The 136,884-nt window shown below is 54.2% G+C and overlaps 1 protein-coding gene across 10 annotated transcripts; it reads left to right on the forward strand.

The window, feature by feature from the left end:
* The first annotated feature begins 796 nt into the window (after window positions 1–796).
* Window positions 797–109,929, forward strand: MBNL1 (muscleblind like splicing regulator 1). 10 transcript variants are annotated; one of them, XM_082486904.1, is made up of 9 exons: window positions 797–897; window positions 28,071–29,030; window positions 78,522–78,692; window positions 83,850–84,050; window positions 92,121–92,378; window positions 94,189–94,342; window positions 101,533–101,627; window positions 104,939–105,013; window positions 106,510–109,929. In XM_082486904.1, the coding sequence occupies exons 2-8, from the start codon at window positions 28,857–28,859 to the stop codon at window positions 104,993–104,995; spliced, it is 1,110 nt and encodes a 369-aa protein (XP_082343030.1). In that variant the 5' UTR covers window positions 797–897; window positions 28,071–28,856; the 3' UTR covers window positions 104,996–105,013; window positions 106,510–109,929. The 10 variants fall into 10 exon arrangements, with proteins under 10 accessions (XP_082343030.1, XP_082343026.1, XP_082343028.1 ...); XM_082486902.1 differs by lacking the exon at window positions 797–897 and adding an exon at window positions 9,114–9,193; XM_082486899.1 differs by lacking the exon at window positions 797–897 and adding an exon at window positions 9,324–9,458.
* The last annotated feature ends 26,955 nt before the right edge of the window (window positions 109,930–136,884 follow it).

Here is a 136,884-nt window from a genome sequence, read left to right on the forward strand (position 1 = left end):
CACGCACCCACCGCGGCCCACCGGCTCCTGCCGAGGCGCTGCCGGGGCCGGGACCTGCTCTGCGGCTTTATGGAGGCCGGCAGTGACCGGTGACGCTGGGGGACACAGCGCTGCCCTCCCTGCGTGCAGCAAGGGACATTTCTAGCACGCTCTGCAGCGCGCGGCGAGCTCTCGCTCCGCACGGCGTCGGGGTGGAGGGGATATTGCTTGTGCAGGAAGACCAGAGATGGCGGTGGCTGCAGCAGAAATAACAAAAATGGGTCTGAACATCTCTGGTCGGCGATGCCGGCCATGGTGCGGGTGCTGCCAGCGGCGTGGCGGCGGCAGCGCCGGCCGGGCGGCCGTTATCTGCGGCTCGCAGCAGGAAGGGAGCCCCGCGGGCACCGCCCCAACCATCGCCCCCGTTCCAGGGACCGCGCGCCACGGCCCGGCCGGCCGTCCCCCCGCCAGATGCCGAGGGGCAGATTAACGGGGCGCAGCCGGGATGTCTTCAACCGGTGCATTTCAAACCGGCCGTTTGTGCCCGAGCCGTGAGCGCGCCACGCTGCGACTCGCGATGTGGCCGCAATGCAAAAGCACTTCCTCTCGTGTCTCTTTTTTTATTAGCTGAAAGTAATTTTTGCTTCTTTAAGAAAATATATATGCAAACCACAGCCCGTCGCCATGGTTACCGCTGTATGCTTCCGCGAACAGCTTATTTCACATGCTTAGACCTATAGGGTTTGGGAAGCGTAATGCTTCTGGCCTTTCGCCGTTTCCCCTCTCGCTAGGCCACCATCCTGCTGTTGCAAGGAAAGCATGTTGTAATTAGCGCCGCGCGCTGCCGGAGGAGGCGGTGGCTGCGCTGCCAGAGCGCTGCAGCACGCCGCCAGGCGCCCCGCGCACCAGGGCCCCCAGGTAAGAATCGCGCTTTTTACCCCCTTTCGCGGCCCTTGCCGGCCACGCAAACTCCCAGCGGAATAGTGCGCGGTTGTTCAGCGGGTGACGGTGAGTTGTTCGGAAAGCTTTTGTACGTCTCCTTTCATCGCGCCCACTTCGGCACGCAGGTCTTGCTGTCTTGAGATAAGTTAGGGAAGATTTAAATAATATGTTAAAGAAATGAGCACCAGGTGTAAGATTTAGTGATGCAAAGTTTAAGTAGCAGAACTCTGCAGTTTTGAAGAGTGCTAAAAGTAGCCGTCCCTTTGCGAAGCAGACCCTCCCCGGTGCTCGCCGAGCACAGCGGTGCCCCCGCGGTGCGGAGCCGCTCCGGGGCCCTGAGCGAGCACCGACCCGCGCCCGCGGAGAGGTGGGACAAACCCATCGTTCCCGTCTCCTAGTTTTATGCTCATTTTGTCAGTTGACCTCCTGTGGCGCCTGCTCCGCTGGAAAAGGGGAGATTTCTCATGTGCTTTCAAGAGCCCCCGAGTTGGTGTAACGGTTCATCCCGCGCCGTCGGTGGGGTGGGGGCAGGGCGCCGCGGCGGCACTCCCGCCATGGCTGGGCGTAAATTAGGGGGTGTTTCTCACCGGGGGCTGAGCGCTGCTCCCCCCGTGCCGGGGTCCCCCCCAGCCCCAGGCGAGGCGGGTGGGTGCCCGGCCCCACTCCGGCCCCCCGGCTGCCGTTGGTAAAGCCCACGAGAAATTAAAATGCCGTTAATCCCCTGAGAGTGAGTCCTCAGCTTTCTGCCGTGACATACGCTGCTGCCGGCAAATGTCCCACCGGTTTTCCATAATGAAATACCACGTTGGATCGCAGGCAGGGTCCACCCGGACCCCCCGCCCGCGCTGCTCCCAGCGCCAGCTGAAGAGAGGTAAAGAAATCCTCTTTACAGAGAGCGCAAAGCACATCGCATATAAATATGAATAATATAAATATTCGCTGTGAAATTAGCAGTGTGGATTTTGCTCATTTATACGCCTGTAGACGAGACTAGTAGAGGCTTAAAATACTTTAGTACTTTTCAGAAGGATGTTGTCACTTGGTAGTTGCAGGAGGCTTTAAAATAAAAGGACAACACAGTGGAATGGCAAACTCTGAAATTTGTACGTTACCTTCACTAAAACGCACACGCAGAGAATACCATTAAACCAGAAAGAACGACCTTTCAGCGCTGCGGCGTGGCAGCGGCGGCCCCCATGTTGCTGCCAAGCAGAAGCGGAAGTTCGTTACTGCAGAAGTTGCACTGTGTTCAGAGAGATGTAACGATCGCTTTCTTTAGCGGCAAAGCTGAAATTTAACGTCCGACATTTTTGGAGAACTTGAGTTTCAGGAGTGTCGAACAAATAACAGCCTAAGGAAGCGAATAGCTTCTCTGGGATCGTAATTGTGCTTAGTCTGTGTTTGCAGCAACTTCTGTATCGGCCTTTAATAAAGGCCGGGGAAAACAAAAAAAGAAAAAAAAAGGAAAATTTGAGTACAAGGTTTATTTTGTGACTATTGTATTCCAGCTGTTTGGTACGATAAAATGAAGCCGCAAGACATACTCCGAGCTGGATGGATTTGCACTGTGACGTTTATGTACCTGTTTGCCAGGCGGGGGTCCGGCAGCAGCCCGTGCCCCCCGCGGCGAGGAGCCGCCGGCGCTGCTGCAGCCGCTGCGCGGATCGGGGCCGGGTTGCTAAGGACACTGCGCACCTCCTGCGGTAGCTGTCCCTTGGGTGCTGTGTCACTGCAAAGGCCGAAGGGAGCGGCTCTGCTTTCGGGTGCGCGGCCGGACAAACGCCGGGGCGCGGGATCCTGCGCAGGGGTGCTGCGGGCGCAGGCGGGAGCGCGCTGGGAGGGCAGGCGGGTCAGCCAGGCTGATCCCACCCACTCCGGGGCCTTTTTCAGCCAGTTCTGAATTAAATTAGGTTCTGAACTGACTTTTTTTTTTTTTTTTAAATTGTGTAGCGAAAGAAAGATTCCTGTTTGATGTACAGTCTCACCCAAGCCGTAGCTGGGGTTCGAAGGCAAGCGCCGGTGCAAGCCGAGCGGGAGGCTTCCGTCCCTGCTGGCTGTGCGCGCGTCGGTCTGCGCGCCACCCCTCACGTACGCCGGCCCGCCTGTGGGCACCGGGGCTCTGTAGCGGCCCCGGGGAGCAACGACTGAAGAAAATGGTGTCTGGGTCGGCAGGTTACCTTCTGCCCGTACCGAATGTCGTAAGAAACCCATCTCTGAGGGAGGGCTAGAAACGATCTCCGAGGCTTCTATAATACCGTTTTCTTAATTCTGTGGACTTACGTCATTTTTCGGTGTTTATTATACCGGTAATGACAAAGAGAAAATTCAAATATATTTTCATACCTATGTTCTGCTTGAGGTGCGGCTGTGAAGAGGATGCCCGCAGCCATCCTCGCGCACGGCACCCAGGACACGATGGTGTCCCACTGCTGTTACTGTGGGGCTTCTGCCTGCCCGGGCTGGTCCTCGCTGGCCCCGCAGCCCTCCTCGCTGGGCGTCCGAGGGAAGGGCCGGCAACCGTTGCACAATTTTCGGAGGTCAGACACTTGCTTCCCTTGTACGAGGGCTGCGTTAGCCCAGCCAAGAGAGTTCCTCTTTTTTTGCTCCGGTTGTAATAACATTTAGTGACTCTAAAAGATAAAACCTCTCTCTAAATACTCTCTCTGTGCACAACGTCTTTCTCTTTGCCCCGTCTCCTAATTTATGACTTTGAATGACATATGAAGCTAAGCGTGCAATCACATATCTCTTTATCTTTCTCTGCTGGAAGATAATTAGTCCATTGTCTTGTTTGGCATCCCAGATGATAATTATCCTTATCAGATTATAATCTGGGAGACCCCTGGATCTACGATTTCCCCCAGTTTCCTCTCTACCGTGCCCTGCCCGCACATCTCCTACTGCACAGCCTGTGCTCGGCCCCTGTGCTCTCGGGTTTAACCCCCTCTCACCCATACAACCCTACGTGAAAGGGAATAGTTCCCTTTACGGGAAACAGTGAGAAATGACACCACAGATGAACAGGGGCTAAACCCAGGGGTAAGGCGGGAGGTGGGGAGCGGGGTTCCCGCAGGATGCTCGGCAGGGCTGCTGCCCGCGCAGGCAGCGGGTACCCAACCCAGCAGGCAGGTGGCTGCGCGCGGTCACGTGAGAACAGACTTGACGGGAAAAATGAAACTAAATAAACCTCAACTAGCAGCGCGCCGAGACCGCGGCTGTGGAGCCAGGCCCTTTCAGTGGGGGGTGAGGGGGGGCTGGGTTCCAGCCGGGAGCATCTCGGTGTGGGTACCCGCTCTGCTGCCGCTGCCGAGGCAGGGCAAGGAGGCACAGTTTAGACACCAGTTGTTTTTTTAAAGCCAGGTCTGTGTATAGAAAAGAGCATTTGTGCAGATGCTGGCTGCTGAAGTTATTTAAGAGAAATCTGGGCAGGGAGGGGTTTGTACAGAAAACTTTGTGAGCGGCACCAGCGCTATGAAAATGCCCAGCGAGCTGATGTAAGCGCACAGAAAGGAAACAGCCTCGCGTATTTCTTTGTGATAGAACAGAGACAGGAAGAGCAACAAACGATCCATTACGATATTCGTTCCCAGAGACCATCAAGGCACGTGCACCCAACGCTGAAGTTATCTGAGGGGTTCATCTGTACCGCCGCTGCTTTACATAATGACAGGCAAAGTCGTGTAAGTCAGGCAAATATAAAAATACGATTGTCGTGAATTTCTTACTGATGTGGATTCAACTTCCGTGAAACACAAGTGTAAATTCATGGCCTGTTTTCCTGAAAGAAAAGGGATTATTTCTTTACGTCCTTTCAGGCTCCAGTTTCTCTAAAAAAAGCCAAAAAAAAAGATAAACAGAAAATAGCAGCACGCTCTCCCAGTCGGTGAGGTGCCTTCGCTGCCCCGGGCACGCGGCACTCCAGGGCGCCCCCGAGGAGGGACGCTCAAGGCACCCCGTCTCCCGCTCCGGGTTCGGCAGTGCTGCGCGGTCTGTTGCAGGGTGTGATTAGAGCACACAAGATGAAAAGTTAATGATATTAATGCCAGGCTGTATAATAGAGCGAGCAACCTTAAGAAGGGAACAGCTGGAGTTCAGATCTCTTGAGCAAGTAGTATTGTTTGTCTCCCGAAGTAAAGTGAGGAATTATTCACTGAAGCTGAAAGCACGTTATCACCTCACTTCACAAAAGGTAACTCTTCTTAGTTCAGCCCCCAGTGCAGATCAGGAAAAAAGGCAAATTTAAAGGCAAATTTCTTCTAGTCTCCAAGCCTAACAAATGTCAAAGCAAACAGGAAAGTGGTCTGGCTTACTCTGTTACGGATTGAAGGATGCGGCCGATGTAATTCTGAGCGATCATTTGAAATTTTAGAAGCCAACAGAAGCTCAGTATATATAAATGAATAAAAGCAGCATTCACTTGCAGTGGAGATGCCACTTTAGTACCCTTTTTTTTCATTTGTAAGATAAAAATAAACATATTCTGGAACAACTGGGTATGGGTAACAAGTGATGCTCAGAATTACAAACACAAATTACAAGATTTGGGGGAAAAAGACAAGCACGAGAGGGAGAAGATGGAAAGACAAAGTTCTCACAGACCTATAACCCCCGGAGTGTTTGCTAGAAAAAAAGAGAAGTTGGAACCAGGTGTCTGTGTTGATAGAGATGTTTAACAGAAGCAAGTTACACTCCTGATACTTGAGACAAACCCTTTGCCTTTTTCCTTGTCTTCTCTGATGTCGAAGTGCCTTGCAGCTTCCTTGGACCCCGCCGTCCGTGTCGACGCGGGGGGGATGAACTCCAGCCTCACGGTTTGAAAGGCTACGTGGCATGAAAGTCCCCGTCCGCGGGAACAGGGAGAGGATGAAATCAAACCACCTCTGGAAATGGGAGCCTGCTGGGGGGGAGGGGGACCGCGTGTTTGTTCTCCAGCCGCAGGGCACCACTGCACGACCGCTGCTTGTCACAGCATCCAGCCCCAAGCGTGGCTGCGGCCACCGCGCGCTTCCAGTCCAGAGAAGCCAGTGCGGTAGTAACGAATAGAAGGGATCAGGATTCAGAATAACGTCACCGAGGAGCGTAAGGTGTAAAGGACAGAGGCGTTGGGAGTATCTGGTGTTTCCGCCCAAAAGGAGGTGAGCCGGAAGAGAGAGGCAGGGCACGGGACATCCAAGGCAGCACGTGCACCGGAGCATTAAATCAGCCCCTCGCTGGAGGGCCTGTGCTGAAGGGGGCACTGCCCTCAGCTGTCAGGGAGTAGAAGGCAGATCAGACCAAATTTGAAAACTTAACCATGGAAAGGCCTTCTATAGTTTTTCATTTTAATTTCTGAAGTGCGCAGTACGCAGCTCTTTGCAGTGGCCCTTGAACCCCTTCTCTCTCCGTGCACACCCCCGCGCTGCAGCCCTGCCCGGTGAAGGACCGATGCACAACAGCTACGGGCCTTCAGAAAAAACTGCCTCCTTATAGACGTTATGATGTCTTTTTGGGGCAGTGTAGATTATGTTGGCAGCCGAACTTGTCTACAGGATTCACCCCCTTTCTCTCTGTGAACCCTCATTTATTTGATGGCTCTTAATTTTCATAACCAAAGCGAGGAGAAAGCTCTATGGAGGTGGAGCCGTGAGCACTTGACGTGTCTGTTTTGTAATGCTCCCCAGACCTAAGAGCGGATAAAACCTCTGTGGAAGCTCCTGGTGGTATCTGCCATCCCTGCGGAGAGGCGGGAGCGCAGCGCTGGCAGCCAGTGGCCATGGGTGGCCTCACTGGTCGTCCGGCAACCTGCCACCGAGACACCTGCGGGCCAGGGCCGGGCATCAGCCGGGGCTTCGGTGCCCGCGGGAGCTGCTCAGGCAGAGCCTGCGCCGAGGGGAAGAAGGGGTTTCCTTGTCTTGACTAACTGACCTACCGCTACATTTGGTAACGGGGACCAGGGAGGAACAGAAACTGCTGGACCACTCGCCGTAAGGTAACAGGAGGAACTGACTGTTCCCTATGGAAGAAAACAGAAATTGAAATTAAATGTTTAAGGGAAAAGACAATAATTAAGTTTTGAGTATGTGTATATGCATCGAAATATACTCAGCCTCATCAATAAACAGTTGCTTCGTACGATATAATACTTGGAAAAAACTACTGAGTAAAATGTCTCCTGGAATCAGTGCAAATATTTGTAGTTTGGGTGTGAGTTTGGCTGAGACACGACTGTTGCCTCGATACCAAAAGACAAAGTCAGAGAATCCTGCCACTGATTTTACTAAAATGGTAAAGTATAGAGGACTGAAAAACATAGTTTTCAATGGCACAGGACTCTTTTATGGCAAATGGCCAAAAAAAAAAAAAGAAAAATAAAAAGAAAGAATTAACAATGTAAGAGGTATATTGAGATCCTCAGGGATGGAACAGACTGTGCATGGTAAGAGAGAAGTATAGATCAGAAAGAGTGAACTTTGGCAGGGTCAGAGAGAGAAAGAGTGAGAAGAGGGACCAGAAATGGTCACTTAATCCATTTCCTCGCCCCAGGCAGGGTCGGGTGTACCTAAATCACTCCTCGAGATGAGTGTCTAACCTTGATTTAGTACCCTGGCCAGTCCTTTTTTTTTCCCTCTAAGTCCAGCCTGAACCCCTCTCCCTGCCGTTTCAGCCCATCTTCTTGTCCTCACCACCATAAATACAGACACGAGATTGTTCTTCATAGTGTCCTTAAATCTTGGAAGATCACTGCTCTGCTTCCTCCAGCCTTGGTGTCAGCAGGCTGTTTCCAGTTCTTTCCATCGTTTCATCCCCGCCACCACCTCCAGAGCTCCTGTCCTGCTTCCCGCATCCTGGTGAGCAGACATCAGTGGGACCAGACCCCATGTGTCCCCTCAGTGCCCCCACAGCCCCCCAGCGGCAGCCTGCCTGCTTCTCTGTGTATTTAGGTACGTCCTTCTCTTTTTCTGTCCCTTAGGCGAGTGCCACATTGTTTTGTTGAGATTCCTTTGCGCGTGGCCCTAGACGTGAGTGTCCCAGCAAGGACACATTTACATGGTGTCTGACTAATCCACAGCTCGGGGGCCTCAGCGCGGGAGAGGCATGGAGCTGTTGGAGCGGGGCCAGAGGAGGCCCCGGAGATGCTGGGAGGGCTGGAGCCCCTCTGCTGGGAGGACAGGCTGGGAGAGGTGGGGGGGTCAGCCTGGAGAAGAGAAGGCTCCGGGGAGACCTCAGAGCCCCTTCCAGTGCCTAAAGGGGCTCCAGGAGAGCTGGGGAGGGACTCTGGGTCAGGGAGGGGAGCCGTGGGATGAGAGGGAACGGTTTGATACTGATAGAGGGGAGATTGAGTGAAGAAATTGTTGGCTGTGGGGGCGGTGAGCCCCTGGCGCAGGGTGCCCCGAGGAGCTGTGGCTGCCCCATCCCTGGGGGTGTTCAGGGCCGGGTTGGACGGGGCTGGGAGCAGCCTGGGCTGGGGGGAGGTGTCCCTGCCCGGGGCAGGGGGGGCACTGGGGGGGCTTTAGGGTCCCTTCCAACCCAAACCAGTCTGTGATTCTGTATTACTGCAGCTCCTTTGCACGGCTCCCATCGGTGTCACCAGCCCGTGAGACCCCCGGCCGAGCAGCACTGGCACCTGGGTGATGGTCACACTGGTCAGGAAGGGAGCGGGTCTCTTTGGAGTGCGGGGAGGCTCGCAGCAGTGCCCAGCCATCACGGCGGGTGCCAGCCCCGCGTGCGGGGTGCCCGGGGTGCCGGTTGGTGCCCCGTGCCGGACGGCACAGCCCCCCGGGGAGCCCAGGGGCAGCCGGGGGCGTTCGGCCTCGCCTCGCCGGGACCGCGGGGGAAAAATGTGCCCTCCCAAGAGGGAGGCCGGGTGGGGAACAGGGTGAAAGCACGGCCTTCCCGCCCGCTCTGGAGGGAAGATGGGCACTACTGCCTCACGAGGGGGAGAGGAGCGTTTTGGGGGGTCTGAACAGCAGCCGCACAACGGGCAGCGGGGCCGAGCGGCGGCGCGGGCAGGGCCGTGCTGCCGGAGGCATTTTCCACTCGTCTCCCTCCCTCCCTCCCTCCGCTTTTCTTTTTTTCGTTTTCTTACTTTTCCCTCTCCTCCGGGCCCGGAGGCGGCGGCGGGGCCGGGCACGTGCGCCGGGGCCCGGGCCCGGTGACTCACGAGGCGCCGGGCGGGCCGAGGGAGGCGAGTCCCCGCGGGAGGCCGACCCGACCCGACCCGACCCGACCCGCCGCGCCGCGCCGCCGCCCGCCGCCCTTCCCGCCCGGATCCCGCCGGCTGCGCCTGGCTTAGGTGAGCGCGGGGGGCCGCGGCCGGGCCCGGGCTCCCCCGCGGGGGCCCTGACGGGACCCGGGGCCGCGCTTCCGGGCGGGGCGGGGGCGGCGGCGGAAGCCGGGGCCGGGGCCGGCGCGGGGAGCCCGGGCCGCTGCCGCCGCCTCCCGCCCGCCCGCCCGCCGCGCCGGCGGCGCTGTCAGCATGAGCCCCTGACTGGGCCGGGCCGCCGCGGCCGCCACCGCCGAGCCCGGGCCGGGCCGCCCGCCCCGCGAGCATGCCCGAGGTGAGTGCCGGCCGGCGGGGGCGATGCCGGGCCGCCACCACCGCCCCCGGCCCGGAGGCCTCTCCCGGCGCGGCGGCCGCGGGCGGGGGAAGGGGAGGGGGGGGTTCTCCCGCCCCGCTCGGCCCGGCCGCGGGGAGCGCCGGCCACCGGCGGGGGGGGGGGGGTGGGGTGGTTGTGGGGAGCGAAGCGGCCCCGCGGCCTGTCCCGGGGAGGGAGAGCCCCGAGGGCGGCGGGGCCGGGCCGGGCCGGGGCGGGCGGCGGGTGCGCCGTGGCCATGGCGGGCCGCGGGGCGGGGGTGCGGGCGGCGCGGAGGAGCGCGGTTACCGGCGGTGCGGGGTGAGAGGCGGCGGTGAGTCCGGAGGGGACGGCGGGAGGGGCTGGCTCTGCTGGGTGGAAATCGGTGTTTTGTGTTTTTTTTTTTTTTTTTTTTCTTCTTCTTTTTGGAGAAAGTTCTTGAATTCGGGACTTTGTTTCACATCTGGCTGCTGTGAACAGATCTGTTTGTTGAGATGTTAGTATAGCCGGAGAGAAAAATGCAGGGATATCTGTATAAAATTGCTATTTTAGAGAAATACACGACTATTTCTTTCATAAGTAAATCATTCCTTCTTGTATTTTTTTTTGGGGGGGGGGGGGGAATATATGCTGCAAAACATGGCAGTAGCAGGAGGGCACAGGTGATGAAGTAGAGATAGCGAAGCTGCGTGAGAGCAGGTTCCACGGCGAGAGGTAACGGGCAGAGGAGAAGTATGTAAATAATGAATACTAACCCCGAATAAATAGCTGGAGTATGTCTTCTTTAGCGCTACGGGGGAAAAAGGTTCTAACGAAACGTCAGCACGCGCCAAAGTGACAACAAGGAACTAATTTGCATAATGAATAATTAACCCGTGGTACTTATTACTGCAGGGAAGCGCGAGGGCGAGCGCCTGCGGCCGGGCGCTGGGAAGCTGCCATGGGTCGCAGGCTCCCGCCGGGGCACCGGGGCTCTGCCCGCTTGCGTGCGGCACTGCCCCTTCCAGACCTGCTGTCAGACAACAACAACAACGACAGTATGACAATTTAAAGTAGATAAAAGAGAAAGACATTAAAGGTTTGGCATCCGCAGCTTCGCTGGAATGGGCGGCAGAACTGCGGGAGGTGGAAGGCTGGGGGGTAGCAGTGGGGAAACCCGAGGTGTCGGCAGTCCCCCCGCTTGCGGGGCGGCGCGGGCCGAGCGGGGAGCGCTGCCCGGGAGGTTTTCTGCGGCGCAGAGCACCCCGACAGCCTGTCCGGAGGGGACGGGGCGCTGGATGCACACCGAGCGGAGCTCTGCAGTTGGAGCGTGTGCTTTTGCAATTTAAATTTTGCGAGGCCTCCGTCGCTCTGCTTTGCTCAGCTTGTGTCGGATCGGGTGCGGGCTAGGACATTGTAAAATGGAATTGGACTTCCCTGGATTTAAAAGCTGGGCTTCTGGGCTACAAACCCTCTTTAGGCTTAGTTGAAACAAAAGATGTTTAAATAGAAAAGCACTGGCGATGACTGGACATTCAAAGTTTCGTAAGCAGTTAGTCTCCAGACTCGAGAAAATTTTGAAAACTTGTTACCCTGTACACTGTATGTATGAATTAATGGTAATTGCGGAACCTGCCTAGTTTATGTGACACCTAAAAGTACAGGACTGTGCAGTTATTTACTTGGGCTACAGAGAAAAGGAACACAGGCAACATATTTCTCAGCCCGGTGCATGAGAGAGAAAATTACAGGGCTTATTTATTGTCTCATTTCCTTAAAGCCATCGTTAGATTAAAGTTATTTTGAATGGCAGGCAAGGGTCTGAGTCCGAGGATGCTTTGTTGTACTATGAGGCACTTGTGTCAATGAGCAAAATCGGGGCATGATGTGAGCAATTTGTCATTCACTTGAGTCAGGAAACCGTGCCAAAGCTGTCCTGCGAAAACTCCCCTCGGCTGCAGCGGAGGGTATGGTTTCCATACATACCCCGCACAGCGCCGGCCTTCCCTGCGGTGGGAACAGCCTTGCTTTGTGATTTCTTTCCGTTTACCCACTAAATCCTCCTTTATGCTGTCTGTCTCAGAATGTTGTGAGGCACAGCTGTGCCACGTGCCAGATAGGCACGAGCTTTGTGTTTTTCTGGGCTGAAAGCTGTATTGCAAACACGGGAAGTGGCCGGTTCAGAGGTGTCCAACCACTGCGTACGGCTCAGACCCTCCCAGGCACATGTCCGACCCGCGTTCTTCCCCCTCGTGGCAGATGGTAGAGTTTTAGATCTGGGAGATTAACGAGGTAACGGATAGTATCTATCTTCAGGAGTATCAACACAACAGTTTGATTAGTGGAAGCAGAGAATTTTAATTTAAAATTTCTCTGGTCTATTATTATCTAATTGGGAAGTAATCATAATTCAGAATAGTCTCTACTCGGAGGTTTTTCCGCAGGCAGTCAGGGCCAAGAAGTTATTCTTCCAGTGCCTCGCTGCGGTCGGTGTACAGTGTAGTCGGGGCTTTCAGCCCCGTCCATCCTGGGGAGAACCTGGGAGATGGCGGAAGCGTAATCCTAAGGAAGGTCCGGGCATGGGGGTTGGTGGGGTGCCCCGCAGGTTCCACCAGCTCCTCGCCAGCGCGCACAGCAGCTGCACCACGGGCCCCTCGGAAGGACTGCGGGTCAGGCATGCAGCCCTCTGCCGCTGCCGGCCGCGGCTTGCCGGGGGGGACCTAAAAATTTCACGGGTTTTTGCTGATTTTACTTTAGACTGGAAATGCTGCTAGTTCCTTCTGCTTTGGGAAGTTCAACAATATACTCAATATACTCAGAAATAAATAAGTGTGAATCACACCTTAAATGTAGACATTCATTTTCAGTTTTGGAGAAAGGTTAATTTTGTTTTGCATTAATCCACCTCTTGAATTCTACTGTTTTATTGCTTCACTAAGTCTCAGGTGCTGTTCATAATTTTCTAGTATTACTAGGTAATAATTACTGAGGTTTATCTATAGTCTCCTTCCTATAGTGAAGCCAAGGATGGAATAAACTAATATTTTTAGACGCCTCTGTGACAAATACCACACGCTGAGAAGCATTTGAAAGTAGCAGGTGCTGCCGTTGCTTTCTTTTAAAACCTGTTTTGCATGGCGGTTTCTGGTGCTTGTCCAGTTTGCACGTCTCAGGAGCACTAAAAACACCACTTCCCAAAATTTCGTAAGCAGGGAAGATCCTACTGAAAAGAATCTGCGATGTCATTCACGGCAGTCTATACCGCAGGGGCTTTTCAGAGGACTGGTGAATGTGCTATTCTGTGGCCTTCGCACAATGTCCGAGCCGCACCGTGTTGCATCCATCCCTGCCTCGGGTGCAAGTACAACTTCCCTGAGCTTCCATGCATATCGGAAACCTGAAAATAAATGTGAAGTGCAGGAGAAGGTGATGCATCACACCAAACAGCTGAATCAAACATTAAACAGCCAAAAGGGTGTTGCTCCACAGGGCCATTATTTTGGTTGCCCAGAGGAGACAGACAGTTAAAGCTGCGTGGTTTTTACTGTCCTGCCCAGGATGGGTTATGTGGCCACAGTAAAGGTTCTTATATGTGTGCTGTAGATGAAGATCTCATGGCCGGTTCAGATTAAAAAGTATGCTTTCCCCTCTGTTTTTATTTCTTTTAAGTACTTGTTTTATTCTGCTGCTTCAGATTTAATGTGGAGGTGGTAACGACGCAGGAATGCCTGTAATTAGGAGGATGAGCCTTAGCACCTCTATGTCCAGAACAGAGGATGATTGCTACTTAGGAACCGCATGTATAAACTGCAAACGTCGTTCTTCTAACAGCACTAACACCGAGGAAGTCACACATGTTGGATTATAAAAGATGCCTTGCGTTAATTATTCATTACTTCCAAAGGCTTCATATGTGTTTTCCTTTGTCTTACGCACATTTTAAATGCAAATGCTCTGAAGAGGTGATTTTGCTATTAAGAAAGACCAACTCATTAAGATAAAACTCCTAAAAAAGTTCTGTTCCCTTTTGTTGTCATATTTTTATGATTTTTGTCCATGCCGAGGATGACTTCTGTAACGATGAACATTTATAAAAAAATTACTGCAACTACTCCTGTCCAGAAGGAATTTTACTGTGGTTGTATTTTGTATATTTTTATGGCGGTTTTCTAGTATGAACAAGGAAGGACACTAATGTCAGTGATGGGGCGTTGCCTGAAATGATCTGGTTTTGTATTGTCGTTCATCTGTAAGCAGTGGCAGAATAATCCTGTGCACAAAGGTGCCGGTGCTGCCAGAGGGCTCAGGGATCTGCCGGGGCGCCAGCAGAGCTGGATGTGTAGATGCAGACTTTTGGTTAGTGCGTATTATACACCTAACGGCTGCAAGGTGCGGAACCTGGCTGGGTTTGAGTGCTTCCCTGGGGACTCCTACGTCCAAATCTGTCCTGCTGGTTTCGGCCCCGCGCAGGGCAGAGGGGCGGCAGGGGGACCCGTGGCAGGCAGAGGCTCCGGGGCTTTCCTTTGCCTGCATATGGGGTGGTCTCCACTATTTGTGTTCCTTAGGCATTAGAGCAGTTGCCTATGGTTATTATTATTAATTTTTATTTTATTAACAATTATATATTGTAAACTTAGTTTCCCAAGTAATGCAGCAAAGTAAACAACATTTCCTTCCTACTACCCTAGAATTATTTACCGAAAGGATAAACATGTGAATAGTTTTTTATTGCTGTCCTCAGTGACATTTGGAGTCTGTTCTGCCGTGAATCTGTGCGATTGTAATTCCCATTAGTGTCAATGAGAGTTTGCTGCAATTATCAAGGAAAGAGAAGGGATCGTTAAAACTGTATCACAGTTGTGATGAAACTTGAATACATCCCAAGATAAAAAAATACACATTTACTACAAGAAGTTGAGAGGTGAAGGTTTTGCATATGGCACTGTATAACGGAGCGTGGTTCCTGGTGAGGTTGTTAAGCGAGCAGTCGGTGTCGCCCGTTCCCGTTCTACCCCCAGCAGGTTGTGCAGGCTGAACGTCTCAGTCATTGCTTCGTTTGGAGAATAAAGCCAGTGACAAATGTTGGTTTACATTGTTATGTGCATTCAGAACCAGCAGTAATTTTTCCTGCTGTGAGGCTGATCTGAAGTTTCTTCCGTAGCTCCGGTGGCAGCAGCAGGAGAGCCCAACAGCGGCGCTGCACTGGTGCAGGTTGCCGCACACGAGGCTGTCGGTGCCCGCCGGGCTGTTTGATGGCTGTGGGGGGGTTTGGTGTGTGCTGACCTCGGGATGAAATCCGGCTACGTGTCGGGAGAATTGCTTTTCCTCTGGGATCAATTAATTTTTTAAACTGCTTGCTGTCAGCTGCTACCCTGTGAAATAGTCCATGTTTCAAATTACGTGCATATGCTGCATTGTTATAAAAGAATATTTTTATCCAGGATATCTTTATTCAAGGTAGCTGGGAGAACTGTCTTTTAATGTGCTATAACAAAAAAAAAGGTCAAAGTTTGCAGTAGATATAATGTGTTAGCCCTCACTAAAGTCAAACTTAAGTTCTCACTAAACGCAGCTTGAATTTTTAATGGGATGATTGCTATTTGGTATTAATTAGAAATAGCAGCAGCCATTTATAAGGTAAAAGTATACTGTCACTAGGATGCTAAATCGTGTGCTCGGCCTTCGTCTTTGTTTGAATCTACAGATTGCCCAGGAAAACCGAGGAAACCAGAAAGCGTGCGACAGCCTCTGTTCCTCTTTGGACCTTACGCTTTCGGCAAATACGCCAAATATTTGTTTTCACAGAAAACTATTTGGGGACATAAATATGCAAGCTGTATATCGGTGGCTGAATCCGGATGAATTTCAGCGCAATAAAAGGCAGCAACGGGACAGGTTAAAATACGCCTAGTCATTTGACGTTTTGAGAAGCCAGCTGTCACGTAGCCCTCCCTCGCTAGCCCAGCTGTACTGGACTCATTTTATCAGTTCTTTGTTTGGATTTACAGGTGGCAGTTTAAACTTCTGCATATAGTCCAGGTTCTCCTATTGGAAGCATACCTTACGGTCTGCCCCTGAGGGAGGCTGCTGTTGTACGAGGAGTTTGTTCACTTACGTACTTGTCGGTTCTTACAAAAGTGCGTCAGTCTTGCTCGCAGTGGCACAGAAAAAAATTAACAGAGTGCGCGCTGAATTTTCCCCTTATCACTCTGCACCACATTTTATATATCTTGCAGTGAGATATTTTGTTTCTACGGTTTCAGACTTTGTGTTTCAGGAGATTAATAGACTTAGCAGCCCTGTTTGCTAAGCTTAGTGATGATAGCAATGTAATAAGTCATGAGACGGTCGCAGATCATCTGGCAAGGCAAAACAGGCCTTGGGCTTGAACTTGGAGTAGGTGTTATTTGGAGAGAAAAGTAAAACGTTGAAAGCATTATAAATAACCCCCCCGGACTTGGGTGGCTGTGAGTTCCAGTTTGCCTGAAGAGCCTGCATGGGAAGCTCAGCTGACGGCATCTGCATTCGCCCTTTGTAGGTAACCCCGAACAGAGAGCGCAGTATTTAGGAAGTACGTGTGTGGTATTTCACGCAGCAGCTCCGAAGCGCGGGATGGTTCCTCTGGCTGAGCTCGGTGCAGGCTGGCGGAGCGGAGGCGGTGCGGTGCCGGACCCAGGGCTCCCGCAGCCCTTGCTGCCCACGCCGCCTGGAGCGGCTCCGCATGTTCCTGCGGTGCTGCTGGCTCCCGCGCCGGTCCGGCTGCGAGCAGTGAGTAAGGACTTGGGAACCCCGAGCATGCTTGGGCTCCGGGCCCAATCCTGCTTCCAGAGAAGTTAATGGGAATTTTTCCTTCTAAAAAAGGGAGAGCAGTCAGAGCTGCGCAGCTCGGTTGTGCGAGGCCCTCGGCGCTCCTCTCTGGGAGTCCTTTAGCCCCCACCTCCTCCTTTGCCTGGGGAGGAGATGCTCCACGGGTGCGTGGCTGCAGCCCGCGGCGGGTCAGCCTGCGGTGGGGCGTGCGGGACGGGGGCGCGAGGGGTAGGAGTGTGCTCCTGAGGCCGCTTTAGCTCTGGCATTGCAGTGGCGTTATCTCTGCTGCAGTGACACCTACACAGTGTTCAAGGAGATAAACGTTTCTTTTAAATTTCAGTAAATTGGTCGAGGAGAAAATGAAGTTGGCTGCGGTAATTGGGTCTAGCTTTACCCGAGGTCTTGAGCCTTTAAACTCCGCGCTCCCCGGGGGCACCGTGGAGGAGCATGCGTGCTCCGGGAGCTCACCGAACCAGGCAGATGTGTCAGGTTTTCCGAGCAGGTTGCCAAGCTGGATGCAGCAGTAATTAGGCCTGGATTCACCATGGAAAATACGCCTCTCGGTGCGCGCAGGCGCCCAAGAGCCGGTGCCCCAGCATCTGCGGGGTGTTGCGGGTGGGATGGGGGGCGACTGTGCGGAACCGCCCGCCTTCCTCCTCCTCGCCGAGCCCCAGCGTCGACGCTCGCTGTCCCGCAGACGCTGGCTGTTTCGGTGGTGCTTGTGCCATCTGGTTTCCATGGAAGAAAGGTCCCGTCAACTGCGCATACCGATAAACACAGCATGATTTACTTGTGAGAAATAAACTCTACTGTTTGTTTTTTCTGCGACTCTCTGAGGCTGGAAAAAAAAGTCCAAACAAAAATTGTTTCTTCCAGTGTTTGGAAGGCTCTCTTAGCGCCCGGGCAGCATTCTTGACTTTGTGTGATCGCTTTTGGTTTTCAGTGAAATCCTTTCCACGTGTAATTTTTTTATACGGGAATCTTTCAGTGCTCGATACATAGGCAAAACTTAAACTGGCTTTGAGACTTCTTCCACAAGCAGTGAAAAATCAAAGGTAGCGAGCCTGTGATACTGATAATGTAATTTTGTGCTTTTCAGCTTTTTGATGTGCAACAGTTAAAAATGTTCTTCGGGCAGTGCAGGCACTTGCTGCTATGACTTAGCTCTGCAAACTGCCTGGAAGAAAGTCCCTGGGAAAATATCTTCCTTGCTGCTTATCAGCATTTTATTGAGCTCCTGTATTTATGTGCAAATATCTTCCATAAATAAATCTTTAATGATTTGATTTTTTGTGACAAGTAGATGCAGCTCTGTTCAATTTTTTTAATTAAATACAGCTCATGGTGGCATGAAAAAATGCAAGAATTTTAACTTCTTTCAGTCATTTTTCTGCCTGACTGACAAAACTATTGCTCTGGGTTTGTTTTGTTTTCTACAACTTCTGAGCATTCTGTCTTTAATCACCATTTTTATTGAAATTGCTTTTTCTTAAGTCTTTTTAGAAGCTATTTTCCAAATATTCCATGTTTTTTGTATAAGACTAGAATGTTAAACTTTCATATTCAGTATTTTTAAATGGCTTGTAGACGTAAGAGTGAGAACACAAGGCAAGTGGTAATCCTCTGAGCTTTTTCCAAAATTCCTTCCATGTATCGTTCAATTTGGGTAGCTTGCACAGGTACATTAATGAAAAAGGAGGCACATTGAGGAGAACTCGAGTAGAGGATAGAGAGGGATCTTCCATGTGAGAAATATTTTGGGAAGGCAGATGAGAATAGTGGAGGTGGACAGTGATGGTGGATGGTTTGGGTATTGTGCAAGCCCCTGCAAGGCAAGAGTTCACTGGAGCAGTGCCGGTGGCTCGTGGGGCCGGTGCGGGATCGCTGGGTGCTCTGGTCCCGGGATGCTGAAGGGTGGCTCGGCTGTTGTCCCCACGCATGTGGGCTTGCAGCCTCGCCGTCTGCTTGGCCGGGGGACCTCTGCCGCGGCTCTTCTCTAGAAAGAAAATAGACAAGGAGCTATGGAATTAGTGCTCAGCGCGAGTGGCACCATATAAAGGGGCTTGAGCGCTTTTTTGTATTGGGTTTTCATATGGCATCGTTCTCGAAGCCGTTATTTTGGCTAGTTTCAACATGATGAGTGTTAAAAGTGACTCTAATAACAGGGGTATACCCTGAGTGCTTTAGCTACTTTCAAAAAATTGCCTAAATTTTTTTTGGACACCTATGGTCATTTGACATGTTGAGAGTGGTATTTTCATTCTGTTGTAGCAGGCTTTTGGGGGAAAGTGATCCATTTTTATATTGCATGAATATATAGAGGCCGTTTCTTCTGCAAGAAGAATTAATGGGAGTTTGAAGGTTATGTGTTTTGTGATTTGGCAGCTGTTGAACATTACAAAGGTTGCCTGCAGAGCGAGCAGAGAGGACGCAGCTCACTCAGTGCTCGCGGAGGAGACTGCTGGAGCCCAGCGAGCTCTGCCCGCACGGTGGGCAACGCTGCTCCCTCCGCCTGGCCTCCGCAGCGCGGGCTGAGAGCGACTTGCGGGCACGTGTTCAGAGCGGTGACAAACAAATAAAAGCAATCCAGCAGCTACTCCAATGTGAGCCTACGAGGAATACAAGGATGCGAGAGGGTAACGAAGGCTCTGCATTTGTTCTGCCTCAGACACCTTCCTTGGTTGCTCCGTGCAAGATGGGAGCGCAGAAGTAGTTCAGATAGCTCAGCCGTGCAACAGCCATAAATAAAACCTCAGCAAGGTAGTGGTTACAACCCAATCTGTAACCCAGAAACAAAAATTACTAAAGATCTGACTGGCTGAGCTGGAAACCCCCTGTAGCTGCCATTTGCGGTGGTGCAGAAGGTGCTACCGCACTCACTGCACCTTCCACGCCAGGCTGTCGCTTGCTCGGTTTCTTTTTTTCTCATAAGTTTAGTGAGCTCAGATGACAGCAGCCTGTGGGTGACCTCGTGTGCCTTCGTGTGTTACACCAGCAGTGTCCCTAAAGCCCTTTTTGCTCAGTGGCCGCAGGAACACCCCAGGACCCCGTGGTGGCACCAGCTGGAGTTTCTGCTGCAGCACTGGCCGCAGGTGTGATGGTACCGCAGCTCCCTCCCCTACGAGCACAGACCCTCTGGAAGAGCTGAAGTAACCAGAAATCTCTTTTTCATCCTCCCCCAAGTTCATCTTTATTACCCACAGCAAAAGGCTAAAACCAAGAGAAAAGTTGTATGCACGCGCGTACTGAAGCGGCGTTACGCCAGCTGGGGCGTTCCAACACTGGGGAATCCTTGAGCAAAGTGAGTGTTCGCAAAACTCATCACCGAAGCCAGCTCTTGATGGAGGCAGGGAGGAAGGCAAGCCCTAAACCCCGTGCGCCCCAGGACCCGCCTCCCTGCCCTCCGCGCGCTGGGAACACCTTGCCCAGGAGTTACCACACTCTACTTCTGGCTGAGCTTTTGTGCAGGAGAAGCTGTTCTGAACACGGGCTGTTAGTGGGTTGTTTTTCATGATTGTTAGCTGCATAAATGTCATGATTCAAGATGAACAAGCTTAGCAGTAAATTATAGCAAATACCGATTAAAAAATGGCCTCAAAGATATTTTTCACTTCTTTCCTAAAATAAAGCATAGTCATTCCATTTTTGTTTCTTCTTTTTAATACTGGTGACTAATTTGGAGCTTTTCCTTGATATCTGAAGACGCGTATCTATTTAGCTTGGGTGAGGTTGTTCATGATGCAAAATTAATCACATCAATTAGTGTTTCTGTGCTGCTGAGTACTGTGTGTGTAGTGATCTCTGTAAAGTCAAGGAACTCGTCTCCTAAACTTGATTAGTTTTGCTGTATACTGAAGAATCATTTTGCTCTTATATTAGTGCATAACAATTATCTTGGGTACCTCAGATGGTGACAGAGCATAGAGTGTTAAAACCCCCATTCTCTAGGATTTAGGTTCTTACATAAATAATGAAAAGGAATTATTTTAGATTCATTGTATTTTCTGGTAAGTCATACAAGTTTTTACTATGCTGGAAGGATGTGACTGATAAATATAAATTAAACGTAAGGCCAGAATGTACTAAAACATAGAAAGTACTCTCTTTTAGATTTGAGATTCTTTGAGAAACAGAAAGCTTTGGACTGCAGCGCAGTCGGCTTTATCTCCTACCTTGCAAGAGATGCTGGAGTGGTTCTCCAGCGCTGTCCTTGCCCTGTGATTCATGTTAACGTTACCGGGCGCCAGGCAGCGGTATCCTCGCGCCAGGCTGGCGGTGCCTCCCTGCCCCGGCGCGGCAGTGCGGCCCTTGTGGGAGACTGGGGGGATTTCGGAGGCGTGGGTCCCCGGGCTGCCGCAGAGGTGCTGTGCCGGGGTGCTGCGGGCTGGCCCGGGGGTGCTGCTCTCCTGCAGTCCCCGTTTCACCCATTCCCGTGTCGTTTTCTCATCCTTGGAGAGAAGCATGTGATTGTCACAGCACTGCCACAGCTCGCCATTACTGAGCTGAAGTGACCAGGCCATCGAAACCCGAGTTCTAACTTGCTGCCGAAAGCGGAACTCTGTGTAACGTGTTCCTCATTAGCTGTGTTCATGTCCCTTTTCGCTTGCCCTCAAGTCAGATGCAGGATGAAGCAATGCCCGCAATGATAGCTTCTGGTTGGCCTGGCCAGCAGCGTGCCGCTGGGGCAGCAGGCCGTTGGCGGTGAGGTGCGCCGCGCTGGATTTCGCTGAAGACACCGCGGTGCTCCCCGGCAGCCCCGCTGCGGCAGCCGCCTCTCCGCAGGGCGAGCAGCAGTGTGCGGCCGTTCAGCGGGGTGGGATGCCAGGCTGTGACCGGGAGTGGGACGACGTGCCATCTCGGGGCGGGGGACGTGAATGGTCTGTTCCGTTTCTGGTCATTACGTTCAGATTTAATCTCACCGATTAATTGGATGTGGTGGCTGCATCCAGACTCCGAATTTGTAATTATTCACATAACAAAACGATCAGCATGCTGGCCTGCAGCGTGATGATCAAGAAGAACAAGGGCAAAACCTCTGAAATCTCGAGTTTGGTGACGGGGGCAAACACGGGCGGGGGCGCCCAGACTGGGGCAGGTTAGTGAAGCTGAGTGGAGGGGCTTGTTGGCTGGAGCAAATGCCATTAGTAATAAATTAATTGTAATGTCAGTACTGACCACGGTGCTCACCTCGTGGTCTCCCAAGATTCATTTCACCCACTGCTTTATCCAGCTGTTTCTGGGGAAGGAAAAAGCTTTTTTGGACTTTTTTGGACAAAAAAGCCCTTTTGCTACCAGGGCCCCGTGGCAGCTGCTTTAGGAAGGGACGTGAAAAACAATATATCTGATTGTAAACAGTGGGAACCTTAGCAGTAATAAGGTGCCAGCATATTTTCCCTTGCTCTGAAGTAGATATTAAGGCGTCTGACCGGCAGGAAGCAAGGCTGGGTGTCTGCTGCATCTCGCACGAGGGAGAGCTCCTCCGGGTCACTTTTCCTCCCTGAAACCGTTGGCATCAGCTGAGTTCGATGTTAGAGGGAAGCGGTTGCTTCCCTTGCTGAGTCATGGGCATTGCTTTTTTTCCTGTAGGAGTTGTTATCAACTGCAGAATCGCCAGGCACCCCAGCCTGCCCCCACCGAAACAAGCAGGAGAAGTAACACGTAATCTAAAGTCACACACGCTCATGATGCAGGAGAGAGCAGAGAATGTTTTACAGGTGAAATGTGCCTTTCTGGTGGCAGGGGACAGTGTGGGGTGGACGGTTCGGAGTGAGCGAGACGCTGGGTGGGAGATTGGTCCTGGTGTGATGCTGTGGACGCAGGTCATCTCGCTCCTCCCCTGCATCACTTGCTTACGTACATTTGCAGTAAATCAACCAAAATGTCTTTAATGTGCAAAAATCTGATTAATAAATAGCTCTGTACTTTTTGGAAGAGTGCATAGTTATTTTGTTACGGCCTTTCAAATGTCTCTGTATAGAAACACAATGGTTAAAGTTAATATTAATTAGAACAAGCACATAAGACTGATTTTAATACAAGAGCTTTTGGTTATTTAAATTCAGTTTGTTTTCTTTTTTAAAAAAAATTACTTCTCGGAGCTTTCAGTTAAATCACTAGATTACTGTTATTTTTAAAGATAAATTCTTTTTAGACTTGCATAGGAAATGTAACTTCTCTTATGGTTGAAATTCCCCTCTGTCAGGGTATTACAGAACTTCCTATTTCTAAACTATATTTTAAAATACATTGTGTAAATGTTGTTGTAACGGAATTATAGTATGGATATGTTTTTACTACCAGAAACAATATTTGCAGCTTCAGTAGTGTGGATGGATATGGGAATGCTTTGTAATACAAAAATCAAGGGCAAAACGGATGAAAGGCAGAGTAGTCCTTCCTGCCATTTTGTGTCTCTGGCTTACGAGTTGAAAGAGCAGAATAATCGCCCGTGTACACATTTCCTAGTCTGGAGACAGCCACTGCCCTTCCCCTGCTTCAGTTTATAAATACACATCCATTTAATGCGGTCAGATAATGTGAATTCTGCGTGTCTCTGAAGTCCCAAATTTTGTAAAGCAGATTGATGTATATCATAGGTTATTAAAAAAAAAAAAAGAAATATTTCAACAGGCATATTTCTTGACTTTAAGGTTTTTTTTCATTACAGTAATAGTGGTTATTTCATAACTGTCTACTCTTTAAAGGAAAGAGGAATTTTCAATGTAACTTCTTGACTTGAAAATAGCACTGCTGTAATTAATGTGAAGTAATAAAGGATTGGGCTGTGGGATTTCTACGTCACTGCCATTACACTGTTGTTAGGCATTGGTTCACAGTTTGATGAGAGACGTAAATCTTGGAGAACTGATTTCAAGGAAATACCTTCTTTCTGCACCCTGCAGGAACGCGTGCGCAGTTGGGGGCGCTTACTTTACGACATGTTGCCTCTTTTTTCATTATTTATCCAGTTTTCGTGAACTAAGTACACTTGGCTGTGTTAAATTCAGATGTAATGTCCCAGTTAGATGTTTCTGCTAAAACGGTTTCAGAAACTGTGAAATACACTCAAGATCCAAACAGGTCTGATGAGGATCTGCCTCAGAAGCCCACTGAAGGCAGTGGGAGGTTGCGCTGCCTTCCCAAGCAACTCCGTCAGAGCTAAACCAGCACAGAAATAACCTTTAAAGCACTACTACTAGTACTACTAAAACTATGTACATTATGCAAAATATCTGGGTCATAGCAGTAGTGTTGGCAGGTTTTTTACAAATCCGGCGCGGGACTTGCTCAGCAGTTGGGTGCCGATGGGTGCCTGTTGCTGGGCTGGGGGGCCGTGAAGTGCCCCTCGCCGGGGGCCCTTCCACCCCAGGGCTGGCTGTCCTGCGCCGCTGCCTTCGCGCTCGACTCCCGCCCGGTATGTGCGAAAGTACAACATTGAGAGAGGGGTCTCTTTGCTTTTACGGGATGTCGAATGGGTGCAGCGGGTGCAGTTCCTACAGAGCTAGAGGACAAGGCCACGTTGGTTTGTTCAGCGGTAGTTTACTAAAGAATATTTTTCTTTAACCAGTCATTCACTGTTACGTGGCCAAGATGTTAATTAGCTCATTGTTTCTGCTTAATTTTGTGACAGCGCTATAATTATATCCCTCAATTGTGCCATGAAGTAATCGCTGTATCTTTTCCAAATTTTATGTTGAGATATGTTATTGGTAAACTTTGAATTTGGCAGAGGTGTTTTGAAAATACTATAAGGCAGTCAGTAATTTTTATGTTTCGTTCTTTTAAAGACAGCCATTTGGCAATTTCAGGCTTGTACTGTCAATGTCAATAGAATATTGATTTTATTCCATTTCCTATCTCATTAGAGTCATTGTCATGAGGGTGGATTCCTGTTGTGTAATTATCTGTTCTTGCTGACAGTTCTCATGTCATTGGGACTGGCATTTACAGCTTCCACTTTGAGCATAAAAATAGCGTTCTTCACTGCCATGTTCTTCTTTAGCGTTGTGCTTTTTGCCTGTCCACCTTTCTACGTCTTTCTTTCTGAGATGTGTGTGAATTGAGATAGAGGAAACAGGAACGTCCAGCAAACCCAGTTACAGGAAGAGTGGAAACAACGGCTCTTGGGGAGCCATTCCCAGTGCCGTGAGACACTCCTGTTCAGATCACTCATTTTTGTGTCAAAGACTGTAACGACTAGAGGAGGAAAAACGTGCCGTTTAACCTGGCTGTACAACATTTCTTTATGGCGATAATGGGCAGTAATAAAAATTGAACATATTTAATCAGAATTTAGAAACCATAATCACATGGTCCTTTCTGTGTGAGTTTCACTTTCATGGGCATTTCCAGATAACCTTTCCATTGATTTGGGAAGCTGCTTCTTAATCGGTTTCATTGACCCAGCTCAGCAGACAACTTAGTCATCCCTCTTACCCTCTTAAGGAATGACTCCTCAGTGTTACTTCTCTCTTCTTGTCTTTTCTGAGAATCAGTTTTTACTTTGCTTGCAATATTTTAGCTTCATTTTCTTTGTGTTCCCAATACTCAGTGAAGGCAAAAGGTGAACTTCCAAAACCAGCTGTGGATTAAGAACAGCCTGTAGTACTGACTGGCCTACTAGGTGGAGTCTGGAAACTCTCAGCCCCCAAATAAATTTTAATTAAATTAAAAAAAAATATATTAAAAGTCAACTCAACCCCTTTCCTGTCCTTTCACTACAGTTCCTCCCTCTGGATTTGTTGCAGTCTTTCCTAGCTTATCAGAGACAGCTCAAAGAGAGACATCAATATATCCACTGGGGGTTTTTGCAGACAGTGGTTGAGGCTTATTGGGGACTCCTTATTGACTTGGAATATCACAGGAGAATTTCAAAGTGAGAGGAAAATAGCTTATGCAGATAAAAAAATATAATTCTATGCTAACGTCTTCCTTTATTTAGTGGAGATACTGAAGATACACCTCTGGTCTTTCTGCTAGAAGGCTATTTTTAAAGCTGACATGTCTAGCTATGTTTTCAGGTAGATAACAAATTCTGACAAAACAATTTTTCTTCAAGTAACGGCGCAGACAAAATATACATCTAGCATTTCTTCACATCCAGAAGATTTACCTCTGAGGCATCACAGCTCCTCGGAGTAATACTTTTCTTTTCGTAGCTGGCAGCCTGAAGAAGTGAAATTCAGCCTCGCTTAATGCAGTTACAGCTATGTCACTGACCTCAAGAGGAGCAGGATTTCGCTGTGAGTGAGCGGCTAGTCTGACTCCAAATAGAAAACTTATTACAAAGCTAGGAATAAAACATAGTTTCGTGAGTTTTACCAGGGAGATTACTCCTTTTGCTAGAGGTGAGCACAAAAGCTAGTTTTCACCTGTTTTAATTTTCTATGTTGCCTTCCTGCTACTATCTTTCTTTCCTCGTTAGGAATGACTGCTTTTGTAATGAGAGTGAAATTAACTATCGCGTTTTGAAAATGTGGCCTTTAACTTGCTTTGGCTTTAGCATGTAAAATATATCAATTGCTGCCCTAACTCTTCTTGGTGTTTGGAAAAATCAATGCTTGGTATGGATTGTATACCAAACTGATGAACAGGAGATTCTCAGGGCTGTTTCACAGCTTTGCTGTAGAGCTCTTGCCGCCTGCATCGGCATCACCCTCTCCTGAGGGTCTCACAGGGAATAACCGTTCATCGCAAAGTAACACTCAGAAGCCGTGGTTTTGTGCTGTGCAAGAGTGATGGCGGGAGGAAGCGGCTACGTCTGTAGTCTGTATCTGTGGAGGGCAGGGCGAGCTGCGGTACACCTTGGCTGGAGGCCGGGTGATGTGTTTTAGGCTTGCGAAAGCTCTCTGATGTGAAGGGCAGTCCCGCACCGGGCGGCTGGGCACGCCTGCAGCCCGTCCCACCCGGGTGCCCAGACGGGCCCGCTGGCAGGCGGCCGTGGGCAGGCGGCATCGTGAGGTCCCGGCATGCTGTCTGTGCTTCCAAATCCCTCGGTGCTAACCTGTCACGGCTGGGCAGCGGGGCACAGGTGGGAGAACCAAACCTGTTTGCCTGAGCACTTGTTATGGACCGAGTTTTCAAGACCTGAGTCTCTGCTGTCGCCTCAAGTGCTGATCAGCAGTCACTGCTGGCATGGGATGACTCTGACTTCTGAATTTTAGGTAGTTTAAGCAAATGAATATCTGTGTTTACCAAGAAGACACCTAGTTGTTAACTTGGGCTTGCAAGTAATTATGCAGAGTTGTTTCTCTCCTGCTAGCAGGGATTAAAAATGTGGGCATGATTAGAAGTGTCCTGGCAAGGAAACCACGGTGCCTGTTATAATCTTATTAGCTGTATTAGGTGTGCTTTACTTCTGCTGTAGTTTGTTGCTGTAATCACTTAGTCCCTAGAAAAAGACTCCTGGTAGATTTTCCCCGCCTGTCGGTTTGCATCCCCGCTGACCAGCGCCACTTCCCGAGATGCGTTTCTGATGACAGTGTCAGTGATGCTGCTTTGGGGGGTGGAGGGGGAGTATACGAATTATGGAGCAGAGTCTTCAGAAAGATGAGGACGTGAACAACCTTCCCCCTAAATGCGGGATGCCGCTGGGGGCTGCAGTGCTGGTGGGAGAATTCCCATCGTCGGTGTTGCCGGCGGGCACTGCCGCGAAGGTTCCTCCGCTCAGTGCTCCAGGCTGCTCTTTTGAGATCCCCAGGCTGGGACAAGAGTTACAATTTATTATAGACTTCATATAGAGTTATTAGTAGGGTTATATAACTCTATATGAATAGATGTATTTACACGTGGCACCAGACTTCTGTGGCAAAGCTGGGCATCCGAAACTCGCCTCAGAGGAACGCCCGTCCCGCCTTGGCGGCCGAGGGGCAAGGTTTACCCTCCCCTTTCTAGCTGCTTAATGCCTGGGTGGTGTTCCCAGCGGCCGCCGTCTATCGCGAAGCTCGCAGTTCACCTGCGGGACGCGCCCGGGAGGGAGCAGGGCGCCGAGTGGCCCTTCTCTGCTGGAAGGGGCAGTCGCACGCGTGCGGGCACACCGTCTGCTCAGCTCTGGGTGATCGCAGGGCCAGGCCGGCGCGCCGCGACCCCCGCGGGGCGGTGTCTCGGTGCCCGGTGCCGCGCAGAGGGCACGGCAGACGGGCGGGCGGGGCCCTGCCGGTCCCGGGAGGAAGCGCCGTTTCGGGTCTGTCCTGAGGCGAGCACTGGCGGAGGGGCCTGACCCCGGCCGGGAACACCCGCGGCGCTGTGACGGGCTCCGGGCGGGGCGGCGGGCCCGGCTCCCTGCGGCCGGTACCCGGGGGGGGAGGGAGGGGGCGCCGGTTCCCGGGAGGCGCCCGTACTCGGGGGCGGCGGCCGGCGAGGCCCGGAGCGGGGGGGGGGGGGGGTGTTGGTGGCGGCGGTGAGGCCCGGCGGGGCGGGGCGGCGGCGGCGCGCAGGCGGGTCAGCGGACGGTACCATTGCCGGCGCCGCCGCGGTCCGTCCCCCTCGCTGCATGCCGGGTAGCGGCCGGGCCCGCAGGCGCGTCCTCCGGCGGCCGGGCGAGCCCCGTCGGGCGCGCTCGGGGCAGCGCAAGGCAGCGTCTGACAGGCGCGACCTTTCATAAGACGGCCCCCGCCATTGGCTCCCTGCCCGGGGTATCGCTGCAAGGCGCGCTGCGATTGGCTGGCGCCCCGTCATGCCCGGCTCCCCCACGGGGACGCGGCCCCTCTCCTGGCAGCCCGGCTGGCGTGAGTGCCCGGCGCGGGGCGGCGGCGGCGGCGGGGCGCCCCGGAGAGCCGCCCGCGGACTTTAACGTGTCTCTTCTCTCTACAGGTTGGTACTAAGAAGTGCCTTTCCTGACGTCTCTGCTGCTTGGGACCGCTGCTAGAGCCGCCGCTGCTTTTTGCCTTGCTTGCTGCCGGCTAGACGGCGACGACAGCGCATCCGCCGGCAGACACCCCCGCTGCACCCCGGCCGGGAGAAGGGCGCTGGCGGGCCTTGCCGCAGGCTGCTTTACTGTAAAAATAAAAGTGTGCCGAGAAGGTCAGATCTCTTCCGCCCGAAAATCAAGGAGAGGAGGAAAAAAAAAAAAAACCAAACCAAACCAAACAAAAACAATCAACCGACCCCCGTCTCGATCGTTGCTCTAAACTGCTGCATCTCTCTATGCCAAACTAATCGATACCGATTGCACCGCAAAACCCCGTTGCAAATTCAGCTGCCTGGAGATTACCTGTCAGACAACTTTGCCGAAAGCAGCTTGGAAATCCCGTGTCGGAGGGTCTGCCGCCTTTTCATGCCGGCAGCGTGGGCCCCGCTGGGCGCTCGGCATGGGTTACTGAGCGCGCCAGGCCACGCTTCTTAACGTTCACCTCGCTGGCAAGCCTCGCGTTTCTCTGAGTACGAAACCTCTGTCGATTAACGGTGTCACGCTGTGAACTCCTGGTGGCACATCTTTGAGGTTGCGGCCACCCAGTTTTACACGTACTTTTAAGATAGGGAGCCGGGGGGGGGGGGGGAAGTATTCTGGAGGTGGCGCTTTCATCATTTCCAGTTTATCAGTTCAGCTACTCGTTTGTCCGTTTTATTGGAAATTTTAACTACCTGTAAAATCTAAAGATGGCTGTTAGCGTCACGCCGATTCGGGACACAAAATGGCTAACGCTGGAAGTGTGTAGGGAGTTCCAAAGGGGGACTTGCTCACGACCAGACACGGAATGTAAATTTGCACACCCATCGAAAAGCTGCCAAGTTGAAAATGGACGCGTAATCGCCTGCTTTGATTCATTGAAAGTGAGTAAATATTATATTATTTTCAAGGATATATGGTTAATGAAAGAAGCAGTTGTAGCCGGAGAAACCCTGGAGCCTGACAGGGAGCAGTTGCTGGCTGCCAGCAGTGGGATGTTTTGCTGCTGTTATGTTATTGATGCTTGTTGATTTGTTTTGCCGTTTTCCTCAGGGGAAGGGGAAGGATAGGGGGAATAAAGGGAAAATAAGCCTGGCAGGGCTCAAATCCTCTGGTACGGCTACAGTGGCTGGTACTTTGCCTCCAAATTATTCTCTGCCTGTAGCTGGAATAAAGGGCACTTCACGTAGAAACAGCAAAGTCACTGTAAGGATTCTTTGTTTTTAATAGCACGAACCACGTAAGCAATATGATGATTTGTTTCCATCTCGTAACTACCAGCGGGTTGTTGGTGTCTCTGGACAGCTGATGGTGAATCTTAGAAGAGTGTTTTCCTCCCTAGGTTATTTGGGTGCCTGTAAGCACCCTGCTTGTATTTCTGCGCTTGGGACTGCTGTGCTTATCCTGTCTTTTTCGCAAATGCGCTCGCTTAAGGGAAGGATGAGACTCAGCAGAAGGCAAGGTGCCTCGAGATGTGCAGGCAGGGCTGCAGCAGAGAGGGTGCAGCCTCACGGTGATTTTTAGGAGGCACATCCGAGTTTGACGCTGTGGATGTAGGACTGCTGTTCTACTGTAGCTCTGGTTTCAGTAATAGGTGTTAAATGCGTGAATCCCAGCCCCTTCCCTTCATTTTTCATGAATTAAAAAATCTTAACATTTAAAATACTCATCCCACAAACAGTACAGAATTAATTCAGTAGAGTCATAAAAAAACCCCAAAGTTGGGAAACAGAAATATGCCTGTCAGATTTTCTACAGTATAATTGTCTCTTCCTGGGACCAAACCCCGGGAAGCGGAGCGGAGCCCGGGTGCGCGGGGCTGGCTCGCGGCAGAGACGTGCCCTGGGGAGGGGGTTGTCGCTGGAACCAGCTACCGCAGGTTGCTCGTGCAGCCAGGCCCCGACCGCAGCAGCAGCTGGGCAGAAAGGGCGTTTATAGCGGTTTTATATAAATCCTGCAAAGCTCCCGAGTTTAAAAATGTGTCTTGTCTCAGATCAGATCCTCTCCTTTTCTCCATCTTCTCCCTGCCGTTCTGGGGGAAGGGGAGAGCTGCGCGAGGGGCTGCGTGGTCCTGGCTGCCGGCCGGGGTTAAACCATGACAGGGGTGAACCTTTAAAATGCTCTTGGGCCCGAAATACATGGCCCCACCACCCCAGCCACGCTTTAACTTACGGCTATTGAAATGTTTTTGTTGTTCAAATTTACTTTAAAATTACAGTAATTATAATGCATGGGGGGAGGAAGAAAAATTAATTGGAGAATGTGGAAATAAAACACTTCTATGCATTAAAAAAGTGCTGGTGTTAGGAGCAGTGCCAGGAGCCTCCAGCGTCCATGTGGAGTCCCGGCCCCGAGGCATCGCCCCCACCAGAGGAGCGGCCTCTGCCCCTGTGGCCACCGCGGCCACTGCCCCTGGGTGGCAGCGAGCCCGCCTGGCGCTTCTTCTGCACGTCACAGCGTGGTGTGGCGTGGGCCAGCTGCTGCTGCGAGGACGCAGCTCCGCGGGTGCCACCACGGCCGCCCCACTGACGTGTCATCGGCAGCGGTGGCTGTGCCGCAGCGCTGCACCCCCGGCGGCATACCTGCCGGGAGCGGGAGCCGGCCGTGAAGGCTTGAACCTGCCTCTGCATGAGAGGGTGCGGGAGCGAAGACGTATTTACTGGTAAAATCGTACCCGCATTATCCCCAGTTTGATCTCCCACCGAGCTGGTATTTGATGGCACGGTGCATGGCGGTCGTGGCGGCCGTACCCGGCTGGCCTTGCGCTTTCCGAGCGAGGGCCAAGGAAAAGGTTGAAAGAAGGTGCCGGAGTTAATTGGACGTGAGTCTCCTTTGCTATGGGAGGCACCAGCCGAGTTTGCTGTCTGTCGGCATCCTCCGCTCAGCTGCCTGGCCCCCATGGTGATCGGAAGCTCCTCATGGTCCCGGTGGCGCTGGGGCTGAGCGGCAGCCTGGGCTCGGGTCTGGATGCGGGATCAACTGGGGACAGCCGGGCTTCCCGGTCCCTGCCACTGCAGCTGGCTCTTCTGTTGCCGTCAGCAGAGCAGTTCCACCTCCTTTCTTAATGAAGGAGATAATTATCACCTTTGTGAAGAGCTGCAAGGTCCGTGGATAGCAGCCGTAGGTAACATCACAGCATTATTGCATTGCTTCAAGATGCCCTGTGGAAAAGCCTTCTGCTGCCCAGGTAGCGTCAGCGGCGCTGGAGGTTGGGAAGGACTGTGCTGTGCAAGGAGGCACTGCCTCTGCCAGATGCGGCGCCTGCTGCCGGTGCCGGGGGTTTGCCGGTGGCCGAGCGGCTGAGTGCCGGGGAGGCACCGGGGTGCCCGTGCTGTGGGGCCGGGTCCCGCCGCCCCGCTGGAGCTGGGAACGCTGCCCGCTCCCCACCACTGCCTTTTTCCTTTTTAGTTAAATAGCTCCTATAACGGGGGAAAAGCCCTCCGGTAAACAGAAAGTGGAATATCTCTTCATTGAATTCCCTGTCCCATCCGCACAGCAGAAAAGCAGTTGCTCAGTTTGGGTCCTGTTTCAGATCTTTGTCAGCTTTTGTGTGTGTTAAGCTAAACAAGCGCTAGTTACTTTGTTACCTTTTCTGCAATATCGCAAACTTTAGATGTTTTGCAAAAACAATGTTATACCGGATTTGTCTAGAGACTCTGTAAGGTCAGTTAATAGTTTATGAAAGAAAAAAAAAAGATTTTTGATTAGGACATTCAAAAGTAATTTCTAGTATTTCAGTAACTCAGTGCGGATGTCATGTCCTCCTGTTTACTAAGATAGCAGTATATCTAAAAATTAAAATGCTTGATTTCTTATAAATGTATGTAACGTTAGTATTAAACGAGCAGCTATTCTTGCATTGTTTCTTGGATAGGTACTTAGTCACTGAATTTTTCGTTACAGATTAGGAGTGCAGGAGTTCGCCGGTAGCTCTCCCAAGAATTAGTGTGTCGGAGAAAAAATGCTTTCTGTTACGTGACATGGGGAGGCGTGTGTCAGTGCTGCGGAGCTGCAGCCCCCGGTCGCGGCGCTCGGTCGCGGCGCTCGCTCCTGGGCTGGAGATGGCCGGTGTGCTCTGCTATATTTAGAACATAAACAGGCCGAGCAAATACTTTCTGAGGGGACCCCGTGAAATGGCAGTACCCTTCGGCTCTGGCCGCCGTCCCGGGTCTCCCGGCGGGTGCTGTGCGGGGACAGGCGCACGGAGCTCGCCGCCAGCAAGGGCGACTCAGCCGGCCTGCGCGGAGCGGGGAAGAATACGTTTCAGGAGTGGAACGGTCAGCTTGGGTAAAATACTGCTGTTTTTTCCCCCTCCCCCTCCCTGTGAAATGAAAGCAAAAACTGTGTGTGTAGGTCTAGAGCAAAAAGAGAGGGGATCTGTTCCTGAGAATCTCTCCCCCGCGGTGCGTTGCCACCGGCAGTGCCGTCGGCGGTGTTTGCAGGGGGCTCGTGGAGCAGCGGCACCGGCGCAGCGCTGGTCTCCGGACACGTGTCGGCTGTCGGGAAACACGTCCCATGTGCGCACCTGGTGGGTTCTTTCTTAACGCTGACTTGATAACAAGCAGCACTTGTGACATGTTAATTAGGAGTGTGGGGCAGAAGGAGGAGGACGCGCAGATGCCCGTGGCCGCGGCGAGGCAGTGCACGGGGGGGGGGGTCAGGGCCACGGCAATCACAGCAAGATTTCATCATCCCGCTGGTGAATACCCTGCCTCCTAATCAGTCCTAATGAAAGCGGCGAGGCTGTCCTTTAGGGTAGTGCATTAATCAAGATAAATGCGTGTGGGATAATCTAGCCCTTAGATATTCGGAGGATAATTTTAAAACAAGAATGATTATGTAGTATATTCAAATTGTGCGCTTGAGTGGCTGAGTCAGCTCCAGCTCTGGCTCTCCGTTGTTTAAATGCCGTAGGATTTTTTTCCTAAATTTGGATGCCTGAAAGCCTGTTAAACTGTCTACAGCAGAAATAAACTCTCGAGTTCCTAAATCAGGAAATCGGTTTGCAACAGAAATTAGATTTTTAGCATAATTTTAAAACATTTTTCTTCATTTTTTTGCTTGGAAAAATACGCCTAAGTAGAATTCGTTTTTGAAATTACGTTAGCTTCATCAGATGTTCCGATATGTGAGTCATCTGACGTTTCCTGAAAACTGAGATAAAGATGTCTTAACAATGGGGAAATGGATGTCAAATGCAAATCTTGTGGGAGGCTGCAGATGCGCTGAGGACAGCCCGTCAGCCTGCCCGCAGCCTGCCTGCGCGCCCCACATCCTTCGGCTGCCACACCATCTTCCCTGGCTCTGTGTGTCTGAAAGCAGGAAAGAATGAGGAAGAAAGTGGGGAGAGGGCGCTGAGGACTCGGACCGTCTCTTCTGTAGTGCCGCCTGGTTGCGCTCAGCGCTGCTGTTTGTCGGCGCTTCTCCACTGCAGTCGGAGGGCTTTCCGTGGGGTGTGCGGTGCTGTGATCCACAACATGCCAGTTTGAACGGATCTGAACTCCACGTGATTTCAGCAGACTCGGTAAATGCCGCAGGATTTGGGCTGAATCCCAGTTTGTCCCTTTGGAGCTAATGTTCACTACGGGTGCTGCGGCTTTCAAATAACTTCTTGCTCTCTCAAGTTATGCTGCTGCTAAGGCGGCTGCTTCGGGCTGGAGTTAGATGTCCCGATGAAGTGTAAAAGCTTTTTCCTGCTCTTCCTTCAACAACTGAAAAGTCTTTAGCTTTCACATTTCTCTGCTTTTTTGAAATTCTGAGAAAAGGCTGGAGACTAGAAGTTCAAGTCTTTTCACTGATGCTGTCTGTGTTTGAAGCAGGATGTTAGTAGTTTATCTTCTGGTGTAGAAGTACTTATTTTTTAAAATTGAAACTCCTGAACTCTGTAAAAGTGACATTCTACTTTTTACCGAGAAGCCTTAAAAATATATAAACGCATTATTATTATAGATGAACTCGGTGAGCACCTTATTTCTACCACCTGCGAGATGTAATTGTTAATTGTTCAAATCTCTCTACTTTGTCACTGCTTCTAAAAGTAATGACTTTTGGACTTGTCATTCCCCTTCGTGTTATGCTTACCTGAGGGTATAGAATAAGAACCTTATTTATTTATTTTAATACAAAGAAAAGAAAATAATGGTAAGCATAGAGAATGGCAGAGAATGGTAAGCGTGTGGGAATGGCACATCATTGGCTCTGTCTCTCCTTTAGTGAAGGCAGAAAAAAAATCCAGAAAGATAGTTACAGAACACTTTCGTAGGTGACTCTTTAGTAATTTTAACTTTGGGGTGTACGGCATCACTCGAGTGTGAGGCACTAAGGGCGTTCAGGGTGCAGAGCTGAGGTGGGGCTCAGGGGCTGGGAGCAGATGGACACCCGTCCGATTCCAGGGAAACTCGTAAAGCGGTAACCCTTGGAAAAAAAATGAAAATATAAACAGTGTTCAAATTCCAAAGATCTGATTTGCCATTTTTCTCCTCTTCAGCCCGTGCGTCTGCCAGTAGGCTGAGCTCCAGAAGAGGAAGCAAAGGGAAAGCGGCAAATACACTGGGAAAATGGTGCAATTGTTAGGCTGAGTGGCAAATAGTCCATTAAAAAACCAAACGAAACCATGCGTGTTCCTCTACGGGAATATAAATTGCATTTTGAAGTCTTATCAGATACTCAGACAAAAGAGTTATGGCTCACTATGGTGTTCAGAGTTCGTTTTAGTTTCAGCTCTACATCTGCAGGAAGAAATTAAAAAAAAATTAAAACATTGCATTGCAGCATTTGCACTGTCATTTTTTTTAGAGGCTGTACATAATGGAAACCAGCGTGGGTTTCTGTTACGTACGGTCAGGAACTCTGCTGGGTACAGTCAGAATCAGTAAAATTCTGAACTGATTTGCAGGGAAAATTTTGGGAGGCATAAAAGAAGAAAACCTCACGTCAAGAATATTCGGTCGTTTGTCCCAAGTTTTCAAATGGGCGGTCAGAAGCAGCCTGCGAGGCCCCTCTCCTTCCCCGGGTGACCCCAAGCCTCCTTGCTCTGTTTTTCTGAATACAGATGCCTCGTTGCCAAGGTTCGCTCTTAAATGTGTTGGAAGCAACGAACTGCATTCAAGACCGAATGATCACATCTGGTTTTTGACTTTGGAGAAGCATTATCGTTTCTTCGTTGGGGCTGCGTAGCCGTGTCAGCCCAACTGGGCGCCGCGTGGGACATGGCGCCGCGGGTGCTGCTGAGAAAGCTCTGCTTGGCGCCAGGAATAGCTCCCGGGTCGGAGCCGTGGCCCATCTTTGAGAGGAGAAGCCTCGGAGCCGAGGGAAGCCTGCCACCCTCCTGCCCCTTTGGTCAGGTTGTGAAAACCCTGTTAAGATTAAACAGCGGCATTGTTTTGGGGATGATTAGTAACAGGCACCTCTTGAATCCTCTCTCTGTTTTCTTACCATTCCTTCTGCGCCGCGCTGTTTTTCCCCATGGATTGGTGATGGGTGCGTGGGGCCGGGCGCGGTGGAGCGCCGAGTGCCCGCTCTCCCCGTTTCGCAGCAGCGGTTCTCGCCTGGGAACCGGGTCCCGGCCCCGTCCCACCGCTGGTCGGGGTCTGGACTTGGGGGGGGGCAGCAGCACCTGGCGCTCAAGCACAGGCTTGGGGTAGGGAAGGCTTTGGTGAGGAGCAATTAAAAGGTATTCCTGTGTATCCTGTGTCTTCCCCTGCTCTGCGTTGCTTTCAGAGGGAGCAAAAGAGGGAAAGCGGAGCCGGGTGCCGGCCGGAGCTCCTTCACCGGGGGAACGCTACCCTTTCCGGGACCGGCATCCCAGATGACTTGCAGTTTCAGGGACACTAATTGCTTGATTTTGTCCACTGATTGCCTCGCCGTGTGTTTGCTCCCACCAGGATTTTGTTACACTGCTTGGGGAGAATACGAGGGTGATCTTTCTAGCCTGTAAAGGATGCGAAGCCGCCTCACCGAGCCTCCGTCTTGCCGGCCGTGCTAATTGGCGTGCTGGCTGCCAGCCTTCATCGCGGGGGACTGGACTCGTGCAGGTGAACTGCCCGCAGGCGGCACGGGGGCGGCCGGGCGCTGCTCAAGGGGCTGTGCCAGCCCCGCACCACGGCCACCGGACCCAGGCTTCTCGGTTCTTCATCCGGGGCTGCACAGCAGCCCTTTCATTAGCCCCTGTATAGAAAAACAAAAGAGATCCAGAGCTCTGTCTTTTTCCTTCATTTGCACGGTGCCGCTATAAGGATTACTGCTGTTGAAATAGGATTTAAGTAAATGCTGAATTGTCAGGTTCTCAAACACAGGATTATGCAAATAAGAAAACCTTTTTGGGGTTCATGTTTGAATTTATTGAAGTACTTATGACTTATCCCCTTCATTAGAGAACGTCTCATTATTAAACTGATACAGAACACCCGTCGAGGTAGTTGGAAGCAATTCCAACGTTTTGATCAAATAGGGGAAAATATTAACATCTGATTAAGCGGATTTTTAAAGAAGAATAATAAATCCAGCTACTTCATGTGCAGGGTGTAGTGGTGCCGGAGTGCTTCACAGCAGCAATGGCAAGCTGTGGGACGCAGCCGCTTCGCGAGCTCCTGCTGTGTTAGTAGCAGTAACGTCCGACGCCTCGCAGGGTCCTTCGCCTGCTCCACAAGAAGGTGTGCTGGAAACTGGTCACAGATGCAGGAGGTGCTGGTTTGAGCTCCGGGTGCTCCGGTGCGTCCCCGCGGGCTGAGGGGCTGGCAGGGTCGCGGCAGAGCGGTCCGGCGTGTCCCTCGTGCCCAGCCGGCTCTGCCGTTGGTCCGCAGGCTGGCGGCGGGGTGTCCCGAGGGGCAGCAGTAGGGCAGAAGGCGTGAGTGCCGCCGGGGGCATTGCCCCCCCGCGGGTCCGAGGTCTGCGCCGTTACAGAGAAACGGAGCAGCTTTTCCTGGGCACTGCCTCGCGAGGTGGTGTCCCTGCCTCAGGGGCATTCTGGGATGTAGCAGGTATATTGATAATCAAACAGGATCTGTTTCCTCAGATGGCATTTTTTTTACGTCCCCGTCGCTGCATAAACTTCCTGGTTGACAGAAGTGCGAAACAGTGCAGCCTTTTGTACCCCAGGACACTTTGACTGCCAGCTCTCAACCCTGGAGATCCTGAAAAGTTCTCTCGCCTTCCAGAGACGGGATGCTGGGAGCACGAATGCTGCTCCGATGGGAAAATGCCGATGTTTTAGAAGTCTGCTGAAAGGCTGCTGAGGAGCGGGGCTGCTTTAGCGGGAGGGATGTTAGGGGCCGGCTGGGGTAGCGGGTTTGGATTGAGCTCGCACCTCGAGTGCACTTCAAGTCCTGTGAAGTTCCTGGAAAGACTCTCTCCGGCTCCAGATTCCTCTGGACCATTCCTAACTTGGCGAAATAGTACAGACAGTTAGTAAAAAAGGAAGAGAATACTGTTTGAAGAAAGGAGAAGGTTTTTTAGGAAACAAAGCCGTTTTCTTTTTGTCAGCATGATTTCACTGAAGTTGGATGGGATAGTTTCCAGGCTTAAATATAAACCTAAATAGTTGTGAGGTTGAGTTTAAATTTGAAAAAGAGAAACGGCAAAGTATGGAAACTGTCCCTTATGTCCGTGCATGCTGTCTGTCCTGCCGTGCTGCCTGCAGGCAGGGCACGGGTCCTTACGTGCCCAAGGGGCCAGGAAGGGTGGCGTAGAGAGGGGCTGCGGGGACGTGGTTTGGACCCCAACATAGAGAGGGGCTGCGGGGACGTGGTTTGGACCCCAACATAGAGAGGGGCTGTGGGGACACAGGAGGTGGGTGGCTCTGAGGCTGCCTCTGCTGGAGGAGGTGCCTGTGGGACCAGGAGGAGCAAACGCTCAGCTGAACCTGAGATGGAAGGTGGCAGTTTATGGCTGGGGCAGGTCATGGGCTCAGGTCCGAGGGGGTCTGCAGGGTACCCGGGGAACGGGGTCGTTTGTTTGTGGACATGCTGGAAACCCCCCCAGTCCGGGAGCAGCCCTGCCAGCCCAGGGTAGCTGCAGGTGTTGTAGGTAACCACCACTTTGCAGGAGTAAAGGTCATTGTTTTCTGCTCTTCTTAAGTCTGTCCTGTCTGCTGGTGATGGGTTGAGCTGCTGTCCAAGGGGAGTACCCACCTGCTGAACTCCAGGGCCATCAGAAGCCCTATGGCGTTTTAGCCCATAGCAATATTAGTGCTGCTTCGCTTCCCAGCTTTTCTGGCGTTGTTTTCCCTTTCCCTCTCCTTTCTCTAGGTGTGTGTCCTTTTAAAAACATCCTCGGTCTTGAAAGCATGAATCCGAGCTGATCATAAACATTGCCAGGTTAAGATTGCAAGAAGACACAAGAGTGAATTTTAACAAATTTGGCTAGTCCGTGCTTTGTACCTGCTGGAGAGAAATCTAAGGAATACCCGTGTGTAAAAGTGCAGGTGAGGAAGCACTTTTTTTTGAGAGAGCTCTTTCCAGCCCTGCCTGGCCTGTGGGAGGGTTTCGCTTCGCAGGAGCCTGGCAGATTTTTAGCTGTGTGTAGTAGCCGTCATAGCGGCGGCAGGAACTGAGCGCATTTTGAATGCGTTTGTTAATATAGGAACGAGAGTACGCACGTTTAGCTGAAGTCTTTTGAAAACAACAGACAGAGTGAAGCGTTTTCTGGGACCTTGGGGCTGGCTATAAACTGACGCTGGTGAAGCACGTACTTGGGGAAGGCAAGCCTCAGACGCGCGGCCCTGCTCTTCCAGCAGAATTCAGCCGTCGGCGGGCAGCAGCTCGGGGCGCGCCGGGCCGCGGAGGGGGCGAGCTGAAGCTGGCGGGCTGTGGGCTCTCTTCTCGCTTCCCATTTTCTATGGTGGAACTGGGGTTTAGGGACAGCTTTTGATGGTAAACTGCCTGTAATTCGGCTTTCTGGTGGCAGGGCACGGTCAAAAGATCGTTCGCGTTAACGCACCCTTGCTTGGCCGGTACCCGGGTAGAATCCTCCCTGCAGCGAGCGGAGGTAAGGGCCAGCTCGGATTGATGCAGGGAGCGCAACCGAGTAAGAACGCAGGCAGGTTAGGAACAAACCTTGCCGGGCGGACAGAGTGATTAAAGATTTCACACTCAAACTAGACGCTCCTCAGAGGAAACAGAAGAGTAGTTTCTTTGTATTTATTACGGTGGTGTTATTTATTCCTGTGGTTTATTGGACACTGAGGCTGCACATGGTGTTTTACGGAGCAGAGTAAGATGCTTCCCTCGAACGGGGCGTGCAGGTGATGGATGGACGGATACTCATGGATATATATGGCAGCTTTATTTCAAACTAAAGTACCTTAAAATGCAACGTTCTTTTTGGTAGCGGAGTGCAAGGAATTGTTTCGTAGAAAAAAAAAAAATAATTTCGTAGAATCCTAGAATGGTTTAGGTCGGAAGGGACCTTAAAGACCATGCCGTCCCACCCCCTGCCCTGGGCAGGGACACCTCCCACCAGCCCAGGTCGCCCAAAGCCCCATCCAGCCTGGCCAGTCGATGCTGGGGGGGCTTGTGGTGGGGTCTGTCGGTCAGGGAAGCTCTCACTGGGCCAAGTGTTTGTTGCACAGAAGTGAATGTGCGCGGAGCTGCAAACTGGGCAAATACGCCTGCAGCGGGAGGGTGAGCACACTGGAACTAAAACTCAGTGCTTTAGTCTCTTTCTGGGTCTGGACTGAACAGGAGGAAAAAAGAGGGTTTTAGAGCTGTAGTACCATACAGCTTCAGTTAAAACTGCCTTCTTTGGAAATTATTACGAACTTAAGAGCACTTGTTAAAAGGCTCTCCAGAGTGTAAAGTCAACTCAGCTTTTCATTGCGTTAAAAGTTAAACTCTCTGCACTTTCCTAACTGTACCAGCAAAGGTAGTATCAATATAGTTTGGGTGATAGTTTAAAATATTGCTGGAGAAAGTGTTTAGAAGTATTTTAACGTGTTTTTTTTCCCCCCAGTAACTTACTTGTAACAACTTATTTGCAAGTTGTATTTTGTGTTCAGAAAACATTTTCAGTGTTGATGTCATTGATGTGCAAGCAGAGGAGTGAACACACGGGTGTCGTTTCTGTGCTGTCCCCGGTGAAAGCGCACAATATACGGAGCAGTATTTGTGCTGAGGGGAGATAAATGTGCAAGGAAGTTTGTTGAACTCTTTAGGAAGAATAAGCCTAAAGGCATGTAAAAATGCGGTAACGTCGGTGAGAAATTCACTTTTCTCCACACAATTGTTAAATAAGCCTAATGGCAACAAATCAACTAAAATATGTGTTAAATATAAGGAAATTGATGCGCTAAGCAAGGACCATTTTCAAAATGTACAAGTTTTTCCTCAAGGACTGAGACGAAGCGGGAGGGGGTGAGCAGGATGGAAGCGCGGCCGGTGCGACACGGCAGTGGGATCCGTCCGCTGGCATGGAATGAGATAAACCCGCCGTATGGCGGCCTCTGCGCTGGGACCGGCCCCTGACGCGGCCGCCGGCTCGACCCGTGCTTCCAGCGGCGGCCAGGGATCACCTTGCTCTCGGGGGCGGTCGTGGCAGACCCCAGCCAGCCCAGGTAGACAGATTTAAATAATATTTAAATGGCAGCCCAGTAAGATGCTGCACACTAAACTGGCCGTTTGCTAACACGGTGGGAGGATCCCATCTGAAGCATCGTGAGTAAAACTGAAGCGAGACAAGTACAAACACACGTAATCATGATGGTTTTTTTTAAATGAGCAGTTGTCCTAGGGACTCGAGTGAGAGAAGAACGGGTGCTATCACACAAACTGGAAAATAAGACCAGCCTTATAAATAGCCTGCACAGTTTTTCGGAAGTATCTAGATACGTACATGAGGGAGAAGGGCACAGCGGTTATATAGAAACCAAAATTTAAATGCCTGCACAGCGTGATGCCGCTGACTTTTGTTCGTGGTACAGCTACTGGTATCATTAAAATAAACGAATTGGCAAAGGTAAGACTGCCATTGTGAGAAGGCAGAAATACCGGCTTTCTGGCAGCTGTATTCAGTTTATTAGATCATGGATTACTGTGTTTAAAGCTTTCCTGGAAGATTACTTTCCTAAAGCCTGGAAATTGACTGAAATAAGCTTAAATTGTACACAGAGTCAAAGTCTGGTGTATGTACTCTGCCTTCTTCAGAGGTCTTACAGGGATTCCTGTTACCTTGCAGCCGTTCTGCTGCCCTGCTCCGTTCGATTCCCGAGCAGCAGCACCTCGCAGCCCGCTGCCCCCGGGCGGGTGCCGCGCTCAGCCTGGGGGCGACGCTGGGGGCAGCGGTGGCGGCAGAGAGCCCGGCGGTGGCTCGTCGGAGCCCACAGCTGCCTTGTCCTGCAGTCGGTACCACTAAAAGGCAGTAATTAAAGTAGCTGTAAATGATTAAGTTTTTTTTTACGTGCCTGCTTCCTTTGAATAGAGGTGAGCGTTCCAAAGTGCAAGTTGTATGCAGTGTGGCTCATTTTACTGTTAAAAGTTTTGAATCATGCAGATAATTAATTCAAATGCTGATTTAAAAAATGCAGAAAAAAAAACCAACTTGGGAATTATTTCTCATTTGGTTTTAAAACCTCCTCGAAGTGCTCGTTGTTGGGTTTGGGTTTGTTCTTTTTTTAACTGCCCACTGCAGGTATAAACGGACATGGCTTCTTCGCGTCGGAGTAAACTGCTCTTCCTAAGGAGAGGTGCCAGTTTTACTGGTTAGGGTTCAGAATACCACAATTTCTGGCTAATTTTCTGTATCGCATCTCCTCTTTGAACTATGGATGGCTTGATTTGATACTTGGGGGAAAAAAAGGGGGGAGAAACAGAAACAAACTTTATTGAGTATAAACTCAAATATCTCATACCCAGATGATCTGAAACAGGCATATCGCGAAGCGCTGAATTGTAATGAGCGTTCATTTAACTATCGTCGTGTCACTGACCCCACCTGGGACCTGGTCGGAAGCGTGGGTGGCAGGGTGCTTCGCTTGCCCTCATCAGGCAGGTTCGCTGGGGTGACGCGCAGCGGGGTGGCACTGTGTGCGACGGCACAGCCCCATCGCCCTGCGGGCACTGGGCACGCGGGCAGGGACCCGCGGAGTGCCCGGGAGCCCCCGCGCCTCTCGGGGCAGCTCGCCGGTAAGTGTTGTGCCCGTACGTGAGCATCAGCAGGGTGGGAGCTGTGGGCATTTCGGTGAACAGAATGTGTCGCAAGTAGGTTCTTTAAAAACACGTACAACTGTGTCTAGAAGGAAGAGTATAATTTTGGTTGCTGTGTGCAAGGTTTTGAATGCAGCTGCTGCGCTTGCTCCCTCCTTTTTAAAGTGTTTCTTGAAATCAGAAGTTTCTTTAATCTCATTCTATTTGTTATATAAGAAACTCAGCCGGTTCTCTTAGGTCTATTTTTATTTGCTTTAGGACATTAAAGACATATTTTTGCAGGAAGTTCCATAGCGAGGGGGTTGGTTTCTTTGAATTCAAGGCCGGAAGAACAAAGACGTTCGGGAGCTAAAATTTTTATGTGAGTGGCCGTATCACAGCCGGCTGAGGAACTGGTACATTGTTAATGGCATTTTGCCTCATTTTTTACAGTGCATTTAACTGCAAGGGATAGCAGATAGCGTGTCCATGTGTTGGGGGCCGGGAGGAGGAGCGCCTGTGGGGCCGAAAGGATCAGGAGGTGGTCCCTCACCCCGTCCTTGCGCTTGTGTTTTCTCTTCACATCTCAGGGGTGAAACCCCACTCGGAGGGAGAGGTGCCTCTCAAGGGCGGCTGGCTCTTGCTGGTAGCGCGGGGTGGGTTCGATGTCCCCCCCGGGCAGGGTGCTGGTCACCGCCCCTCCAAAGGGTGGGATGGCTCCTCCTGCCCCGAAGGCGCCTTCGCCTCTGGGTCTGGGCTTGGTGGGGGCGAGAGCACAGGGCTCAGCGCTGGCGTACCCTGCACCGAGGGGAATCACAGAATTGCAGAATCGTTTTGGTCGGAGGAGACCTTTAAGATCATCGAATCCAACCGCTGACCCAACACTGCCAAACCCACCACTGACCCCCGTCCCTCAGCACCACGGCTGCCCGGCTTTAAACACCTCCAGGGATGGCGACCCCACCACTGCCCCGGGCAGCCTCTGCCGGTGCTTGACAGCCCTTTCCGTGGAGAAATTTCTCCTAATATCCATCCTAAACTTCTCCTGGTGCAACTTGAGGCCGTTCCCTCTTGTCCCATCGCCTGTTCCTTGGGAGCAGAGCCCGACCCCCCCTCGCTACCCCCTCCTGTCAGGGAGCTGTGGAGAGCGAGAAGGTCTCCCCTTATCCTCCTCTTCTCCAGGCTGAACACCCCCAGGGCCCTCAGCCGCTCCTCACAGGACCTGTGCTCCAGACCCGGCACGTTTCGCCTCCCAGCACTCTCCCGTCCGGCAGGTGCCGCACAGGGGGTGCCCGGGGAAGTGGCCCCCCCACCGCTGGGCTCCTCTTGGCCGCATCCCGGTGGCTGGGGCCCCGAGCAGAGACCGGAGCGTGGCGGTGGCCGCCCCTCCCCGCCTCGGGGTGAGATGGCGCAGGCCATGGGTGAGAGCAGGAATGGAGATCCGCAGAGGGAAGTGAAAGAGGAAAGGAGTCAGAGGGGCGGAGGAGGTGACGGCCACGGGCCTTCTTCAGCCTACAGAAATAAAATGTGTAAGGAGGTGATTAAACCTCTAACTAGACAAGAAGGTAAAGCAGGAAGAAGAAAGAAATTAAAAGGAGAGACAGAAGGCAGGAAAGGGGCACGAGGCTGCAGGAGGTCAGGTGCTGTCACACCACCCGATGGATGCCGAAGGAGAAGGGACTCGGTTTTAAAATCGGGAGCAGACAGAAGGGGAAGAGGAAGGACAAGTAAAACACGAGAGCCGTCGAGCACTGAACTGTTCGGGGCAATGCGTCGGTGGCTGTAGCGTACAGAAAGGCTTTAAATTCCTTGAGAAAACGTGTTTGTTCTCAGATCCTGCCAGCCCTTCGCAGGACAGTTTTCTGTACCTAGCTCTGGTTACTGCTGTGATTTTAATTATATCTGAAGAGAAAACTAATACTTGTTGATGGACTTTTTTGAGTGTGGAGGAAAGCGCACTGCATTTTGCCTTGTTGGAAACTTTTAACATTTGGCTTAATTAAGGCAGGCACTGAAAATATGAAGGGAAGCAGAGGCCGCCCGTTAATGTTTCAGGCCCTTAGCTGGAGGGCTCTGCAACGTCTGTAACAACATGAAAGACTTTTACACAGAGCTTTTCACATGTTTATTGTTGAGATGTGTCCGGTGATTTTAGATGTGTGAATACCTAAGTGGTTAGACTCTGAAAAAGTGGCTACAGTGGAAGTCTGAAGTTACTTGTTGTAGGGCTTTCACCTAAGTAGTTTGCTCTGTGCTGTACACATGTGTATGTACACCCTGTATACTGTCTGTATGTATATGCTGGGTATATATCATGTATAGTATATATAGGTCTGAATATTTGTGACCATCACAGATAATGACGGAAGGCAGCAGCAGGGGAGGTTCCCTGGGGCAGGCAAGGGACGGGAGCAGTGAGCTTTCAGAGCGGTGTTGCTTTTGGGCTGTGCCAGGGCTGGTCACCGCCCGGCGGTGGGAGCTGCGGGGACGCCCCACGCCGGCGGCAGCAGCTTCCAGGGGGTGCTCTGTTCTCCTTTCCCCGGGGCGGCCGCGCGTGCCCCAGTGCTGCCAGTGCCGCCTGCGATGGAGGCGGGCTGAGCTCGAGGTGCTGGCCGGCCCCGCTTCCACCGCACCGCTCTTACCGTTCGCGTGCGAGTCGGCTGTACGTGAAAGGGTCGTGAAATTGAAGGAGGTCTGTAATCAGAATTGCTCTGATGATCCAGTGATGGGTTTGGATCCTGATGAAAGCGTTTGGTGCCCGGGCAGGGAGAGGTGTTGTCGGTCATGAAGTAGCTGCCAGCAGACATGCTTGCGGTCCTGGGGAGCGGGCGCGTGTGTGCCTGTGTCAGCGGTGGCTGTTTGGGGTACCCCCGTCGTGCGTTTGCATAATGGAGATAGCGCAGAGGTATTCCAACTGTTAGATGATTTACCAATCATAGTGCATTGCTTTCTCTGGCTTTATATCTATCTATGTCATGTATAGTTTTTTCAGTCAGGCTGTTTCTCAAAATTCTTCTGTACTTGCTTTCTTTCTGGCGTCAGTTGACTCGGGTGCAGGAAACCAAAGGAGAGTTCCCGGCAGAACACGTGGGTGCAGGGCAGGGGAGGTGTTCTCGCTGTGTTTAACAGAAGCCGGGCTTTGGGGTAAGGATGGAGTTTTGTTCCCTCCCAAGACACGGGGGAAACACCAAGTGACCTGAGTAAGATTAGACACCCACTGACTATTTTTTTTTTTTCAGTGGTAAAGTTTAAAGACTTACTAAAGTACAGGAAATGCAACTGATAAACTATTTATTTAGTTTTTTAAAACACCTGCCTTAAACTCTAGATTGGCAAAATCTGTAAATAAAACTTCCACAGTGAAGTGCTTGAAACTTAAAAAAACATTTTGGGAAAAGGAAACATTCACAAAGGCTAAGGCTTAGTCAGTGTTTTCCTTTCACACCCCACTGCAAGACATCTTCTTCCCGCGAGCCGAGGCTGGGGAACAGGCAGTGTCTCGGATGGGCCGGGACTGGGCTTGGCGAGTGTGCTTTGCCGGCAGCTCCGCAGGCGGCATTGGAAGGCAAAGTTTTGGCAAGGTCGGCCGGTCCCCAGGGGCGTCTCATTCCTGTGTCTGCAGTGTTTGCGGGTGGAAAGCTGGAGGGGAGAAGAGCCGTCGCCCGCTCCGTCACACCGTTGGCGCAGACGCAGCGCACGGCTGCGCTCCCTCGCTCCCCTCCGGCGCTGCCGGCGCGGTCGCTGCGCGGGGTGAGCAGGACGGGCTCCGCTGGCTGCGCCTGCCCGGCGGGTCCGCCTGAGTCCTGCCCCGGCGGCGAGGGCGGCCCGCTGAGATTCAGAGCCAGTCTCTGCTCGGGGCGACGCCGGGTGTTCCGGTCAGCACCCAGTACAGCTCTCCCGGCGCGGGGCTCTTTTGGCGCTGGAGGTCTGCTGGACCGACAGACACAGAACCGGCAACTGCCTTGTGGGTGGAAAATGCAGGTGAATCGTGAATCGAGCCCGCCGCACTCCAGGTAAATGAGGGCAGTGTTCAGACCGGGTCTTTGATGTCCCTGCTGTAGGGCCAGTCTCACCTTGCACCCGTCTCGGGATCTGCTGTTGCTCAAACATCTTGGCTTCCCATCTTGGCTTCTGGTCCCGTCTCTCCTTCTCCCTCCTCTTCTCCATCCTCCTCCTTTTCTGTGACAGGAGCGGACAGGCTCCAGCCCTCATTCTCGGAGTGGGAAGATTAATTTTGCCAGCACTGCTGAGAAGCCTGACCTTAAGTGGTTTCATCCATACAGAGGAAGAGGAGGGAGGTGTGTGCCGGTGAAGCCATATCTTGGCCTTCGCCGTCGCCCTTGGAGGTGCCGCGGTGGAGCGGGATGTGAGCGCTGGGGCGGTGCAGGGGACCACTGGCTGTTGGGAGCAGAGCATCTCCAGGTGCCGGGAAATACCCTGCTGGGGCTTTCAGGGCTTGGCGGTAGCGGTGGGCAAAGCGCTCACCTTGGACTCGGTTTACTGTGGGGAGGTTATAGTGTAGAAAGTTCTCATTTCCTATTTCACTTACTTTTTGTTTTACTACTTTTGGAGCCAATCCGGTCTCGCTAATTTTTTTTTTTTTTTTAATAAAAGGTGGGGGGAAAGAGGGGAATTTAATGGTGTTTTTATTTCCTTTTAATACTCGGAAATAAGTTGGTTCCTCCCTCATAGATCTGTGTGAAATATGTTAAAGGAGAATTTAGGTTCTTGAAGAGCAAACACCTGTAACGCAGCTCTCCAGCCCAGCCCCGAGGCCGATGCCCTCATCGCAGTGACTGTGATCCTGCCTCGCACATGCTGAACTTAGGGAAAAAGTGCTTCTCAGATGAGATCACGATATGCTGCTCTTCCTTCTGAATGTTTCTTTTTGTTTCATCAGCTCAGTTGGCTCCCACACATGGAAAATTTTTAATTTCCCACCAGCTATGTGGCTGAACACTTCAAGTGAGAGTGTTCGGGCCTGCAGGTCGTAGGCATGTTTTTGAGCTCGTACGCACTACAGATAATATCTGCAGAGGTTGTATTTTCTTTTTCTTGGTGTATATGGGGAAGGTAGTGGAACTGTTGAAGTGTCTTACAACGAACTTCAACTGCCATTAGTAGAAATGCCACTTCCTACAGAAAGGTTGCTTTGGTAAAACAAATACCCCCCCCACACCCCACCCGTTTCACCGTTGCGTTGGGGTTTTGGTCCCTGGCCCGGGGCAGCCGCTGCTGCCGCCCGGCGCTGGAGCGCCCCGGGAGCCGAGCTTCCACCCGCGGGAAAGCGGCTGCGCCTCTCTGCGGCTTGTGCTTGTGACGGGTCATTGCAATTGTCAGTGCCCATGTTAAAATAAACAATTAAAGGGAATCCTGACCGCGAAGCAGTATTTTGGCATATTTCGTGATTATTTAACTTTAGAAAAATAAACTCTGCCATCTGTGTTTCCCACTAATTGCTGTCCACTGACCTCCTCCGTTGAACAGCGGGGGCAGGGCGGCAGGGCGGGTGGGCCTGCCCCTCTGTATCCCCGCCCGGCCCAGATGCTCGGTAAGACCTTACAGATGCTGGAAAAGTTTCTGCTGTTTATATGTGCTTTCTGCTTCTCCGATGTCGTTGTCACATATTTCATAAGCTTTTCTGAGCTATCATTGCCTTTTTTCCCCCCAATACGCGACTTTGACAGAGTTCAGCTCTTCAAGGCTTTGATACCGACTATTCGCCCTGCAGCCACGTTTCTGGGCCGCAGGGGATTTCTACCGGGGTCCTTTCTGCCGAGAACAACGCGTGTATCTCAAAATCGTACCGAGGCTGCCGGTCGGTGCCCGGGCCAGCGGGCAGCCTCCCCTCGGGAAGGGATGCGGGGAGGCGCCCGCAGCCGAGGGGGACGGGCAGGCACCGTCCCCGCTGCGCCGAGAGCTCCCGGCACGCTCCGCGACCGTGCTGCGGTGTGCGGCCGTGTGCTGCCGGCCTTGTCTGGGGCCGTGCGGGGTCCCAGCTCCTCAAGTGAGAGAACCATCGGGCTTGTCCTGACAGCGCGGATCTGTGCAATGGAGTAAAAATTCTATATTTATTTGCTCTAACAGAGAGTTGCATTTTTTAAAGTAAAGCCTCTACAGGGGCTTTAGCAGAGAGAAGATGGAGAGCTCCTGAGAGCAAGTGATATTTTCTCGTAGCCTTAATTATATTTGCACTGCACCGGTACGGATAACGTAGATACTATCTTTATTTGCACACTGTGACTTACAGTGGATCCTTTGTTCTGTCATTTTATTTTCATTTTGTTTGATGTAGAAAGTGAGGAAGGCCAAACCTCTGGTGTAAAAGCTAAAAGGGATACAGAGTGTGTGATTACAGCAGCGCTGCTTGTTAGATATGGTTTAATTAGTGCATACATCCGTCATGCAGCTTTGTCTTTGTAAAATATTGATTTACTGTATCAGTGTTATGAGTCCTGGAAAGCACTTAGTGCAGGAAATTATTCCCAAGCTGTATGAAAAAAAAAAATATCTGTGACCAATACAGGGCCTGTTGAGTGCAGCTTTGGTGGCGGGTCATGGGCGTCCTGCCGTTCCCCTCCGCTTCAGGCGGTGCGGTACAGAGCTCTGAGCAAGAACTTCGTCATCGGTACGCCTTCAGGCTTTCAGTTTTCATTAGCGTTTCCACGTCCCAGTGTTACTGATAGCGGCTGATGGCGTGGCATGTCGGTGGTGGAGCTGAGGCTGAGCTGGGGCGCGGAGGCTGGCTGCTGGGCTGTGCCCGTGCCTCGGGTGCTGTTTTGCTGTTGCCTGCTGAAGCCGAGCTGCAACGGGCCACCACAAATTAGAAATTAAACAAAACTTTGCTCGTGGCATCGGGTGATGCCCTCCGGAGCCGGGCAGTGGAGACCCGAAGGGGTCAACATCTGCGGCACTCCCCCGTCCTTTGGTCTGCGGGGGGCTCCGTGCCCGTCGTGCCGTGGGTGCGGACTGTGCCCGGTGTCCGCCGGGTGAGGTTTGCAGAGCTAGTGCCGGCTCCTGCTGCTCGGCCCTTTGCTCTGCGCCTGCACGCCTGTGGGTTGGCGCCGCAGCGCCCAGCAGTGCTGCTGCCCGGCCGGGCTGGTCCCGCGCCGCCTGCGGGCTGTGCTCCCCGCGCCTCTCTGCTGCGCACCCCTGCCGTGCCGTGCCGTGCCGTGCCGTGCCGTGCCGTGCCGTGCCGTGCCGTGCCGTGCCGCCCCGCTGCTGCATCCCCGCGTCCGCCTGCCGAACGAGCAGTGCAGGCTTCCCTCCCGCCGGCGAACACTGGTGTCCTCTTCTCATTCTGTTTGTTTTTCTGTTTCAGGATCAGGTTTGCTTTTGGGGTTTTTTTAAACAAACATGACAATACCCGAGGGCGCCCCAAGCTGTGTGGGGAAGCAGTGCTTTCCGTGAGGTCTCGCTTGTCGCCCCGCCGCTGGGATTGCCGCCGCGCACCCGCTTGCTTGGTTTGCCACGGCTGCGGTTAGCCTGCAGGGAGCGGAGGGTTGTTTATTTGGTTAGGAAGCTTTTATTGTGCCTTAGCACACATTCGCTAGGTAAAACAAACCCGATGTATCAGCCTTTATTTGCCCACGACGCTTTTCCTTTGCTACCCCCGCTTGCTTAAACTTGGTCTTTGTTAAAGACTTTTAACTCTCCCTTTTCCTCCCGTTATCAAACACCAACATTACTGGTTCTCTTTCTTTGCCACTGAACTCTGAATTGCCGATAGACAGATCTTCATTGTAGTAATTTTTAAACCATAAACTTGGTTAAGTTTTTTTATTTCTCTGCTGCTGAACCATTTACTCATTACATCCTTTTCTTCCCTCTTTTGCCTAAGCAGTAAAAAACTTTATTAAGCAAGCTTGTCTGCATTTTGGCATGGTTTGGTTGCTTTCTTTATCTATCCTTTAAATATTTCAAGTTTGTCTTTCTCTCTGCTGTGTGTGCCCCTCCAGACAACGTAGTAACGTTCTGGATTTGTGTTTTTCTAATATGGTCCCTTTACTGACATGCAGTGCCGTTATCCCTTCATGGGTGAGCAGTGCAGACTGTATGTGAAGGGTAATGAGTACTTTTCAACGTGGAAGATTGCTGTCGGAGCAATCGGATCTTTTCACCTTTTTCCCCACTTCTGAGGCTTCTGCAGAGTACGGTCTGAATACCGGGTTGCTCGAGAGCTGCCAGAAACTCGTTCTGTCTGTACACAAGCAAAATGTTCTCCAGGTTGTGTGAAGCCTGAGGGCTACGCTCTGGTGTGATGATCCGTGCGCTGCCCGCCTGGGTCCTGTCCTCCGCTGGGGTCCACACGCTCCCGTGCAGCCACTGGTTTCCCTGGTGGTCCCTACTGGGAGCCAGCGATCACTGCCTGAACGGCGGTGGGTCTCCTGAGCTGCGCTGGCTGCACTCGGCTCGCCTTCTGAGGCTGTTCTGGGGTTTGAACCATAATGGTAATCAAAATGAAACACATCCTTAAATTCTAACTGCTGTATGTCAGCCCTCCTCGGCCTCCCCTGGTATTTCCTCGTCTGCCCCAAGCTGAGCAGTCGTGGTGCTCTCTGTGCTTCGGTCGGTGGAGGAGAAGTGGGGATGTGGCTTCACCAGGGCACAGTTTAACTTCGCTCACTAGCCCTGGGGATGAGCGGAGCCTGTGCAGCACATCCTGCTGCATTCCGAAGGGTTTGCAGGACAGCCCTCCTCCTCCTCCTCCGGCCCCTGCCCGCGCCTGCCGCCCGCTCGGCTCCCCCCGCCCCGCTCTCATTCGCTTGGCTTTTTTTGTCCAGAAGTGACTAAGCTTCCTGTTATTCCACTCTGTCAGTTTTTCCCCGATACTGGTGTCGTGTTGAGCAATATTTACTTGCCAGCAGCTTCCTCTGCCGCTGTCCTGCTCCGGCTCCGCTGTGTTCCCATGTACCTGTCACAGCCGCGCTCTTCCCAGCCCCTACGGGTGTGCGCATTCGCTCGGTTGCACCGGTATCCACCAAAACCAGTATTTATAAAGAGAGGTCAACCCCAGAATAGCTTTAACTCTTGCAATAGGACGAGGGGGAACGGTTTGACACTGACAGAGGGGAGATTTAGGTGAGATCTGAGGGAGAACTTCTCGGCTGTGGGGGCGGTGAGCCCCTGGGGCAGGGTGCCCCGAGAAGCTGTGGCTGCCCCATCCCTGGGGGTGTTCAAGGCCGGGTTGGACGGGGCTGGGAGCGACCTGGGCTGGGGGGAGGTGGCCCTGCCCGGGGCAGGGGGTGGCACTGGGGGGGCTTTAGGGGCCCTTCCCACCCAAACCGTTCTATGATTCCACAGTAGTGCGAGCGGCGCTGCAGGAACGCCCTGTGAGCCAATGCTCAGTCTGTAGAAAGGAGAGTCGTACTTTGGATCTTCCTTGAAGCGCGGGTATGGGTGCAGCTGGAGTGGGCATCGTTAAGTTGTCCTCAGCTGTCCTGAGCTGATAAATGCTGCTCGTGTGTGTGAAGGAATCGTTTCTGCCTCATCAGAAACCGTGGGCGCATTGTGATTTCGAAGGGCTTTCCTCGGGCGATGGGCAATGCAGCGTCTCTCCGGCGGCAGCCGCAGCCCGGGCGCGGGCAGGGTTTCCTTCTGGAGCTCCGAGGGCAGCGGGGGAGGAGGACACGGCTCTCCCCGGGTGTCCAGTCCGGCTGGTGGGGCGGGCGGTGGCTGAAGGTGTTTCTCACCGCCCCCCCGGGTGCAAGGACCCCGTGGGCAGCCCTCTGCACCGAGGTGAGATGGATGGGGACGTCCCCAATCTGGCACCCTGCGGGGTTCACGCGCCCGCCCCCGCCGCCTGCCTTCGCTGGGACCAGCGGCAGTGAACCGCCACGGCTCCCCGGAGCCGCTGGGGTAAAAATAACACATCAGGAGGAATAAACAAGTTATTTTTGTGTATTAGGGGTGGCCAAGCGTAACTGAGTCAGGGCCTCGCCTTGCTCTGCCGCCCAGGGCTTACTCAGACATCCCGAGCATTTAGAAACAACTCGCAGTGCTTCCCCTGGTTTTCGGAAGGCAGGATGGGGGTCTGCGGGCCGTGGGGGGTGTCGGTGCCCCGGGGGGGCTGCGGGGCGATGCTGCTGCCTCTCGGGGCAGCGGGCGGCCCAGTGCCGGGTCCGGGGGTGCTGCAGCACCACGGGCTCCTCCTGCGCGAGCCCCTGCCGGGGCTGCTGCTCTCTCTGCCCGGGACAACGCTAATTACGTGGCGTTTCAGCAGGCTACCAGGCATTCCGGGCACTCCGCCTTTCTGACAATCAGCCGGTTTATAAAATATCTGAAATTTATACCTGAAGTCTGTGACTAGTAATACCTGGAATGCTGCCGGCACAGCGGAATGGAAGGAGAAGCGCCTGTTTTGCAGAGTGGGTGCAGCTGACTGCGACCTCCCCTGCCCGCTGCTCCGCTGCGCTGCAGGACGCTGCGGCCACACGCTCCCTTCCGACACGGTTAAGGTTTTGCATTCCTTCAGAGAAACATTTTCTAAAAGTTAATAGGGATCAATGGGTAGAAAATGAATAGCGCCCAGCAGAAATTGGGTATGAAAAATAACACAGAATGGAAAATAGTTTCCCTTACATAGAATTCAAGCGCCTGTCACCTACAGACTGCAGCAGCCCTGGCTGTGCGGGGGAGCGGGGGAGAGCATCTCCCTCTTTTTTATTTTTTCTTTTTGTGTGTGTGTGTGTGTGTGTGTGTGTGTTTTGATGGCACTGTACCACTGTAAAAGGTATTATTTTTAATTGGTTTAATTTGCACTTGCTGAATTCTGTCAATTGCTAAATTATATGGAGCGGTACCCGTTGCCAGTTGGGCTACATGGGGTTTATGGTGATGAGCACTGACCATATAACAAAGCACTCCTCATTTCTGCAGGCTTTCTCCCGGTCCGCTTCGAGAAGTCTTCTTCTGCAAGAGCAGGCAAGGCTTTAAGTGGGCTGTAAGTGCTTGTACCGGAGCCTGTATTTTAGATTTAATGTTATCCCTGTTTTACTTACACGGCTGCATCATTAGCACTGGACACTCTCTCTCGGTGGCCGGGAGGGGCACCGTTGGGTGCCGTGCTGGTGGCCGAGCCCTCTGTGGCACGGGCAGGTGCCGGTGGCTGCCCCAGCTGCTTTGGCCGAGGGCCGCCTGCGCAGCCCTTAGATGTGCGTAGAAGGAAACACCTCTTTTTTGCCTATAAAAGGTGTCTGTGCAAGTCCTTGTTGTTTATTAGCCACCGTATAAATAGCTGCCCGCGCGTACCTGGTGGTGCGAGTGCTTTGGCTAGCGTTTGGGGGGGCTGCCCCCGCTGCCGCCCCTGGGCTGCCCGCAGGAGCTGACTCGGCATCCTCTGCCGCCCCTGGCATTGCAGACTCTGGGACGTGAGTTATGGGTGTCTTCTGGATCCTTACCAGAGCGAGAGGAAGCCTTCTGCTCTCTGCTGAAGGTAAGGAACAGGGGTCGCGAGTGGGTATTAACAAGCGGAGGGGATTTAATGAGCGCTGGCCTGGGGGCGGTGAAGGAAGATGGGGCGACGTGGAGAATTCCGCTGGGCTGCGGCCACACGTGGTACCAGGATCGCTGTGAGCTGTTCGCGAGCCTTCTGCCCTGCAGTCACGTTCGGTGCCTGGGGAGGAGAGGTGAGCTGCCCACCCCGCCGCGGGGGCTGCTGTCGCCGTGGGGCAGAGCCCCGGCCTCTCCCTCTTGCAGAGCCTTTTCTTCTCCTCCTCCTCCTCCTCCACCCCGCTCCTCTCCTCTCCACTCCCTCGCCTTGTGGTGGTGTGCTCTCTGCAGTGCCTTTTCCTCACGCTCTTTTGTCCTACCTATCAAAATCAATTGTTTCTAGTTTGTTTTCTATTCCCTGTCCCTTTGTGTAATGGCACTGATTTTGACGGTTCTCCAGAGCTTTGCTTACCTGTCCCGAGAGCGTCTCTTTCTGTCACCAGCTATTCCTGGCACGTTTCCTAGAGCCGGCCTCCAGGTCTCTTAAAAACTCCACTTCCTGCGTCTCCCCTGTGGTTCAGCACCTGCTGTCTGACAAATTTCGGGTGTGATCTCTCTTCTCCACCAAATCCTCCGCTCTTCGAACACCTCCTTCCCTTCTGCACGCCACAGGCAGCACAGAGAGTGAGGAGGGGTCGAGAGGAGCAGCACAGTGTCCCCTGCCTTACCCTGTGGCAGACGGGTAATTTATTTAGGTTTTTAATCAGAGAAGGTTCCACGAGAGCTGTGTGCCACATAGCCAGCCCTTCCCGTTTCCCTTTGAAGTCTGTACTATTCCTTTACATAAAACCTGCCCTTAGGTGTGATTTCTAGTCATCACTCCAACTCTAGGAGAAGGATTTCACTATTTGGTGGAATATGGAGTCCAGCTGGGACCAAAGCTAAGAATTTTACTTATGTTATAATTGTGACGCAGTAGAGAGGAAAAAGAGGAGAGCAGTGTTTGTTCTGTCTTGTGCAATTAAGGAAAAATGCAAGTCTAGTTTTCTGTCAGCCTAGTCTTTATCTTTTAATGATTGCTCTTTGATTTTCACTTCAGAAAAGACAGAATTAAGCTTTAAAAGAAAAATTCCAAAGGTGCGGGGGTATTTGTTTGCCAGCCGGCAGAACTCGAGGGGAAGGGCGTGGGGGTGGCCGTGCCCCGTGGCGGGTGGCACAGCAGGCGTCCCGGGCGGTTGCTGATCTGTGGAGGCGTCGGGGGCCGAGGCGCGTGCCTGGTGCGTGCCTGGTGCGTGCTGCTGGGTCCCGTACTTGCCGGGGGACTGCGGATTCAGCCTTGCGGCATCTCATTCCATCAATAACTTGTTAAGTGTTTTCCAAGCTACAGGAGACTTTGTCGTTGTCTAATTGCAGCACAGGCAGCGTGGTGAGACGTGGCGAGGAGCCGTTTCGCGCTGACCCTTGGACAGCTGGCCTTGTCCTGCGCTGCTGCACGATTGCCCGTTAATTACCGCTTTGTTTAGCGTACTTCTGCTTACAGCCGCTTCTGACAGCTCCGGCTCCATCACTGCCATAAACAGTAATCAGACGCTGGCACTTCTTGGCTTGGTCGGGTGTGCAGACCAACTGTTCGCTCTGGATTCTTCTTGTGCCCATCCCAGGGATGCAGTTAAGTTAAATACCTGTTTTGTGACAGTATGTGTCCCTGCCCCCGCAGGTGCCTGTCTGCGGGCTCCGGCAGTCCATGCCTGCCGGGCTGCGGGGCACACGGGGGTGTCAGAACTGGGGTCACACGAGTGGCTGTGCCTCGGGACATCACACGGTGCTGGTGGCAATGCCCGGTGTCCTTCAGAGCCAGGGTGGCAGGACGCTGTGCCATGGGGACCGTGTCCCCCCCAGGCTTAGCCGACACGCGTGCATCGGCCCGGCTGTGAGCTGCTGCTCACAACCCTCATTCCTGCCGTCGGTCTTAGGAGGACCGAGTTGACTGTGGAGGGGTTGGTGGTTGTTTTTTAAAGGTGTGTTTTGTTGGAAATCACTGTCTCGTCAAAAGTTGGAGGCATTGGCTTCACTGAGTTCCCTGTTGTGGAAAACAGGTGGAATTTTTTCTTAAAAATGGTTAAAGATTTCCTGATTATTTTGTTGGGTTTTGGGTTTTTGGTGTTGTTTTTTTCCAGAAAAGAAATTCTTTTCCTTTTTTTAAATTATAAAGTTCTTGTTGGACAGGGAAAGTATTTTCTGTTTTACTCGAGAAAGATTGTGGGTTTGTCCTTTCGGTCTCGGCAGTGATGCTGGCTGGAAGAGGGACGTCTGCTGGCCTCATGTGTCTCGTTACTGGAAGCTCTCAGAGTTTTTCCTTCCTTTTCTATGCATGTGAAGTTTTTCTTTTCTCTTTTGTGACTCTCTTTGAACAACCCCATAAGTTAAGTTTCCATTGTGCTAATTCAGTACCCTGTGCTGGACTCTCTCATGCCTGGCACGGGAATTAGCTGGAGCATTGGCATCCGGACACAGGTGAAACCCTTCCTCCTGTGGCAGAGGATGCCCTGAGGAGCACCCGCCGGTGCCGATCCATCTGTCCCAGCATCCTCATGTGCCTCAGAGCTGAAGCCCCCATGGAAATTACATCTCCAGGCTTAATGCTTTGTGGTGTAGTGACATTAGACCAATCTGTGTTGATTCTAATCATAGAATGGTTTGGTTTGGAAAGGGCCTTAAAGCTAATCTCGTGCCACGCTCCTGTCCTGGGCAGGGCCACCTCCCCCAGCCCAGGCTGCTCCCAGCCCCGTCCAACCCGGCCTTGGACACCCCCAGAGATGGGGCAGCCACAGCTTCTCGGGGCACCCCGCCCCAGGGGCTCACCGCCCTCACAGGAGAGAATTTCTTCCCAATATCTCATCTCAATCTCCCCTCTGTCAGTGTCAAACCGTTCCCCCTGGTCCCACGGCTCCCCTCCCTGACCCAGAGTCCCTCCCCAGCTCTCCTGGAGCCCCTTTAGGCACTGGAAGGGGCTCTGAGGTCTCCCCGGAGCCTTCTCTTCCCCAGGCTGACCCCCCCACCTCTCCCAGCCTGTCCTCCCAGCAGAGGGGCTCCAGCCCTCCCAGCATCTCTGGGGCCTCCTCTGGCCCCGCTCCAACAGCTCCGTGTCCTTCTGCTGTGGGGACCCCCCGAGCCGGAGGCAGCACTGCGGGGGGGTCTCCCCAGAGCAGAGCGCAGCAGAGGGGCACAGCCCCCCCTCGCCCTGCTGGCCACGCTGGGGGGATGCAGCCCGGGGTGCCGGGGGCTCGCTGGGCTCCAGCGCACACTGCCGGCTCCTGGGGAGCTTCTCATCCACCGACACCCCCGAGTCCCTCTCCTCAGGGCGGCTCTCCAGCCCTTCCCCACCCAGCCTGGAGCTGTGCCGGGGATTGCCCGACTCACGTGCAGGACCTCGCGCTTGGCCATGTTGAACTGCATGAGGTTGGCATGGGCCCACCCCTCAGCCTGTCCAGGTCCCTGTGGATGCCATCCCTCCCCTCCAGCGTGTCGACCGCTCTGCACAGCTTGGTGTCATCGGCAAACTTGCTGAGAGTGCACTGTCAGTCTCTCCTTTGTTTTCATCACTGTGTAGACTGGAGTGCCTTAATTTGATTAGTGTATCAGCAAACCGTACAAAAAGGGCCAGAAATGTTAAGGTTTCAGTTGCCAAGGGCAGAACTCGGTGTCAGCTGCCAACGGCAGCCTGTCCTCTGCTGTCCCCCCTCTGCCCGAGCGGCGCCCACAGAGCTGTCCCCGCAGCCGTGAAAATACTGTTATTTGCTGAAATGCCCAAGAGAGTCTCTGTCACAGTCCCCTGACATCTCTCCCCCTTCCCCGCCGCAGCTACTGCTCTGGGTTTATTTTGGCAGTCCCGGTGTGTGCAGTAATTCAGTGGAAAGGTTTGGACGTTCTTGAAGCAATATGTTTCCATCTGAGAAAGTTTACTGTATCGTGGAACGGCTCAGGCGTGTGGGGGTTAGCGACTGGAGAGTTGTTTGCATTCCTCAAAATCAGGTCACTTCTCCGGCCCTCCTTCAGCGACTTCCAGCGCGCAGCCGTGCCCTGCGGTTATGGGGGTCCCTCGCCAGCGAGATGTGGTGGCTTTGGCTGACAACGCCAGCCAGGGCGGTGCGGAACCGCGCGGAGGAGCAGAGCCTGCCACGCAGCGGAGATTTCAGTGTGGCGTTACTGAAAGAGGTTCAAGATCAGTTCTCATGCTGGTAATTCCAAACAGTTATCCTTCGTAAACTTGGAAAAAAAGTTGTTAGCGGCGAGCCTGGTTGTGCGAGCGCGAGCAGGGACAGTGCCCGTCACGGGCTGCAGGATTGCTGCCGATCAGAGATGCAGTTCACTGCCTGCCTGAAATATTTGGGGATGGAAGTAGACTGTCTTGCACTGCGCAGGCGGTGTTTTGGTTCGTTTTTGTTTGTTTTTTTTTTTTTTGTCTGAAATTTTCAGGCATTTTGTGAGGATTTTAGCATATGGGTGACTTTGTGGCCAAAGCAGTCTGAGAGAAAGCAGCTATTCACTTTTCCAGGTAAAAATAGCAGTTGCTTCCCATAGTGCCACTCACCTGCTCTTCGTTACTTGTACAAAGCTTCGTCCGAGCCCCGCGCTCGCTGTTCACTTGGTGAAGATTCGCTGTCTGCTTTTCACATTGAGAGGAAAGCGGCATCGCAGAGCGAAGCTCATTTCACATCATTTCCCTGTTCCGTGAATCGATTCACAGAACGGTTCCCATTTGACTGCTGGACCTTGGTTTCGGGGAAACGTCTTACTTATCTGAAAATAATTTTTACATTTGTCACTAGTACCTCCAGACCCGATGAGTGTCACATCCTGTCTTGTCCCCTTCTCCAGAGCCCTGTCCTCTCCCCCTAAACCCATCGTGTCAGCAGGGGAAGGCGTCATTTAGCTCTTTGCTGTTGGCACGTGCTCGGGCATCTCCTTCCTTCTCCGCCTGAGTCCGCCGGCACGCGGGAGAGCCGCTGGTCCTCCCGGCTGAGACCGCTTCTGCCTTGTAGGGGTGGGGATGACCATTTAGATGAGAGAGATTTTAAAATTGGGGGTTTTCAGCATTTGATGGGAACATACGATAATTTTTCAGCCCAGCACTGACATTCCAAAATCAGCTGCAATTCGCCCGTACCCGGCGTGGCCCCTTCCGAAGGAGGGAGACCAGCAGCGTGCTGAGGCTCAGCCTTCCCAAATGCCGCCTGTCTCCTGCAGGGCAGCGAAAGCCCGCGCCTTCAGTAATTTCAGTGAACTTTTGGGGTGGGGAGCTGACCTTGTCTGGTGCTCCTTTGATTAATCCCAGGGCTCTCCTGGCAGAAAAGACATGTTAGAGCGGGGCTGGCTGTGTTTTGGGGTAGGAAGCACAGTTCTGGTATTTCCAGCCTCAAATTAACCCTTTGGTGGATCCATTGACCTCTGCCGTTGGAAGCTCGCGGGGGGGGGGGGGGGGGGTGCGCGGCGGCCTGGGCTGCGGTGGGGTAGTTCTGCTGCAGAAGTGGGCCTGAACAGGTACATCGTGTGTTTGGCTTTGCGTGGGGAAAGAATGCGGTTGAGAGAGCGCGACTTTGCCAGGAGGAGAAGTCAAAAGCACCTGAGGGCGGTATGGCCGGGGCAGGGTGCGTGGAGCGCGGCTGACGGTGGCCCCCAGTGCGCCCACACGCCCAGCGCGGGCAGGGGACCCACGGCAGAGCCCCTGCGGGCTGTACGGGGCTGTACGGGGCCCGTGGGGTGGGGTGGGGTGAGCAGCAGTGCCGCCGGGCGCTGGAAAGGCTGCTGGGGCGTCTCGCGGTCAGAAAGCAAATAGTGGGGTTCTCTGTTTGGCTGCAGTTCGGAATACAGCCTCGGAAAGCTTTGCCTCACTTGTGCTTAGTTGAGCTACAAAGTCAAATGCTATTTTGAAATTAATATTTTTCCGTACTTCAATCAGAATTTGTCATTTCGCTTTACTTGAATAAAATAGTAATTTACCAATTATTTTTCCCACAGATGTTGTTAGGTTATTCTTAGTAAAATTTAGCTATAGTTTCAATCAATCCAAAGTCATTATTTTTCAATCATTAAACTATTTACCTGACAAATTGATTCCGATTGTACTTAAAATAATGTGTGGAGATCCTGCATTTGCTAAGAACGAGGAAAAACACTACAAAAGCAATAGCGAGGCCTTAAAACTCCATCTGCAAGGCAAGAGAAGAGACACTTGTAATTGTTATGTAAACCACGTCAATAGAAACCCCAAACATGTCAGGGCGTTGGCATTTTCAGGTTGGGATTCCAGCAGTGATTTCCAGCGTCGGTGGTGCGGGGGCTGCAGTTTTCACCGATGCTTTTAAATCATCCTCCCTGCAATAAAAATCCAGACAAAAAATAATGGCGGCGGTTGACCTTCAGATGGCTAAAGGAGGGCCACTGGTGTACTGCTGGAAAGGGGAGAACAATTTATTGATATGACGTTAATTTTTTTGTTATTCAGCAATGACCTTAGCTATAAATGCGAGAAGAGGCTGCGCGGCGCTGGCAGCCCGCGCGGCCGCTGACGTCTCGCCCGCCACGGCGGAGCATTGCAGCCGGTGTCCTCGCTTCACCCGGGGCTTCGTCCCTCAGCCGCCAAGGGTTAATTAAGTAGGATGGAGGCAGATGAGGGACTTCCCGAGTTTCACCACCTGTGTAATACAACCCGAGGGAGGATTCGCTTAAAAGCTAACCCTGCAGGGACCCAGCAGGAGCCCATGGCGGGAGGGGTTGAACACCCCACTGCAGAACCGCGGGGCGAGGGGAGCGAGGGGAGCGTGCCCTGTAGCGGGTAATCCTGCACGGAAGTTGGTAGGGGTCACTTCTGCTAAGGGGGTGAACACGGAGCCTTCAGAGTAAGTCTGGTGGGTGTAGGATGTTACGGGAGAGGTTTATAGCGATGAAGATGACGGACATCCGAGCAGAACTGGTGAGGTTAGTTCGGTCGGGGAGAGCGAGGCTGGGGAGCGTCCCTCTGTCGCTGTCGGACTGCCTCAGCCCGGCCCCCCTGCAGCGTCCGCGGGTGTACCCTGAACACCCGCGTCCAGCCTTTTCTTTTCCGGATGTGTCTCGTCTGGGTGTTGTAGCAGCCTGTTGTCAGCGCTCGGTTTTATCTTTGTTTTTAAATGAGTCCCACAGGTCTGCAGCGCTCCGCTGGTTTCACGCCTTGAACGCCAGGGACCCGTTTCAGCGGTGGGGGGGGGTAGCGTGGGCAGCTCCCGATCCCGCTGTGTTGCTGAGCATCCGCTGCCTGCCGCTGCCTCCCGCAGCAGGTGAAGGGCTGCCTTCGGATTACTGTTACGAAGAAACGCGGGCGCTTTGCCGAAGCGGTGGCAGTGCAGGAGGCACAGCTGTGCGGGCAGCTACCGCGCTGCGGAAGGCTGCTGGCGCAACGTGCTGGAAATGAGATGCAGAGCTTAACGAGGGAAATTAATTGCATGTATAATTAAAGTGAAATTTTCTGAAAATATTTTACATCCTTTTTAAAGGGTGTTTTTGCTTCTGCAGTGGGTATGTTGTGAGTTGGCGATCAAATCCCTCCCGTTTATACAGAAGCAGCTGTAATCTGTTTGACGTTGCTCACGTCTCAGACACCGTAGTTGCAACGCGATGGTGTGTCACTGCCACACAGCCTCGTCGGAGCTTTAATGAGGGAAAAGTGCGCTTCCTCTTTATAAGTCAGTGATTTCATAGAGTCAGAGGGTCACGGAACGGTTTGGGTTGGAAGGGGCCTTACTGCTGGGTGAGCGGGGAGCCTTCCCAGGACCTTGCAGCCTCCCTTGCCCTTTACTCGACGGAGCTGGGGCGGTGGGAACACGCCTGCCGGCAGCCAGGGCAGGTTTTTAAACAATTTTAAAATACATCAACTATGTAAAAAGTATATGATCACATAGGTGGTGTCATCCTTCTCGTGGTATTCCCTTTTTAAATTGGCCATAAATAACACAGGCCCGTTTCGGCAGCTGTTCCCCCCGTTTGGATGCGGTGTTTGACAACTTGCCTGTTTGCTGTCATACCACACCAAAACAAATCGGAAGCGTGTAAAGATTATTATATATTAATTATGCTGCAGTACGTGCCTTAAACAGTTACAGTGGAAGCCGATGGATCTTGAGCTGACTGCTCATTTCAGTCATTTACTGGGAACTACTGAGGTCCTAAGAGCAGAGGCTGCACGGCAAAAAAAAAGATGATTTTCAGACGGAGTCATTTACGGGGAGATTATGCGCTGTGAACAGAAATGTTGATGAAAGCAGTCCTCGGCACCTGCAGGTGGCGGGGCTTTGTACGGCGCTGCTTTGTTCGCAGCCACTTGCTGGTTGGCACCACATGAAGCTGTAACGCTAAATAGATTAAATCGTGCCTGTGTTTTACTTGATCTTGACATAAAGGCATCCGTTTTACTCTTAAAATGTTAGTTACCACATGCTTGAGTAAGGATCACAGGGATTCGTAGCGATTGCTCTAACAGGGTTCTGTGGCGTCGGGAGGTCAGAGCGGGCAGTCCCTGCTAGAATGCTTTGTGCTGTGGGGCACGGCGTTGCCCACCTGCGGCTCCGGGGGACGCCGGGCTCGCGGGGGCGTTTGGGTTTCTGTGCGGGCCTGGGGAGGGGCAGCTCCCTCGTGTCCCGCGGTGCGGCACGGGCTGGGGGCAGCGGGGGGTTACCTGGGGGAGCCCCGGGGACACTCAGCCTCCGTCTGCACGGTTTGTGTGGCGGGGCCGTAAATATAAATATTGATAAATTGATCCATATAATGTGTATATAGAGACACACGTGGATATACAAATATTTCTGGTGGGGTCTCCCCGGAGCAGAGCGCAGCAGAGGGGCACAGCCCCCCCTCGCCCTGCTGGCCACGCTGGGGGGATGCAGCCCGGGGTGCCGGGGGCTCGCGGGGCTCCAGCGCACACCGCCGGCTCCTGGGGAGCTTCTCACCCACCGACAGCCCCGAGTCCCTCTCCTCAGGGCGGCTCTCCAGCCCTTCCCCACCCAGCCTGGAGCTGTGCCGGGGATTGCCCCGACCCGTGTGCGGGGCCAGTTTTGCCGCTGTACTGTTTTCTTTCCTTCTGGGTTCATGCTGGGAGTCTGCTTACACTTTTCTTTTTTCTTTCTTTTTTTTTAAGCCTGTTGAATTTCGCAGCAATAAGACTGCTCCTCTGCCATCCTTCCTTTACGAGTGCGATTAGCACGAGAAGCCAAAGTGATAAATTGCAGGGTTTGAGACTTTTATCTACAAGGTACACATACAAAGATGTCATTAAGTGGTCACTTCAGTGTGTTTTATGGCTACACTGGATATGAAAAGATGCACAAAGATAATTAAAAAATATAAAACTTGTAGCCAAATCAATTTAATTATTCTATCCAAGATCACATCATGCCAAAAAAGTTAGACAAAGCTTCTTAGCAAATTCAAATGAGTCAGATTTCTCCTTTTGTAAAGGCCCAGGAGGTGCCTGCAGGAGGCCGGGGTGGCCGGTGCCGTCGGGGCAGGGAAGCAGCGCGGCACGGGGAAGCAGCGCGGCACAGGGAAGCAGCGCGGCACAGGGAAGCAGCGCGGCACAGGGAAGCAGCGCGGCACAGGGAAGCAGCGCGGCACAGCCCGAGCGGGAACACGGGGGCTGCTGCTCTCAGGGCACCCGGGCACGTCCTGGCCCCATGGCAGCGCTGGCACTGCTGCAGTGGTGGCCGCCGGCTCCTGTCAGGTCCTGTCTCTGTGGGGCTGAGTTGGGAAATACTTGTTTTGTACCTGTTCTGGTAGTGCAGATTTTGGCAAAGAACTCCCAAAGTGAGCAGGAATAGCTGAAAAAGGCTTCGTTTTTTCCCCCTCCTTTCTGCAATAATAGCCATAAAACTTTAGAAAGAGATATACGATATAGAAATAAATCAGTGAAGCATATTTGGAAATCTGCTCAGCCCCTGATGACTTATGTAGCTGAATAAATCAGAGTAACGCACGGCAATAGCTGCAGCACAGCATGCGCGTTGCAGTTGGGCTGACCAGAGACGCAGCGATGCACCAGCGGCCGTGATGGAGTGTGAAGCTGGAAGGAGCACGCTTGCAGGCAGCCTGTTGGGCTTCGCCCGCCCCGGCACGCTCCCCGGCTCCCTCCTCCTCCTCCTCAGCCCCGAGGAAGGCACCTCATGCCAAGAGGGGCCGGAGGCTCCTGCAGCACCAGGCGCCTGCCCCGGGAGGACGGTGGGGATGTGGCAGGAGGCAGGACAGCCCCGGGTTAGGTTCTTAGAGAAAACGCAGCCTTAAACCAAGCTTGAAACAGCTCCGAACCAAACTTAAACTCTTTTCCAGAGCATGGCCGAGCTTTGACTGGTATTCCTGGAAACAGGACCTAACCACATGTACTCAATGGATCTGTTACACGTTTAGCATGCTTTAAAAGCAGAAATGATTCCCTTGCTTTCTACTACAGGACCTTTAATACGTTTAATAAAGAAGTTTATAGTCAGAAGTGAACTGGGGGTGTGTGCTTGCAGGGGGTTTGCGGAGGCAGTGTCCAGAGCCGGGCGGGCAGGGGCTGGGGTGGCCCCGGGTGCCGGGGACACTCTGCTCTGCGGGGACTTGCGCACCGAAGCCTGCCGTCAAGTGGAGGAAGGTAAAGACCAGTAAAAGCAAAGTTATGGTGAGTCTTGCTGACACTGTGAACTGGCTGGGCTGGGGCTTTGCAGAGGAGGTTGGTCAGAACATGAGCAAGGAAAGGTGTTGGTGCCGACGGGGTGGCGTGCGTGCCCTCGGCACCGTGTCCTGACCACTGGCACTGTCGGCTACCAGCTCCCTCTGCTCCCGTGACGTTGTCGTGCTCCCCACTACAAATCTGCTCCCCAAGACCCATATTTAAGGGCTGAATAAATGCGTATTTCAGCTACGTAGTAAAACCCAGGGCTTTTTTGTTGTTGTTGTTAAAAATGCTTCCTGCTGTCCTTGGCTAACACTTGGATGCTGCTGCAGTCCGGCAGAAAGCCTTAAGGGGAGACGTGCTCAGGCTGAACTGAAGGCTCCGGAAAGTTATCCTGATGAGTTTTATCTTTTTATTTTATTGTTGCTATTCGTTAGAAATGTGTTCTCCGTGAGAACTTCATTAATGTCAGTGCTGACAGAAGTCTGTGCTCAGCGACGTGGGGCAGTGTGGGGCTGTTGCTGCTGGGTGCTGCTCGCACTGTTTCATCTTCGGTGCTGCAAGATGTGTTGTCCCCCCCCCGGCCCCCCACACTGCCCGTGGGGCTGGTGGCAGCTTCCCAAAAATCAACAGGCAGTGAGTGGGTCAGGCACAGCTTTGTAAGAGTGTCATGAAATGGAGAGAGGAGGTACAGATATTTTATTGCTTCCTTTTCTGCCCCTGCCTGCCTGAATTCCAGCAGTGACACTGTCCTCCCTCCCACCAGTGCCCGCGACACCTCCTGGAGCGCTCGCGCGGGGCAGGGACACGAGGGGGAATGTGTGGGCTGTGCTGCCTCCCTGTCTTGAAGAGGTTGATTTATGTAAATGCTAAGGAAGTCGTTATCCTGTTGTTTATTGTTGTTATTATTATTAAATGGTGAAATGTAGTCTAACTGGATACATAACAGGTGTAAAAAGAAATCGGAGTTTGTAGGAATATTAGCGAATGAAAAATGCTGCAGGGTATTAGGAGGGGGAGCAGGCGTGTGAGTGGCACCTTCTGCAGGTTCCCTGTAGTTGTTTCTTTTTTCCACTTGTGATTGACTTAAGCAATATGAAATTCATAGTTTACTAATGTCAGTTATTTTGGCTGATAAGTTGCCGGGGTGAGGTGGGGGCAGTGGGACATCCTTTGCCCCTGGCTGGTAGCAGCAGTGCCGCGGGGCCGCACCGGGCCGGGGATGCCGGCTGCCTGCGACCTCAAGCTTGTCTCGGCGTGCGTGTTGTGGATGCGGCCCCTCTCCTGGTGTCGCTTGGTGCTGTGGCCGTGCGCTCAGTGCCGTGCTCCTCAGCTTCGGTGTTTTATAACGGGCACGTTCAGCTGTGACTGGTGCCTGCGTGTGAAACCCTTTGTTTGTTAGAAATTCAGCAGTTGTTGTCAATATTTATTCTTGTCCGCTGCTGTTTAATCAACCCCTTATCATGTTTTCCGCCGCTTTCCCTCTGCGAGCAGGGACTGTGCCGTGCCTGCCGGTGTCTGCGTGGCTGTACCGGCTCAGCACCGTGCCGTCCCCAGGCTGCCGTCGGACCTGAGCGCTCGCACCCCGCGGCTGTGGGAGGGCTTCACCTCGACCACTGCAGCTCCGTGCTTGGTTTGTGGGTTGGATTCTACCTCACTTACAAGCTTTTTAATTATTTTGAGGCCAGTATTATAAAGCTGGGGCTGGTGGCCGCGCGCTCACCTCCGGGGCCGCTGGAAGCAGGAGGTGGGACTGGCGGGGAGGGGGAATTAATTGGGCTGTTGCTCAGCGGGACGTTTAGGGATGATTTTCCAGAGCAGAGAAGCGTGGTTGGGCAGATCAAAGATAACTGGGGAAAGAGATGAGGTCTGAAGGGCAGCTTGAGCTGCTAACGAGGGGAGAGACTGCCGCATCCGTCACTGCCGGCCTCTGCGCCTGCGGTCCTCCGGCGCTCTGCACATCACCGCGCCGCTCGCTCTACTCCAGGGGAAAATGTGCGTTTCAAGGGGGGGCGTTTGTCTCTCCCGGTTCTCCATGTGTTTGTCGCACGGCTGCAGCGGCGTGCTTGCTCACAGCGTACCCCGACCACGATGGTGCCGGGAGTGTGGGTTTCGTACGTAGAAGCAGGAGCCTGCTGGGTTTTGCCGTGCTGTGGTGTATTTTCATTTTATGCACGGCAACCACATACAAACCCAGAAATGCACAAATGATTTTCGTCTTTTTCACTGGAGCACAGAGCATTGATTATCCCGTCTCAGCATTTGCCCTTCTGCTGGCGCTCTGCAGCGGTGTGGCGAGGCGCCGAGGTGCAGGCACTCCTCCTGCGGCGCGGGCTGGGCTGGCTCTGGAAACGGGACGGACATCAGCGTTGTGCCGAGCCTCAGCAGTGCCGGCGCCGCCTCCATCGCTGCCGGGCTTCGGAGCCCCGAGCGTAGCCGTTGGCTCACGGGGACCGCAGTTCGTGTGCTTCAAGGTGGTAAAATAAGTCCAGTAACTCTTTTCGTTCAATATGAAAAAAAATCCTGCGTATGCTTGGCAGGCCAGTCACTGCAACAAGGCGAGTGCAAACAGTTTATTTTTGAAAAGCAAACCATAGCTTACGTGTAGTTAAATGTTTTCCTGTAAAACACATGAGCATCGGTATAAATAGTTTTACCATTTACAGGCAATATTCGGATTTTACGTAACAGCCATCTTCCTGCTTGGGTTTTAACACGCCGAGCTCTCCGCTGTCGGAAGGAATTTATACTCCCTAAAAGAGGGAGGTGTTTCCATGTTTGTTTTGGATGAAAATTCTGTAATGTGTTGCAGCTGCGCTGCGCAGCGTGGCTGCCGGCTCCAGCGGGCGCGGGGGCGCCGAGGTCGGGTGCCGGCAGAGCCCCCGGCCGAGAGGAGCATCCTCAGCTGCGGCTGCTGCCATTCCGCGCTGTGGCACGTTCGGGATACCCCAACGGGATGGGTTTAATTATGTCAAGTCATTAATAATTGTTCAATAGTGTGGGGCGGGAAATGCTCACGCGGTGCAGGTGGGATGTGCGGCCCTCACAGGAGTGTCTGCGGGCCACAGAAGCTTTCTCTCTTGGTTTTAGGAGGCAGCCGGTCGGTTGTTGGAGGGTTGTTATGTCCGATCATGACAAGCAGGACTTGGTAACTCTGATGGCACAGAAATGCTGTGCTGAGTCCGTCGTAAGGTTGCGGGTGGTTAAAGGCCGTGGGAGCTGCCGAAGGCCGTCAGCAGAGGTTACAGCCTGCTTCTGGGCGATGCTTTTATGTTTAAAAGCCGGTTCCTTTGCATCCTGTGGCGTGGAGGTTGTCTCATTGATTTAACGGCAGTGACAATGACAGCAATGCTGCACGCAGGGTCACATATTTAACCATAATTTCACAAAACCACCTGAGGAAAAAATGTTTGCCCAAAACCCAGAGCAACTCCACCGGGCTGCTCTTTCTTTCACTTCAGTTTCATTCTGGAATAGGTAAGAGCAGAGTTTGGAGCAGAGTTTGGCCGCAGTTAGCGTTTTCCCTCCCAGCATCTCCGGGGCCTCCTCGGGCCATCTCCAACAGCTCCGGGTCCTTCTGCTGTGGGGACCCCCCGAGCCGGAGGCAGCACTGCGGGGGGGTCTCCCCAGAGCAGAGCGCAGCAGAGGGGCACAGCCCCCCCTCGCCCCACGGGCATCATCTGTTGCTGCCTCAGTCCTGTACTTCACGGATCACGGAATCATGGAGTTTTCAGAGATGGAAGGGACCTCTAGAGATCACCCAGCCCCACTCCCCTGCCAAAGCAGGATTGCCCAGAGCACATCACTCAGGACTGCATCCAGGCGGGTCTTGAAAACCTCCAGAGAAGGGGACTCCCCCCCTCCCTGGGCAGCCTGTGCCACTGCTCTGTCACCTGAACCGTAAAGAAGTGTTTCCGTGTATTTGAAGGGAACTTCCTGTGTTCTAACACTGTTTGTAGGTGACAGTCCCTGGTTTGGGTGTTGTTAGCTGAGGGGGGCGAGGGGAGGCGGCTGTGGTCCCGGCGGGGCGGCGCTGCGGGGATGCAGGTGAGTGTCTCGGCTCTGAAGCCGGCGGTCGGGGCGAGCATGCCGCCCCAGCTCCGGTGCCCGTTGGTGTCCGCGCCGTGCCGCGCGGGGCCCCGTGCTCCTCGTTGGGCTCTGCCTGCGGCAACGGGGCCGGGCTGGGACCTCGGGGGAGAGCTCGGGGCTTGTTCCAGGGAGCTCGGGGCAAGAGCCAGGGTTTATCCCAGTAACGTCTCTGCACGCAGCGAGTAGCACGGTGGTGCTCTCGGTTCTCCTCTGCCCCTGGACTTCTATGGTGGTATTTTAATGGTACGGTGTTGGTGGACAGATGGAAAACAAGAAGCTTTCCCGGTTGCTTCTGCGAGCAGTAGTTCTTGTATAAACACGCGCAGAGTAGTGTAGCGAGTGCTCAGTAACTCGGGTTGTGCTACCGCAGTGGTATAAAAATAGCACAAATAAACAGGCCCAGCAGGCTGGCGCAGCTTCGTTTTAAGACTTTCCCAGACCAACTGCATTTATGAAACTTGTCCATACTGATGTATTTCCTTCAGATGCGCGGAGGGCGGTCAGCGTTCCCCGAGCCCGGTGCGGAGTCAGGAGCTCGCCCTGGCTGAAGCGAGCAGTCAGTGCCGGCCCGGGGCCGGGCAGAGCCGGTGGCACACACGGGCTTGCTGGCTCTGCGGGGTCGTTCTGGTTTTATATTGTTGTAGAGGGACAACCTTAAGCAACAATGGCGGGATCGCTGGGCTCAGCGTGCTCTCTCTGGTGGTTACCAAACGACAGCAGTAACTGTGATCTCTAGTCTCTGTCCATTCCAAATTCTGTATTTCTGCTTTGGCTGTGCCCAATCTGATGTTTGCCCGCTGTCCCAAATCGGCCCTGGTGCAGAGGCTGACCCCTCTCCAAACGCGGGCATCCCGGCGCTATCGGTCTGTCTGATCACCGGGACCATTGCACATAGAAATGCAAACACCAAGTCACCTCTCCCTTGTTACATGGGTTTGGTTGCAACCGTGCGGTGCCGAGCGGTGTCCCCCGTGGCTGTGCGCGCCCCGTCGCAGTCCAGAACCCCTCCGGCTGCTAGAGCGAACGCTGACAACAGTTACACATTGCATTGCTGCAAATAGCGTCCCTGTGGAAATAACCGAACGCAGGGAGAGCCCTGCTTTGGGGGACCTCAGCCTGGAATTCCGGGGGTGCTGGAGGCGGCAGATGTGGTGGGCTTCCCAGGGCTCCTTCTGGGAGAGGAGGGTTCATGTTGGGTGTCGCACTGGGTGATGGCACCGCGGGTGCCAAGCCACCACGGGGTGGTCTGGGTCCTCCCTGCCTTCCTGCACCCCGCGAGGACGGGGTGTGGAAGATGCCCCGTTGCCTGCTCGCAGGGTTTCTGAGGCCGGGGTGTCTGGGCTTTGGCAGTGCCGCGGCGCGGGGCTCCTCCGGGACCCTGCAGGTCCCTGGCGCAGGCACCGTGGGGTCCTGATGGGTTGTGCCCGGGGGAGTAATGACCTTGTGAGAGCAGTTTGCTAATTAGGCCTTATTTATTGCATCAGCAGGCTGTGCTTTCCAAGAAAGGTTTAGGCTGGAGCCAGGTCCACCAGGGTGATGAGTTCGGTGTTCTTCCTTTGCGTGACACGTTAGAGGGTGTTTCTAAGGAGGGGTGTTGGAAAGTACTTATTTTGAATTTGAATTGGATTAAAGTTTGTGCGGGTACTGAAGCTGTAGATGTTTGGAAGTTCTTAAAACGGCTTTGAAGACCTAATAGCAACCACTCAAACTACTCAGGGACCTGCTTTTCAGATACTTGCAGAAAGTGTCCGTGCTTTGGCCTGAGTGTGCGTGAGATGAGGGGTTCTCACACACCTTACTGGAGCGGAGGCAGAAAGCAGCAGTGGCGTGCTGGAGACACCAGGGCCCCGGGGGCAGGAGCCGGACCTGACGCCACCCCGAGATCTCTGCAGATTGCGTGGGTGGACCAGAACACCTTGGGTACCAGGTGGACAAGAACACCTTGGATGCCGTTGACTCGTAAACCCACCGGGCATCAGCAGTGAGGTTGCTGCCATGGTCTTTGCTACTCCAGTGGGTGCGGGAAGGCTCCCGTTGGCCTTTGAAAGAGCGTTTGCAGGGCAGGGAGGGGTTTGGCCGAAGCTGTGGGCTGCGCCGTGGCCGTGGGTGAGCGTCAGGGCGGTCGCAACACTGCGCCTGGGGCTGCCGGTGGTCACGCTCCTCTGCTGGGCGGCGGGACTCTTGCACAGAGGGCTCCGCAGCACAATAAGCTCAAATTGTCTACTTGTTAATTAGTTATTGACTTCTGCTGATATTTCCATTAAATATCCCCTCAAGGAAAAAGTGCAAATTGTTCGTGCCCGTATTACCTAAGCCATAACCGCAGTGGGTAGGGGAGCTTGCAATCGCAGGAGTGAAGCCCAAGAATGCTTTTTCATTATTAAACATGCGATCAGGGTATCTTCTGGAAGGAAATTATTTTTGGACAGCGAGAATTGCCGTTGTGTTTCTAACATGTAGCGTGGGATCTGAAAAACAGGACGTGCTGCGCTTCACAGAAAAATGGTGGTGTAGAGAAGAACACGGGAGTGACCTCACAGAAGTGGCCTCGTTTCCTGCTCGCAATATCGGGGTGTAACATCCAAATCCAACGCGTTTGTCAGATGATCCCAATCTTGTAGAAATACTTACGCTGTATTTTGAGAATGCAGAATTTTGGGGGTTATTTTTCCAAGACGGGTTTGACTATGGTTCCTTTTTTGTCAGGGTCTTGCGTGTTTTCTCTTCCCTGGTTTTACACATGTCCACATGGCTCCCACTTTTTGGGGAGTAAAACCTAATTGCGTGGCTGGGAGATGCTGCTGGTGGCCTGTGGGGTCCCTGTGCTGGCTCCCCTGAAGGCACTGGGAAGAAAAACTCCCGACCTGACCCCGATGACCAGACCAGACCTTGATGAACCCCACGCTGCTCCTTGCTGAGGCGTTGCAGGAGACGGGACACCGCTGGCGTCAGGCACACGCATCCGGGCTGCGGCCGGACCATCCCCATCCCATCGCCAGAGCAGGATGTTCCGCTTAAGAGCGTTTTTGAGCAGTGAAAGTGAAATGTACAGAATAGGAAATGAATTTGTATATTAAAAACTGGGGCAAAAATTGGGACCCAGCGTGAGTTTAAGAGATTTACTTCTGGAATGAGAGCAGAAGGAAACGTGTAGTTGCCCCCATACTGCAAATCAGACTTAGAAGTCTGTCTGTGTATAGTAGCTGCTGTCGGCTAACGAGGTTACACTTCTTCCTGGAGCTTTACTGATCATTTAAACAAAAATCCGCACATCTAAAATGTGCCTGCTGCAGTAAGTAATGAATTCTCTATAAGACAATTTGAAAAATAAAGTAAGAAAAACACATTTCCCTGTGCTGGGAGGTAATAAGGTAACACAGGAGGTTCCCCCTTCGCTCCGTCCCCTCCGCGTCGCGGCGGTTTCCCGGCTGCAAAGGCACGGGCTGTCCGGCGCGCAGCCATGGCAGGGCGCACGCGGACAGGCAGTGCTGCTCATTTCCACCTGGCTAGGGAAAACGCCAAGGAAACGGGCATTTTCTGTTAACAAATGAATATACAAAGTAAATATTTTCCTAAAGAAACATTTTTATTAATTCCTATTTCCAACTAAAAGCTCCCCAGCACAGTCATCTGACTGGCAGTTTTGACAAAAACGCAGTAACCTTCATCAAAATTTCAGGGTTTGGTATGTAGTTCATAGTGAAAAAGCGAGATTAGCAATAACTGGGTTTTGAAGGTACTCAGCACTCCGTATGGTTTGGGGGTTATTTTTTCTTTCTTAGGGAGCTGTGTGAGGGTGAACGAGCCGTGTGTGCCGGTTCCCGTGTAGCACGCCGGTGTCCCTGGCCCTTCGGGGCGGCTCCGCGCGCAGCACGGCAGCCCCGCTCTTCCACAGCGCCGGCCTTGCGCGGCTCCCGGCCTGGCTTTTCCCCTCAGCCGGCTGCCGTGGCTTTGCCCGGGATGCAGACGCGGCTGCCCCGGCGCCGGGTGCCGATGCCGCCTGGCAGCGCTGGCACAGCCTGTGCCGGGCGCTGGTGAAGCCCGAGGCAGGTCTGCCAGTGCCCTGCCGGCGCCGCAGCGGGCTGGGAGTGAGCGGCGGCCGAGGACCTCCAGGGAATTGGGGTGGGGGTGCCGTGTGTCCGTCCCCATGGTGGGGACGCGGGGGCTGCAGCGGTGCGGCATCGCTCACAGGGGTGAGAAGGGCTCTTGGAGAGGCTGCTAGCAGGAGGAATGGCGCAGAATGTTAATGCCGGACCCACGCCAGGCACCGCGGGAGGGGGGGACGGACACCTCCCGGGGACCCACACAGGTCCCTGGCGAGTAAATGCCACCTGCTCCTCCCTGTCCCTGTCCCCATCACCCGCTTTTTGCCCAGGCTAGACAGCTTAAACACCGCAGACGTGGTGCTGCCCTGATTTACTGACAGTCCGGCTGTTCGCTCCAGCCTGGGCTCGCTGCCTGAGCCTTGTTGATACGATAGCTGGAGAAAAACATCATGTGAGCGCGGCCCGCGCGGCCTCCGCGCCGGCATTCCTGCTGGGAGGCGGCCCAGCCGCCCGGCGGCCGGGCCCAGCTCGCCCCGTCCTCTTCTTCCTCGCTCCGTGGGCCCGCTTGCGAGCAGGACGTGCAGGAGGGCTGGTCACCGGGCGCGCTGCTGTCGGCAGTGCGGCACCGCTCACCTCCCTGTCCCGGGGGGACCCCCCTCAGTGTGACGGCGGGCACCCCGCGATGCCCTGCTGGCTCAGCGGGGGCGGCCCTGTCCCGCTCGGCTCGGGGCGCCCGCAGCTGCTGAGGAGCGTGCCCCGGGAGCCTCGGGAGCATTCTGAGTAAGTTTGGGCCCAGCAGGACTCCGGCAAAACCCCGGCAGCGCGCTGGTACGGCACTTCGGGTCTCTGCCCGCTTCTCTGAATCCCCTCGCTTACAGTCTTCATTTGTTGGTGAGTGCAAAAATAGCAAAGGGTTCAGAAAAGGTTCAGAGAGTTGAAGATCCGCCTTAAACTTTGTTGACTGAAGTTACCCCAATGTAGTGAAAAGGTAACTAAGGAGCTACTTGCTCGCAGGGTAAAGGAGGCGAACGCAGTACGTCTTCTTGACCGAGACTTTTGGCAGTGGTTTTCAGGCTGCGGTTTCTGTCTCCTGGGCACTCTCTGGACCCTTTCTGAAGTCCAGGGAATATCAGTAAGACAGGAAAGCCACTTCCCAAACAGAGCAGTCTGCGTTTCTTTTGGAAAACTTGCTAGGATGAGAAAATTCAAAAAGGTTGGAAGTTAAATGCTGGACTAGACTCCAAAGCAACATACACACAAGAAAGATGTAAACTTTGTGATAGTACCTAATGATAACTGCGCATCAACACAGTTCACCCGGGGACGTGGTATGTTTTTGTAGTTTTTGATTCAGAGTGAATTGTCTTCCTGCAGGATCAGCTGCAAAGGGCGCAGAAATGATGGCCTTGATGGGGAGCCGAGGGGGGGGCTCCTGGTGTCCCAGCAGCCCGAGGACGTTGCCTTGGGTCACTGGTGTGGTTTCTTCTGGCCGTAACGCCTTTGGGTCTGTGAAGTGCGCGGAGAGCCTGGAGAGGTGTGGGGCAGCCGAAACCCCGCCGCTGACAGAAGGATGTTGAGTTTAATCTGCATTTCGGAATCAGGTTTGTTAATTGCTCCTCTCTGATTCCAGCAACACACGTTGTAGTTTCATATTACTCATTTAGCAGTAATTAAGTCTGATTTTTACACTGTGCTAATGTGAGATATCATCTTCCAGGCAGCGAGTAAATGTGCAGTTTTGCCCCGTGTTACTTAGTGGTGGCAACAATTAACACGGGGTTTAGTATCGAGAGAAAAATTGACATAAATAGAGCTGTTCCAAAGTGTTTGCCTTTTACCTGCCCTTTCGTATCATCCTGAAATGCTTTGGGGGGGTGAGGGGGGCTGAAACGCGGTTGGTTTATTTGTGCAAAATGGCTTAATTCCCGACCTGCCTTGTGAGTAAGGTGTTAAAGGAGAGGAGTGGGGGTCAGTTTGTCCCGAAGCATCCCCCAGGCTGAAGGCGCGCGTTCCCCCCAGCGAGCAGACGAGCCGGGGGGAGGACGTGCCGCACGTGGTTCCGGCGGGTGCACCCCGCGCTGCGCTGGCCCTGCGCGGGTCTGGCCGCTGCGCCGGGCTCTGGGGTGCTGCCTCCGCCCCCCGGGGACAGGGACGGGCACGCTCGCGCCCTGCGCTGCTGCAGGCGTCCCGGGGAGCCCCCACGGGAGAGCAGCAACCAGCAGATGCCCATAGGCGCCCCTGAATGGCTGTATATGCACATACACGTATAAAATTCACACTCCATAAACACCCATTCCTCTTGGCACCAGCAATTTGTCTGTTCTCCTTCTGAACTGTTAGTGTTTGTATCTGAAGTATCCTAATCTTTATCTGCAGTAGGAAGCTCCGTTCCCCTGTAGAAATATTTTCTCAGGCCGCGCATGGTTTTTTCCCCTGTCTTATCTGTAGGATAGATGATGTGCTGTTGGCTTTTGTGCATTTTCTGGCCCCTGTCTTGATTGCTCTCCAACATTTGGAGCTGTGTTATTAGAGAGAAATGACTTCAGTGGTCCCTTCTGTGCCTTGGCCCTGCCGAGGGCATCCCGCAGCCCTCCCGCATCCCACAGCCCTCCCGCATCCTGCAGCCCTCCCGCATCCCACAGCCCTCCCGCATCCCACAGCCCTCCCGCATCCCACAGCCCTCCCGCATCCCACAGCCCTCCCGCATCCCACAGCCCTCCCGCATCCACAGCCCTCCCGCATCCCACAGCCCTCCCGCATCCCACAGCCCTCCCGCATCCGCAGCCCTCCCGCATCCCACAGCCCTCCCGCATCCCACAGCCCTCCCGCATCCCACAGCCCTTCCGCATCCACAGCCCTCCCGCGTCCGCAGCCCTCCCGCATCCACAGCCCTCCCGCATCCCACAGCCCTCCCGCATCCCACAGCCCTCCCGCATCCCACAGCCCTCCCGCATCCGCAGCCCTCCCGCATCCCACAGCCCTCCCGCATCCCACAGCCCTCCCGCATCCGCAGCCCTCCCGCATCCCACAGCCCTCCCGCATCCCACAGCCCTCCCGCATCCCACAGCCCTTCCGCATCCACAGCCCTCCCGCGTCCGCAGCCCTCCCGCATCCACAGCCCTCCCGCATCCCACAGCCCTCCCGCATCCCACAGCCCTCCCGCATCCACAGCCCTCCCGCATCCCACAGCCCTCCCGCATCCCACAGCCCTCCCGCATCCGCAGCCCTCCCGCATCCACAGCCCTCCCGCATCCCACAGCCCTCCCGCATCCCACAGCCCTCCCGCATCCACAGCCCTCCCGCATCCCACAGCCCTCCCGCATCCCACAGCCCTCCCGCATCCGCAGCCCTCCCGCATCCCACAGCCCTCCCGCATCCCGCAGCCCTCCCGCATCCCGCAGCCCTCCCGCATCCCACAGCCCTCCCGCATCCCACAGCCCTCCTGCATCCCACAGCCCTCCCGCATCCCACAGCCCTCCCGCATCCGCAGCCCTCCCGCATCCCACAGCCCTCCCGCATCCCACAGCCCTCCCGCATCCCACAGCCCTTCCGCATCCACAGCCCTCCCGCGTCCGCAGCCCTCCCGCATCCACAGCCCTCCCGCGTCCACAGCCCTCCCGCGTCCCACAGCCCTCCCGCATCCCACAGCCCGAGGTCTGCAGCCCCGCGCCGGGGAGGACGGCATGGCCGATCGCCGGACGTCTGTCCCACTGTGCCTTCCCGCGGAGACGGGCAGCAGTCGCTGCGCTCTCCTCTCTTCTCTCTGGGGGCGGACGGGGCCGTGGGGTGGGAGATGCATTTCACTGGAGGAGACGGGTGCCGGGACTCTGAGCGGGTGCTCTGAAAGGTGAACTTTCTTTGCCGTTTGTTGCAGTGGTGGTCTGTGCGTACACGGGGCTGTCTGCACTCTTGGGGTGTAGCCTAAAGATACCCACAAAACTTCACCTATTTTCCTTTGTATCGGGTGTACCTCCTGTGCGGGCATCCCTCGGATGTCGCTTGACTAACTGTGAAAATGAGTTTTAAGAGCTTTGGGCTGCCGGCAGGAGAGACGGACTGGGAGGGGAGCAGCAGCAGAGCGTTTATCCCAGCCTTAGGGGAGACAAAAATCATGGTACAAATTAGATTTCTGGCAGATCTTATAACAGGAATACATTTAAAATTTCTGAGCAAAATTGCAGTATAAGGTCAAATTATATTGAATTAATTTGCTTCCTGATAAAAATGATTTCTTACTTAAATTAAGACTGTCTTTTGCCTTGTCATTGTTCCTCTTTGGATTTATTTCAAAGATGAATGAGTTAAAGAAAAATAACGTCATTTAGGGAATTTTTTTTCCAGAGGAGGATTCAATTCTCCTTTTTAGTTGCTTGGGGTTTTTGTTGTTGTTTTTTTTTTATTTTTGTCATCCCTTAAGTGAAAGTATGGGCTCCATTGTTACAATTTTAAAGAAAAATTAGTGTGTAAAGGTTCCGTATTAATGTGTGCATTTTCTGAAGTTCTTGGCACGTGAGATCGCAGCCCACATGCCACGAGGAGAGGGGAATCTCCTCCCCGGGAGAGGGGGTTTCTCTTCCCGCCCCCCCCCGCCGTGCACCATGGCGGGGCACTGCCCGGTGCCCTTCGCTCGGGCCCTGCCTGCCAGTTCAGAGGTTTTTATGGTGGAGCCACAGCTGGGAGGACTTGGGGCGAGTTTTCAGAAGTGCCCTTGGTGCTCAGCTCCCCACCAGGAGCCCACAGCAAGAGCCCGCCTTAGGGGAGCTCAGCGAGCCGGGGGGTCTTGTGTCCGAGGGCTGGAGCCCCTCTGCTGGGAGGACAGGCTGGGAGAGGTGGGGGGGTCAGCCTGGAGAAGAGAAGGCTCCGGGGAGACCTCAGAGCCCCTTCCAGTGCCTAAAGGGGCTCCAGGAGAGCCGGGGAGGGACTCTGGGTCAGGGAGGGGAGCCGTGGGATGAGGGGGAACGGTTTGACACTGGAAGAGGGGAGATTTAGATGAGATATTAAGCAGAACTTGTTGGCTGTGGGGGCGGTGAGCCCCTGGGGCAGGGTGCCCCGAGGAGCTGTGGCTGCCCCATCCCTGGAGGTGTTCAAGGCCGGGTTGGACGGGGCTGGGAGCAGCCTGGGCTGGGGGGAGGTGGCCCTGCCCAGGGCAGGGGGTGGCACTGGGGGGGCTTTAGGGTCCCTTCCCACCCAAACCAGTCTGTGATTCTATGTACGAAGCTGATTTACTTCCTAACAAGGAGGTACAGTGGGCTTTGGATATACATTGCATATACAATTATTTTTTATTATTTCTTGATGTCAATGGTTGTCAAATTGATGAATGTTCTGTCATCCAAATAAAATTAGTGCTTGAAATTTGTTGTTTACCACATCTGAATGTAATGAAGAATTTAGAAACAAGTCAATTCTGATTTTCTTGTTTGGTTTACACAGTTGCAACAAAAACACATTGTATGTAAGAGGTTTTCTTCAAAGAAGCTGTATTCCGGGTCTAGTGAAAGCGCAGAGCCGGTGCTGTTTTCCTGGTAATAACGCTGCTTTGACCGCACGTCTCGCTGTGCGCAGCAGAAGGGGAAGCGAGCCTTGAACATTTTCAGAGTAGCACGTGAGGTTTGGTAGGCTCCGTGCTGCAGCCGGACCCCGTTTCCTTGGCGGGGTCTGTGGGACCCTGGGCAGGGGCGGCCGCCCCGAGTCCCGGGGCTGAGCTCTCCCTCGGCACAGACGACGCGCGTGCTGCGCGTCCCAAACAACCGATACTTGCTCACCTTCGGCAACTTTTTAAAAAAACAGTGGTTTTTTAAGAGTTGTGCTGCAGAAATGCGTAGTTGAGAAAAGCAAAGCAAGCAGCTGATGCTGGAAATGTGAAGTTGCCCTGGTCGGTGTGGGACAGCCGAGAGACGTAGCCGGGCGCTTTCCTCCTGGGTCTGCGGCCTGTGCTGCGTTTGCTTTAGCCCCTGCCGTGAGGGTGAAGATAATGCCTATGACTTCTAAGCCAATTGTGTCAATTCTCTTCTTCAGGGTCGATGCTCAAGGGAAAACTGCAAATATCTTCACCCACCACCACACTTAAAAACGCAGCTGGAGATAAATGGACGCAATAACCTGATTCAGCAGAAGAACATGGCCATGCTGGCCCAGCAGATGCAGCTCGCCAATGCCATGATGCCTGGGGCCCCGCTGCAGCCTGTGGTACGTGCGCTTCTTGCCTTCCATCGATGAGTACTGTGAGTTGCAGCTGCAGTAAGGTAGCGGGTGCGCTCGCACGCCTGCGAAAGCCCACAAACGTCGGGTCCCGGTGGAGAAATCAAACACGGTGAAGTGCTGGTCTGCATGTCTCTGCTTAATTCTCCCTTGCCTGGCATAACATTGTTAACTTAACTCATTTTGTTAATCATTTGTTAATTTAACTGCTTTTTTTTGCAACTTGTTTCTTAAAATGAAGGAAGTGAGTGATCTGCGTGGGATTTCCGTAAATGGGCATTTCCTTTGCAGTTTCACGTGCCGTAGGAGATTCCCGGGCTTGAGAAGATTCCCGCTGGACGTTTTCCTTTCACTCAGGGGAACCTTCTCAGGGAATTACTTGCTGGGATTGGCCTTTGGTTTCTACAGCGCGTTGTCAGGCAGAGCAGAAAGCTCGCCCTGGGCAACGTGTGGTGCCCCTTGGTCTGACCTGCAGGGTCACAGCTCAGCTGGGCAGAAGGAGAGGTACAGATAGTCATAATTCTCCAAGAAGCCAAGGGGCGGGGGGAGGGGAACCTGTCAGAAATCTCTCATCTGGGCACAGTGAAATGTGGTTCTGTATTATTACATCATACCTGTTCCTCCTATACCTCAGTAAGTTAAGCGCAGCGCAGTGCTCGACAGAGCCGACGGCCGCGGCTGAGTTTCTCGCTGTGCGGTAATCCCTCCTTTCGGCACATGTCGCGGTGATGGCATCCGCCCGCCGTGCGCCTATGCCTTTGGGAGCGGAACACCCCGTGCCACATCCCTCTCTAGCGCGAGCCAGAGAGGTCATCTGAGCTAACCTATGGGTAAAGTTGGCCCGGAACCCTTTCGGTATACATTTCTAGCTCAGACATTAGGGGTTACTGGTGAACGGGTGAGCCAGACTGGCGCCGATTGATGCATGAGCGAGGCTAGCATGTTCTAAATAAAAAGGCAAACAGTGCTCTCCTGGCTGGAGCTCTCTTTCAACGGGTAAAATAGCAGCAAAGAAAAAATAAGTTGAAATATATATATATATAAAATAAATATATCTGCTTTAGCGCTTCTCTGACAGTTCTTTTATTCCTTTCTTGCTGGCAAAGGTAGAATTTAGGGAGTTTAATTTACCTCCAGATACCTTCCGTTAGGGAAAGTATATTCACTCTGCTAGATGAGTTCTTCAACTTTTATTTCAAAAAACGTAGTGACAATTAATACTCCTCAAAATATAGCTTGATACTCTTCAAAATATAGCTAAATCCTTAGGAAAAATCATCTCAGCAGAAAGGACTCATACTTGTGCCAAATGGTTGTTTGGTCCCATGTTTTGTGGGTCTACAGAATGCCAGTAAATACTCTGCAGCTTATTTGATGCGGTTAATATAACTCCTGCTCTCCCATGGAGCATTTTGCCTCATCTGTCTCAAGAAAAAACATACGGGGCAGAGAAAAGCAGAAAATACCGTGGTAGGATCGTCACAGTAAATTGACTTTAGCACAGCGTGAGAAGATACCGCGTTTTGTCTTCGCTTTTTCTGAGTGGCTTCTCTTTAAATATAATTGTCCGTATCACCGGAGCAAGGAGATGAGCGAGGCAGCGCCAGCGCCCCGACGGCGAAGGCTGCGGCAGCGGCAGCGGGGTGCTTTGGGGCAGCGCCCCTCCGGCAGGCACAGCGGGGCTCCCTGCGGCCGGTGCCGCGGCTGGTGGCGCCCGGGTCAGGAGCACGGTTACGAGTCCGCGCAGCACAGGCGGCTCAGCGGCGGCTCTGCTCCACCTGCTTTCACTCCAGAGCAGCCTCAAAAGGATTTTTCAGTCTCAACAGCTCGAAACAGACATGTGCACGTGCCGCGATGTTATTTTTATTTCCTGATTGGAGGAGAGTGATTCAGCCTGAGCGCCAGCGGATTCATGTTTGGGACTACGAGAAAGCTTAACTCAAAACGCAGCCAGCACTAAGGACCGTCACTTACAACATTCTTCTCTCTTAACCTGTTTGTTTGTTTGTTTCATGAATTGTAACCAAATAGGGCTCTCAGGGGTTCATACAAAGCAGTGGGGAGGCACACACCAACGCTTGGGTAAACATGAAAAAAATTACTAACGCAGTCCTTTGAATTAATGGTCCTTTTGAATATCAAGGGAGGCTAGTGCCGGGATAACAGTTAAGTCAAATTTACATTCTCCTTTATGCTACACTCACAGTGTCCCCGACGAGCAAAATTTGTGTCGGTGAGTTTTGAAGCTCAGCACAGACCTCCTGCTGGTGTCCGGGGGACTTCTGTGTGCACTCCTTGAGCTCAGACATTCCGGACTACTTTCCGAATTCAGTCCCGTTCAGTACCGGGATTCAGAGCAGGGCTCATTGGCTGTCCCGGCAATAGTGTTTCCGAATGGATGTCATCCTACTTATTTGGCCTTAAAATCACTTTGGTTTTCAGCCCAGTCGAAAGGGACGTTATTCCAGGGCGCCCTAGCGAGTGATTTATATCATCCCGTCTAACGGTGCATCAGTCCGTTTGTTTTGTTTTACAAAAATCAATGCCCTATGCTTTAATAAAAGTGAGTGAACTAACTTAATGAGGGACTCTGATTTGGTAAGCAAAGCAGGAGCATCCTTTCACTCATATTTCTGTTTGATAAATGTTTTAATTACCTTAGTTGCAAGTAATGTCTGTGGCCTTTTCCCATCTTTCCTGTTTAGTTTGCTCTTTTCGGTGCCTTTGGCCGGCGCGTGAGAGGGGGTTGCAGATGGCAAGCGGGGATTGCGTGTCCTGCTGGCTGCGAGCGCCGAGACCCTGCGGAGGAGCTCAGGGAAAGGCTGTTAAAGATGCATTAAACGAGTCCAGCTCCTTCCCTGCGGGGTCGGCGAGCTGGGCCTCTGGCAGAAAACCCGTCTGTCTGTCTGTCTGCCCAGGGAGGAGCTGTGGCTGTGCTGCCCTGCAGAGGCCGATTGCCAAAGGTGCCCCCGAGTCTCCTTCCCCGTGGCTAACCCCGTTAGCGGCAGTGCCTGGAAGGGCAGACCCGCGGAGCTCAGCCCTGCCGCGAGGTGCGCGCTGGCGGTGCACGGGCATCTTTAGAGCAGAATTATTCAGTCGGTGGGACGATGGGGGCTGTGGGGCAGCTGGCAGCACGGAGCTGTGTCCTCCTCCACCTCTCTCCTCTCTGCTCATCTACAGCAGCAGCTTTATTCTCTTTTTCAGCTGTTTTGCGTGATGTGCAGCATATTAGGGCCCGAACTGCAAGGCCAGTGGGTAGTTGTATGGTTTGGTGGTGGTGACAGAGAAGTCCTGCCCCTGCTCCTCGCCATGGGGCGTGCGTGCTGGCTGGGAAACGAGGGAGCCGTGAAGGGCAGAGACGAGCCCAGCGGCTCGCACTGACCCGGGCCCCCCGTCTCTCCGGTCCTGCGTGGCATCGGTGTCCCAGTTCCGACCAGTCTGCGGTTCCAGGCTGACCCTTGGCTGATGCTCGTGGACAGCGGCGCCGTGCCTGGGGTGACCCTGGCGGCACAGTCCCGCTCCCCGCCGTCCCGCAGCCGCCCGGGCGCTGGCTCCGTGCTGGGGCTGGGCACAGTCCCTGGGGGTCCCTCCGTGCCGTCTGTCCTCGGGGCCGCTCTGTTGCCAGAAGCGTTCCCCGGTGCCGGAGCGTCGGGGTGGCTCTGTGCCCTGGCAGAGTTGGCTGCTGCTGAGAAGTGGTTGTGTGCGCCCAGGTTTCACCACCTCGTGTCTCTCTGCCAGCGGCGTGGCGCCGGGGCTGGCCCGATGTGGCGGGGGGGGGGGGGGGTATCTCCTAATTTATACCTGTGCAGCACATTTCGAAATACCTGTGAGTTTCAGAATAATACAAAGTGGCTCTGATAAAACACGCTATTATTTTGCAGTGGTCTAAAGGCCGCGGCATATTTATGTTAGTATAAAATGATCTCGGTGGAAAATAAATGGGATAGTCTTTTATTTACTGTACAGAGAATATATTGGGCTGAAATCAAACATTGATAACTCTTAAGTTACACACTGACAGACTGGTTTGTAGTTTTGTCTTCAGTGTTCATTATTACATAGCTGATAACACAGTAATTAAAAGTGCAGTTAATTAATAGTGTATTTAAGAGAAATATTTTATTTCCTGTAAAATTTGCCCGTTTGTTTTTCATTCACATGGATGAAGAACCAGAGACGTTAAGGAAATTACTCCTATTTACACAACTTTCAGTCTTTTTTCCTCAGCAGTGTGTTTTTCCCTAGTGTTTTCAAATGGACTCCTTCCTTCTTCCAAACCGTCCAGTCATTTCCTCAGGAACACAGAAGCACGTGGTGGTGTAGGCTGTCTGGCTTAAACAGATATGAAACAGAGAAAAAGAGTTGCGTTAACTCTGTAGTTGTTTTTCCCTCTAAATAGTAATTTGGAAGAAAAACCTAAAAGCCTTAAGTAACTACTTTATTTAGATACTAAAGATAAACACTCCGGACTAAATTTTATTTGGCAATTACACTGGTGGCACAGTGCCTTTGCATTCCGGGGGGCAGAAGAGTTATTTAATCTTTACTGCAGCGTAACAGCTCTGCATTTGGTCTTACAGCGTTATTTGGTCTTCTACATCCAATCATCTTCACAACATGTGATAGCCTACAAGGGCATCTGACTCTTTTTTTAAAACAAGCAAACAAACAAAAAAACCCAGAATTTGCATGCTCTCTCTCTTTCTCTGGCTTAATGTTTTAGGCTAAATAAAGCATATCCTTGATGCGACGTATTTCTTTCCGAATATCTGCGTGGACAGCCTGTTTAATTTTGTAAAAATAAATGACTATGGTCATCTGGTCTTGTTCCTGTATTAAACCGCTGTGATTTCCAAACCAGGGCGGGCTGTCACCAGGGTCAGAAACGTATTTATGCGGGTGCGGGGAAGCCTGAGCAGCAGAACCAGCGCGGGCTGGCGGGGGGTGCCAGTCCTCGAGGTCTCGCTCGTGTGCAGCCCTTGCGCGAGTGTTCTTCATGTCCCACAAACATGACGAGAGCTTCTTTCCCCTTACTAACAGAAACTCACCACCAGCGTGCTCAAGGTGGTCGCCAAAAAGTTACTATGCTGATGGTATGGCAATTTTAAGTATTTAAAGTGTCTGTCTTCTTTTCTCTGATTGCAGCCGATGTTTTCCGTTGCACCGAGCTTAGCCACCAACGCATCAGCTGCCTTCAACCCCTACCTGGGGCCCGTCTCCCCAGGCCTGGTCCCAGCGGAGATCCTGCCCACCGCCCCCATGCTGGTGACAGGGAACCCCGGTGTCCCGGTTCCTGCCGCTGCTGCCGCTGCTGCCCAAAAGCTGATGAGGACAGACAGGCTGGAGGTAGGAGCCGATATGTGTAACTTACTCTCACCAGTTGTATCATTTATTACGTCTCCTAGATATAAAATATTTTTCTTGTGAAAGAAAATAATTCAGGTTTCACTTCAGCTGCTCATGTCGTGTCTTGGTGATGGGTAAGGACGGGGAGCGCCTGAGGGATCATACAGTAAGTTAATGCTCGCGGTTCCGCTTCAGACCCTCCGCTGCAGAAAGAAATGGAAATATTGAGCCCTTTTAGGAACGACTGTGGCAGCAGCAAGAGTGCCTCGAAACTTGTAGTGTGTGCCCAGGTGTGAACGCGCGGGTTGCGCGGGCACAGGAGCCAAGCGCCAGGGCCGGGAGGAAGGGCAGAGCTCCAGCCGCCCGGGCAGGAGATGGCTTTGGGCCTCTCTCTTCCGCTCGCTCGGGGCAGATGGTGCCGGCGCTCCCCCGCCGGCCTCCCGCGCCCGCCTTATCAGCCTTGCTGCAACCCTGACAAGTGCTAGTGCTCTCTAGCTGGCACTCTCCCTTGCCCTGGATCTTTCTTATCTGAAAGGCCTGACAGTGTTTTCGGCACCTTATCGGTGCTGCGGCAGCGTGGGCGGTGAGCCAGCGACGTGCCGTGCCGTGGCTGCCGCGTGCTTGGGGTGTGCTTGCGAGCGCAGCCGTGAGCGCAGCCGTGAGCACAGCCGTGAGCACAGCCGTGAGCGCAGCCTGTGAGCGCAGCCATGAGCACAGCCGTGAGCGCAGCCGTGAGCACAGCCATGAGCGTGGCCGTGAGCACAGCCGTGAGCGCGGCCGTGAGCACAGCCGTGAGCGCAGCCGTGAGCACAGCCGTGAGCACAGCCTGTGAGCACAGCTGTGAGCGCAGCCATGAGCACAGCCGTGAGCGCAGCCGTGAGCACAGCCGTGAGCACAGCCGTGAGCGCAGCCGTGAGCACAGCCATGAGCACAGCCTGTGAGCGCAGCCGTGAGCACAGCCGTGAGCGCAGCCGTGAGCACAGCCGTGAGCACAGCCTGTGAGCGCAGCCGTGAGCACAGCCGTGAGCGCAGCCGTGAGCACAGCCGTGAGCGCAGCCTGTGAGCGCAGCCGTGAGCGCAGCCATGAGCACAGCCGTGAGCGCAGCCGTGAGCACAGCCGTGAGCGCAGCCGTGAGCACAGTCAGGAGACAGCCCGCGCACACAGTCGGGAGCACAGCCTTCATGCACAGCCTGCGAGCACAGCCGGGAGCACAGTCAGGAGCGCGGGCTGTGGTGCCTGCAAGCGGGGGCTCAGCAGCCCCGCTCAGGCCTGCTGGTTATAAGGCGGTGACGGGAGAGGCAGAGCTGGCAGGGCGAGCTGCTGTCACCCCCTGTGCCTGTTGGACACAGCAGTGTGTTAGGACATGCGTGTCTGTGAGAGGTCGGCTCTCTCTGTCGCACGGCTGGTGGTGCTCTCCCACTCCAGCCCAGAGGCAGCTTCAATCGGCAGAGAGAGCCGAGCTGTGCCGTGCCCTGTCCCTGCAGCCCCCGGCCCTCCCGCTCTGCCCTCAGCCCCCCGCCCGGCGGCCAGTGCTCAGCGCTCACCTTCTGTAGCCTTAGCGCAGGGGCAGGGCTGAGAGGTCAAAGAATCATAGAACCATAGAATGGTTTGGGTGGGAAAGGCCCTTAAGGCCCCCCCAGTGCCACCCCCTGCCCTGGGCAGGGCCACCTCCCCCCAGCCCAGGCTGCTCCCAGCCCCGTCCAACCCGGCCTTGAACACCTCCAGGGATGGGGCAGCCACAGCTTCTCGGGGCACCCTGCCCCAGGGGCTCACCGCCCCCACAGCCAAGAATTGCTTCCTCAGATCTCATCTCAATCTCCCCTCTGTCAGTGTCAAACCGTTCCCCCTCGTCCCACGGCTCCCCTCCCTGACCCAGAGTCCCTCCCCAGCTCTCCTGGAGCCCCTTTAGGCACTGGAAGGGGCTCTGAGGTCTCCCCGGAGCCTTCTCTTCTCCAGGCTGACCCCCCCACCTCTCCCAGCCTGTCCTCCCAGCAGAGAGGCTCCAGCCCTCCCAGCATCTCCGGGGCCTCCTCTGGCCCCGCTCCAACAGGTCCACGTCTTTCCTATGTTGGTGCCCCCCGAGACCGAGGCAGTAGTCCAGGTGGGGTCTCCCCAGAGCGGAGCAGAGGGGCAGGTGCTGGTACTGCAGCCTCTCCTCTGCGTGGGGAGGGTGGGGGGCCTTGGGGGTGCGCAGGGTGGATGGGTTGTTCTGCTCTTGGATATGGTCCCTGAGCTCAGGGCGCGTGATGGGAGGAGTGAGAAGGATCTCTGTTTTAAAACACAGCCTGTTGTGATTGTAATGCTTTTCTTTCTGCCCATGCATGTGCATTAACAGGGATTAATTCCCCTTACCAGGAAAATTAGTTCCTTTTTCTTAGGTGCGTCTGTGACTGACACGCTGCCGCGCAGAAGGCTGCGAGCTGGGAGGGGTGTGGAGGGTCATCTGGCAGCGAGCATTTCCCGCTGCCGCTGTCACTATTCTCAGGGCTCACGTCACCACAGGTTCCCCTTCTGCGGGATCGCATCATTTCCCTTTTTAGAGATGTTTTCTCTGAGGAAAGCGTTCCCCAAAGCACGGTCAGGTTACAGGAGAGGCAGGTGCACCGAGCTGAGAGCTGGCGCACAGATGGCTCTTTAGGATCACCGAGGGATGTTTTCCCTTTGAGGACTCTATTTCGCGGTGGATACCTGCCAGAGGTGGTTTAAAACCAAAATGCAATTAGATAAATTCATCAATAAATCATGCTAGATTCAGCAATGAGTACCGAAAAGAGGATGCAGGCAGCGGGCAGCCCTTTGGGTTGCAGTGCCGAGGTTGGCTGCGGTCTTTGATGGTGCTTCCACACACGCTGGGGCCACGGCACTGCTCAGCGGTGCTGGTGACATGTGGGCTCCAAAGCTTTCTGTTCTAAGCGGGAGCAGGACGTACCCGCGGTCCCTGGGCACCAGCTCTGCCCTTCGCCAGGGAAGTGCATCTGTCGGTGAGAGCTCTTCATGTGGAGCCTCCGGGGCAGAGCTTGTGCCGGCCGCCAGACTGGGACCAGAGTGCACAGGGAGCTAATGAAATCTGGGACTTCAACGGGCAGAATTTGGTCCTCCCGACACTTGCGTTCTCTTTATATAGCTGTTTAGAGAAGTGCTGTGCTGCTGAGCCAAACTCTCCCGCAGAAGAGGGAGTTGTGAGGGTGTTGATCTCACAAAACGCCCAGGGGCACGGTCTGCAGTGAAAACCCCTTTTATCAGTTAGGAAAAGTCAGCAAAAACATCAGAAATCAGTAAAATTTTTAAAAAGGCCGGGTGGTTTTGCTTTGAACTTGAATGACGAGGAAGATGATGGTGAAGTTGGGAACCCCTGAAAACAGGCAGTGAGACCTAGAGGAGCGGCTCTTTTGTCACCTGTCCCGGTGAGAGGGCACCCTGCGGGGGTTCCTCCGGGACCAGTCGCCGTTTGCCACAGGAGCCGCTGGCGGGCAGGAGCGGGCCGGGTCCCTGCGCACTGGCCGAGCTGCCGCAGGGCAGCACCTGCGCCGGGGAGAGCCCTCGGCAGCGCCGGGGAGACGGCACCGGCCCTCCCCTGGGCTCAGCCCGCGGTCCGGCAGGGCGCTGCTTCGCAGCCGGGTGCTCCGGCTGACCGCCGCCCCGGCTCGCCGGCACCCGGCGGCCTTCTCGGCCGTAATGGCATTTATGTCAGCAGGCTCCGCTCCTCGGAGACGTCCTTGTCCTGGGAGGAGGGCTGTCCCAGCCCAGCCTTCCTAGCAGGGCCTGCCCTTGGCTCAGCTCTAGCCGTCGCACCACCTAGAGCACTTCAAAAGTATCCAACTTCTTCTACCCTCCGAGCTGTTTAAGTTTTGCTTTCTGTTTTGCCCGGGCTCAAGAGCACGGCCAGGTTGGCCCACTGACTCTGCAATTCCACACCGCGCTGCTGTCTTACAAAATTAGTGTCTGGTGGGGGCGTTGTGTGTCTTTTCCGCCTCCTTTTTGCCCTTCAGCAAATGCAGTTTAAATAGTGAAATATGTAGGTGAGAAGATATGTAGGTGAGAAGATAATATGCCGGTGCTTTCCTGTGTATTGGTCATTTAATCTGGAGTATCCAAATTTAGTATACAAATACCAAATAAGCACATCACAGCAAAACATTTTAATGTACTTTATAGGTTACAGAAATGCAGAACTGATTTGAAAGTTTTTGCATGGTCTGGTTGTTACCTCTCGGAGAAGCCGCCGTGCATCTACCCGCTCTTTAAGTGGGCTTAGTGCTGTCCGTATTGTCATTTGTTAGGACGTGATTCGGGAGCTTTATATGGCTTAGCTCGCTCTCCCTTGGAATGAACTGTCCTGGAGAAAAATAACCGCTGTGATGTTAGCATCTAATCTTGGAACATGATTCCTTCTGCTTAGAATTTGAAATACTTATTTTCAAGAATGATGTACTCTGGCGTTAGTTAAGTTAGCACGCGTGTTCTGGGACGCTGAATCGGACTGCTCCACAACCGAAACCCCTCAACACGTACAGCTGGGATGGTAAGGAAAGCAGGCAGGCGGCACAGATCCGCCAGGCAGCGTGCCTGGTCTCCTGGACTAACCTGGGTGTTCGTCAGATCAGGTCGGTGACTGTTAGTAGCAGTAGGATTGATTTAATACCTGTTTGGACCGTGTCGCCTGTACAGCTAGCGTGCAGATGTTTGGGTGCCCAGTGCGTTCGGCCACTCCCGTAAGGAATCTGGATCTCGGGGTGGAAATTTCATGGGTTGAGGCTCTTCCTCACACTCCTCTCCTGCCAGAAATATCTTGAACGAAAGCGCGGCTCTTCCAGTGAACTAGAAGAGAAGTGAGAAGGACGGGGAAGTGAGAGAGAAAGGACTTGCTAACCGTTTTATTTAAAACCCATGTGTTTCCGTTTGAATGCCATCATTTTCTGTGAGAAGTACTCAAGAAGCAAGAATGACCACAACCAAGCTGCTGTTTCCTGCGTGTTTCATATATACCATTTTTATCCAGAGAGAAGCAGCTTAGAAGTTCTTGGAGACGTTCAGACCTTGGGTGGCCAGGAAATCTGACCTAGCGCTGCCGTTGGTTTAGACGTTCAGAGTGTCCTGGCTAACACTGGGCCCGATTTGATGAATTCGCCGCAGTGCAGAGAAGGGGCCAGAGGTGGTCCTTGCTCAGGGAAGGGCAGGGGCTCCGCTCCGCTCCCCGCGTCCCTCCAGCTGAAGCTCTGCCTGCTTTCGGGCGCGCGGCGTGGGACCCCTGCCCTCGCTGCGGCGCTGGGGCGGGTGTCTCCCCGCCAGGGTGGGCAACTTGGGCCCCGGCGGGGCGACCAAAATAAACCCAGCCCGAAGTTAGAACGAGTCAGGTGAATTACAGTGAATCTGTGATACTGCAGCACTAACTCGGCGTTTTTGTGGACAGGCTAGAGACGTACAGGTCCCTCTTTTTGTTTCTTAACATACTCAGTTCAAAATTATGATACTGATTGCAGGGCTATTAGTAAATAACTAAATAAAAGCTGTCCAGATCTGAAAGACCAGGCAAGATACCATGCTTTTGTGCCTCTCTTTACTCAGGCAGATGAATGATGCGTTACTGCATGCCTGTGGCAAAAAAATAACACCATTTTCAGTGCTTGCTTTTAAATAAACAAGAGTTGGAAACATTCTTGGCTGCCATCACGGTGGTTGAAAAGCCATTGCTGGTCACTGATTAAAAGGACTAGCAGCATTATGGTTTGTGTCTGAGTGCTGTAAACCATCGTTCTGAGATGTGTTAGGGAGGACGGAGCCATTCATTGCCTTATCGCAGCTACTGCGTGACAGCTCCGTGAAAATCTGCTCTGGACATGCCCAAGATTGTCTCTATCTGCCTATTTCAGTTTTCTGGTCATTCTTCTTTGGTTTTTAACTGTGTTAAAATTAGCTTATCTGTGGGTGCTTTTTCTTTCTCTCTCTGTATATATAGAATACACACTCACACGTGAATTTGTATATGTCATCTTCGTGTTATTCGTGGAGCAGTTCTTGCTTACATGTGCAGTGGGTTTGAGACATCGGTTTTGTGGGTCACCAATACAAGACAAAGAGCAGACAGTCAACTGACCTTAGTTGCATCCTTAGTTGCATTCTTTATCTTCAGAGGAGAAGACTTCAGTTTACTTCTAGACTGCAAACAAATAAGCAAAGGACATTTTCCATTTTTGTCTATTTGGGAGGCCTGCGTTTGGGTGGAAGACGCTGGTTGGTGGCCCAAAGAGTATTCCAAGATGACGGAAGCGAGGACGCCGTCCCGCAGACAGTGGGGCGCACCAGCCCAGCCCAGCTCTCTCGCCGCAGCAGCGACCCGCCGGCTCCCTTGGGCACACGCGGGAGAGCGAGGGGCAGAGGGACCGGGGGGCTCGTGTGAGCAGGGGTGGTGCTAGCACCCAGCACGTGCCAGAAGCAGACTTGGGGGTTTTGATGGCTCAAACTGGTGCCACCTCCTTCCCTAGTCACTCCCCATGTAGGGAGTAGAGCGGGGAGGGATCCAGCTGCAGAAATACTGGAGGGCAGGTGGTTATTTTCCAGCTGGGGGATCTGCCCAGTCTGTTTGACGTGTGCTGCAGGTGCCGAGCCGCGAGCAGTAGTGCCACGGGGATGGACGAGAGCGGTGGAGGTGCCTGAACTGCCACATTCAGCTCGGCTGCACATATACATCCAGAGTCTTTGTCACTGCGTGGAAAAAGACTGTAAATAAGGTCGTGCTGGAATGACCCTGGACAAACGGATGTTTCCTGCGAGCGGGTTCACAAAAGACATTGCTCTTGTCCTTTGGGGATGTCATTTCGTAGGTCTTGGGCGATGGGCAGCTGGTACTCGAAGCAGCGCAGGGGTTAAAACGCAGTTAGAGCCCTAGCGTGGATGGAAACCAAATAACAACCAAATTTGGTTTGTTGCAGGGATCAGAGCCAAGATCCTTGAGGAAATACTGATGATCCAAGCTCATGGGCACCCACCTTTAAAAGGAAATTCCACCTACTAAAGTGGTTTTATTTTTATACAAACTTGGTTGCTTTTGTCCCTTTCTGTTTCCTATAGCCTTTGGGAAACTGAAATGACAAACGCATTTTTGTTTGCGGTTTGTGAAAAGCTGACCGTGAAAAGAACACGTGTCATTTTTTTAAGCAGAGGGTTTGCAGGGTGTGTGAGGGGGGGGCGGCGCTGGTGATGAAGTTAGTGTCCGCAGGGCACGCGGTGGCTGGAGGTGTGGGGGTCGGTGCGGGGGGGCCGGGCTGGGGCAGCGGGGGGGCCGCAGGGGCTGCGCTCCAGCCAAGATGGTTCTTTCTGCAGTTTCTGATTCCTTCAGCTTCGTTTGGCTGCTGTCGGGTGGTGGCGGTGTGACAGCGGGACCGGTGACCGCTCTGGCTGCTGCCTCTGCTCTTTCCCGACGCGGCCCATCTCGTGCTGACGCGCTGGGCGCTCCCGGGCAGGCGGCGGAGGCGGCCGCCGCTGTGGGTTTTGGATTGCCCTCTCGTGGCAGACGCCTGGATCGTGGGGCCCGTGCGGCACCGCACACCCCACGGGTGCAGCTCGCTCCCCTGCGCGGCCACCGAGTGCCCGACCGGTGGGGCTGCTCGGGGAGGCCACCCAGTCATCGTCCCAGCACCGCTGGCCGGTCACCTTAATCCATGGGTGGAGCATGGCTCAGTCGGGCACAGGCAGATCCCCGTGGCGCCCGGCCGCGGGCGAGCACCGTGGGGCTTGGGGTGATGTCTGAGAGCTGGCCACTGCACCTTCTCCAGAAAACAGAAAAAGCCCTGTGGGCGGCTAAGTGGGAGCCAAATCAGAACCCGCGGTGTGCCTGGCTCTTGATCCCGGTGGGTTTGGATGCTCTTTGACATGAGAGGTGGCTTTAGAGAAGCCCGGTCCCTGCTGGCGGGGAGCCGAGCCCACCGTCCCACCGCCGCTGTGCTCCTCCTGGGGCCGGGCGCCCGTCCTCACGGCGCTGCCGCAGACGTTCAAAACCGCGACTGTGCTCCCAGCCGCGCCTGTGACACCCGCCACCCAAATTAATCGCCTTTCTTTTCCCAATGTCGCAGGTATGTCGAGAGTACCAGCGTGGCAACTGCAACAGGGGGGAGAACGACTGCCGGTTCGCTCACCCCGCCGACAGCGCCATGATCGACACCAACGACAACACGGTCACCGTCTGCATGGATTACATCAAAGGGAGATGCTCACGGGAAAAGTGCAAATATTTTCACCCTCCTGCACACCTGCAAGCCAAGATCAAGGCTGCCCAGTACCAGGTTAACCAAGCTGCAGCTGCCCAGGCAGCAGCCACTGCAGCTGCCATGGTGAGTCCGGAAGACCCCTCTGGAGCAGAGGGATGTTGAGGAGAGACGAGAACTGACGTGTTAGCTGTTCTCGCCGGGGGGGGGGGGCGTGCTCGGGCATCCCAGTCACGACACGGTGCAATGAGCTTTCTCAGCATGTGGTGCCAGATCTGCTCTTAAGTAGTTTCAGACCGTTCAGGTGTTTCACTAATTTTGCCTGCCGATGTACAGAGTATCTATATGTACATATATGTGTGCATACGTGTGTGCGTGTGTGTACGTGTGTGTGCATATATGTATATATAGTTTATTGTATGTTTGTGTGTGGGTAGACGTGTATCTATCTAGTCGCACAGATAGATAAACCCGTATTTCAGTTGCCCGAAGTCCGTGTTTGGAGAGGCTCGGTTTGGAGTGGATCTTACTGCGTTAACGCTGTTCGTGGCCCACCGGCCCTTGCCCCCCGCCGCGGGCTGTCGGCAGCTCTCGCAGGGCGCTGGAGCGAACCCCAATACCATAGCACCCAGATCTGGAACCTCTCTGGGACCGGTGTCCCCACCGGGGGCGGCCGGCCCCCGCACAGGGCAGTGGTGGCACAGCGGTCCCGTGTGCGGAGCCCCATGGGGTGTGGGAAGAGGCGCACGGCGGGCGCCAGGCGCAGCGGCAGCGGCAGCGGCATGGCCGGCGGTGCGGGGTGGTGGCGGCCGGCGGGGTGCGGTGGCGGGGAGCCCCCCTTGCTGCTGCCGTCCCGCCGCGAGCCCCGCGCCCCGCCGGCCCCCCGTGCATGCCTAGTCTTGTTACCGTTGTACACGGCATCCGGTGATTTGTTTTTATTTGTTTTTTCTCACCTACCCAAATGCACTGCTGCCCCCATGATGCACCTCTGCTTGCTGTTTATGTTAATGCGCTTGACCCCACTGGCCATTGCCATCATGTGCTCGCTGCCTGCTAATTAAGACTCAGTCGGCTGTCAAATCACTGAAGCGACCCCTCGAGGCAACCTTTGACCTGGTACTATGACCTTTCACCTTTTAGCTTGGCATGTAGCTGTATCGTAGAGTCAAGTTTGGGGTTAATGTCTAGAAATGGAATATCCCGGTTTCCCCCCGGTCCCCGGTGAGGGGTGCGGGGGCGGCCGGGCCGGGCTCCAGAGCAGGACCCCGCCGCCCCCGCGCCCCCCCGGCCCCCTGCCCTGTCCCCTGTCCCCGTCCCCGTCCCCTCCCCTCCCGAGGGTGCCGCGTGGGCGGCCGCGGCGCAGGGTGCGTTGGCATGGCTTCGTGGCGCGGAGGCGGCCCGGGGGTGCCGGCATGTGGCGCGCGCTCTGCATGCCCGGGCAGGCGCTGGGGCCGGGGAGTGGGTTGGCGCCAGCAGCACTGCCATCCGCTCCGGACGGTGACTATTAACATCGCTTCTACGTGTTGATCCTCATGGAGCTCGCCGTGCTGCTTCCCCTGCCCCGATAGCCTCGCTCCTGACCGAAGCCCTGAAGCTTTACCGTAGCGTAATAGCTCTGCCGGTCCCTATAACGTACGGCTCCGACACGTTCCCTGTGCCGCTGTAATGGTAGGCTAAAGTAGCGCTCCCTCGTAAAGCTCTTACCTCGCCTTTTATTTGGTAGTTAAGTCTGCTATGCTGCTTGCTTGCTCATGGATAAACATGGTGCTGCCTGTTTTTTTTGCCTTCTACTGATTTTTCTTTTTTCCTTTCTCTCTTTCCTTGTCTTCTCCCTCCTTCCCCTCCTCCTCCACACCCCCCACTCCCCATGCCCCCCCCCCCTTTTTTTTTTTTCTTTTTTTACTGGACTTTATTTTTATACCCATCCACCATTCAGGGAATTCCTCAAACTGTACTTCCCCCATTACCAAAGAGGCCTGCGCTTGAAAAAACCAATGGTGCCACTGCGGTCTTTAACACTGGTATTTTCCAATACCAGCAAGCTCTTGCCAACATGCAGTTACAGCAGCATACAGCCTTTCTCCCACCAGGTAAGTGCTTCTCGTTTGCCTTTTTCTGGGGAGGGGGAAGGGGGAATTCTGGAAATAGCACCCGAGGAGGTAACCGTGTGTTCCTGGCGGGAAATGCGGAGAGGTATTTGCACGGCTGCTGCCGGGCAGAGGCAGCCCCTCTCCCCGCTGAGAGGAGACGCTGCCGTGCCGGGGAGCCGCAGGCGGAGGAGCGCTGACTGCAGGATGGCTGGCTTCTCTCTGCTTCTCTCGGAAGCTGGGTGGGTGTTTTCCGGTCTAATACAAAAATCAGTGTCATGCTCTGTCATCCCAAATCAGAACTTGAAATCTCCTCTCTCGCTCCTCTTCCCCTCGATTAACTTCTCTCTGTTACACATCTCTTAAGCTGTTGTATTTGTTTCTCTTTGCTGTAAGACCCCTTTGCCTTCATGTGCTTAGCAACAGTTGCTCTGAGTCACACACTTGAAGGTTTTGATTTTAATTAGGGTGCAGTGATCACACAAAGGCAGAGGCAGGCAGTCTCGCAGGTGGGCTGCTCGTGGACCTATACAAGAAACCAAGGCTCAAACCTCTACCGCTAAAGCCTCGGGGCTGATTTTGGCCAAGCAGAACCAAGGTGCACTTGTTCTTATTCAAGAGTGATCAAATCTGCACTTGTCCTGGCATAATTGCTGAAGGATCGATGCCTCTACTATTTACATAAGCAGAAGTCCCTTCAGAGGACGAGTGGTGGGACTTAAAGTCGGAATATAGGTTTTGGTTCTGCAAACAACACTCCATGAGAAGTTACATATCTAGTATGTCGCGTGAATTTGTGCCTATGTTAACACAACTGAGTTTGTGTTTTACATCCCAACCCACACTAAAACAGCCCTGTCGTTCCAGGAGGTGTGCGGAGGGCGTCTGATCGGTCTGTACTCAAAAAACGTGAGGAGCCTGTGAGGACAGCCCTGCGTAATGCAGACTAGTTGAGGGCTGGGGAGGAAAGAAAATACAGCTCTTCAGTCTTTACTAAAAAAAAATGTAGGGATTTTATCCTAAACATTTTGGGCAAGTGTGTTACCAGGAATTTGGTATAACACCTTTTACCATTCTTTCTTGATCTGGCATACAACCAACAGGTATAATTTAAATGGCACAAAAATCAGTTGCTTGATGTAGTACATTGTAATAACTTATTTAGGTTCCAAAAATGCATTACAACCACTAAAATATATTAGTAAAAGCTTGTGGCAAAGCTTGTTGGAGTCAATAGTAAGACGCTGAGTAAGCTTTAGGTCAGGTCTCTCACCCACATACTAAAATTAATATGCAGTCACAGTCCTTCCTGTAGATTTTAAAACAATCTCACAGATTTGTTTTGGCAAGGCATAATTGACGTAGTTAGTAAACACACAATTTTCCAGCTCCCATTAAGTCAGCGAAGGGATGGATGATTTCTGGAAGTACTTGGGCTGCTTTGAGCTGTGCCCTTGGAGCGCAGAAGCTGGGGTTATGGTTCGGGCGCGTCAGCCGTCATTGACCAGGACCTTTCACATCGGCACTTGCGCACGACCTGCCTCAGCTCTTCCTCTAGCAAGTCTGTACTGGAACCTACAGCAGTTTGTGCGCTGGTTCTTGATGCTTCGCTTGACCTTTCTTGACCTCTGAAGCTTAGTATATGTTAAACAAGAAAAGCAAAGGATTTTGCAGCGTGAGCTACTAGGAATTCTCTGTTTATATTTTTCAGACAGCAGCACTTTGAGCTTCACACTAATCCAGTACTTTTCTGAAAGTTTGAGAATTTTATTTGCCACCTTGCCCTTTTTAGTTTTCCCCGCTTAAAATTAACTGGCACCAGTCCTGCTTGCGCATAGTCAGCTGGAAGTGGAGCAGCTCCGTCAGTCCCTAAGAAGCGACGGAGAGCACCGAGTGCGGGTGCCCTCAGCTGCACTGCCGTGGAGCAGGGGCAGGTTATTTCAGTGGGGTCTGAATTAAAGTGACATTTTTCGGGTTCAGACACCCAAAGTGTAATCACTCATGTGTGTCCTCGGTTGCTTCAGCTGCGATACGTGAAGAAGCAGGACGCGTGGAGGGCAGGACGATAGCGGAGCCTACGCGGTGTCGGTGTGTGCCCCTGTGGAGGGTCTCGGCAGGAGCCTCCTCCCTCCAGCGCACTGCGCTCTTCATGGCTCACCCCGAGAGTTTTCCCCTCCAGTTCCAGACAAACCCAGATACCCCTTCTAAATTGTAGGGCGTAGTTCTGGCTGCCTGTACGCAAGGGCACATGAAAGCAAATAGAGGGATCGTCCATGCCAGGGGGTGGACACTGGCGCTCCGGCGCACTTTAAGTGATTAAATGCTCTTAGATCCTCACCTCAGCGCTCTCAAATAAAGCGCAGGTCTTTGCACAGCTCCCCTGCCGAGGTCTCCCACACGCCGTGGCCGCTGGAAGCTGTCCCCAGACTAGAGGGGAGTCAGAGGAGTTGCAAGAGCGAGCTGGGAGCGCTTGTGGTGCTGGATGGCCGAAATAAGCGGGGTTAGTCTGCCGGAGGAGGAGGCCCTGCACGACTTAATAGATGTTGCCAGCGTGCTCTGGGCTCTCCACGCCTCGGCAGCCACGCGGGCAGACGGTCGCCTGCGGGGCTGTGAACTTGCAGAGCACGGGTTAGGTGGCGTTCACTACTTCTGCACGTGCTCTTTGTCCCGCGGTGACTGAGCTGGCGGGAGGTATGTGGGTACCTACAGGGAGAGAGCTGCTCTCTGCGGCTCCGTGAAATTCCTGCCCCAGTGCCTGTTACTGTCCTGTGCCGCAGCTCGCTGCCTCCTCAGCTGTGTGCAGACAGCCGTTCCCGGCCTCGGCCTGTCAGCAGGGCCACCAGAACGGTCTTTGAGAAGCGTAGTCCCCCAGGAGAAAGGGGTCAGGTTCACGGGATTCTCCCAGGAGCTGTTGTCCTGAGGCAGAGCTGCAGCGGAGCCGCAGAACCCCCTCCCCACCCCCGGCGGGGCTTCAGCCGCCTCTGCCCGTAAGTTAACGCGTGCCGTGCTTATTTAGGTACGGCAGCTTCAGCTCTGGAGAACTCCCTTGCTCAGGGCTGGGCCTCAGGGCTGGGGCTGAGGGCTCAGGGCTCAGGGCTGGGGCTGAGGGCTCAGGGCTGAGGGCTGGGGCTTAGGGCTGGGGCTTGGGGCTGAGGGCTGGGGCTCAGGGCTCAGGGCTGGGGCTCAGGGCTGGGGCTGAGGGCTCAGGGCTCAGGGCTGAGTGCTCAGGGCTGGGGCTGAGGGCTGGGGCTCAGGGCTGGGGCACAGGGCTCAGGGCTCAGGGCTGGGGCTCAGGGCTGAGGGCTGGGGCTCAGGGCTCAGGGCTCAGGGCTGGGGCTGAGGGCTGAGGGCTGAGGGCTGGGGCTCAGGGCTCAGGGCTGAGGGCTCAGGGCTGGGGCTGAGGGCTGAGGGCTGGGGCTGAGGGCTGAGGGCTGGAGCTCAGGGTTGGGGCTGAGGGCTCAGGGCTGGGCTGAGGGCTGGGGCTCAGGGCTGGGGCTCAGGGCTGGGGCACAGGGATCAGGGCTGAGGGCTGGGGCTCAGGGCTCAGGGCTGGGGCTGAGGGCTGGGGCTCAGGGTTGGGGCTCAGGGCTCAGGGCTGGGCTCAGGGCTCGGGCTCAGGGTTGGGGCTGAGGGCTCAGGGCTGGGCTCAGGGCTGGGGCTGAGGGCTCAGGGCTGGGGCTCAGGGCTGGGGCTGAGGGCTGGGGCTGAGGGCTGGGGCTCAGGGTTGGGGCTCAGGGCTCAGGGCTGGGCTCAGGGCTCGGGCTCAGGGTTGGGGCTGAGGGCTCAGGGCTGGGCTCAGGGCTGGGGCTGAGGGCTCAGGGCTGGGCTGAGGGCTGGGGCTCAGGGCTGGGGCTGAGGGCTGGGGCTGAGGGCTGGGGCTGAGGGCTCAGGGCTGGGCTCAGGGCTCGGGCTCAGGCAGTGCACAGATGCTTTCCTGAAGCCGCGTATGTGGGAGCACCATCCTCCGTGGGGCTTCTGGGTCTGTGAAAAACCTCGCTCTCCTCTGGACGGCGGGGAGGGAGAGATCGGGCACAGCTGCTCACATCCACAGGAGCGCTTCTGCCCTCTGTGGCCACATTTTTCATTAGGATATTAGACAGAATAAACAGACTGAGGGGAATAGTTTGAGGGAGAGAAGAGAATAAAAAGGCCTAGAACACCAGTAAACCTAGAATGTTTATAAAAATAGCTCTATTCCACTGCAGAAATAATCTGGTTGTGAAGTTGTGATCGGTTAACTGAGCCCATCCTTGAATTAAAATTCTGCCTTGTGCTGAAAAGCTAGGGAACGTTGGAAACTGCACATCTATTATTCATGCATTCTCATTAGTCAGTCAAAGCTTCTGAAGTCAAGATGAATATTAAGGTCATAGCAAAAATGATTTTTATGACTGGTAAGAGGGTCATACAGCACTATGTCTCCATATTTGCAAGTTCCTGCACCCCAGCTAGTGTCTTCATTTCTGCCTTATGTTCATTTGCTTCAATTCCCTTTCAAAACTGTGTGCTCCGGTTATAATGTTAATGACGATAACTCAGGCTAAAATTCTGAGCTGAAAAGCTGTACAGTGATATTTCAGAGTCATTATGAAATTCTAACTCGTCTTTAGCATGTAGACCTAATTATGCATGGAATGGCGTAATATTCCAGATCTAATGAAGGATGTACGACCTTATAAATAGGGCACTTCTGCAGAGAGACAAAACTCAAAGGTTCTTCTGTGTAACCTCATTAACACCATAGAGATGTCATAAGAGGGACCGAGAAAGCAGTTTTACTTACTGTTTGCACTTTATAGGCAAATTTTGCTCCATTTTTTAATCTTGGAAGTGGTCCCGTTGACTTCAGTCGTGATTTGTGCGTGGGGAAGTCAGGAACGCTGCCCTTCCTTTGTTTAACCTTTCTTTGGGAATATTTTCAGTCCCTTCCACAATCCAGAAATAGAAGAGTAATTAGGAAACATGATTATGCCCTTTCCTTTGTAGCCTTGCAGATACAGTGATGACAGAGAATAACCTTGTCCCCGGCAGTAACTGTACTGCCTGACTTTTTCCCTGCTTAGCTAAATGCTCTTGAGATTGTGCAAGCCCCTACAATGCCTGGCAGGGGCTAAAACAATTCCCTGGCCCCGGTTACGGTCACGGAATGCCACGGAAGCAGCAGCCCCGTGCACCCCCTGCCAGTCTGCCTGGGCAGGTGCCCATTTCCACTCCAGTCTCTGTTCCCAGGTTTCAGGGGTTATCGCAGTTTCTGCTGTGTCAGGCAAAAGGAGTGGTGCTAATAAATGTTAGTTGTTAAATAAAAATGTTATTTTTTTAAAATAAAAAAGTAAATCGCTTATTAAAAACGGATATTCTGAAATATCAGCATATCTTTCTCATATGGGAAGCAAACCCAGAAGATTCTGAGTTCAGTCTGGTGGAAGGCATTTTGCTGTGTAAAGTAACCAGAATTGCCAGCTTAGTGACAGTTAAAAAATGATACCGTGATGGTCCAAAGCCCACCATGCTGCCAGTTGCAGGGTAGAACTCACCCGGTGCTGTCACTTTAATGATTTTTGTGTAGCGCAGGGAGAGTTGCAGGTTGTGAACCCGGGCACCCGCGGCTTAAAATACAGCCCATAACGTAGAAAAAAGCACCGAACCAGTGCTGATCGGCGCTGCCCTGAGCTGTGTAGGAGACGACAGCTATTCCATCACTCCCCTGACCGGCATGTTCAGGGGATGTCAGGGTCACTTCCACTTGGCCAGCACCCCGCAGGGGTCACACCGCTGCCACCAGAGCACTGCCCAAAATGCGCCTGGCTTCACCTGCGTATTCCCGAGATGTGGGAGTCGCCGGACTGCGGCTGAGGGAACGCTGTAGCTGAAGCCGTGGCTCACCCCAGCCCGCCCGGGAAGGGTCCCTGCCGAGGGGAGAGCCTCGCGCATCCACCCCCGTCCTCGTCCCCGGCGATAACCCTCCCTGTGCCGTGCGCCACGGGGAGAGGGGCCGGCGCTGCTGCTGCTCCCGCCGGCACCGTCCGCCGGCACTGTGCCCCGGCAGGGCGCACCCCGGGGACCCGTGGGCAGGTGCGGCTGTAAAGCATTCCTTTCGGTCCGAGGAGAGCAGGGTAGGGACCGTGACCAAGCTTATGTCAAAAGGCAAATTGGAAGAGTTTTAAAATGAAGCGAAAGAAGCTTTCCCTAGCCAGGGCGGTGTTGCGCAGCGCTGCGAAGGCGAACGCGACATAGTGGCACACAGTTGGGCCAGCTCTGTCCCCTCCACAGAAGACTAGTTCTAACGGATCGCTGTGCTGTTGTATGGTTTGATTGTGCTGAGAGTTACATGCCACTGTTCCCATAATAACAATTTTTCTTCTTTGTTCAAATGAAATTTCTAATTACACGTGTGATGGGTTGTTTTAATTCTTTTCCCTTTCCAAATCCACCTTCCTGTTGCAATGCATGATGGGCAGGCTCAATATTGTGCATGACACCCGCTACAAGTGTTGGTAGGTGCCAGCTTTGTTTCTTGATTCTCTTAATCCTGTGGTGCAGCTCACGGACCCTCAAAATCCACTGCTAGATGTTAACGTAGAGCTCTCGTGCCAATCCATCGCCCTTAGCCTCCTGCACTAACACCTGTCAATTAAATGCAATTGTCTTATTTAATTGACACGGACACACGGACGTTGTTAATTTTGTACAGCAGTTGATTGAATTGCACATCGTTCCTTGGTGGATTTTGATTGGACTATGAGTTCCAGTGTTTAGCAACTATCTCGTGTTAAATAAAGACTGTACCTTACTATAGCCACATAGACGTATACTGTCCTTCAACGAGATTAATTTTTGTTTGCGGTAAATATTTGGGTTGAATTTTTAAACGACAAAAATTTGTAACTATAAGGGCATTTAAAAATTCTTCTGTTGATTTTTGTATTGAAATGGTTAAGCTTGTTTGTGTCGATTTTCTTGATTTGATGGTAACAAGCATTTTCCCCTTTTTTTCTCTTTTCATTCCCCTCCCCTCTCTCTCCCTGGAATGTCGTCCTGCTTTGCACTGTGGTTGCATGTCACGCGCTGGCAATGACGTCTCGGGCTTTTTGCTGTGATAAATACCATGCTCGATTATCCTACCACGTGTCGCTCTGGTTCCCATACTGCTACACTCTTCTGTATGTTTGCTTATATGATTTTCCTTCCGAAAGTTCCCATGGTGCACGGTGCTACGCCAGCCACTGTGTCTGCAGCAACAACATCTGCCACAAGTGTTCCCTTCGCTGCAACAGCCACAGCCAACCAGGTTTGCTAATTTACAGCTTTGTTCCTTACAGACGACTTGAAATCGGTGCTTTTAATGAGCATGGGGGTTTTGATTTTACCTCTTGTTGGCCTACACATTCTCTCTAAGACCTGCAGCACAGCTTAATAAGCCTTTATCCGTGCTCAAAAGGCGCTGCAGTTCCATTTCTGATGCTAAAAATAATTGACAATGGAGTTTCTGACTCAGACTTAACATTTACGGGCCGCGCTGCTTAGTTCTGCTCTCAGAGGTGTAAAGGGAAAGGGATATTACACGGAACCCGTTATTTATTTCTATTTCTGTGAAGCCGACAGTTCCTTTTAGTGCAGAACTCCGGCGAAAGCCAGTAAAGCCTTTGTGCAGAGGGGCCGCAGGATCAGAATTTTAACGGTCTGAATTGAGCAGTCTGAACGTGTTCTGACTCTCCTCTTCCAAGAGCAAAACGAAACCATTTGAGCGTGGGCCACGCAGAAGCGGCTTCGACACCTTTGTGGCAGCTTGTGGCTCGGGGGGGAAGGGCCGACGGCTCATTGCAGGCGCCCGGCTCCGGTTAGGGAATGGCCACTAGAATCTGGGTCTATCTCTAAATAGCTGCCCAATCGTTGCTTGGGTGTATTTCAGGAAAAAAAAAAAAAAAAAAAAAAAGAGTAATGCGTTACTAAGTGAGTGATGAAAAGTGCCCCAGAAAAGCCAGAAATGCTGCAGTCAGCCCCGGACGGCGGGAGCTGCACGTGGGCCGGGAGCTGTGGCATTAGCGAGATAGGCTCTCAAAAATGCAGATTTCTGTAGTACGTCTGACTGGAAGTGTGACAGTAAAAGCTTGTAAAAGACCCTCTTCTTTCTTTTATAAAAACAAATGATTTTTGAGCTTAGCTGGGAAGTTAGAGCTGCCTGATGTCACGGAACCGCAGGTTCTGGCCTCGGCTGCGGGTGGTACTCTTGGCTCAGGCGAGTCACGCGTGTGCCTTTTAGAAAAGGGAACTCAGCATTTTCTTTAGCATTGTGCAGGTGTGGTTCTGTGCGTGACATTAATTTTGAGGATAAATGTCCGTTTTTAAGGCAGGCTCACCGACACACGCAGCTCCCTTTGTCCTTAGAGCCAACTCCGTAAGCAATTTCAGGATCCTGCGGTGAAGCTGCTGGCTCTGCCGCTGCGCTTGGACGTTCGGCAGCAATGCCGTCCCCTGCCGCCCCTGCACCTCCCTGCCTGGGGTCGGTCCCGCCGTGAGAGGGGCAGAGCCGGGAGCCCCCCGCCCCGCTGCAGTGGGCCGTGGGGGCAGCGGTGCTGCAGGCTCTCGCAGGAGCGAGTCCGAGTCCTGGGCATCGAGCCTCTCCACCCTTGCCTGTCCAGCGCTGCCGTTCAGTACGACACCCAGCTGTATGTTCTCTCTCAACCCATCTGCTTACTGATCGCTCACAACTATTACTCCAAAAATTACGCCGTTGCAGTGCTGCGCAGGCGTGCACATCCCCGGCCTCAGAAGGGACGCGGGTGTCGTACGATTCCCAAAAGCACTCAGGTCAGGCTACTTGGGGAGTCGCACTTTCTGCCCTTGAGAAATGTTTCGCTCACAGATTTAAACCAGCATGAGAATCCCTTTGTGTTTTGGACAGCTAGTTTACAGGTAGGACTGCCTCTGCATACGTGTCACCTAGGCAAGCCACTACCTGTGTGCCCAGAGAATCTTAATATGGTAGTTGATCGCACCATTCAATTAACTGAAGTGTCTCTCTATCCTCCGTAAGTCTAAAGACTTGTGAGAACGAGCCAAGCCACAGAAAAACATCATTATTTTTTAAAAATTGACCTCTGTCAAAATAACCACACACTTTCCCAAATAGACTACAGGGAAGCTTTCTGTTGTAGAATCCCATCATTTCATGCGTATCCTCCCTGGAGCCTCGTAACACACATAGTGAAGTACTGCAGCCAAACCTCAATATATACATATATAACGAATATATGTATATACTACGTGAGCAATGCTGAAATTATTTAATGCCACACAATGCAATGTGCATGCATGCCGAAAGTCTTAAGATCTGGCCCTTCATCTTCATTGACTGGCGTTGAAGGTCCCTGGTCTGTTCCGACAGCACTACCCCTGACGCTTCTCCGCAGTTGGGTGCCACAGCCTCTCCTGCAGCAGTAGGAAAAAATGGTATGAGAAGCTTCATTACGCTTGAAGCACGTTTCTGTACGAGTTGGCAATGTCGTAGAGTTGTGCGGAGTTGCCAGGGGAGGAGAGGGCACAAGGGGTGGAAAAACCGACAGCAAGACCTGTAAGCAATTCAGTTACGAGGAAACCTCCCTGTCCCCGTTCCGGTGTGGGTGAACGGGTCAGCCGTAGTGTCCGGCAGGGAACAGTCTGCCCAGGTGCCGCAGCCGTTTGTGATGATACGCATCAGTTGCGTGTCCCGTGCCCCGGCACGTTCCCCTGCGCGCGGGCACATCCGCTCCCTCCAGCCGCGCTGCCGGGCCCGCGGGGTCCTCGCGGTCGCCCGGCGCCTGCGTGCCCTGGAGCTGCTCGGCTGCTTCCCCGGGGCCTTGGCGCTGCGCTGCCCGCGGGGGCTGCAGGCTGGCGCCCGGGGGCACGCAGGGGACGAGCCGGTCATTTCTGCTGCCGGTCATCTGCTCTGATTTTAATAGTGGGTTGGGTTTTTTTTTAACGAGGAACTGAGTTGCTGGGGCACTTCGAGAGCCACGTACTGCATTCTGTTTACGCAGACAAACATTTTGAGAATTGTTTCACTGCTCTGGGGAGCCTTAGCTTTTCGGCTGATCCGCCCTGATGCCCGCAGCAGCCGTGGGAAGAGCTGGCGGCTCTTCTCAACCGCGGATTTTCACCAGCCGTGAAAATCAAGCTCAGGGCATCTTAGGTTTGGTGGTCAAAAGCCAAGACGGTGAAAGCAGTGAACACTTCACAAAATCAGACTGGAACAAGGCCACTGTAGAATTTATCATTTTAAACGATCTGCTGAAAGCACAGAATTTTGTGTAGGCCAACAAAAAGGGCTATTTTCAATTACTGCACTGCATGACTTTTGTAGATTTTAACTTCTCTTATTTCCTAAACAACCAGTAATACTTATTTATATTTGTCAAGTAGTACTTAACACAATGTTTTCCAGTTTAAGTTGCTAGTTGCTATTGTAGCATTTCAGTTGACCTTAACTTATAGTTACAATATAAAATCCACCAACTCACAGCTGATCCTCACTTTTCCAAACTTATGTTCTGTAGCAAAATGCTGTGTCTCCGGGTTGGCTCATTGCACGTATTACTCATTGTTTCAATTTTTTACCTATAGATACCCATAATATCTGCCGAACATCTGACTAGCCACAAGTATGTTACACAGATGTAGACATTTTGTCATCAAACAGTAAGTTCTCAATGTGTTATTGCTTGCCCTTTTCTTACCTTTTTGTGTGCATAATTTGCCTTTTCCAGGGACAGAATGTTTTTATTTTCTTTCTAAGAAAACTAATGAGGTATGAGGGAAGAGGCTCTGAACTCCACTGACGTGCTGTTCTGCTCTGAGTGGGGATCAGAGAGTTATAGACTCACAGAACGGTTTGGGCTGGACGGGACCTTAAAGACCATCTACTCCCACCCCCTGCCCCTGGAGCAACCAGCCCAGGCTGCTCCCAGCCCCGTCCAACCCGGCCTTGAGCACCTCCAGGGATGGGGCAGCCACAGCTTCTCGGGGCAACCTGCCCCAGGGGCTCACCGCCCGCACAGCCGAGAAGTTCTTCCTTATAGCTAGTGTAAATCTTCCATCTTTTAGTTTAAAGCCATTCCCCCTCATCCCATGGCTCCCCTCCCTGACCCAGAGTCCCTCCCCAGCTCTCCTGGAGCCCCTTTAGGCACTGGAAGGGGCTCTGAGGTCTCCCTGGAGCCTTCTCTTCTCCAGGCTGACCCCCCCACCTCTCCCAGCCTGTCCTCCCAGCAGAGGGGCTCCAGCCCTCCCAGCATCTCCGGGGCCTCCTCTGGCCCCGCTCCAACAGCTCTGTGTCCTTCTGCTGTGGGGACCCCCCGAGCCGGAGGCAGCACTGCGGGGGGGTCTCCCCAGAGCAGAGCGCAGCAGAGGGGCACAGCCCCCCCTCGCCCTGCTGGCCACGCTGGGGGGATGCAGCCCGGGGTGCCGGGGGCTCGCGGGGCTCCAGCGCACACTGCCGGCTCCTGGGGAGCTTCTCACCCACCGACACCCCCGAGTCCCTCTCCTCAGGGCGGCTCTCCAGCCCTTCCCCACCCAGCCTGGAGCTGTGCTGGGGATTGCCCGACCCACGTGCAGGACCGCGCACTTGGCCATGTTGAACTGCATGAGGTTGGCATGGGCCCACCCCTCAGCCTGTCCAGGTCCCTGTGGATGCCATCCCTCCCCTCCAGCGTGTCGACCGCTCTGCACAGCTTGGTGTCATCGGCAAACTTGCAAATTTTGCATTGGCAAGTTTGTATTCCCTTCCTTTCCCGTGTGCTCCATTTCTGCTGTGTTCGTTGTTGAACAGCTGAGCCAGAATGGAGTTACTGCTCCGGGGGAGGGTTAACTGATTTGCCCCGGTGGGTTTATAATAACAGATGTTCCTTTCAGCTGAGCGTAAATGGCGTTAAACTGCTCGAGTGGCTGCGGTGGGACGGCTCTGGTCAGTGTGCCACCGGGCGTCCCTCGGCGGTGGGCTGGGGCTGCGCTGTCCCCTTTGTAGAGTGAACCTGTGCTGCGAGGACGTCCCCGAGGGGCCATCCGGCGGGGCTCGGGGTGCCGCCTCCCCGGCGCGCGGGGGCACGCTTCCCTCTTGCAAATGCAAGGCTCGGGCTGGTGCGGCACCGACGAGAAGTTACGACTTGTGTTGAAGATGCTTTCTCTTCTTCCCTTTCCAGATCATAACTAACGAGAAACGGACAGTGTGTTTGGGTGAGAAGAGGACAAACTCATTAGCCATAATGTATATACCGTCGAGCAGCACTCGGAGACGCCCTCAGCAGCGAGACATCCACACATTGCATGTTAGCGAGATGAAACAAGAACTTGGAAATCCACTGCACACTGTTGCCTATATACTTTGTACATTTAATTGATATTTGTGCTGAGGTGATCTTATTGTCTAAAGACTACAACATTGTCTATCTTTTCTAGCCCAGGATTATGCATATGGATTTGAATATGCATCTGGAGTCTATTTCCTACGTAATCGCGTACGTCACCTTGAAAAGACAGACGATGCTGTAACCATGAATCTATTATGTATTGGTACGTCTGTAGACCAAGATATAATTTTTTAAAGTAAGTTTATTTCTTTCAAGGTTTACAAATAACAAAGGTGCACCTTGTATTTAAAATTGCCATTATAGACGAGAGCGTGCATGCACAGTAATTTTTGTTTCAGAGTAATATTTTTAATGTAATAGATTGTAAGAAGCGGTAAGAGAGGTATCTGACAGAGATGAATGTGCCAAGCAAAACCACAACTGTGTATATTTTAAAGCACATCGACGGCTTTAAATACCATGTTGTTAAGGATTCTCATGAAGTGCCATAGACTGTACATCCGATTAGAGTATTATTTCTGCAGTGTTACTTTCAGAACCACGTTTTCACTTACTTCATTAGTACTAATCGGGCGAAGGGCACCGTTCTGTTTCAAACCAAAGCTGTCTCAGAAATGGCCACCCGTTCCTGGCAGCGGCAGCGGCAGTGGCAGCGGCAGCGGCAGTGGGCAGCACGAGAGCCGTACTCCGGCCGTACAGGTTAACCCGGACTGGACATATATATAACCTACTTTAAGGCGCCGTAGTGTAATATTTATGCATATTTTACTGTATACCGTGATATACGAAAGGGAAAAGCCATTTCTGAGACACAGTCACAAATGTTTGAGGAACTTCTTTTGCTTCTATTTATAGCCTCTGTCGAAAGTCGAAAGGACTATAAATGTTTTGCAGAGATGGGTTTCGCTTTTGCTTCATCAAAGTCACGCTTTACACGGTGACTCTAAACAAAGACGAAAGAAGCACTGACATCATCAGATGCATGACAAACCAAAATATGAAAACACGGAGATGTTAATTAGCGTAGAAATTGGGTGGGTTAAATACTTGGGTGAGTTTTATATGTGATTTTTTTTGTTCAGATTAACTGCTTATAGCCTTAGAAAGCCTTTACAAAATAAAAACAAAAAAATAGATGTGCATTCAAGTTTTAAGAACGGATTCATCCAAAGGAATTCCTTTTCGTGGTTTGGATGTTGCAGCTAGTAAAGGATATTTTTGCTCTGTTCAGCAAAGTGCTGAAGTGGGGGCCAGGTGACTGGTAGCGTAGCGTGGAGTGGGAGAAGCGGGAGTTCGGTTGTAGAACTCCCCGTACTTCCAAGTTTACTGCGAGTTTTTATGCTTGAGAGAGATGCTTTATAGTCTAAGAATGATGTGTTGATTTTACTGATTGTACTGTACATCTATTGAAGCCTTAGATTATTACATTACGGGTTAAAACCCATACCAATGTAATTTCAATCGTGTTAAGAAAGTATAGGTGACTTCACATGTTATTGTAGTTACTTACCATTAGAGAATATTACTTATTTTTTTCTCGTTAAAAGTGTAGTTTTTCTTTCTTACATTTATTAGATTGTTTTCATTTTCTGTTACCAGTTGAATACCGTTTCAGTTTATAGAATTTTGTTTTATTAGAGTTTACTGATGACTTTTTCAAAATACAAAAAAAAAGTAGTTTTCTTCATAACATACTCAGTTTTGAATTTACATGTAGTGTCATATGAGTATTCGTATTATTGTTAACTAAATGATTTATATTTTACTGATTTAATATTACAATGTAAGAATGTCAGTCATTGTTAGTTCTTGTCTAGTTTTCATTAAAAGAACAAAGATCTTTTATATGGATATCTTATAATTATATAATCATTGCTAAGTAAGAAGTTAAGTTGTTGCTATCGCAACAATCCTGGCAGACAATTGAGTAATATTTTGATGATTTATTTTGTTTGTAATTAGTTATTATGAGAAAATCTAGTTCCTAGATATTAGAATAAAATTTATTTTCTACTGTATCCATTTCAAATGTTAAAATATTGTTTAAATATTTTTTGAAATCCCTGAATATCAGGCCCTGTTATAAATAAGCTGCATAATCAATAGATCAAGGGACTTTTTGTTGATAATCCAAATACTCAAAGTTTACGTAACAAGAATTATAGCGTGTGTGTGCAAACTCTTGAGGGTTGATTATGCTGCAGTTTAGCATGTGGGAACGTATAGAGAGAAGGTTGACTTTTTGCACTTCTGTATATAGTCAAAAAAGAGAGAAACCTGTATAATAGTAAGATCTTATTTTGAATAAAAATGTCTATAATTACAAGGAGTTTTGTTAAGGCTAATAAAATGACAGGCTGAACAAAATTGCTTGCAAAAGTGGCACAGAGTTAGCACTCCATACCCCTTCGAAAAAGTTGCTTTGCTTTATGTGGACAGCTTGTAGTTTGCCAGGATTTTTTCAGCTGGAAAGATATGCCATCCTTCCGAGATCTCATGACTGACAAAAGCTCCACTGGTTCAAATCTGCCTGAAAATCATTAAGAAAAAAAGAAAAAAAAGGAAAAAAAAAAAGAAAAAAAAGCAGGTACTTCAGACCATCAAGGTGAAATCATGGCTCAAATATTCCGTACATTATTCAAAAACTACTGCATGTTTAAAGTATCAGAAAATATATTAAAGATATATGCTATTCAAACCAGTTTCTGACAATTTCAGTGGTTTATTGTTCACAAAAACGATTCTTCAAAACAAATACTGACTTTCACAAAAGAGTTAAATCATGAACAGGCAAACCAAACAGCACACCGTAGCTGTAGTTGTTATGTGATTATTTTTTATTGCTGTAGTGGTCCTGTTCTTTTAGCAGGTGAAAAAAAAAAGCCCTGGGAAATTTTACCCTTTTAATGGAAAGCGCTCAAGAAACCTTGTCGTTCTCTATGCCAAAGCTGGAAGGAGAAAGCGATCGGGCCGTCACTTTCTCTGATCTCTCCAGTACTCACACTGAATAATTAACGACGTTGCACTTATTTGCAACCCCGCAACTTTCATCTGCTGAAAGGACAGATGTGCTTGGTTTTACTATTATGTAATCACAGACTTACTTTTTGCTTGTAGTTGCTCCAAATTATGTACTCTGTCCTGGGCTGCAATTTGTTTTTATGCTTATTTTATTATTACTGCTATAGTTGACCTTGCTGTATGGAAAAAAAAATAAAGTGAAATTGCCCTAATAAAAATTCTCTTTCTTAATTATGTTTCTCTACATCAGGTTAAAAACCGCGCCGCTTTCTTTGGTACGCGTTTTTCGTCCCACCTGCGCGTTTGTTCGGCTGGAGGGATGCAATTTATTCGTGGGGAAGCCCCTATGTGCCGGTACTGGGGTTTTTCCTTCAGCAACGCAGAGTATGTTAAACACAGAGGATATGGGTTAAGGATGCGAAGGACACGTGACGTTGTTGTTAAATCCAGAGGATAAATATAAAGCAGGAGGGTTCCACAGGCCCAGCCCACGCCGTTGTTACCCTCTTGCGGCAGTACCCCCACGACGCGGGGCAGTCGCGGCTCGTGCCCGCAGCGGGGTGCCGGGGTGCCGTGGGGAGGGAGCCCCGTTCCCGCGCCTGACGCTGCTTGATCAGTCCCGCACAAATCACTCTCATTATCAAAATTACTCACCAGAAAATCACAGGCTTAATTCGGAAAGGGAAACGCATCGGAACATTTGTTTTCCAGGAGGGTTTCGGGTGTCTCCTGTGTTTGTCAGCGCAGCCCGAGAGACCTCACGGCAGATCTCTCCTGCCAGGGGCCGCGTTCATCGACTCTGCTCCCCAGCTCGGCGCCCCCCCACGCCGCCTTCCTGTCCGCTCGTTTGCGCTGCGTTTGCATCCATACTTGCGATGGCACCAGTGCTTTAATTGATCGTTGCCTTTAGCAGCCACGTTAAAAAATGATGTGTCAAGCAGCGCGGATGCTCTAAATTAGCAAACACGACATGACTTTATTCTCCTCTCTAAGCAACGGAGGCGGCCACGGAGGCGCCCGTGGTTAATTGGGCAGCTCCGACGAGTGATGGGTTGGTGCTCCTGTGACCGAAGTCGGGCCGGAGGCTGCTTGGTGGGAGGTCGGTGTCCCGCAGGACCCTCCGCTGCAGCCGGGTCGGGTCCGTCCCTGGCAGCGCGGCGGTGCGGTGCGGTGCGGGGGGGGCTCAGCCGCGGCTGCCGGTCAGCGGGTACCGAGCAGCAGCGCTGCCCGCGGCGGGGCTCTCGCCGGGGAGCTGGGAGACGACAAACCCGCTCAGATGCTGAGGAGAGCCACGAGAAGGAGCTCCTGCCAAAGCGGCGCCGGCACCGCGCCGGCTGGGGCCATCATCACAGCGAGGTTAAACCAAAGTACGAGAGTTCTGTTCAAAGCGGTGCGTGTGTGTCTGCAGCTGAGGGGCTGTCTGGAATGAGGGGGGACTCTCAGCTTTTGGGGAAGGAGGAGCAGAACCCTCCTGCAGTGGCCTGGCTCTGGGCGGCTGGGGACCACGGCCGAGCCGGCACCACGGCCAAACTGGGACCACGGCCAAACTGGGACCACGGCTGAGCCTTTCCCCCGGCGCCGCTGCCCTCCCAGCCCTGTGCCACGGTTTGTCCCACGGGAGCCCTGCGGGGGGGTCAGCCCTGCCGAGACGCCGCAGGACCCGGGGCCTGTCGCAGCCGGGGAGACGCCGTCCCCGTCCTGCCTTCCGCTCAGCAGAGTTAGTAAGGGAGTTTTCGTGGCCTTTGTGTGATTTGCGATGAGAACAGGGAATGGCGTCAGGAAGAAGGAAACAGAATAGTTCTGAGGGTCTTCTGGCATGCAGGTATCGGATGTAATTAAACCCCAGCCGGCTTCCTGCCCAAACAGAGCTGATCACGGGATCCTCTCAGAGCATCAGCTCCTGTGCCCCCGAGCGCAGGGAGAGCGGGTGTGGGGAATGGCACAGGTGGCTGCGGTGGTGCTGAGCGGCCCCGGGGAGGGGAGGGGAGGGGGAGGAAGGGGAGGGGAGGGGGAGGAAGGGGAGGGGAGGGGGGCATGATGGGTCTCAGCTGCGGGTAAAGGGCTGGAGGCAGCGGGGCAGGGCTGGAGGGAGCCGTGGCTGCAGGAGGGAGCCGGGGACCTCTGGGCGCGCAGGTAGGAGCTGGTGGCTGCTGGGGCGGGAGTGGCGGGGGGGATCCTCCAGGACACGGCTCCTCCGCAGCCTTGGAAGGGCACCAGCACTGGGGGAGACCTTGCCCCGGGGTTTGTGTCTCCGCCGTGGCAACGGGGTGGTGTGGGGAAGCGCCGGGGGGTGGGACGGCTGGTGAGAGCCTGGCGGTGCTTTGTGGTCCTTCGGCAAAAATTCCGCCTGGTGAAGGAGCTGTGCCGTGTGCCGCAGGAGGGCCGAGCACCGCGCTGCGTGTGGGTGCCCCGTGCCCTGTGCCCCGTGCCCACTGCCTGCGGCCCCGGGGCTGGGGGCAGGTGGGAAAGTCTTGTTTGTAAAGACTCGAGGAACAAAGTGAAAGCAGGTAAGGAGTCGGTGTGCTGTTTTTCATGGAGCCGGTGAGAGGTTAGAAGGTGCGTTATCCCCGCGCTAATAAACCACGGGGGGAAGCAAATCCCAGTGCTGCTTCAGGAATGCACTGGGAATAAAAGCGCGGTGACTCCTGAGCACCCCGACAGCGGAGGGGGCAGACGAACAGCGTTTGTCACACTTAATGTTGTCGGTACCTCAGAACAGCTGGTTTGGAGCCTTTTACCCATCAGAGGAATTCAGCAAGCTTGTTGTGGCGCATATACGCAATTACCTGGCACCAACAGGGAAATTTTCAATGCAGTAGTGGCAAGGGAAGAGTGACAATTATGGGATGGGATGCTCGTGCTGGAGAGCAGCGTCTGCACTGGAGAAAACATCCAGTTATAAGGGAAATGTTTTTTTTCTCCGCTCTTCCTGCGGTGCTGTTATCAACCTGGAGCCACCCTCGCCTGGCGGTGCCGGTTCTCCCGCCCCGGCGGCCTACGGAGCACACGGTGTTTGGGGCTCTGCCCGCCGCGCGCTGCGTGGGGCCGGGGCGGGCGCACAGCCCTGGAGCAGCTTCGCGGCCGTGGCCGCCCCTTGGCCGTGGCGCTCCGCAGGGGCACTGCAAAACGCCGTTTAAGGAAAAGAAAAGAGACCCTTCTGTAAAGCGGTGCTGCTGCTTTTTCCACCCACGTCTCGTTTCCCCGTGTGCATCCCGCCCGTCCAGGAAAAGGTCAGCAGGGGGAGTTGCCGCTTTCTACCGTCCTCTCAAGTGTGGTGGGTTGTTAGGAGTCCTAAACCCCACTTTATGCCAAGTGAGCCGTGCGTGTTAGTGTTAGTGTTAGTGTTAGTGTTAGTGTTAGTGTTAGTGTTAGTGTTAGTGTTAGTGTTAGTGTTAGTGTTAGTGTTAGTGTTAGTGTTAGTGTTAGCGTCAGTAGGATGCAGTGTCACGGGGGAAACTCCAGCAGTGGCAAGCTGAGCCCCGCTCGGGGGGGACCCTCCGCCGCGCTGCTTCTCTTGGTAAGGCCAAAAATAGACTTCTGTGTCGGGCCGATAGCACGCTCCCCGCGGGTCGGGCTCCACGTCCTGCCGCCAGCGCACAGAAGAAAAGCTTCTTTAGCACGTTTAACGCGGGTGAGTTTGGGGGCTGGCTCGGTGCTGAGCGGTGCCGCAGCCCAGGGTGCCACCGGCTCTGGGTGCTGCCGGGGCACACGTGCACGGGAGCCGCTGCGGGGGAAGTGTGGGATGTGCCCAAATCCTGAACGAGAAGCGTGAAGAATGCTCAGCACCGCTGGCCTCGTGCCCTTCTGCTGCAGCGCACGGGGCAGGTCACCCCTTCTCACAGGGCTGTGGCCACCGTACCACGCGTCCTGCAGCAAAACTCATCTGGTGGTGATATAACACCTGTATTTAAAATGCCATCTTCATAATTAGTACGTACGCATGTGCTAAACGCATCAGTCTCCCTCTGGTGTCTCTGTGCCGCTGGGGAGGACGGGCGGTGCGGCGCCCGGTGCGTCCCTCGCAGTGCCGGCGATCGCAGCCCACCCCGCCGCGCGTTACCCGAAGGTGGGGTTTGGGCTGGGAGAGAGGTGGGAGAGGCCGACACCGATGGTGAGGGGGTCTGTGACTGTGGTCACGGGGCCGCCGGCGGCGGCGGCAGCCGTAGGCAAAGGGGGAAAATATATCCAGTGTGTGGTTTTACCCATCCTCTGACAGCTGCTGCTGGCTCCAGCTCCTTCCCCTGCTCGTGATTTCTGGTGCAAAGAGGAAAATGATGTGAAAAGATCGTTACTGCATGAAACCCAGTTCTGAACATCTGTGCCGAACTGAAAATTTCATCCCAAAATAGATATGCACAGATACAGAGTGAAAAGGAGCAACTTGTGGAAGAGTTTGAGGGAATGAACAAGAATCTGCCTTGCCCTGTAAGACGGCTCCGGGGGTATCTGAGCACGCGTCAGCGTTCCTCCCTGACCTCGCTGACTGCTGCGCGGCTGCGGTAATTTCTCCCACCCGCTATCGCGGTCACTTCACCTGTGTCCGTTGTCTAACACAGCTCCGTGCTGGCTGGAGGACACGCGCCTCCGAGGTGTGGTGCAAGCGGTTGGTCTGCGTTGCCCTCTGCGGTGCTTTATCTGTGACGGGCAGTCGGTTGGCCAGAAGGTCCCCGCGACCTTTGAAGCTGGCGGCACCGTGGGCACGAACCGCCTTGCCGTGACAGCTGGCCAGAGAACGCAGCTTTACCGATTTCCATCACTATAACCCGGCGGCTCTGCTAAACTGTGGTTTGTTTGCAAAACCCCCTTCGGTTCAGAACCCCCTTTGCATTCAGCTCACCGGGCTCTGCCAGCGCATCACGTGTGCGGGCTGCCGCAGCCCCGGTCCTCCCGGGGGGCTGCGTGTGGGCTTAAGCAAAGGCAAACGCCCCACAAAGGGGATTTCCCCACTGGTGCACCCACTGCTGCAGTGGGACAGCAGCTGGTTTTCTCAGGGGGCTGGCGTGTTGAAAATTGGGGGGGTTATGGGTTACATTGAAATTACCATTTGCAGCGGGAAAGCCAGGACGGTAACGTACGCCTGGACATAGCCCACCGCTTCAGCCGGCGTTGGGGTTCGTGAGTTGCTATGATGGAGTTCCAACTTAGTCTGCAATTAAATTACCTCTGTTCGCGGAATCACAGACTGGTTTGGGTTGGAAGGGACCCTAAAGCCCCCCCAGTGCCACCCCCTGCCCCGGGCAGGGCCACCTCCCCCCAGCCCAGGTCGCTCCCAGCCCCGTCCAACCCGGCCTTGAGCACCCCCAGGGATGGGGCAGCCACAGCTTCTCGGGGCACCCTGCCCCAGGGGCTCACCGCCCCCACAACCGAGAAGTTCTCCCTCAGATCTCATCTCAGTCTCCCCTCTTTCAGTATCAAACCGTTCCCCCTCATCCCATGGCTCCCCTCCCTGACCCAGAGTCCCTCCCCAGCTCTCCTGGAGCCCCTTTAGGCACTGGAAGGGGCTCTGAGGTCTCCCCGGAGCCTTCTCTTCTCCAGGCTGACCCCCCCCCCCACCTCTCCCAGCCTGTCCTCCCAGCAGAGGGGCTCCAGCCCTCCCAGCATCTCCGGGGCCTCCTCTGGCCCCGCTCCAACAGCTCCGTGTCCTTCTGCTGTGGGGACCCCCCGAGCCGGAGGCAGCACTGCGGGGGGGTCTCCCCAGAGCAGAGCGCAGCAGAGGGGCACAGCCCCCCCTCGCCCTGCTGGCCACGCTGGGGGGATGCAGCCCGGGGTGCCGGGGGCTCGCGGGGCTCCAGCGCACACTCCTGCAGTGCGGAGCCGCCCGTCCCAAGCCATGTGCTCTCGGCACAGTTGTGGCTCAGCGGCAGTTCATTGGGGCGGCTGTGCCGAGCTTTGCCTTTAGTCTTGAGATAAGACACAGTGAAAGACGATGGCAGGTGAAGACGCTGACTCAGCAGCTGTGGGAGGCCGTGTGCCGGCACAGCGGTGTGAAGGTGGTGGGGCAGGTGACGGTGCCCGTGTTGGCGCTGGCCCAGCAGTGCATGGCAGTGGTGCCATGGCAGGTGAGGGTGCTCCAGGCACCCCGGTGAAGGTTTCCCCGAGCTGTGCCATTTGGGGAGAGAAGGCGGGATTTGCCGCCGGGACCCCAGGGCTGAGAACTGCCCTTCCCCTATTTCAGCTTCGTATGGAGCAGAGGGAAATAAAGCACTGTGTGGTTGAGTTGGGGGGGGTGTTCTTAACTGCATATTGTCCGTAATGTAAAGCTTTATCTTGTTCTCTTGCTCCATAAGCGGCACTGGTTGGCACTGGGATGCACACTGCCACCTCCCGCTCAGCCACCCCCTGCCAAAAACCCGGAGTTGCAGCTGACTCCCCGTGTATTTTGTAGGGAATCACTTTGATCTTTACTATTTTTAAATAAAATTCTGGAGCTTGGCTTGACTATGCCAACTTAAACTGCTTGGAGAAGGGCCAGGAGGTGTTTTATCGCTTGAGTAGGTCGGGGAGAGTAAGCGCGTACATTAGGGACCTCACCAAAACCGGCTGAGATGTTTGTCGTCTTGTACCTATTACGTGCTTGGGAAGGGTGAGCGGTTCTTCGTGGTTTGGAACAGAGAAAATCTAAGGCAGCCCACAACCAAAGCGCTTTTAGCTCTATCCGCAGCTCTGTTCTTGAGTTACACAGCCGAGCTGGGGACTCGCAGGAGGGAAAACGGAGCTGCCCCATCATTTCAGCTGCGGTAACCCCAACCCCAGCCAGGGCTCCTCTGGCTCCCGTGCTGCCGGCACCGCCGGCTTCCCGCCGCAAGGAGCAGGAGCCCTTCAATGCTGCACGTGGGTGCAGCGCCGGCTGAGGCCGGGGCCCATCCGGGCCGTGTTCGGGTACTGGGAAGCCCACCCGGGCACGGGGGCTGCTGGCGGGATGGTAGGAGTGCCGGTCGGGCTCTTGGTGCCCATAGAGAAGGGTTTTTTCTCCCGGTCCTGAGCCCTCCCCTCCCCAAATGCTCTGGATAACCAGCGGCTGACGGGCTGTTGCCCCGTTTCCCATCCCCGAGCCCGCCGTGGGGGAGCGGGCAGGAGCCGCCCGGCGCGAGGGACCTCCCGGGGGGCTCAGCTCTGCGCCCTCCGCCTCGACGGGGTGGGGAGACGCGGGCTATGGCCCCCTCAGGCCACGTCTCCCTTTCCGGCCTCTCCCTCCTCCCCCCAAACTCCCCTCTCAGCCTCCCATCACCCCTCCCCGCGCTCACTAGCCCCAGGCCCACCCCCGCACAGCCCCAGCCCGCTTCCAGCAGCCTCTGGGCCTCCAGCTCCCTGCAGCCTCCACCCCCTCACCAGACTCCCATTCCCTTCCCAGCCCCACAATTTCCAGGATTTTCAAACTCGGCTCCTTTTGCAGCCTCCTGTCACTTCTTGGCACCCCTCTGCTGCTCACCTCCCAGTCTCTTCCGGGCTCCGTATTCTTCCCGGTGTCTCGTTCCTTTCAGCTAAACCTAATTTCTGCCCTCACAACCCCTTTTGGCCACTGCTTTATTCCTGGCCTCCCACCCCCTTTGGCCTCCACTCTTTTCCTACTCCCCAACCTCCTTTCGGCTTCTCTTTGGCCTCTGCTTTTTTCCCAGCTTCCCACCCACTTTTGGCTCCCACCCCCTTTTGGCCTCCACTTTTTTTCCCAGCCTCCCATTCCCTTTTACCCCTCCCTTCCCCCCTTTTCAATTTCCCACGCTTTTGAGGCCGTGACTGGTTTTTTTCGGTCTCGTTATTGATATTTTTTTAATTTTTTAATGTGGCCTCCCCTTGTTTCTGGTCTCTCAGCATTTCCCATCACTGCTGAGCCTCTGCCGGGCTCCATATGCGGTTCTGGACTGTCTGATGTCCCCACACTCAGACACAGCAGACCCCCCCCGGGCAGGATTTGGGTCAGACGTGCCAGTTTCCGCACCCTGGCGGAGCCAGGCGCAGCGCCCGCCGTGCCGGGGCAGCCCTGGAGCTCCTGCGGTGCCGGGCGGTGCCGGGGGAACCAGATGGCAATCCGTCTTCAGCTGCTGCCGAGCCCCCGTGGTAATGGGGTTGCCTCTCCGGGGGAGGCAGCGCAGCCCCTGGGGCTCCTGCCCGGCAGCGCGCGGGCAGCGGGAGCTGCCGGGAGGATGAGTGGTGATCCCTCCGTTTGGAGTTCAGTTTAACGCTGCCTTTTATTACTTCAATATGCTTCTTATTTAAATCCTAGAGAAAATGAGAATATATGGATTAATTTATTGGGATTTTTCTTTTGCGTCACAAACCCTTCAGTGCCCGCCTGGGGCACGGGGCAGCAACTGCAGCTGCGCGCGGGGGCTCCGGCCACGCTGGGGCTGGGTGTCCCCGCGCCGTGGGGACCGGGACGCGCAGGCGGGATGCAGGATGGGGCACGGGGATGCTGCTGGGCAGGAGAGCGGCAGCTCCGGGCTGTGTGGTGGAGCTGAGAGGCGCCGCTCGCGCGGAGCAGCGGTACCAAGCCATGAACTGCGCCCCTTGTTCCTCGTGTGCGTTGGCATGGCGCCCGGCTGGTCTGGAGGGAGGTAAATTGTGAGGGCGTTCTCTCGCCAGCCCCGGTGGGGCAGGAGGAGGTGGTGTGTCGGTGGGGCCGGGCTCCCGCCAGCGAGCCCACCTCGTGCGCCAGGCAGCGCCTCGGCAGCCCCCGCTGCGGCTGTGCCGCCGGCCAAGCGCGTGGGAAAGGGGTGCTGCGGTGCCGGGGGGGCCGTGACCCGTGAGGAGCTGCCTGAGCAGGAATACTGTCCGCGAACACCTTAAACGTTGCGATCACAGGACAGGCGCTGCTCTGCGCGCTGCCGTAGCGGCGGGGGCTTGCCCGAGGTGCTGCAGGGAGCGTGGCCACCCGGGCTCCTCGCCTGTCTCGGGGTCACCAGGTTTCTGTGTCCGACGCTGCCGCAGTAATTGAACTTTAATACGTTATACGGTCAAGCTTACTTAGACTATTTTCCGTTGGAGGAACCTCATATCAGCAGGCGTTGGCAAACACGGACGTTGGCCGGTTGTCGGGGGCAGGCTCCGGCATACCCACACTCGCTAACAATTATAACCGTAATAAAACTACCGCTGTGAGGTTAAGGGGGGTGTTTACCATCGCTGCGGGGGCCGGTCAGGAAAATGCCAAGCTGTTTCAGTTCTCGTCAGCCCCCGTAACCACAGCCGCCCGTGATGGTCCCCTTCCCTGGGGGTGGCGGTGTCACCGGGCCAGGCTGTGCCCTGGGGACCGTGGCGTGCGGGTGCTGCTGGCGAGGATGCGGCTCTCCGGCCCCGCGTCCCCAGCCAGGACTTGCCCAGCGCTGCCGCAGCACCGGGTGCCAAACCCAGCCTGGTCCCCTCGGAAATCTCTGCCTTCGGCCGCGCCGGGCTCAGCCCAGAGCGGGGTCTGACGTGCCGACACTGCCAGCAAGGTGAGGGGCTTGGTCCCCCCCCTCCCCGGGTAGTCACTGGCTGCCTTCGGGTATTCCAGTCAAACAAAACGCACTTGCTGCTGGAGAGCCATCGTGCCAGGTTTGCCGCTTTCTGACTCACCAGTAGGCAAATTGGGAAATTTTCTGTTTCCCAATCTGTTTTCTTTCTCGGGAATTCAGTCTTCGCTTTGCTTTCAGGAGAGCAAAAACCTAATCCAGCTGCTAGTTCACACACGCATCTCTCTCCCTGCTCAACAGACGCCGGCAAAAGCCCTCCGCCTTCACACGAAGGAAGCCGGGGCTGTGCCCAGCGGCTGCCCGCCCTCCCACCCACCCCGGCAGGGCTGTGACCTGCTCCCTCCAGTCCCTTCCCGCAGCCTGCGCCGCACCCCGGCGTCCTGCCGACCCCGCATCACCCCCAGGGCGAACGCTGCAGCCGGGGGCCGTGCGTCCCCGTGAGCAGGGACGGGACGGGACGGGTCGGGACAGGGCTGGCTCCGTGCCCTCAGATGCCCCAATGCGCAGGCGCAGGGCCACGTCCCACGGGCAGCACCCGATGCCAGAAGCTGCCAGAACCTAACTCTGCTTTCCGCATGCCTCTCCTGTGTCATTTCACATTCAGCGCTAAAACGCAGCCCTCCCCACTGCCCCATCTATTTTCTGACATTTTACATTTCACCCTGTTTCGGTAACTGGCGGCGCTCCCCTTCCCCGGCAGCTCCCAGCCCTACCCCGGGGGGCTCCGCTCTGCCGGGCAGCTCGGCGGCCCTCCAGCCTGCCGCCGGATGGATGGACGGCCGGATGGATGGCAGTGATGAAGGGACACACTTCCAAACCTTTCCTTTTTTTATTGTTTTCCTTCCTTTTTTTTTTCTCCTCCGCCCTCCCACCTAATCCCGGGCAATGGGTTGCAATGCTGCAGTTTGAAGGGACCCACTCAGGTGGATGAGAAAGATTTTCTTCTTTATTTGTAAATTCTTCCCCAATAGAGTGGACATTAATGATTATATGAACCAAACTGCTACCTGAGCCTTTTGCTTTCCAAGTGGCGTCAGTTCAGGCTACTACAGGGCAGAAATGAGCGAAGAATTTGGCACCCCGTTTCGAGCGTGCTGCGACAGTGCTCTCGGGTGAAACAGCATTTCGTATTAATTTTTTAATCCCTCCCGTCCTACCCTTCTGAGCTGGAGACTCGTTCTGGGAAGAAATCTGTTAAATCCGGCACGTGACTTTCTCGCAGCACCACTCGCGCTGTAGTTTTGAATGGGAACAGGAAGAAATGTGTCAACAACTTCGTGTCTCTTCTTGTCTGGAAAGCGGCGTCCCTTGCCAAGCCGGCACTGCCTTTCGGCAAATCGCGCTGCCTGCCAAGCGCCTCTCTGCGCCGCGGGCATCGGCGCCCCGGGGGTGCTGCGTGGAGCCCTGCGCGCCAGCGGCGCTGCCCACGGCCGTGGCAGGGACCTCTCCGCCCGAACCGCTCGCGTGTCTGGAAAGAGCCGCGTGGTCCGCACCGCTCCCGCCGCGCTTCCAGGGGGAGGCTGAGTCATCCCCTCCTTTTTAATAGTCCGGAGGAGGCCCAGCTGTCTCCCCGCCAGGCGTGCAGCGTCTGTGCCGCACGGCTTCAGCCTGCGTGCGAGCGTGGTGGCTTCCCACTTCATCCTTAGTGGCATTGTTCCTGGAGAACAGCGCGTACCGGCAGCATGCCGCCCTGTCCCACAGGTCACTCATTGTCGCTGCATATGTTGGGATTGGCTTAATTAGGGCTAAAATATGGCTGCGTTCACACCTTCTCTCAAGAGGGGGAAAAAAAAAAAAAAAAAAGAGGAGATGAGCATTAAAACGGTGCTGGAGCTCGTATTTTGTCCTACGTATCTGTCACAGCTGAGGCGTGTTGGCTTCACGCACCTCGTTCCTTCCCAGACTCGCTCCCATGGCCGGATCGAGGTGGTTTTGGTAAGAGGACCGTGTCCTCCTTCCAAACCTGACCCAGTGCATCAGGCTGTGCCGTGGGGCCCCCGCCAGCCCCCCAGCGCCACTTCGGGCAACGCTGACACGCTAAAATGCAAAATGTTGAAGTGATGGCCACAGGGAAGCTGCTGGCTTTCACCATCCATGCCTGAACTGCAGCAACGGGAATTCGGATGCGGCTCTGGTGCTGGGATGGAGCCGGCCAGGCTCAGCCCCGGACACTCCCCACCGCGGTGCTGTGCCCCCCATAGCCCCAGCCACAGCGGGGACAAGTGGCGCTGGACTGGGTCTCAGGGGCACCGCCAGCCTTGTAGCGCCCGGGCCCCTCCGCGGGCACCGCACGGCCTCCCGGCGCTTGTTTCTCCAGGCAGGTTCTGCTCTCTGACGTTGGCGCGGGGTCAGAAAAGGATCTGGTAAAATGAATGTATATTCCTGAGTTTCACTAGCCGGTGGGGGACGGCCACGGTGTTACACAATTCATTAAACATATTCTTCTGATGGGCCATGCACTGTAATTAAAGAAAAAAAAAAAAAAAAAAAGATTGTTTGCAAATCATGTGGGGATCTAATTAAGTGTCGCCGTGTCAGACACATGCTGGGTTACAGAGGCAGTGAGAGCCGAGTTTCTCTCTTAATTACCCGGCGAGGTTTGCCGGCCGGCGCGGCGCAGGCAGCCCCTGCCGCAGGACGCGCGCGGGGTGAGCCGGGCCGGCCAGAGTGGGCATTTTTGTGGAGGGAGGAGCGCGGCAGCACAGGAGCTTGACTTACTGCGGCTGCAGACAAAGGAGGAAGTTAACGTTAAAAAAAACCCCAACAAACCACCAACCACCCCTAAAGCGCCCAGCCCCTCCGCCCCGGCGCTGGCGGCTCTCCCCCGGGCTGTGCCTGGGGCCGGGGCACCGCGGGGCCGGGACGGTCCCTCCGTCCCCGTGCGGGCGATGGGGCAGCACCCATCAGCGGTGCGACGCAGAGCGGCACAACGGGGACCCAGCGGTCCTTAGGGCTGCGCTCCCGCAGCACGCTCGACGTTAAACTGATGCAGACGTTACTGCGATAACGTAAACATGCGAAGTGTGTTTGTCAGAGGAGGAAAAGGGACCACCCGCCCAGCGGAGAGGCCGGAACGCTCTCCACCGCTTTGGGGATGTTTTAACGCGAGCATGGGGACAGCCCCTCCCCGGGACCGCTGCCCTACCCCTCCAGCCTGGGCAGCAGCCGCTCTCATTTACCATCTATTTTTTCCCCGACCCGGGCTGAATCCCAGGTTTGCCGTGGCTTGCCAGGGATCGCAACTAGCAACGAGAGAGGAAAACTCCTTGTAACTCGCTCTGTAAAACTGCGCGGACCTTTTTTTAAAAAGAAAAAAAAAAAAAAAAAGAACATTTTCAAAGGTCTTTCAAAACCAGGGTTAAACCAGGAAAACTTTGGAGGTCAGAATTGCAGTGTAGAATTAAGCTTTGGTGAGGAGAGGTTCCATTTCCTGTTAGTTTTGTCTGTGGGTTTATGTTAGTTTTATGAAGTCGTGTGGTGTACTTTATCTGGTCTTTCCTATTTATGGGAACGTTTCAGAGTACAATGTTGTTAGCAGCCTGAAACGCTGCCATGCTCTAGCATTTTTTGTTTTAACACCGTTCAACGTGAAAAAATTAATATTTTGACTCAAAATACTGAATAGCAGCTATGAATGCTAAAAATTTGCAGCTCATTCCAAAATATGTCAAAATTTCCCAGGGAACAGAAGTACCGATTGATTTATTTCTCGGACCCGCTCTCATCTTACCAAGAAGCTGCAACGGGTCTTTGCGGCGGAGCTGCCGGTGACGGGGGGGTGCGCCGGGGTTTGCCGGGGCAGAGCTCTGCGCTGGTGTCCCCCACACACGTCCGACCCCGTTACAGAGGGGGGACATCACCCCCGGTTTTCTGCCCGGGGAAGAGTTTCTGGGTGCACTTTGCTTTTGGTATTCGGCATTTTCAATAGACGTGTGATCATCCTCAGAGGCACCGGACACTGTCCAGCACCACCAAAGCTGCGGCTGGAAAATCTCACTATTCGGTGACTCTGAGAATTGGTGACCTATTGAAACGTCCCGCTGGGGTTCCACAGCTGAAAACTGTTCCCAGAACTGCGGGAAGGGGCGAGCTTTAAAAACTGTGAATAGCCGCGCTCCCGGCCGGCCAGGAGAGCTTCCCGGGGAGCCGGCTCTGCCCCGCTCGGGGGGCTGCGCTCCTCTGTCAGCTCCCATGCAAACGCCGCGCGCAGGTCCGGGTTCCTCCTTCAGTGCGCCAGAGGAATCCGCGCCGTATTCCAGTAATTAAGAAAAAAAAAAAGACATTAATTATTAAGCAGGCATGTATCTGAGGGCAGTGAGATAACTTAGCCTAAGAGATATAACTCTGCTTGCAAAGCTATTTGGGCAGAACATCTGTTTCTGCAGAGCAGCATATTGTGGAGGGAAGAAAATGTATAAATAAAAAAGTTATAAAATGTCAACAAAAGCTCTGGTATGAATAGCCAAAAGTTCAGATGAAACAGGAGCCTCTACAGACTGCTTTTCTCAGCCTTCGAAAACCAATTGGGATTTTCCAACAGTAAAAATTGTTTGACCTGCCTGTGCAGCCGCGGGGTGACGCCGGCCCCTGGGGTCCTGCTGGCGGCAGGGCTGGGCTGGCTCGGGGCAGGACCCCCGCTGGCCCCCAGGCTCTCCTGTGGGGCGCCGCATCCCCCTGCCCCACAGCCAGGGACCAGAGCTGTGCAGGAACGGGGTGGCTGGTCCCATCCCCTCTCCATCCCACCCGGTCCCATCCCCATCCCCATCCCATCCCGTCCCCTCCCTATCCCACCCGGTCCCATCCCCGTCCCACCCCCCAGGGCAGGGCAGGCAGAGGGCAGGAGCGGCGCCCCCCCAGCCACCCCCCGCGCCCTGGCTCCGGCCGGCAGTGAGCCATCCCGGCGTCGCGGGTGAGGAGAGCAGCAGCTGCTCCCCGCGTCTTCTGGTCTTGTTATCGTCCGCCGGCACTTAAACCCCTAATAGCTTGTGCAAAATTAGCTTTGCTGGGAAAGCGTGTGTACTTTAGCTCTTCGCTCCTAATGCATCAATTAAGGCCCGTGTTATCTGGGAGCGGCGCGGGCAGCGCCTGTGGACGCCGGGATGCAGGCAGGGGACGGGAAAGCTGCCTGGCAGTGCCCGGGGCTGCCGCAAACCTTCACCCTGCTGCTCCTGCTCCCACCCTTCCCCCCGCTGCCCCCCTGCCCCTGCTCCCTCCTGCCCGGGCGGATGCACCGTGTCCTCCCGGGGCTCTGCTGGGGACAGCGGAGGGGACAGCGGGCACGCGCCGGGGGCCGGCACCGGCTCAGCACACCCGCTGGCGGGGGGCTCGGGGGGCCCTGGCCCACTGCACAGCAGCAGCTTCCAGAGGGAAAATGAAGGGCAGCGGCATGAAGGGAATTAGTGTAGAGATGTGCTCCCGGACTGTGGGAACCACCAATGATACAGCTCAAGCGATGATTCTCCCACCAGTGCCCGGACGGGCGTTTGCAGGTGCGGCTGCCCCTTGTGTGAAGAGTGCAACCTTCTTTTTGTTATTATTGTTTAAATAATAAAAACTATGCGCTTAAAAAACCAAACCCAAACAACCCCCAGCCCGAAAGGGGTGCCACCGGAATCCTGCACCTGGGACAACAGGGAGATCAAAGAGCAGAAAAGCACAAAGGCTCTGCTTTTGCTTTCCCGCCGTGCTCGGCTCGCCCCGACTTCACGCTGCGGGGAGGGGGCTGCCTCTTCTGCAGCAGGAACCGGGGTTTTTCCACTGGCTGTAATTACAGGTCAGATTGAATCCATATGCATAATGCAATACAGTTTCCAGCATTAATTATGCACCGTCAGAACCGGCGTGTGTAGCAGAGTGGTGGGGGGCTCCTGGAGGCGCTGAGGAGGGCCGTGCGAGGGCAGATGCGGAAGGGCATCTCGGGTGGCCGGCACGGCGCGGCGAGTCTGTTGGGCTCGCTGGTTGAACGCTGTGTTCGTATCTGAAAATGAGCTCGATAAGCAGGTTGAGCCCCCCCGTGATGCCGCCGTCCCAGCCGGGCTAAGAGCGGACCCAGGCAGCCGCCCCGGTGCGCGCCGGTCACCGTGGTGGGGAATGGCCCCGGAGGGGGGTGGCGTTGGGCAGCTCCGCTCCTCTTCCTCCGCACAAACCGGGCTGAAAGCACTGGCCTTCGGGTACTGTCTTGAGCGAGGGGGGTGGCTGGGGTCTAATTAGAACCAAAAACTAACGGAAAGCTCGTTTGGAGTGGGCTTCGTGCCGCTGTGGTGCTCCTGTGCCGGGGTCAGGCTCGGCTCTGCCTGAGCCAGAGGTCAATCGGTGATGGGGGCTCCTGCTGTCGGATGCACCATTAGGTTACGGCACACGTGAGTAGGTGCTGCTTACCCGTGTAATGCACTGCGGAGGGTTATTTTGATCCTGTGTCGAAGGCCGCCACTGGTTTTCGGGGGAGTTTTCCCCATTGGGGTTTTTGTTTGGTGCCAGTTTGAACAGAAAACGGGGACGCTGTAGGGAGGGCGGCCCCCCCGGGGGCCCTGCCTGCCCTGCCTCGGCGCTCCTGCCTTTCAGAGAGGAGAAAATAACCGTAGAGCGGCTGCGGTCAGGCTGCAGCAGCAGCAGAAGACATCAGATAGAGTCAAATCTGTTTCCTGCCTGCTGCGGCCCCGGATGCTCCCGGGGCGTTCTCTGGGCCCCGGAGTGCCTCCGCAGAGCGCAGTGCGCTGCAGCCCTCCTCCCGCCGCTCGCTCCTCCCGGCGCGGGCGCTGACACCCAAGCGTGGTCTCCAGGGAGAAAAATACAAAGAATTTGGCTCCATGCGCTCTGGGGACAGCCAAGGATGATTTGATGAGCCAATAATGCTGTTTCCGTGTTTTCAAACTGGACTTCTGAGGGTTTGGGGTTTTCTTTCCTCCTCTGCTTCTTTTTGCCTCCTCCTCACTGCTGCCCTTTGAGGAGCGGGGAGCGCGGCCCTCGGCCCGTGGGGGGGACAGCCCCAAACCCCCCTGCTGAGTCCCAGCCTGCGTGCGCAGCTCTTACCTCTCGGCTGGTAAATGACATCTGCTCAAAGTTAAAGTTCTATTATCCCTCGACCGCAGACGGGGCCCTTTTACAGCCCTTTGCATTTCTAGATTTCCAAGCGTTTTGCCGGGGTGGTTGACCCCCGTTCTCCTCGCTTCCCGACGAGGCGGCGGAGCAGGGGCAAGCGGAGGGACGCGTTCCCTGCCGGAGCGGGTCCCAGCGGGAGGAGAGCTGCGGGCGCCCCTTGGGCAGCCTCTGCCCTCCCGCTGCCAACCCCGCCGCCACTTTTCTATTAGAAAAGCCCTGCATGGCCAACCACGCTGGAATTAATTCTTCTTTTAAATGAATGGTGCTAAAACATTCATGAGGTGGGAGCGGAAGGATTATTTTTCGGAAGAACCCTTGCCTGCAGGAGGCACGGATCCCGGCACAGCGCCCCTGGATCCTCCCCGCTCCCTGCAGCAGGCAGAACCCATGAATAATGGAACACCTCTCTCCTCCCGGAAAGCCCCCCCGGCCGCCCCCCCGCGCGGGGCCGGCAGTGCCCCCGCCGCACTGGGACAGACTCTGCGGGGCGGCAGCCCGCTGCTCGGCGGGGAGCGTGGCCTTGCTTCCACGTCGATATGAGCCCGAGGGGAAGGGTCAGGGCAGCAAAACTCATCTTTTTTTTTTTTTTTTTTTTTTTTTATCGCCCATCAGTGTAAAAGTGGGCGCAGAAGGAAGGTTCGCCCCCCTGCCAGCCCTGCCTGCCCCCTCCGCCCACACCCCTCCATCCCTGCCCGTCCCTGCGCCCGGCTGCTTTCCCTCCGAGAAATTGCTCGTGGTGACCCGCTGCTCCGTGGGCAGTGACATCCCTTCCGCCGGGACTGGCCGTCCTGCAGCAGGGCCACCGCGCAGGGCAGCCGGCGAGCCTGCGGTACCCGGGCCAGGGGATGCTGGCGTTAGCCCACGCACCCAGCATCACTTCTGCGGGCTCCGTGCCACCCGAAAGCCACAGCCCACTCCTCACCTGCACAAAGCGGGCTTCTCTGACACTTTTCCCTCCCACGCGCCGTCAGAGAGGCCCTCGGGTTTTATTTCAGCCAGAAAACACCGGTTTGAAATGCAATGTGAGTACAGAAGGCTGAATAAACCCCAACCTGGGTCTGCACTCCCTGCAGCGGAGCGCGTCCCCGCTGCCGGGTCTGCACCCCTGCCCACTCCTGCCCTGTCCCTGCCGACTCGGAGGGTGGCGTGGCGTGGCATGGCGTGGCGTGGCGTGGCGTGGCACCCCAGCCAGGTGCCCTCATGGCACCCCAGCCCTGCGCTGGTCCCCATCCCCGGTGCTGCGCTTGCCCTGCATCCCCCCCGGCTGGGCCACCAACCCCGGCGGCGCTGCGCGGCGGGCCCAGAAGTGAGCAATATACGTAGCAGCAGGAGTGCCTAATTGCTCCGGTTTAATGGCTTTTTAACTTAATCATCCTCCAGACGGAGGGAGTGAAGGAAGCGCCACTTGACACCACTTCTGACACGGTTCAGCATAGCAGCGCGGAGCGGCTGCGCCGGCGGGAGGGATGGACGGGCACTTTGCTGTGAGTCCGTAGGTGACTCACGACGGCAGTGCAGGCGCGGAAGGCGGGCAGGTTCCTTCCTTTCTGTAGCACTCAGCATTTTCTCTGCCCCTTGGTATCCAGACTAGCTAAGTGCTGCCTCCGCACCTGGCTCCAGCGAGCAGTGCCGCAGCGGGGAGTTAGCAGAGGAATCCCAACAGCATTATCGACCACGCCGCTGCATTTCTTTGCTGCTTTGCAAAAACTGGGGCAGCTAAAAGGCAGACCTGCTAAGTGCCAGCTGGCTTTTCCAGGGTTGTAGCCCTTCTACAACGCGTTGCCAGGGGAAAACGTGAACTGTTTGATTTAAATATGACTTTTCCCTAACTTGCCCTAGTAAAGAACTCGGGCTCCTAATTGATTGTTCTTTTGATTCGAGTCTTAAAATGGTTTCTCCGATCAAGCATGTTATCTTTAAGGCAATAAAAACAAAACCACCCCCATAAATCCTCTTGCCTAAGGGGTGAAGAGAAGCATGCAGCGGTTTGTTTTCATAGGAAAATCAGTCTTTGTTCGGAGAATGAATCAAACATGCAGGGACTTTGACTTGGATGAGTTAACCGGGCGTTTAGCAATACGGTTTTATAACATGTGCGTGATTTCTAATGAGCTACATGACAAGAAGTGGCCAAAACTGTGATTGGCAACAGCGGGACTGCGTTTGCTAAGGAAGGTCTGCTTCAGGATTTGGCACAGCCCTGCCCACAACCAGAAACTCGCCCGCTTATTGCGGGAGCTTACATACGACTTTGAAATGTGTACCTTTGTGCAGTAAATAACACCATCGGCTTGGAAAAAAAATGTCCGCATTGACCTCAAGTGATATTCCCGTCAGCATTTAATGGGAAATTGTTGTATGGACACGCATGGAGTGGGTCGTGCTGCACCCAGCTCCGAGACTCCCGTGAAAGGCGGTTTGTCCGGCGGGCTGGTTCCTGAAGCCGCTGTTGGGACGGTGTCTGCGTGCCGGTACTGACCGCCGCGGCACGTCCTACCTGCCCTAGTTGTGGTCCGGCTGGGAGGGGGGTCTGGTGCGGCCGGTGCCTGTGGGGAGAGCGCCTGGGCTGGGGACGGAGCACCGTGGCCACGTCCCCCACGCTGGTGGCCCGACGGCAGCCGAGCCGCTGGGGGTCCTCTGTGCCGGGAGACGGTGGGAGCCGGACGGGCACGGGGGCGGCTCTGGGTGCGCTTCGCGGTGTGGGCTCAAGCTGCTGCAGTTAGTCACCGTGTCTCTTGGCTGGTTTTCTTTGCCTCGAAAAGCATCTTCCACGCAAGGCTGTTGCCATGTTTGCGGTCCCTTCTGTGCTCATCCAGACCCCGCAGACCCCGCTCCTCCCTCACCAGCACGGCTGCTCCCGGGCCCCCGGGGATGCTGCTCCTCCTCCTCCCTGCCCCGGCTGCCCTATGGAGGCTCCTGGCAGAGCCTCTGAGCTGGGAGGGTACCTCCAGGGATGCCAGAAAGGCTGCAAAATTAGCTTTTTCTTGGCAGTATGGCTGGGGGAGGGAGGGAGGTGAGATGGACTCCCAACTGGAAAATGCCTTTTCTGCCCTCCTCTGTCGAAAACCGTCCTACTGTGAATGTAGTACTTTTTCCACAGCTCTGGGAAATACAATAATAGGTTGCACATTCAAACCAGCTGCTCGTTTCTTTCTTCAACTGCCTCTGAAAAATGCTTGTAATTAGGAAAAATCTATAACAAGAAGTACAAACAAATCAAAGTCTGTCATTAGCCAGAAAGAGTCGGCGCTCTGCCTTAGCTATGGTTTTATTAAATTAGAATAATGAAGCAGAAGCTATACAAAGAAAAACGAGTGCTTTGGAAAGGTCTGAAAATATACAGCCATCAGTTTAGAAAACACAATTTCAAATTTAAACGTGAAGCTGTAAACACGTTAGCTTGTGCTGTTCTAATCCCTCCTTCTGTAAAGCTGTGTGAAACCTTAAAGAAATACCCTATAAAAGGGAAATGGGAGGAAATCGTCTCTAATGCTTTAAATTTAAACTGCGGAACTGGCAGAACCAGTGCCAGAGCAGGTCCCCATGGGACTCGGAGGTGGCTCTGGGGTGTCCCCCGGGAGCGTCCCCATCAGCAGTGGTGCCAGCAGAGGCCGTGGAGAGGCTGTGCCATGTGGGGCTCGAAGGTGGTGGTGGCATTATGGCTTTGCCTCGTCTCCTTTGGGGGATTTGATCTCCCCTCCAGGAATGCTCTGCTTGTGCACCAGGGGCACGAGGGGAGGAAGGACGGCCTGAGGCGAGGGGACGGTCCCCGGGGCATCTGCGACATGTCGCACTCATGGTCAGAGCTTCAGGACGGAAACACGCTTCCATAGGTTTGATTTCTGCGGAAAAGGTGTTTTCCTGGCTCAGGGGCAGACCAGGCTCGGGAGCTGCAGCCTGCAGGTCTTCCCATACTTGCTTCGTACGATGTCTGGACACGCACGGAAGTGTTGAAGACCTCTGTGGCCGCAGGGACCAGGCAGGCTGCTCGAGGGTGCTGCTGCCGGAGGACCTGCTTTCTTCCAAGCAGCACAATCAGCCAGTTTCGAGGCACTTCCCTGTTTCAAAGTTCATTTTTTCCCCATCCGTTTCTTTTGATGAGTGCCAGATGGTAGCTTGTTGCTTTCAAAAACAAAACAAGACTGACCTCGCCATTGTGAGCCGAAAAATACTTCCAAAGATCTTCAGCTGTGTGTTTTCTAGTGTGTAGCTGTGAGATGGGAAAATAAGTCTTGCCCTTAACACTCCTTAACCGGAGGGGCCGCGGCCGTGGCACCCTGTGGGGCAGGGCGGGCAGGACTCGCCGGTCCCGTTGCGGGCAAAGCCGATGGCCCTGCGCAGGGTCAGGGCCCCGCGGGTACCGCTCCCCATCGCTACACCCAGACGGCAGCCAAAGGCAGACGCGGGGCTCGCTGGCCGTTAACAGCATCGGCACGGGGGATGCCGACCTCGTCCTCGCGCCCGGCGAGGCAGCCGTCCCCGCGGGCACGGCGGCGAGCGGGAGGCTGAGGCGCAGCCGCCGCGGTGGGTCTGGTTCGAGAGGCGGTTTTTAATTGTAGGTTTTTTCTGCTGTATTTAAGCCGCGATTTCTGAAGCCTCGGTCTGGGGAACACGAAGAGGGTATTCGGTCGGAGTGGGTTTGCAGCACCGCGTGAGCGTGGGGGTATTTACCCGCAGGTTGCAGCGCCGCTGCCTTTGCTGCGCGGGGGGACCGCCGCAGGGTGAGGCGTTGGCTGGCAGCGCCCCTCCGCTGGGAGCTCCGCCGAGGCGCAGCACTCGTGGCGGTGCTGAACAACAAAAACAACTGAGTTTGAGCCCGAACTGAGTGTCCACACCCAGACACTCAGCCCCAACATCTCAATTTATCATCTGTACAACTTCTGGTTGGTTGTGGGCTACAGGTAACACCGGTCACGTACTCTCTGCTCCGTCCTCCCTGGGAAAATCCTCTCTGTGAACAGGAGCGGGTTCTGAGTGGAAACTTTCCAACTGCTCACAACCTTTTATAAAGGAGCCGCCGGAGCGGAGGAGAGGGCTTTGCTCCAGCCTCCCTGCCACGCCTGCCTGGCCCTTCCCCACCGGTGCCCGCCGCCGCTCCTGGCGCCGGTGGGTGGGAAAGGTGCCGTGGCCGGAGCCCGCAGCATCGCCCGCCCGGCCCCCGCGGCCCCTCGCTCCCCAGCCCAGCCAAAACTGCTCCGAGCAGGGCTCTGCCGGAGACGGCGCTCCGAAGGAATGTTTGTTTATTGCTTCGGCACCAGCCGCAAAAAAAACCCTAAACCCGGATAATTGAATATTCATCTTCTGTGGATTCTATTAATTCTGCACTTCGTGTTCTGAAGAGCAAAATAATTGCCGTAATTTCATTTCAAAACCTAAAGTAAATAACCATGAGCTTGTCATTTTTCTGTGTGTTTTCACTGAAAGGAAATTTATCTGCCTGCCTGCTTTCATTATGAAATGATCAGTGGGGCCACTAGAAAAACAGCACATTTATTTTTACATTTCTCTGCAGAAGCCTATTTACTCTAAGTGGCACAGTTAACACTGCCAGTGATTTCTTTGTCCTGATTTTAAACAGCTTTTTAAAACCCAGCATTAATTTAAACACGATAGTATAAATTAAATTATGTGGTTTGGTGCAGTCCAGGGTTCCCCCCTTCAAAGGCTCTGCCTTTTTTTAAACAACCCCTGAGGAGATGCATTTTAATATTAATCAGTGCTGGAAAAAAAAAAAAAAAATTAAAAATCAGCTTTTATCCACTGGAGAAAAGCACAGAAAGGAGATGAAGTTCCGACGTGTCGGTGCGGACCTGGCGCGCAGGATACCTGCAGCAGCGGGACGGGGGCTGTGGGCAGAGCTGGTGGCAGACCCGCGGGTGGGGGGGGACGTGGGGGGGGCGGGGGGACATGGGGGGCGGATGGCAGCGCTCCCCTGGAGCGGCCGGTTGGGGAAAGCGGCCGGCGGGTGCGAACGGCGGCTGGATCGGCCGCCCTGCCGGAGGTTTCCCCGCTCCTTAGGCAGTGCGCGTGGCGGGACCCCGGGCCGGCTCCGCTTCCCCCGTGGGCCGTTAGCCCGGCGGGGGCTTCCCGGCACAAAGCGGCCGGCGAGAGAGTCGTAACAAGTAGTTTGTATGCTTTCCCGGGAGATGTGAAGGAAGCCTCCTTATCTGGCCTTTTTTCCCACCCCCCGTATCTTCTCATCAGTGTTTACCAGGCACGCTCTTTTCTCGCGACAGAGAAACTCCTCTTCTCAAAATTGGGGTCGTTTGGTGCCCGTGCCGCTGACACGCTGACTCCTTTGGCCGGGGGCCTGCGGGCGGCGTTTATGGGCAGGGAGGGGAGACGGGGGCAGCGACGCGGGCTGTGCTCTGCCCGTGCGTGGCCGGAGGGAAGGTGGGCGGCACAGAGCCCTCCCCACGGGCAGCTGGCCGTGCCCGTGCCCGTGCCGGGGGCGATGGCCCCGGGGACGCCCCCGCCGGGGGATGCGGCATCATACTTAATTAGTTACTATTCATCGCATCAGGCCTTCGCACATCGGATTTGATCAAGTAGTAAAGTTTAAACTGCCTCAACCGCCCGGAGGAGCAGCAGCCCCTTTCTGGCAGGCAGTAATTCACGCCGTTTTGGGGAGCAGGCTGAGAGGTGCCAGGCTGCTCCCTCCAAGCAGCGACCCACTGCCGCCCGGGGGGAGCGCGCGTTGATGCGTAGCCGAACTCTGACATGCTGGCGTTGGGTCTTGTTTTAATTTGAAGAGTCTGGGGAAGGGCTGGGAGCCCACGCAGCTGCACCAGCTTGTGCGGAGCAGATGCCCCGTGCCGGGGCGTGCTGCCGCCGCCGCCAGCGGGGTGATGGGTCGTCCCCTCCGGGTGCCAAACTGCCGGAGGACGGTGCCAGCCGGGGCCAGGACCAGGGCGGCGCGGGGCAGGGAGGCAGCGGGCATGCCCTCCTGCTGACACACGGGCTCACCTCCTGCCCTCGTCTCTCCGCCTCTTTCGCTAACGCAGCGGGACCCCGGTGGGCCCTACAGCAGTTGGTCGGCTGATGGCGAGAGGCCCTCCTGAGCCAGATCCCACGGTGACACCAGCACACGCGTGGGGGCTCCAAACCCAGCACAGGCTCGTGGCTCCTCCAGCGTAAACCAACAATGTTACTTAAGGGTGTCACGGTTTCGGCTGGGGTGGGGTTGACTTTCTCGCTGGCAGCCGGTAGAGCGCTGTGTGTTGGGTTTGGGATGGGAAGAGTGTGACAGCGCACTGGCGGGTTTGGTCGCTGCTGAGCTCTCGAGGCCTCTTCTGCTCCTCACCCCACCGCAGCAGCGAGGGCTGGGGGGCACAAGGGGTTGGGAGGGGACAGAGGCGGGACCCCGACTGACCACAGGGGTATTCCACCCCGTGGGACGTCGGGCGCAGTGCATAAAGCCGGGGAAAGGAGGAGGAGGGGGGGACATTTGGAGGGATGGCCTTTGTCTTCCCAAGTAACCCTGCGTGCCCAGGAGCCCCGCTTTCCCGGGCATGGCTGAACACCCGCCCGCCGGTGGGAAGCAGGGAATTCATTCCTTTTTTTGGTTTGCTTGCGTGCGTGGCTTTTGCTCTACCTATTTAACTGTCTTTATCTCAACCCACAATTTTTCTCTCACTTTTACTCTTCCGATTCTCTCCCCCATCCCAACTGGGGGAGGGAGCGAGAAGCTGTGAGGTCCTGGTTGCCGGCTGGGGTTAAACCACGAGAAAGGGGAGACAAATTTGATCAAAGAAATTCCCAGTCTCTTTGCGGGGACTTGGTACTCTGGGGTGGGACAACGTCGCTGGGAGAAGCCCCACAAACACGATGCTGCAGTGGTGCCGGGCCACGCTCCCTGCCGGGAGCTGGGTGTGCAGCCCCGGTGCTCTGGGAACACGGTGCCCCCCCGACCCCCTACCCCCTCCTCGCGCCCCCTGCCCCCTCCTCGCCCCCCTCCTCGCGCGGGATGTTGGACAGCAAGGCAGGGACTGATTCACCCCGGGGGCCGTGGCTGCAGGGGAGGGGGCAGCTGCCTCTGCCCCAGGCGAGACCCAGTGCAGCGGCGTCACCAGAACTGCCGCATCTCCCCGCAGCCGACGTTGGCACCAGCGCGGTGTGCCGAGGCGTGTGCCGGCTGCGAGGGAGGGCAGTCACCACGCAGCAAGCCGGCGCTGCTCGTCAGGCTGCCGAGCCCGTTCTAATGCGGCGGGCAGGAAAGCTGGTGCCATTCCAGCCGCTGGCTGCTCGGCGGGCGGTAAGACGCTTACGGGGCTGGCACAGGGCCCCGCAGCAATTAAGCACTCTCCTGCCGGACCCGAAGCGCTCCTGCAAAGTGCTTGGGATGCCCCTCGTGCGGCAGAAGGGTCACTGCCGCGAGACGTGTCTGCTGGGGCATCCCGTCACCCCGGGGGGAAGGAGTCGGTGCGGGACCCCCCCGCCTGCATCCGCATCCTCGCCGGGGACCAGGGCAGCCTCAGGGCAAAGGGGTCGGGGCTGCTGGTGCTGGAGCCCCCTGCAAACCGCCCCTGCCGCACACCTGCTCCCCGATTTTTTTCTAGAAATGGGTCCAATAATTAGACCCGTCAGTTTACAGAGAATTAGTCCTGTTCATTTAACCACCAAATTACGACTTCAGAGATTCAATCTCATTATTTGGCCACTAAGCTTGGCAGGATCATCCCTCTTCTCTCATTACATTACAAAACTACTAAGCCTTTGCTCTGGCTGCTATTTTCTCCGCTGCAGCCGGGACCGGGGGGATTTGGCAGGGTTCCTGCGGCAGCCGCCTTAGCCAAACAGACGAAGCCTCATTAGCACCTGTACCGGGGAGGTATTTATTTCCATTAAGGCAGCACGGAGGGTGCCGCCCTGCTGGGCGCAGCGCAAAGGCAGCGGGTGACGAAGCCCTGCTCCCCTGTCCTCGAGAGCTCCCTCATCACTTAGCATCTGTTTAGGCTGTCTGCCAAAACCAGACCGAGCCACAAAGGAGCTCCTCTGGGGCTCTGCCCTCCCCTCTCGGTGGCCGGTGCTGGCACCGCGGCAAGCGGGGGCACGTCCCCAGGGAGAGGGGACGGGGCTGGGGGAGGCAGCCCGCCAGCACCCCCGGGACGGGCAGCATGCTGCTGGGGGGAGCCTGTGCTCTGGAGCCGGTCGTCCATGTGCCGCATCGCACAGCGCGGCTGAGCCCGGACAGGCAGACGGGCTTAAAAGCTCAGCTCTTCCCTGGGGTCTTTGGGCCCCGAAGGGGGCTCGGGGGTATCCTGCCACCACAAAACACAAGGCGCAGAAGTCTCCAAGGGTGGTTTTTAATATGCTGGAGAAAGAAGGCAAGGCACGGTCTTTACACTCCTCCCACACTTAAACGGATCTGGGGTGACCAGAGCCAGCGCCCTGCACCGGCCCAAGCGAAGGGGGACACGTTGGAGCCCGGCGAGGGGAGGCAGCGGAGCCCACCCCGGGGCGGGCAGGGGCACGGGCGGCCGCCTGGCTGCTGCGGCTCGCAGCAGAGAATGTACAGAATCATAGGGTCATTATGGTTGGAAAAGACCTTTAAGATCACCAAGTCCAACCGTTAACCCAGCGCTGCCGAGTTACCGCTAAAATGTTCCTAAAAAAGCCAGAAAGCTGCTGCCGGGGGCTGCTGCTGCAGCGGCATCGCTCCCTGCTCCGCCTGCCCTGCCCGGTGTTCTTGCTAAGTTAGAACTTAATTCCTGTACAACCTGCCAGCGGTTTCCTAGGAGCACAGGGGGAAAACCCAATCTCAATCCATAGTTTGCAACCAAGCTGTGGGGCAGGGAGGCAGCAGGCGGGCAGGGAAGGGGGTGCAGGGTGGTGGCAGGGCAGAGCTGAGCCTGGCTGTGGCTCGGGGGTGGCGGCACCCTTTGGGGGATCAGCCACTGTTCGGTTGTAAGTCGTTGCACCAGGGCTACACAAACCTCCTACAAACATCGCTGTTTAAATCAGTGGACCTCTCTCTGTCTCCTACTGTCATTTTTTTCTCTCTCAGTGACTGGGGCTAGGGGACTTTTTCCCTCTGCGTCCCCTTGCCTCTCCTGCCTAGAGATAAGGGGAGAGCCGGCCAGCAGCAACGCCCAAGCTCTCTCATACAGGGAGTGATGACCAGGCATATCTCACTGGAATTTCCTCCTCCAGACGTGAGGAATTCAGTAAATCACTCCCTCTGTGGCTGTGCAGCAGTAACAGGAGCGCTCGTACAAGGGCAGTGCAGCTCGGAAGCAATCTGTGTTCACTGCTCGCAGTCACGTCTCACCTGTTTCCGGTAAACCAAGCAGTCACGGGGAACTTCCCTTCTTCTTGACATTAACCACTGTGTCAAATCAAGATTTTAGAAAATTGTTGTGGTGTGTGGTGATGCCATTTCTCAAGGGTCGGGAGTGCAGAAGGGAGAGGTGGGCAGCTCCGTGCGGTTTGGGCGCCTGCGCCACGTCAGTGAGGCTCTGCAGGCGGGCAAAGCCCAGCCCTTCCCCGGCACGGACGGACGGACAGACGGACGGACGGGGACTCCTAAGAGCAAAATGGCCTGTGCTGGCAGGAGGAGGGAGAGGATTCCCGGGAAGGGTGCTGGGGTGATCCCGGGTCCCCGCGGGGCCGCAGCTGCCTTTGTCCCCTCTCTCCTCTC

This window comes from Vanellus vanellus (genome assembly GCF_965231255.1).
Source record: "Vanellus vanellus genome assembly, chromosome: 8".
Lineage (NCBI taxonomy): Eukaryota > Metazoa > Chordata > Aves > Charadriiformes > Charadriidae > Vanellus > Vanellus vanellus.

Bases quoted from the DNA above. Each gene is read 5' to 3' on its own strand.
- MBNL1 (XM_082486904.1), top strand. From the start codon at position 28,857: ATGGCTGTTAGCGTCACGCCGATTCGGGACACAAAATGGCTAACGCTG. The intron at 84,051-92,120 runs GTAGGAGCCGAT...CCAATGTCGCAG, and splicing joins TGAGGACAGACAGGCTGGAG to GTATGTCGAGAGTACCAGCG. The intron at 92,379-94,188 runs GTGAGTCCGGAA...TCCACCATTCAG, and splicing joins CAGCCACTGCAGCTGCCATG to GGAATTCCTCAAACTGTACT.